Source organism: Amphibalanus amphitrite, unplaced genomic scaffold (assembly GCF_019059575.1).
Source record: "Amphibalanus amphitrite isolate SeventyFive unplaced genomic scaffold, NRLGWU_Aamphi_draft 001387F_arrow, whole genome shotgun sequence".
NCBI classification, from domain to species: Eukaryota; Metazoa; Arthropoda; class Thecostraca; order Balanomorpha; family Balanidae; genus Amphibalanus; species Amphibalanus amphitrite.
This window is the reverse complement of record NW_024882880.1, coordinates 11,839-150,040: the sequence shown is the minus strand read 5'-3', so window position 1 is coordinate 150,040 and position 138,202 is coordinate 11,839. Positions and strand designations below refer to the sequence as shown.

The 138,202-nt window shown below is 51.8% G+C and overlaps 8 protein-coding genes and 1 long non-coding RNA gene across 17 annotated transcripts in view; 6 read left to right on the top strand and 3 right to left on the bottom strand.

Moving 5' to 3' along the window:
* The window catches only part of LOC122372694 (glycogen debranching enzyme-like), a 26,417-nt gene extending 19,503 nt beyond the window's left edge, over nt 1-6,914 (top strand). For all 4 annotated transcript variants that reach the window (XM_043350207.1, XM_043350209.1, XM_043350208.1 and 1 more), the window contains 14 exons: nt 1-57; nt 310-492; nt 742-974; nt 1,122-1,273; nt 1,573-1,688; nt 2,019-2,175; nt 2,429-2,677; nt 2,992-3,093; nt 3,542-3,689; nt 3,961-4,176; nt 4,334-4,545; nt 4,884-5,069; nt 5,347-5,475; nt 5,787-6,914. The exon at nt 1-57 is cut by the window's left edge and continues 146 nt beyond it. In XM_043350207.1, the coding sequence (XP_043206142.1) occupies nt 1-57; nt 310-492; nt 742-974; nt 1,122-1,273; nt 1,573-1,688; nt 2,019-2,175; nt 2,429-2,677; nt 2,992-3,093; nt 3,542-3,689; nt 3,961-4,176; nt 4,334-4,545; nt 4,884-5,069; nt 5,347-5,475; nt 5,787-5,975 (2,329 nt within the window). In that variant the 3' untranslated portion in view covers nt 5,976-6,914. The remainder of the gene's footprint in view (nt 58-309; nt 493-741; nt 975-1,121; nt 1,274-1,572; nt 1,689-2,018; nt 2,176-2,428; nt 2,678-2,991; nt 3,094-3,541; nt 3,690-3,960; nt 4,177-4,333; nt 4,546-4,883; nt 5,070-5,346; nt 5,476-5,786) is intronic.
* A 915-nt stretch (nt 6,915-7,829) lies between these two features.
* Nucleotides 7,830-10,511, top strand: LOC122372693. 2 transcript variants are annotated; one of them, XM_043350204.1, is made up of 3 exons: nt 7,830-7,990; nt 8,608-8,774; nt 9,194-10,511. In XM_043350204.1, the coding sequence occupies exons 2-3, from the start codon at nt 8,642-8,644 to the stop codon at nt 10,027-10,029; spliced, it is 969 nt and encodes a 322-aa protein (XP_043206139.1). In that variant the 5' UTR covers nt 7,830-7,990; nt 8,608-8,641; the 3' UTR covers nt 10,030-10,511. The 2 variants fall into 2 exon arrangements, with proteins under 2 accessions (XP_043206139.1, XP_043206140.1); XM_043350205.1 differs by lacking the exon at nt 7,830-7,990 and adding an exon at nt 8,013-8,245.
* Nucleotides 10,512-11,696: 1,185 nt separating this feature from the next.
* On the bottom strand, nt 11,697-39,184 carry LOC122372692 (nuclear pore complex protein Nup205-like). Its single transcript, XM_043350203.1, has 33 exons — nt 39,121-39,184; nt 36,962-37,155; nt 36,578-36,746; nt 36,187-36,296; nt 35,915-36,023; nt 35,201-35,409; nt 34,735-34,840; nt 34,119-34,286; nt 33,706-33,818; nt 33,339-33,461; nt 32,941-33,081; nt 32,428-32,640; nt 31,920-32,040; nt 31,374-31,612; nt 30,428-30,637; nt 29,994-30,164; nt 29,504-29,766; nt 29,073-29,247; nt 28,437-28,703; nt 27,990-28,166; nt 27,540-27,693; nt 27,240-27,352; nt 26,820-26,960; nt 26,270-26,449; nt 25,775-25,952; nt 23,578-23,753; nt 22,995-23,180; nt 22,566-22,790; nt 21,963-22,286; nt 21,391-21,741; nt 20,992-21,112; nt 12,420-12,550; nt 11,697-12,093 (listed from the first exon to the last, which is right to left on the bottom strand). The coding sequence occupies exons 2-33, from the start codon at nt 37,115-37,117 to the stop codon at nt 12,001-12,003; spliced, it is 5,613 nt and encodes a 1,870-aa protein (XP_043206138.1). The 5' UTR covers nt 37,118-37,155; nt 39,121-39,184; the 3' UTR covers nt 11,697-12,000.
* Nucleotides 39,185-41,165: 1,981 nt separating this feature from the next.
* LOC122372691 lies at nt 41,166-44,961 on the top strand. 2 transcript variants are annotated; one of them, XR_006254913.1, is made up of 3 exons: nt 41,166-42,919; nt 43,108-43,549; nt 44,124-44,961. It is a non-coding gene; the product is annotated as an uncharacterized LOC122372691 (long non-coding RNA). The 2 variants fall into 2 exon arrangements; XR_006254912.1 differs by having other exon boundaries at nt 41,166-43,549.
* Nucleotides 44,962-46,009: 1,048 nt separating this feature from the next.
* Nucleotides 46,010-55,219, top strand: LOC122372690 (charged multivesicular body protein 2a-like). Of its 2 annotated transcripts, none has more exons than XM_043350201.1 (5): nt 46,010-46,125; nt 51,821-52,001; nt 52,385-52,560; nt 52,913-53,047; nt 53,472-55,219. In XM_043350201.1, the coding sequence occupies exons 2-5, from the start codon at nt 51,834-51,836 to the stop codon at nt 53,647-53,649; spliced, it is 657 nt and encodes a 218-aa protein (XP_043206136.1). In that variant the 5' UTR covers nt 46,010-46,125; nt 51,821-51,833; the 3' UTR covers nt 53,650-55,219. The 2 variants fall into 2 exon arrangements, with proteins under 2 accessions (XP_043206136.1, XP_043206137.1); XM_043350202.1 differs by lacking the exon at nt 46,010-46,125 and adding an exon at nt 50,294-50,313.
* A 424-nt stretch (nt 55,220-55,643) lies between these two features.
* On the top strand, nt 55,644-89,040 carry LOC122372685 (F-actin-monooxygenase MICAL3-like). Its single transcript, XM_043350195.1, has 29 exons — nt 55,644-55,750; nt 57,078-57,293; nt 57,627-57,728; nt 58,087-58,294; nt 65,301-65,507; nt 66,397-66,653; nt 67,669-67,926; nt 68,261-68,466; nt 68,788-69,032; nt 69,405-69,661; nt 70,006-70,149; nt 70,571-71,026; nt 71,703-71,843; nt 72,064-72,213; nt 73,303-73,512; nt 74,190-74,328; nt 74,619-74,743; nt 75,092-75,279; nt 75,700-75,863; nt 76,146-76,285; nt 76,841-78,036; nt 79,364-83,676; nt 83,967-84,169; nt 84,363-84,447; nt 84,768-84,885; nt 85,129-85,244; nt 85,621-85,794; nt 86,147-86,261; nt 88,059-89,040. Exons 2-29 carry the CDS (start codon nt 57,126-57,128, stop codon nt 88,150-88,152), a joined length of 10,179 nt encoding a protein of 3,392 aa, XP_043206130.1. The 5' UTR covers nt 55,644-55,750; nt 57,078-57,125; the 3' UTR covers nt 88,153-89,040.
* A 620-nt stretch (nt 89,041-89,660) lies between these two features.
* Nucleotides 89,661-101,959, bottom strand: LOC122372689 (tyrosine-protein kinase transmembrane receptor Ror2-like). The gene is made up of 13 exons (XM_043350200.1): nt 101,869-101,959; nt 101,001-101,127; nt 99,268-99,420; nt 98,306-98,440; nt 95,623-95,750; nt 95,298-95,324; nt 94,940-95,111; nt 94,148-94,496; nt 93,775-93,890; nt 93,311-93,553; nt 92,689-92,945; nt 92,250-92,408; nt 89,661-91,938 (listed from the first exon to the last, which is right to left on the bottom strand). Exons 2-13 carry the CDS (start codon nt 101,062-101,064, stop codon nt 91,045-91,047), a joined length of 2,697 nt encoding a protein of 898 aa, XP_043206135.1. The 5' UTR covers nt 101,065-101,127; nt 101,869-101,959; the 3' UTR covers nt 89,661-91,044.
* Nucleotides 101,960-102,007: 48 nt separating this feature from the next.
* Nucleotides 102,008-104,383, top strand: LOC122372688. The gene is made up of 4 exons (XM_043350199.1): nt 102,008-102,465; nt 103,043-103,258; nt 103,755-103,873; nt 104,246-104,383. Exons 1-4 carry the CDS (start codon nt 102,366-102,368, stop codon nt 104,312-104,314), a joined length of 504 nt encoding a protein of 167 aa, XP_043206134.1. The 5' UTR covers nt 102,008-102,365; the 3' UTR covers nt 104,315-104,383.
* Nucleotides 104,384-104,502: 119 nt separating this feature from the next.
* On the bottom strand, nt 104,503-119,479 carry LOC122372686. Of its 3 annotated transcripts, none has more exons than XM_043350197.1 (5): nt 119,302-119,479; nt 118,059-118,444; nt 115,882-116,063; nt 105,812-105,998; nt 104,503-105,411 (listed from the first exon to the last, which is right to left on the bottom strand). In XM_043350197.1, the coding sequence occupies exons 2-5, from the start codon at nt 118,417-118,419 to the stop codon at nt 105,092-105,094; spliced, it is 1,050 nt and encodes a 349-aa protein (XP_043206132.1). In that variant the 5' UTR covers nt 118,420-118,444; nt 119,302-119,479; the 3' UTR covers nt 104,503-105,091. The 3 variants fall into 3 exon arrangements, with proteins under 3 accessions (XP_043206132.1, XP_043206131.1, XP_043206133.1); XM_043350196.1 differs by having other exon boundaries at nt 119,454-119,474; XM_043350198.1 differs by having other exon boundaries at nt 119,429-119,455.
* Nucleotides 119,480-138,202: the final 18,723 nt, after the last annotated feature.

Below are 138,202 nucleotides of genomic sequence, written 5' to 3'. Positions count from 1 at the left end.
CCAGGGCACCGTGGCTGAGGTGGTGTTCGAGGCCAGAGTCGTGCCCAGAGACGGACGGTGAGGATTTGGGAGAGGAGGGAGGGAAGGGGAGTGAAGACAAGGAGGAATGGGACGGAGAGTAAGGCGTGGCAAGGTTAAAGAGGGAGACGGAAGAATGGATGTGATGGGCACATGCTGGAGGTAAATGCGATATCACTGATGTTGCTGTTAATTGAAAGTCGTTTTCCTCATCATTCAACCTAAATTATCCACCGACATTTCAGTTCGAGCATTTACGCCGAATTCATCCTCATGAATGCTGTTTTTCAGTCCGCTGCACTTTGAGGACATTGAGCGCTCGGGCACCTACATCAACGGGGTCAACCAATACCGCGTCGACATCCGGGAGAACTTTGAGATCGAGAAGTCGAGCATGTTGACACACCGGATCGAGAACGACTACACGGTCATGGACTACACCGACTTCCCGCCCGGATCCGTGTTCGCGCTCAGGTTAGTGCTGACTTTGACGCAGAAATTTCAGCCAAGAGAGGCCTCTAGGGTGTTGCGGCAAACCATTGAAGGTTTTGATCGTATTATGTGCCCTTCCATCATCCGTTCGTTTATTTCACAGATGTTTCATTTGCATTTTTTTATACTATCACCTTCAACACCTCCCTTTCCGTCATTACTGCTCTATCTCACACTCGTACCGCTGCAGCTGTTGCTGACATCGCCGTCCGTCCCTCGTTCCGCCGCCAGGATCGCGCCGTGCCCGGTGGCCGTCGGGGCCGTGGAGAAGCTGCGCTGTATCGTCTACGAGCTCACGCGCTTCAGCGCCAGCACGGACGTCGAGCACATCATCAGCCGACTGACGCTGGCCGACATGAACCGCATCATCTACCGCTGCGACCAGGAGGAGCGCGACGAGGGCCGCGGCTGGGCCGCCTACGACGTGCCCAACTTCGGCCCGCTCGTCTACTCGGGCCTGCAGAGTGAGTGGCTGATGGGAGGGACTTTGGTGGAGGTTGGAGAGGAGAGGGATGGAGAGATAGGGGCTCGTAGAAATGTTGCAGCCTGTTGCATGGCAGTGAAGAAGCACCGCTGAGACTGATAAACTGATCCACTATTCATGCTCACAGGCGTGATGTCGCTGATGGCCGATATCCGTGTGAAGAACGACCTGGGCCACCCTCTGTGTGAGAACCTGCGCCAGGGTAACTGGCTCATGGACTGTGTGGTCGGCCGGCTGCGGCTCGAGCCCAACACCATGGAGCTCGCCAACTGGCTGGATGTGAGTCGGACGATGCGTCGCGGGGGAGGGGAGCAGCTGAGGTCTAGTCGGTGGGGCATTGGGGCGACGACGGGCAGGTAGCTAGACTTTGGTAGGTCATTGCCCGTATGGAACATGCAGTTGCAAGAAGTGATGCGACGCTCCAGTTTCTTCGTAGGCTTACTTTATTGAAGAACGTGACTGTCCGTCTATTCACTTACAATATACTTTGCTCTTGAGTTCTACCGTCTAGTGCCTACTATTGCCAGAGGAAATGATTATCCATAACTCGTAGCTTACATTGACTTTCTCTGTCGCAGGACACGTTCCAATACATCAAGCAGATCCCGCGCTACCTGGTGCCGGCCTACTTTGACGCCACCGTTCTGGGTGTGTACGTGCACCTGCTCAACAGCACGTGGAGGCAGATGGCCAGGTAAGTGCCGTTCGACGCGCCGGACCGGGCCGGGCGGGTCGGACGAGACGACATTCCGGCGGGCTACGGACTCTGTTGTGGTGTAGATATTGTGGGTGTGGTGATGGAAGAGTCAGTTTAGTGTTGGATTGCTAAATACTAGGTGCTTGCAGTCCTACACTGGAGACGTAATCTGTAATTGTAGTTGTCGCTTGCAGATTTATTTGATTACTTTGCCGGAGAGCGCTTGCTAGCAGCTTGGTTGATCGGCTATCGGAAAGTCGATTTGACGAAAGTGAAGCAGTCTTGCTGTTGCCTGTTACTATAACCGTCTTGTCTGTTCTGCGGTAGGTTCGTGCGCGAGGGCTCCGAGTTCACGAAGGACTTGGCGATGGGCTCGATCCAGATGGGCGGCCTGGTGCACTCGTCTCCGCTACCGGAGATCTCGGCCAACCTGGCACCGCCGCGGCCCGCCTCCTGGACCCGGCCAGACGGAAAACAGGGACAGGTGAGGACCGACGGACGAATGGGAGGAGCGGGGCGGTGACGGGAGGGTCGCGAGTGGGTGAGTGGGTCCGTGGGAGTGTGCAGATCTTATACAACTTTCATATAGGCATAGCTTTTTCACTTTCAGACTCTTTGTTGCATCAGCTGTGATTTGTCTAGGTCTTCATAAGTGGTCATTAAAACGCCGTCTTGCCATAAGTGGACTCCCTGCTAATACCTCCCTGACTAACCTACCCCGTTCTGTTCTCGGCCAGGCGTGTGTGAGCCTGTGCGCCGGTCTGCCGCACTTCTCCACCGGCTATATGCGCAACTGGGGCCGGGACACGTTCATCGCTCTGCGCGGCCTGTTCATCATCACGGGCCGCCACGTGGAGGCGCGCTACATCATCCTGGCGTACGCCGGCTGTCTGCGCCACGGCCTCATCCCCAACCTACTGGACGGCGGCAAGAACTCGCGCTTCAACTGCCGCGACGCCGTCTGGTGGTGGCTCTACTGCATCCAGGTGCGTGGCGCTGGGACACTTATAGGGAGGTGCTGGGACTTGTGGGACTTCAGGGTTGGTAATGGATGGTTAGGTGATATGTCGAGTGGTAAAATGGTAGTGGAGGAAAAATCGATAGCCTTTTTGTGAAAGGAGGGGTGGATCGTGTCGTTCATAGAGATTTGCGTTTCTGTTTGACTACGCGCTAATCCTTCCTCGTGTTGTTAGCTGCGTTTGGTTTCAGTGTCACTGCTTGCACCCTACTGTTATCCATGTGCTGTGCTATTTTACATTATCCTCTCGACTGACGTCTGTCTGTCTGCGCTCCCTCGCAGGAGTATGTGCGTCTGGTGCCGGGCGGCGTCAGCATCCTGCAGGACAAGGTGTCCCGGCTGTTCCCCACTGACGACTCGCCGCCGCTTGAGACTGGCGAGGTGGTGAGTGCCGTAACGACACCGGCCCTAGTACTCCGGAGGGCGGCGGGGTGTTAGTTGACGCGGGACAGGGGATTATGATTGCCGGCTGAGGAAAGGGATCTACGCAGTGATTTTGAAGTGTAATCGTAACCTGACTTCCATGATTCAACATTGCCGGCCTTATCACTGATTTTCATATGCATTCATTCATTCACTCATTTGTTCATTAATTAATTAATTAATAAATTCATTCATTCATTCATTCATTCATTCATTCATTCATTCATATTAATTTATTCATGTTTATTCCTTCATCTATATCCATTCATAGCTGCATCTCAGAAGTCGTGGAGCTGAATGAGTTAGACACTGCTAATCTCTCTCCAAACGGGCTTCGGATCTCGACCTCTCCCTATTGACAAATGCCGCCGGTTTGCGTTAGTGACCCTCCCCACGCTCGTCTCCCCAGGAACATCCGCTCCATGACGTCATCCAGGAGGCGCTGCAGCGCCACTTTGAGGGCCTCAGCTTCCGCGAGCGTAACGCCGGCTTCCAGATCGACCGTGACATGTCTGACCAGGGCTTCAACAACCAGATCGGCGTCAACATGGAGACCGGTGGGTGGGTGGGTGGAGTCGTTGGCCGGGTCGGATGGTGCTGGTTACGGCGAATGTGTACGGTAAATTATGGTTACAGTGAAATTATGACGGCTTATTATCGCCCGTTCTTGATTTATTAGTTGTCTATCTTCATGCATTATCTGCTCACTTAACGTTGCACTTGGCTAAGTGTTATTGCGGAATATTTATTGAACTACATGTCGTAGATGCGAACTCCATGTCTGCAGATCTCTCACGTCCTATCTGTTTTTTTTTTTTGTGTGTGCAGGTTTCGTGTTCGGCGGTAACGTGCACAACTGCGGCACCTGGATGGACAAGATGGGCTCCAGCGAGCACGCCGGCAACAAGGGCAAGCCGGCCACGCCGCGCGACGGTAGCGCCGTGGAGCTGGTCGGCCTGTCCCGAGCCACCGTCGGCTGGCTGGCCAAGCTGCACAAGGGCGGCAAGTACCCGTACGAGGGAGTCACCAAGACCGACGAACAGGGTAAGGACAGATGTTGAGGAGGAATTAGCTAAGTGGGGTAGGTGGGTATGATGGTCCTGATTGAACTGAGGGCATGCTTTTTGTTTGCGTCTGTTGTTTGTGTTGTATGCCATTCGGATGGTTCACCGCTAACCCATTGTCTCTTCTCTCGTCCCAGGCACGTACGTTGGCTGGAAATGGGAGGAATGGGCCGAGCGGATCGACAAAAACTTTGAGAAGCTGTTTTACATCCACCACGTGCCGCACCCGGAGTTTGAGCCGGTGCCGGAGCTGATCAACGTGCGCGGCATGTACAAGGACTCGCACTGCGCCTCGCAGTTCTGGGCCGACTACCAGCTGCGCTGCAACTTCCCCATCGCCATGGTGGCCGTGAGTCAGCGACGAACGGAGGCGGGAGGCGGGAATATCCTGCTCTGTCAGACTTTATTTGGACTGTCCACTGTTCGATGTAAGGTAGGGTAGATAATATTCCGGTTTTCTGATGTGTAGCGTGAGTCATTTTATTTTGTGGTATGACCGACCTATCTGGGCTTATTCAGCCATGAATTATGCCATGAGGTGTGTCCACACACCTCAAGCTTCTAGCTTGCGGTGTGTTGATGAGCAGCCTGACGTCCGGGTTGTCGTCGCTCACGAGCCAACCGCCTTTTAGTCTGCTACTGGTTAGTACGAAGAGTATCTGAGCACGCGTCCTTCCTCTCGTGCAGGCGCCGGAGATGTTTAACCCGCACCACGTGTGGACGGCGCTGGAGACGGCCGACCGACTGCTGGTCGGTCCGCTCGGCATGAGGACGCTGGCAGAGTGCGACTGGGCCTACGACGGCGTCTACAACGTCGACGACGATGGCACCGACCCCAAGAAGGCGCACGGCTTCAGCTACCACAACGGACCGGTGAGAGGGAGAGGAGGGAAGGAGGGGAGAGGGAGAGAGATGGAGGAAGGAGAGGAGACCGCCGTGATTGCTACTGTTTGTCGCGACTGTTTTCGACCTTGGAAATCATTTAAAAGGTTATGAGTCGCCCCATGGCTCTAGTTGAGCCCATTGCCAGCCAATTTGCAGTAACTACGAGGCATGTGTCGATGACAGCCGCGGCGGCCACAAGCCCGGGCCGTCCCCGCCACTGCTGACCGATGGCCGTCTGAACAATTTGTCCCCTCTGACCCTTCAGGAGTGGGTGTGGCCGATGGGCTTCTACCTGCGCGCGCGACTCCACTTTGCGCCCATCATCGGCGGCCCGGCGCTGCTGCAGGCCACCATCAGCAAGGTCAAACACATCATCTCCAAACACTATGTCCAGGTGGGTCTGCCCGGGGAGCCATGTGGTAGTGACGCTCTTATCATGGTGAGAGGTGGGGGAAGTTAGTGCGAAGCCGGTGGAAGCGCTGAGCGGATGTTGGGTCGGTCCGTGTTGATTATAGGGTGGCGAAGGATGTCGACTGACATTGGTGTCGGGGGTTGCGTACATGTTTGCATGTCAGCGATCGACGCCATGTATCGCTTACGCGGACGATTATACCTCTAACCGCGGCTACCTTGAGATGTGTGTTTGTCGGGCTGTATCTAATGTTCACTCTGCTGACTTGGTTCCTTCGTCCCGTGTGTCGCCAGCTGTCCGACTCTGTGTGGCGCAGTCTGCCGGAGCTCACCAACGCCAACGGGGAGTACTGCAGGTTCAGCTGCCAGGCGCAGGCCTGGAGCATGGGCTGCATCCTCGAGGTGCTGTACGACATCAAACAGCTGGAGGAGCAGTACAAGGGCAAGGTGCAGGTGCTGCCGCCGGCCACGGTGGCCGAGTGAGGACGCGCCCCACGTCCCGGCGCCGGCGGCCGGCCGCCGCCGTCCCCCTGCCGCCGCGTCCCGCACCTAGGCTTCACGCTCGGCGCCGCCGCCACGCTGGCGCTGGCCCTGCTCACCTTCTTCCTTCTGATAGCCTGAGCGGCCGCGGACGGCGCCGCTCGCGCCGCCCCGGCGGGCGACGGTCGACCCGCCGCCCGCCGGCGTAGTCGCTTGCTGTCCGACTGTGCTCTGTCCGATCGACTCACCGGTCGGACTCTAGATCTTATGCTGGTCGGGACTCGGCCCGAGACTGCGGCTACCCTGAGGGTCGGCTACGGCCCGGGCTGTGTCTCGGCGACTGGACACGATGTGTCGCTGGTTTACTCTGCTGTTAGAGCGCCGTGTAGTGGATGATGATCTGATGTCAATCTCGCTTCTCTCGTCTGTCGTCTGGCTTCCCCTGTGACGCGATGTGGTCTGTGCCGGGACGTGGGGAGGATGTGTGTGGAGTGACACCACGACTGCGGAACATAGCGGTCCGGTGTCGGAGAGAGAGCCCAGCGGAGGGTGCCGAGTGAGTTTTGTAGCCGAGAACGGTGGTGGTGTCTGCTGTTGACGCGAAGTTATGCACAGAACGACGTTTGCACCGGAACGAGGGAACGACCGATCGCCGCGTACATACAAGTATTCTTCCGACTTCTCCCCTCCCATTTTATCTCAGGTGCCGATACTCCGTCAATCTGCCGAACTCTAGTCCGTATTGCTATCTAGGGAAGTGCAATAATTGTTGCCAGTGAGACGCTTGTTATGGTTTAACCCCCACAGAACTCAGATCGTGCGGTGCACAGAGCACTTGTTGACTGCCTATGAATGTTTTATATAGAACGGCTTTTGTGCAGCCTTTTATAGCAACGACCGATGGACTGTTCATTTACGACGAATATAAATTGTTGACGTAATGCACAGCCTGTCATGCGCCGCGTTAGAGTACGTCTATTGCTTTAGTTTTGTTACGTTGGAGTCGGGGCCTTTGGGTCTGAATTAGGGTCGTGGGATGCTACGATAAGGTGGGGACCGATCGGGCTGATGCGACTGTCGACTAGTGCGCCGCGGGTCTGAGTCTGTCCATGGGAGTCGCATTAGCCTGTCCCATGGAAATGGGAATGCTATTGAGCTGCTATCAGCTGTTGCCTGGGGCGGACGACCGGCCGGAGGTCCGGAGGCTGGAGCAGAGGTCGGTAATTTGTTTTGTTTGTTTGTTGTTTTGTTGGGTTAGGCCCTTTCGGTCCAATGGGACCATTTCAGAGCCGGGAGGATGACAGGATATAGGGGGAGACATTGGTCTGGGCAGGCACCCTAGTGAGTCGCCGGGGCTGAGCCCGTCCAGAGGACAGGCCACCCAGCCCCAAGGCACTCACTGCACCCGGCTACGGGGTGCGCTCCCTCGGGAGCAGCGGTGCCGCTCCAAGGGAGCAGCCCGCATGAGATAAAGTTGCCTGTCCAGCCCGGAAGGGGGTTGCGGCGTGGAGGAGAAGGATTTCTGTATCCTGAGGATAGAAGCACGGAAAGGTGTGGTCGGTAATCAAGAATAATAGGCTGGTAAAGAAGTTTGACTCGAGTTCGACAGAAGTTTCAGAAGCCGTTTTGTCAGCTGCCGGTATCGTAAACATTTCGAGGCCCCGGTTAGTTTCGTCGGCGCTCCTATAAACTATGTAGAGAAAGGACATTGCCGTTTATCAATAAAAGGCATGCTGCATTCACTTCACCCGTTCAGTTCAGATGCACCCGCCGGCTCCCGTGCAGCTGTGGTGAGGTGTGCCCCGGCTCCGCCAGGTGGCCAGCAGAGCGGACAGACTGGCGTGGAGCTTGTGACGTGCTCCGCTTACGCTACGTGTGCGAGGAAAGAGTGATTGATCAGCTGACTTGCTGAACTACGCTTGTGGCGCAGCAGTGACAAACAAAGAAATTCGTAAATGCGAAGGACAGTGCGAAGGACGCATTGCATTCAGTTTACGAGAGCCCGGAGTCGTTGTGAGGTGGGTGCATTTTTCATAAATTTAAGAATAACATACTTAAATTACCGTTTGCTTGAAATAATTATGTGGCCGTTAACTCAGCTGCCAAAATAGGACACATGCAAAGTAATGGTACACTATCAATTATCGCTCAAATCATGATGATTTGGTTTAATTATTTTGAATTTTAAATTTGAATTCCCATATTCTTGAAAGCATAGTTTGGGTGATGTTTTTTATTATAAAGTGGTACAGGTCGTACAGGTTTTACACCTAGTAAGTAGCAAGTAGCTGTCTGATGCCTAATGCCTTAGTTCTTTTTCTACTGTGAGTCACTTATTCACTAATTGTTCATGTAAATTTCAAACTTACTTCAATACTTTCATTAAATTAATATTCTTGGCCATGCCAATAAATTCAAGGTTCACTCAGGGGCTCAATTGGGGCTTTGCTGCCATCTTCATGCTATCATTAAACAATGGAAAATGAAGTAGTCCGTGGACCACATAATTTATTCTATCATGCTTACTGTTATGATGATGTTTGTAAGTGATTGAAATTGCAGTATGAATTATTAGTTGCTGCTTATTAGTTGTGCATGGTCCATCATTTGATGACACATGATTCATCTTCCGCAGATTAAATTATTAGTGAAATAGAAAGCCGAAAGCCATGGGTGGCAATAAGCAAGCAAACAAGAAGAAGCAAGAGCAACAGAAGAAGCAAGCTGAGCCTGAGTCTGTGAACCACAAACCAAAGTCATCCCCAAAACAGAAGAATAAGCAATCTAACAAATCACAAAATGGTAAGATACTGATGCTACTTTTAGATTGCTGTGCTGATGCACTCCAAGCATGTTTCTTTAAGCCCATGTTTCAAGGATAAGTGCAATAGGAAGGTGCACCTGCACTCTTACTCTGTATGTCCAAATGTATGTCTAATGCTATAAAATATACCACACCCTCATCCAAACTCCTTAATTGTTAAGTTCAATGAATGGACTGAGCTGAGTGACTTGATTGATCCACTGACACTGACCTCCCCATTTCAATTTGCTGCTTTTTGTCTATTACTATTAGAGTCAGCATTTCATTCTTTGCTGTCTTATTTCTTTCAATCTTTCTGGACCATGCGACAGCATGACTGCTAGACTACACACCCAGCTCTCTTGTTTGTTGATGACATGTATCAGCTGACTGGTCACCGGCACTCTCCCCATTGCAGAATGCCGCGGCTGGTCATGTCTCGGGAAGCTGAACCTGCTGCTGCTGCTGGCGGCCGCCGTGCTGGCCGGCCGCCTGCTGTTCCTGAATGCAGACGGTGACCTGTCTGAGCCGGGCCTGGAGCGGGCGCGCGCCCGGCTGGCTTCCAGCTGGGCCACCGTGGCCGCCCTGTCGCGCGAGCACGGCGGCGCCGCGCTCCAGTGGGCCTCCGAGCGCGCCGACACCGTGGACCGCTACCTGATGGACACCCAGCGGCCCTACTGGGTGCCCGTCAAGGAGGGCGCCGGTCGAGCCTGGAACGTGACGCGACACTATGGCTCCATCGCCGGAGAGCGCGCGCTGGCTGTTACTTCGGTGGCCATCAGGAAGACGTACGAGGCGGCGTCGGCCGGCTGGGCGGTGGCCAAGCCGCACTGTGACACCGCGCTGGCCGCTGTGAAGCCGTACTGGGACTCTGCTGTGGTGGCGATACGGCCACACTGGGACACGGCGGCCGCGGCGGCGGCGCGCGGCTGGAACGCCACGGCGACGGCGGCCGGCCCGCTCTGGGAAGCGGCCGCCGCCCAGGGCACGGCCGTCAAGGCGGGGGTGCTGTCGGCGGCGGCGCGGCTCCGCCAGGACGGCGGTCCCGTGGTGGCCGAGTGGGCGGCCGCCGCGCAGCGCGCCGCCGGAGACGCCTGGGAGGTGGTGCAGCGCGAGGGCCCCAAGTACGCCTCGGCGGCCGGGAAGTGGCTGGCGCAGAGCTGGGACTATGTGCGCACTGAGGGACCCGTGTACGCCACAGCGGCGGTAGAGAAGGTGAAAAAGGCGGTGGCCGGTCTCACTGGCAGCGCCTGAGCCGGTGTACAAATACGACGCGCGTGTCCGACGGCGTCTCTTGCCAGATCTGTGCGGTTCCGGCTCCGATCCCGGGGGCCCGGGGCAGTCGGTCAGCCCCGGCGGCTGACACAGAGTGTCACTAGTCTTGTCGAAATTCGCCGCGGCGCCGGACCTCCGCCTTGCCTCCGGGCGAGGCGAGAGCGGAGCTCCGGCCGTCCCGACCGTCTGTTGGCTCCGGTGACCGTGTGTTCAACCCGTTTGGCATCTAGAACTTCCCGTGTGTCCCATATAGAGACCTTATCACAAAGTGATTATCGGTGTCAGCGCGTCGACTGATCGCATCTAGACAACCTCCCATCCCGCCGCGTGGTATATTGTGATATTATTCCAGCGATCGTGTGTATTCGCGTTTCGCGATTGGGCAACGCTTTTAGTATTTATTCCTTTTTGGTTTACACAATAGGCTCGAAACAATACAGGATCATGAGGCTAAATAAAGAGTTCGTTATGAGGTCGCCAGCGCGGTCACGGCAGGTTTTTAGTTTACCACACCTGTGTAGCGGTTAACTGCATCGGCTAGATCGGTCATTTGACCAGCAGTACCTATCAAAAAACTAGTTATTGGTTGGATCTTTAGGAGACGTCGAGGTGTAGTCTGAAATATATGTCACGTCTTGTCCCGGCTACTAAACAACGGCACTCCTCAGGGTCAAAATTAACCACCGAAATTACTCCCCCCACCCATCTCTTGCATCAAATTCCGGAGCGACTGGAACCCCACCTTTCCCAAGTCTGCGCTCTGCAGTGCCATAAAACCCGTGCACACTGGAAGTGGATACCCGACCATCGTAGCCTTATTTGGGCTCAGTCGCTGCAGCGTGAGGCCGCTCCAGCAGACAGCACGCCGTTTCGTGCCCACGCCACTGATAGCCAGTGATTGATTCTCCCCCGTCCCCCGCTTTCCTTCCCCAGCTATTCGCCTCACTGGGCCTCCCGGGCGACAGTCGTGAGCTGCAGTCCCGCTCGGCGCCACGCCCCAGTCGAACCAGTTCTGACCGGACCGTGGTTATCGTCTAGGGGTGGCGGGGAGGGGGGGGGGCGGGTTCGCGACGGCCGTGGGAAAAGTGCAGCTGAGTAGTAGTTGGCGACGCACCGATGATCCGAAATGCGTCCACATTATGTCGCATATAAAAATCATTCTTAGCTGTTCAATAGATAGACGATACTATGTTTTGTGCTGTCTCCAGCGAGGCACAATACAGGGCTGGACGATCGACGCATTGTGCAATGATTTACAAGCTTTGATAGAAGGTTATGCTAGTGATCGATTGACGAGGCCGAAGTTCGCTCCGAGGACATCCCGTTGCGTAAATCTTGAACAATGTTCTTTGATCGAGATATATTCCAGAGTCAACAAAATTCAAAGTCCAAACTAGTCCAGCCGTATTATAGCGTGCCCGCATGCTGGACATGGTCGATGGTGAATTTTGCATCTGAACCTGAAACTGCCTGCAATACCTCCTCTCCATTTCTTTCGACCATTTTTTTATGAGCATACTTCTAAAGAGACTGTCCCCGGCTTTCACCACTGATAGTTCGAAGTTTTGCGAAGTAGGCTAAGAAGCAGGCAATTGTTTGGAAAAGTATCACAAGTTTTCTGGCAAGCCTTCAGTGACAAACTGGAATCATCGCAAATCTTTATTTCGTGGAAAACGGCATCTGCAGAAGCCACCAAAATGCGCCAACAACGTCTCATCTCGCCACATCCTATCACGCTGACCCGCCGACGCTCCCACTGTGTTAAAATGACCGACGTCCTCAAGCGTCTAACGTCACCAGATACACCTGACGTCATCAGACACGTCTCCGTCTGACAATCAATGACACAGTGCGAGTCACTGACACTGACAAGACACCGCGGTGTCACCGACGCCCGCTCCACTGTCAGTTCTGACTGTGGCGGCGGCGGTCGGGAGTGAGCCAGTCCCCTCATCCAGTGGTACAGTGGAGCCGCGTCACTCGCTGAATGCGCCGTACCATCGCCTCCGAGAAACTGTAGTGGCCGCGACCCACCAGTGGGTGCTGTAGGCACACGGGACGAGGGGTGTCAGTGGAGAATCAAAGAAATCTGAGCCCACAACTGCACCGTGGCTTTAGAGATCGTGAGCGAAAACCGAATGCTTTTTTATTTCTCGGGCTGGTCGAGAAGAGATGGCTACAACGCATCACATAACGCCTTATGCTCAACTTTTGTCACAAAAGAACATTCCGCGGATGTATGTATAACGTAAGACGACGCCATTTGGGCTACGCAATGCGTCTCTCTCTCTCTCTCTCTCTCTCTCTCTCTCTCTCTCTCTCTCTCTCTCTCTCTCTCTCTCTCTCTCTCTCTCTCTCTCCCTGCTCACCTTGAGCGCGTCCTGGACCTGACTGAGCAGGGCGTCGGTGACGCTGAGCGGCAGGTCCCTCTTCAGCTGGGTGAGCAGCTGGGGCGAGAGTAGCGCGCCGGCAGTGTCCCCGTCGCCGCCCACCATCGAGTCTGTGGGTCACAGGGCGGGGTTAGGTGGCTGGGATAGAGACACTCGGGGTTAGCCTGCAGTCATGGTACACTCAGCAGTGAGTCGATGGAGTCTGATGATGATTTGGTGTTTTAGGGCGCACCAGCAACGAGGCTATATGGCGCCCATATCTAACCAATCTTCCTCAAAGTCGGGGGTTAAAAATCACCTGAAGCCCGGAGGCCGTGATGAACGAAAAGAGGCGAAAGGAATCGAGAAAAGGGGAGTCGTCGCGGAGAAGTGTTCTCAAAGAGAGCTGGGGGCCACGCAATCCAAAAAACCGCAATCGCTCAGCGTCCAGTCTCGGGCACTCGACCAAGACGTGTCGGACCGAAAGTCGGTCACCACATCTGGTACAAATAGGCCTGGAGCCAACGCCGATAAGGAACCCATGGGTGCTATAAGTGTGCCCGGTACGAAGCCGGCAGAGGACCACCTCCTCGCGTCGCGATCTGCGTGAGGCCGACAACCAGGTAGCTAAACCTGGCTTGATACGTAAAAGTTTGTTACCGTGGGATTGGCTCCAGGCCTCCTGCCACTTTCCGAGGAGGAAAGAGCCCACCGCCGGTACAAAGTCCCTGGCGGGTAGAGGGAATCGGCGGGAGCACGGATACTGCGCAGCATGGTTCGCAGCTCGGTCCGCCCGTTCGTTGCCGTGAATACCGACGTGGCTAGGGATCCAGCAAAAAGACACCGACGTACCCTCTCGGTCGAGGGCTGTCACACGAAGAAGAATCTCCTGTGCGAGGGGGTCAGAAGGATAGAATTGTGACAAGGACTGGAGACCACTCAATGAGTCAGAAAGAATAACATATGACCGAGCGGGATTAATCTCGATAAAACACAGGAGTTTGAGGATAGCGACCAATTCGCAGGAAAAAAACGGATGCATGTTTAGGTAAGGTAAAACACCGCACAGCGTCGCCGCAGACGAAAGCACACCCGGCACCGTCATCAGTCTTTGAGCCGTCAGTATAACAGGCTATGTAGTCAGAGTACCTTGAAATATGTTCCAGCGCACGAGCCTTTAAAACAGCTGGAGGGATGTCGCCTTTTCTCACATCGGTGAGGGAAAGGTCCACCTTTGGCGGGACTTGTCTCCACGGTGGGACAGATGGCCACTCCTTACGCATGACCCCCCGAAGTTTAATTTGAGCTTCCGAGAGCAGCGATTGCATACGAGAGCAGAAAGGGGGGTAGCGGACAGTACGTGCGCCTTCTCCGGTTCTGAAAAGCGCCAGGTTGGCACGTGAGAAAACTGCATCATAGGCAGGGTGGGAAGGCAACTGGCGGAGTTTTATGGTATATCTCATGCCCAGTAGCTGGCGACGCAAGGCAAGAGGTGGCTCGTGGGCCTCTACAAGGAGGCTGGCTACTGGGGTGGTCCGGAACGCACCAGTGGCAATACGAAGAGCAGTATGGTGCACAGAGTCCAGAATACGTTTCGAGGTCTCCGTGGCGTTATCGTATATAAAACAGCCGTAGTCTAGTCTAGAACGGACAAGAGCACGATAAAGCAAGAGCAGTGTCTTACGATCCGCCCCATAGCAGGTACGCGCAACACATTTCAAAACATTCATAGCTCGAAAACATCGGTCGCGGAGCTCTTTCAGGTGAGTGCGGTAGGTAAGACGGCTGTCTATTACCATCCCAAGAAACTTCACCTCCGACTTCACAGGGATCACTGCACCCCTTAGCCTGACAGAGAAGTCAGGGCAATTACGGCGAAAACGGCAAAAGTGGACACCTACAGTTTTGGCTGTCGAGAATCGTAGTCCGTTAACAGCACTCCAGTTTTCTAATCTTTTAATTGCCAACTGGAGCTGTCTCTCTACTATACGTGTGGTTGCACCACTGGCCCAGATAGAGAAGTCATCCACAAAAAGGGCACGGCCAATGGAAGGGGGCAGGTGATCGGCAATATCGTTAATCATTACCCCGAACAGCACAACACTTAGGACTCCTCCTTGGGGGACACCGTTGACCTGGGGGAACTGCTCTGAGAGGTTGCCACCGACACGGACTCTGAAAGACCGGTTAGATAAAAAGCTGGCGAGGAAATGGCCCATTGTACCGCGTATACCGTACTTGAAAAGCTTTTGTAAAATACCGAAACGCCAAGTGGTATCATACGCAGCCTCAATGTCGAAAAACAATGCACCAATGTGTCGCTTCCGCCTAAATGCGCAACGAACCTCGGTATCAAGGGCTAAAATGTGGTCTACTGTGCTCCGATACTTTCTGAAACCGCACTGCGAGTTAGATAAAACACCTTGTTCCTCCAGAAACCAGACGAGACGCGCGTTTACAACTCGCTCAAGCAGCTTGCCCAGGGCAGATGTCAACGCAATAGGGCGGTAGTGAAGCGGATCAAGCCCGCTTTTACCAGCCTTCAGCACCGGGATAATGATGGCCGTCCGCCATGTTTCGGGGTACAGCCCTCTTTCCCAGAGCGCATTGAAAAGATGGAGCAATGCTTCAAGTCCCGGTGACGGGAGACGCCGAAGCATCTCATTGTGTACAAGATCAGGGCCTTCTGCGACACACTTCAGGCCACCTATAGCGGACTTTAACTCTTCCATAGTAAAGGGATCATTGTAGCTAAAATGTTGTGATGTGTTAAAATTGACGCCAGTCGATTCGCACCGAGCACGATGGCGGGCGAAGTCGGGGTCAGAACAGTCACCGACACAGCGGTCATGTAACGCACGGCCTATTTCGTACGCTACATCAGCTGGGTTCGACACATTTCTGCCAAACACACTCAGAACAGGAAGAGGGGATGAGGAGAAACGACCTGATATACGTTTTATACGGGACCAAACCTCGGAGATTGGCGTGAATCTGTTAAGCTGGCTGATGTATTCCACCCAGGATTCGTGTTTAGCTTTCTTGACCGTCCACCTAGCGAACGCTCTGGCTTTTCTAAACGCGATCATGTTTGCGGTGGTGCAGTTATGCCTGAAAGCGCGCAGCGCTCGTTTCCGCGCTCTGATGGCGTCTCGACACGCATCGGACCACCATGGGACCGGCCGGCGAGAAGGCGCCCCCGATGTACGAGGAATGGATGCCTTGGCTGCTTCAATGAGTAAGGAGGTGAAATCGGTTACTGACAGATCATCTGTAGGGTCAGATGAGAGAGCATCCTCCAAGCACGTTTGAAATTTCTCCCAGTCTGCCCTCCGCAGGTTCCATCTCGGTGGCCGGCAGCCAACCGAGGGCCGCTCACGCAGTTCAAGCCATATGGGGAAATGGTCACTACCAAAAGAGTCCGCGTCCACTCGCCACGTAAAAAGCGGCACAAGGTGTGGACTGACAAGGCTGAGATCTAGAACTGATGAATGTCCCGACGGCATGGTGAAATGGGTAGCAGCACCAGTGTTTAAAACACAAAGGCCCTCCTCGTCTATCAAGGACGCTAAAAGTCGACCGCGTGTACACACAGAATCACATCCCCATGCAGAGTGGTGAGAGTTAAAATCACCCAGAAGCATCACAGGTGGAGGGAGCTCGGCAATTAGCCGGCGTAGTTCCAGAAGAGGAAGAGCTGCGCCAGGGGGACAGTAAAGTGAGCACACAGTGATGTCACGCTGGCCTAGATGAATGCGGACCGCTACCGCCTGAAGGGGCGAGCTTAAATCAATACATCTCGCAGGCACGGCGTTATGGACCAGAACCATAACACCTCCGTGCGCGACGGTTTCAGTAGCAAGGTCCCTGCGAAAAACCGAAAATCCTTTCATGGGGAACCTGGACTCAGATCTGAGTTTGGTTTCTTGGATGCAAGCAACCAAAGGTCGCTGAGAGCGGATTAGTGCTTGCAGTTCTGGAGTGCTAGAACGCAAGCCTTTGCAGTTCCACTGCAGGATAAAACGTGTTATTGCTGTAGTTTTGAGCGCTTGGGGTAAGCGAAAGGTGTCTAAAACTGGCGACTTTGACTTGAGTTAAAAAAAAAGGCGGGGACTTAAAAATGCTCCTCGCCACCGGGGCCCGGGCCACCGCCAAAGGCTACCTTTGGATGGCCCTCGCGGAGCCGTCCATCGGCCGACCTAGGCCGGCCCGTAGCTCCCGGTTGAAACTTCAGCCGCGAGCGGGGGCTACCATCGTTTGACGGAGATAACTCCCACGGAAGTGTGCGCTTCGTGGGGCGGCCCGGGGCGGGCGGCGGCCCCGCCGGTCTCGGCTCCGATGGTGGTGTGCATGGCGGGGGTCGGGGTCCCGACCCCTCGCCCGAGGCGGGCACCGGAGGGGCACCAGAAGGACGCTGTGAATGGGTTGGAGGGAGTGGAGGAAGTGGAGGGGGTGGAGGGGGTGGTGGTGGCGGTGGGAGCGGGGGTGGGGGAGAAGGTGGAGGGGGCGGAGGAGGTGGAGGGGGCGGAGGAGGTGGAGGGGGCGGAGGTGGAGGAGGGGGTGGAGGGGTAGGGGGAGGTCCCATCAGAGGTGACGGGGCCGCCCCCGGCCCACCAGGACCTCCACGGACAGAGGACGCTCGACGCTCCTCAAGAGCCTGGGCCATCCTCCGCCCTAGTCTGGCGTCCTGCTCAAGCCGCTCCTCCCGACCGCGGCGCAGAGCCGCCATGACTGCAGTCTCCCTGGGCGGGGGTCGACGGATCTCCGGAGACGTGAACGGGGCCCGTTCGACAGAGCGCGGCGGTGGGGGCGGGCCCTGGCGACGACCCCGGGCGAGGGTCCACTCACCACCCCGCGGCGTGGCCGTATCCTCGGGGGCGGCTGAAGCCTCCACCACCGCCCCAGTCTCATCCTCTCTTCCTCCCCCACGGGAGGGGGACGAGACTCCTCGCCTCCTGCTTGGCGACGTCTGCGTGGCGGAGCACGACAACGCTTTAGGGGGCTCCTGTTGAACTGATGAGTTGCTGTGACTGTTGGCATCTGGGACAAAGCAGAAGCCGAATGACTTCAGAATCGCTATTAACTGACCGATGCTGTTGTTGGTATCAGTTTCAGTGGGGCAGCGCTGTCTAGAACCGTTGGCCACACTAGCATAAGACCGCTTGGGATGGAGGGCAGCAAAGCGGTCTCGGGCCTGACGAAATGACAGCCTTTCGGTGACCTTCAGGGACATTATTTCTTTTTCTCTCTGGAGGGCCGGGCATCGCCCATCAAACGAGGAATGTGGAGTCTGAGAGTCGTCACAATTGACGCATCTCAACTCGGACGACGAACATTCGGCACTGCTATGGTCATTTGCCGCACAGCTCCCGCATGCTGGTCTGTTCCGACAGCTGTCTCGAGTGTGACCGAATCGGAGACACTGAAAACAACGCATGGGACTCGGGACATATGGTCGAACTTTCACGGACATATATCCTATCATCACCTCCCTCGGCAGTTCCAGCGAGTTGAAAGTCAAAATGATACTGTGCGTGGGTGCGAGAGCGCCACTTCGCTTGGTGTAGATGCGGCGGGCGGCGGAGACCCCAAACTGTGACAGGCCTTCGGCGATCTCGTCGTTTTGCATGCCCTCCAGATCGTCGCAAAAAATGACCCCTCGGCTGGAATTTTTCGTGCGATGCGGCGAAACGCTGACCGAAAGGTTTACTTCCTTCCTGCCCTGCTGATCCTTAACTGTGTATGTGAAGTGAGTAGCTTTCAGGGCCCTTTCCGCCTCTCTATCGTCAACAAACTCTACTTCGATGCCTCCGTCTCTAAGTTTTTCACACCTCGCAATCTTACCAAATCTGTCACAGCCCTCTCGTCTCTGAAAGGGAGACAGCGACGCGAGTTTTCGTTCGTCGGATGTGAATATAAGAACTTTTGGTCGTGCTCCACCGACTGCACTAGGTGCAAGGGGTTCAGCCGAGGCTGTGGTCCGTGGGGGTGCCAAGTGAGAATCCATGGAAAGTGTAATTGTTTCGGTCCCGCAGCCTCCCACCCACCTCGGAGCCCAACTGGGGGACGGCCACACTCCCCCGTAGGGTGGTGGTCCGCCAGGAGTACTGCAGGACTATACGGGGGCCGGGACGCCAAAAGCAGCAAGACGAAGCCGCCGGGTACGGGGCCGCGTGAGCCGCGGCCGCCGCAGAGCCATGCGGCACGGGACCGGACCTGATCCCGCGCGCGGACATGGATACGGTGGCGCTAAGCCCCGCGCTGAAGGAATCAGGCGGCCCCTGCACCCGGCGGCAACCCCCCGCATACCCGTCGTCCAGCCCCCTTGACCCCGATTAGCCAGTGCTGCACAGGGCGACGCCTGACCGGCCGATTTCCCTCATGCGAGGCCAACATGGGGCATCCCGCAGATCCGGGGATTGGCGCCAAAGGCATGTGTTGGAAGGCTGCCCCGACTAACCCGCAGGGCAGCCCCCTCAACGCCCAGACATCCTCTCCCCGGTCTTTGGGCCGAAGGTACGGCTAGACCGATAAAACCAGGGAAACCAGAGAACAAAGAAGATGAGCGAGTGCAAAAAAAAAAAACTGGGGGAAGCGTGCGAAACCGATGAGGCAAGCAGCCTGCAAGACCGGTACAGCGTAGGAAAACTGAAAACGCAATCAACGCGAGTATCCGCAAAAAAGGCAACAGACAGGTACAAAACAACCAAGAGCAATTCACGTGAAAAGAGTGCAATGCAGCAAACTGGCAATGGAATCGTGCACAAGGAAGATAAGCAAGTGTAAAAAAACAACAACAAAAAAAACTGGGGAAGCGTGCGGAACCGGTGAGGCAAGCAGCCTGCAAGACCGGTACAGCGCAAGAAGACTGAAAACGCAGCCAATGCCAGTGACCGCAAAAGAAATATGGGCAACAAACGGGTACAAGACGACCAAGAGCAATTCACGTGAGAAGATGGCACGATTAGAGACTGGAATCGCATTATGCAATGGAATCGTGCACAGAGAAGATGAGCAAGTGTTAAAAAAAAAAAACTGGGAAGCGTGCGAAACCGATGAGGTAAGCAACCAAATGAGTGCAAACCAGCCAGGTGAGAAGACGGCAACGAGGCCGACTGGCAATGGCATTGGGCAAACATCAAATCCAGCAAGTGTGGGCAAAGTCAAGATCACACATATGGCAATCAACGCGAGTATCCGCAAAAAAGGCAACAGACAGGTACAAAACAGCCAAGAGCAATTCACGTGAAAAGAGTGCAATGCAGCAAACTGGCAATGGAATCGTGCACAAGGAAAATAAGCAAGTGTAAAAAAAAAAAATGGGGAAGCGTGCGGAACCGGTGAGGCAAGCAGCCTGCAAGACCGGTACAGCGCAAGAAGACTGAAAACGCAGCCAATGCCAGTGACCGCAAAAGAAATATGGGCAACAAACGGGTACAAGACGACCAAGAGCAATTCACGTGAGAAGATGGCACGATTAGAGACTGGAATCGCATTATGCAATGGAATCGTGCACAGAGAAGATGAGCAAGTGTTAAAAAAAAAAAAAAAAAACTGGGAAGCGTGCGAAACCGATGAGGTAGGCAACCAAATGAGTGCAAACCAGCCAGGAGAAATTCGCGTGAGAAGACGGCAACGCGGCCGACTGGCAGTGGCATTGTGCAAACATCAAATCCAGCAAATGTGGGCAAAGTCAAGATTACACATATGTGTATCTAGGGCTGAGGGGGGGGGGGGGGCGCTATTCCACTTCACCCGAGTGTGTCCGTGCGGTGCGTGAGAATGCAGAAAAGGCAACCAATGAAAATGCTCGCAAGAAAGCTGGGCAACAGACAAGTGCAAAAACTTAGTGCAAACCACGTGAGAAGACGGCAAGGCAGTATAAGCTGGCAGTGAGGAGAAACACCCGGAAGGAGCGGAACCGGGCGCAAAAAAGACACTCATCAGACACAAAGGGAAAAAAAGAAACCAAGAAAGGTCTGACTTGTCGTCTATCAATCCAGGGTCGAGTCCGGTTGTAATCGAGCATGAGTCAAGCTGGGGCCGAGGGGGCGCTACTCCCCTTGCTGGCGGAGGTCAGGGCCGCCGCAGGACGCGGGCCCAAGGAACCCAGGCCACCGCCAGCCCCCTGCGGGGCCAATCTTGCAGAAAATCCATCCGACAATCAAATCAGAGCCGAGGTCAAACGCAAGTCAAGCTGGGGCCGAGGGGGCGCTACTCCCCTTACTGGCCGAAGTCACAGCCGCCGCGAGGCCAGAGCCCAATGGTCCCGGCCAAGCAACGGCTCTGACCACGGTCAGCCCCCTGCGGGGGAGTCGATGGAGTCATCAGGGAACGTATGACCCAGGAATCAGTCAGCAATGAACTAACTCATCGCTTCATCCTAGACCAGCAACTACATAAACATGACTCGTAGCTCAAACACCCTCCCAGTACACACCACGTTCGGCCACAGCCCCTTCAGCGTGCCCCGGCCTGTCCCATTGGACCCGGAGAAGTCCACATTCCACCGTCAGGCCCTATTCGAATCCATCGGTCCCATCTAGCCCCGGTCTGATCGTCCGTCACTCACCATCATACGGCCATCCAGCGGGCGAGGTTTGGTTGGCGGGCGCCGAGCGCACCAGGTACAGGTCCAGGTGGGTCCACAGCAGGTGGAGGGCCAGCTCCAGAACGTGCCGGCTCAGCTCCACCTGAACGGGGGGGGGGGGGGTGAGGTCAGCTTCGGGAGGGGGTACACTATCGTGGAAGTCTGTGCAGGGGTATGTGCCCCGTGATGAGCATGGACTGGTTTCCACTCGAGTACGTCTCCATTTTCTGCAAAATAAGTGTGAAGGATGAAGAGCGTGATGCTTGAACGACAGTTCTATGATAAAGCCACCCTAGAAGCGAACATTAAAAGATAAGCTCTATATAACTGCGATTTGAAGGTCATCAGTCTTCCGTCCTCCTCTCGCGCCCGCCGCCGTACCTGTCTCTGTACGAGCGTGCGCAGCTCGTCGAGCCGCTGGTGGGCGCGCTGGCGGCGCTCGCCCAGCGGCAGCTGGTCGTCGCCGGCCAGTTCGGCCAGCAGCTGTCCGTCCAGCTGCCCGGCCGCGTCCAGCTGGCGCTGCAGCAGCTCCAGCTGGTGGCAGCCGTCGGTCAGCAGCTCCGAGTGGCAGCGCAGCAGGTGCAGCAGGCAGCCGAGCGACGGTGCCGCGTCCGCCGACTCGGGCGGCTTGTCCGTCTGCAGCGAGGCCGAGAACAGAGGGCGGACCGAGCGGCGGGCCGCGCCGGCCGGCGCCGCCAGACCCTGGCTGTACAGCAGCAGGTGGGAGAGCACCTGGAGGAGGGAGGAGAGGGTAGTATTGTTAGACACATGGAAACTGCACCTGCAGAGGAATATTGATGACAGCAGACAGGTAGACATTAGACACTCCACACCACAGGCGGCAGCAAGTCCTTGATCTACACTACCAAGACAGCTGCACAGACACATATACTGGATAGTGGATAATCTAGTCACCAAGACACCACCGACTCCCGCACAAACTAAGCCCTGACCTGCAGCATGGCGACGGTGGCCTGGTGCCGCGGGCTGGCCGCCAGCTGCCGCTCGGGCAGCTGCTGCAGCTGCCGGCGCCGCTCGCGGCTCAGCACGAAGCGCGGCAGCTGGGCGAGTGTCAGCTGCTGCAGCCGAGACAGCTGCCCGCGGCGCTCCGGCAGCTGCGAGTCGGATACGTCCGCCGACAGGTCCTCGTGGCTGGTCTGGGAGAGCACGCCGGTCAGCAGCACCAACTCCTCCAGACTGTCGGCGCTCAGCTCAGCCGGCTGGTGACGTAACACTGACGTCACCATGTCCAGGTGCGACAGCAGGAAGTGGTTCACCTGTGGGAGGGGCGATGTCAGCATCGTGCGTGACGCTGCTGCCCTCACCGGTCCAGCTCAAAAATTAAGTGGCGACTTATCATTCATCGTATCGTAATCCAGTAATGGACTCGGGTCAGAAGTAGAACATCCTCCAGCCTGTCTCTCTCCCTCCCTCCCTCCCTCTCTCTCTCTTTCTCCCCCTCTCTCTCTCCTCTCTCTCTCTCTCTCTCTCTCTCTCTCTCTCTCTCTCTCTCTCTCTCTCTCTCTCTCTCACACTCACTCTCTCCCCCAGCCCACCTGCGCGACGGCCGACTGGTTCTCCCTGCCGAGGGCGGCCAGTACGCAGAGACAGAGCCGGAGAGCGGGCCGCGCCACCAGCCGGTACCGCTCCACCACGCCCGCGGGAGCTGAGCGGTGGGGCCAGCAGTCGAGCGCCGTCAGGTCCGAGAGACGCACCATCAGACGGGTCTGGAGTAGGGTACGGGCACCGTCTGGCACCAGAGCCACTCGGCACAGCAGGCTCTGTGGGAAAAAAGAGCATGAAACTCTGACGGCCAGTAAACCAACAGAGACGACACAGCAGAGTAGTCTGAGAGACATGGGGCGTCAACTAGGAATCCATTGAAACAGGGAATAAAAGACGAACTCTCATCTCCTTTACTGAGCTAGCACCGTGGCTACGTTGACTCCCGTTCCGAGCGTAACCGGTCTGCCGCGCCCACTGACCATTTTCGACTCGTAGAGGTAGAGCGGCCGGAGGTCCTGCGGCTGCGGCACGAGCAGGCCGCGCAGGGGCGCGTCGTCGGCCTGCAGTGACTCGGCCAGTGCGTCCAGGTAGCCGTGGCCCGAGAGGTGCTCCAGCCACAGCGAGTCCATCCGCAGCAGCGCGTCCAGACTGCACATGGCCAGCATCTGGTGGCAAAGGGAGGGAGATGTCAGTGTAAGAGTCAGTGGGAGATAAGAGACACAGCTTTGGTAATTTCATGGTTGGCGCGAAAAGTACAACAGCAAGAGTATCCACGTTCCCAGCTCAGGTTGGAACTTCCTTGTCTACCCCTTCACAATGGGCTGTGCCAGTCAAGAATTCACCTCCCCTTTTCTTAATCCAATACCTCTCCGCTCATTGCCGCCACCCATCAATGATTCCTGTTACCGCCCGTCCTCGATCCGCCAGCCACTTCAATCCCATAGCGTCGCTCGCCCCGATCCGTAACTCCACCCTGACCCTCCGTTACTGACTTTGCCATCACCTTAACCGACCGCCCTCCCTCCTCGCCCCAACCACTAGGTCACATTCCCCCATACTAACCCTGCAGACGTCGTGTCCTCCGCAGGCGTCCCTACACACGGTCTCCACCAGAGCCCGGCCGTACTCCCGACACGCCTCGGTGAGACCGGGCCCGGCCGCTCCGGCCGCCGACAGTAGGTGCAGCAGCGCGCCGTACAGGTTCACACGCGTCCGCTGGCGCGCCCGGCGGCCGGGGTCTGTCAGGGAGACGGGCAGCCGTTAGGCTTCAGACAGGCCATGCGTGTCAGATGAAGCGTCGATTGATGCATTGCCTATCCAAAAAAGCAAAAAGCAAATAAAGCCCAAACCGACTCACCAGCACAAAAAAAAATCGATACCCATTCCTAATTCATCATGCCATATTTCCGGTAAAAATGGTATCATGCCATATTTCACACCAAATAATTTATGATCAGCTTAAAATGTGTGTATCATTACGACCTTCCGAAAAAAGCTCTGATCCGACCACTCACTAGCCTGGCCCGCCCGTCCATTAACCTTCCAGGCGATGGGGGGGGGGCATTTTTTTGCCCCCCCCCCCTTTAGTTTTTTCGATATATCTCGAGAACCGCTGCGCCGATCGTCACCAAACATTCAGTACCCTCCCGGGAGCAGCTAGCACACATGGTGACCAAAAATTTTTCCAAAGGCTATGATAGGTTGGCCGCTATTGACGTCAGAGTGACGTCATTTTTGCCATTTTCGACCCAAAAAAAGGTTTCGCGGGAAGAGCTGTCAGGCCTACAGCTTTAGAGATACAGAAAAATGTCCCAGACATAAAAGGTGTGGAATTAAAAGGGCTACAAAACTGCTATTTCGGTTTTTCGAATTGTTTGGATTTTGACCCCCCCCCCAAAAATAGATTTTTTGAATATAATAGCCAAAAAATCCAAAAAGTTTTTTGAATTTCGAAAAACCGGAATATATGTGATAGCCCCTACAGCCTTCTATCTACATACCAAATTTGAGATCGATATTATTGACTTTTGCCAGCACTCCACATACACCGGCGTGGCTATTCTGTGCCGATGGTCACAATATAAAAACAGGTAAAAGGCGGAATGGGTAAAACAGGCAAAACATCTGGCACACGTGCACATCATAAAGCTTGCACTCCTATGCCCCCTCCCCCTCCCACTACATATCCCTATTACACTTAGCTATCTTCACGGCACGTTCGAAAGAAGTGGGGTCCAGCTCAACGACACTCACAGGCAGTTCATTTAAAAGTGATGTTGCGCGATATAAAAACGATCGCTGCCCGGCGGCCGTTCGCATAGCAGGAGGCCTCAAAAGGCGATCCTGACGCGTACTGCGCTCGGACTGCTGGCGCGAGTCACGAAACGTAGTGAACAGAGTAGAGATGTCCACAGGCTCGCCATTGGTGATCGCCTTATGGGCTACCGTCAAAGTCGACACCTCATACATTTGTAAGGGGGAGAGAAGTCTGAGTCGATAGTAGATAGAGAAGAGAAGTCGATACCTCTTTTTTTTGGCCAAGTTATAGCGAAGAAACTGTTCAAAATTGATGACGTCAAATTTTTAAACTCAATTTTTAGCAATTCTAGACCTCGTAGCGCAAAACAAAGACCACCATTAGATTTCCCGTGACGAGCTGCATCGAATCGATACCCAGTTTATGCAAAAATATCAACTTTGAAATTTGGCCTATTTTGACCTGACCTTGACCTGACCTCCACCAGAAAGTGACCTAAACCGTACCTGATGGTCTTATAACCAACACCATTGAGTTGGAAATGAAAAACTGGCCATAAAACATGCATCGCATAACCTTAGTAAAGTTGGGCTCATGTGGTGACCCTTGGTGACCTTTGGTGACCTGACCTGTGACCTGACCTGGTATGACCAGTGACCTCTAATAGCAACATATGTACTAGACAACTAACGCCTTATCGCTGATTTTCGACAAAATGCGTTTTACTCGGTGTTATAGCGCTTTCCCTAGAAGCCCCGTGAACGGTGAAACATTTTATCTTTGACCTGACCTGTGACGTCATCGGTGACCCCGAGGTCAATGAAATTTGGTTTCCCTCGACAAATTTGACAGGGCTATCGAACGCCGTTTGAATTTTTTGGATCCGTCCAGTAGTTTCGGAGATACGGGGGGGGGGGGCAAAAAAGTGCCCCCCCCCCCCACGCGCGGAAGGTGGCTGGTAGGCCCACCGCCTGCCGGGTTAACCCGTCCCGCCCAACTGACCTGGCCGCAGCAGACTGTCGACGATGCCTCTGAGGGTGACCAGTCTGCCGGCCGGCTGGTGCGACTGTCCGCCGCTGCCGCCGGTGGAGGAGCTCACCGACCTCAGCGAGGTCATGAGCAGGAGCAGGGTGCCCGCCAGGGGACTCGTCAGCTGCGGCACCGACTCCGTGTCCAGAGTCTGCAGGGGGAGTAAACTCTGGGTCAGTGGGGCGACATTGCGCTCACAGCTTCGAAATGAAACAATGCATTGGCTTAGTGATAATCAACCCAAAGGACAGCTGTAAGACGAATCCATGCGCCCATGTGATTGATCCTCCTCCCTTTCTTACGCACAACGCCATGAAATAGAGGACGTCTTGCCAACGACATTCCCAATCAACTCTGTTCTGCCACTCTACCTGCCGCCGTCATTCAGTCATGTAGTGGCTTCTCTCTCCGTGTACCACCCCATCACTCTCTCCGCCCATACTGCCCGTTCCCGTCCCGCCCAGTCACCTTGTTGAGGATGTGTCTGGAGACGTCCATGATGACCTGGTCGGGCTGATCGGACAGCAGGTTGGCCGGCACGGCCGTCAGCAGCACCTCTAGCACCTGGCGCCACGACTCGACGCAGTCGGCGGAGGCCTGCAGCCACCGAGACTGCTCGTTCCGGCGCACGCAGTACTCCAGCACGGACTGATTGGTAGAGGGGGGAGGCGATTAGAAACGGGGGAGGGCAGGGCATCAGGAAGCCGGCCGAAGCACGCGGTGGCGACGGCTATGGAATACGATCGTAGCAGTTTTAACTAAGTTATCGCTATAGCAGCGCATTATGAGTAGCGCGAAGTTAGCTCGCCTTATCCGTCCTAAAAGTCCCGTCTCACTAGCCTGAAAGCGCTGTCACTCCACTGGCTTCCACTTTTCAAAGCAATGTTGATTGTTGACACCCTATCACAAAATCTTTTCAACACGGTGACCGGCACACATAACACTCAAAACTCTTCAAGTTCCAAAATCAGAGGTATCAGTACAGCAGCTGCCAGGGTGAACCCAACCGCGGACCGACCTTGATCTCCTGTACGATGTAGTGTCTCTGACTGAGCGCGGCCGTGCCCTGTAGGGCGGCCAGCTCGGCGTTCAGTACCGCGTTCAGACGCTTAATGTCCACCTGGCGAGCCGGGCCCGGCTCCTCACACGACTTGATCACCTGTGAGAGTAGGAGGTGTTCTCAGCTCACTTTGAGAGCAGAGATCACGGCACAGTCACGGTTCAACGCTATGAGAGCGCATGGAGCGAAGGATGCGAACACCTTGGTCGTAATAACACGGTATCAGATGCAAATCATGAAAAAGCCGGGTAAACGTCTGTCCCAACGCGGCAGGTGCACCAATGGATTGGACCGCTGCCTCGAGGTGGGAAGGGCTCATCTACTTCACACAATTATACCCCATGGTGACACCGTCCTCAGGACGGACCCCGGTCTCACCTGTTCCACCTGGGCCGGGTTGAAGTACTCCCAATCGGGCGGCTGGACCGGCTCGTGGCTGAAGCTGACCTGGTCCAGTAGCGCCAGCATCTTACGGCGCTGCGTCGACGAGGCTGCCGACATAGGGTGATCAGGTCAGTTACAGACTAGGTCGCCAGGGAGAACGTTTGTTCATCGTCTTCAGAACAGCGGCATTGTCAACACGCCAATTATCTAAAACTGAATGGCACACGTACGGGAAATTGATTCGGCATTTTGAAGACCACAAAGCTAGTCTGCATTTAAAATTGATAAACTCACCCTGCCTGGCGGCGGCCCCGGTCAGGGTCTGGCTCAGTGTCAGTGATATATCCAGTCCAGTCAGGTCCATCTGCGGCCCCGCGGCGGGCGTGGAGCTGAGCAGGAGGCCCGTGAGACGGGCCAGGGGAGAGCGCTGCTGACCGGCCGCCAGAACCTGCGGGGAACACAGACGGTCCGTCAACGTCGAACAGCCAATCCATAAATCAATGCTATGTGTTTTCAAGGTAAGGACAAATATGTTTTCAAGGTAAGGACAAATATTGAGCAACAACTAGCCGGTAGCCTGGAATTATAGATCCATATCTTAAATTCAGCGTCGGTAAAAAAAAAACAATCACAGACAAACGTTATGCCGGCCAGTGACTATCCCAAAACACGTCAGCTTCCCAGCTTCTTCCAATGTGTCCCATCCTGATACCACTCAGTACAGTAATCCTCCTACTCCCCCACCTTGAGTTCGAGCGCCAGCAGCCGGAGTAGCCAGGTGAGGTGTCGGAGCCGCGGTAGCTCCGCGCTGGCCGCCGTCGGCAGCGGACGCAGCTGGCCGTAGATGAAGTCGTAGGTGGAGCGCAGGTAGCGCAGCGTCTGCTCCGAGGTGCTCGGCGCCGCGCACAGCAGGTAGATCACCTGGACACGGGGTGAGGGGGTTAGATGCGAACACCCAGCGCCTAGTCAAGACACGGGACAGACTTTTATCGGAACAAAAATATTACCTATGGTATGCAACACAGTCAAGAGGAATTACTAATCATTGATCAGAAACTCGAACGATGGTGAAATTTCTGTGCGCACCAAAATGACTATAAATCAATCAGAGCCAAGCTCTAAAAACGTCCTCTTCCAGAACGTATCCCACCTATCTCTCCCGCCCCAGACGTCCCTCTTTCCCCTCCGTACCTCATAGGCCTTATCGGCCACTGCCGGACACCGCTCCCCGATGCTGGGCGGCACGGTGGCGGTCAGCCCGGCGGTCAGCTGCGCCAGCACCGCGTGCAGACAGGTACGGGCCGTGCCCAGCACGCCGGGCGCCTGGAGACCCACGCCGCCGGCCAGGCCCAGCAGGAGGTGGGCCACGGTCGGGCCGGCCGGCAGCCGCAGACAGGCCGTCAGCAGGTCCAGCACGTGACAGCGCGCCACGTGAGCGGCGCACTCGGCCTCCTCCGGCTGCCGGGGAACAGGGGGATGTCAGTGCGGGCTGCGGGGACGTCTGTGCGCTCACTCTAGTCTAGACAGAGTTAATTTAAGTCACGTCTGTCGCATACATATCTTTCACCACTTGCAAATAAAAAATAGCGGCATTCGGCCTGGACTTGAATAGATACATGGGTGATGCTAGTTGAACTCCAAAACAATCACGAACTCAAGGTTCACTAATCTCAGCTCAGCTAATCACAATCAGGGTTCATGCGCAAATCCTATTGACGACATACCTCGCTCTTTGGTCGAAGGTCGAAGGACTACGAAAAAAGACCCCCTTCCCGCCGCGGATGCTTCCCCTCAAAACCGGAGCCAAGACCCTTTACGGAAACTCACCGCGTCGGCATCAAGACACTCGACGAACGCGTAGGTGACCTCGGCTTGGGTGTCGGGGTCGCCGGAGAACAGAGCTACCAGCTGCTCCTGAGCGGTGGCTCGGCGGCAGACCTGGGATAGCACGCCGGCCGCGCTGGCCGCCTGCTCGGGCAGCCACGCAGAGAAACCCAGGTACCTGAGGGGGGGGGGGGGAGACGGGGCAGTCAGGGTGGACATTATGAAGCTCTGATGGCTGTTGGCCCTGTGAAGCTGTGACGGTGTCAATTGGTGTCACGTGGCACTCACGTTATTAGACAACTATACATCAAAAAGTGGTTCGTATTTACGTTCAGTAAAAAGCATCATGGATACAAATAAATACATGACCGTTCGTGGCACAGCACAGAGTCCGTTTACTGTGTCCAATAATATGATATCGCAGCACTGCGTACCTGGCGAACATGACCATGAGGTCGCTGGCGCCGGTGCGCGGGTTGGCCGCCAGCAGCTGCAGCTCGAGGCCGGGCAGCAGCGGCGCCTCGGGCTGCTGCGGCAGCTGCGGCTGGCGCAGCGCCGTCAGCACGGCCGGCTGCTGGCGCAGCACCGCCTCCAGCAGGCGCAGCGCCAGCAGCGAGCTGCGCTCCAGGCCCGAGCGGCCCGGCGAGTCGCGGTACTCGCCCAGACGACGGCACGCCTCGTCCAGAACAAACAGTACCTGCGGGAGGCGGGGAGGTGAGACCGGGGGTGGAAGCATTCCGTAGACACACACCTAGAGGGAAGCCCGGGGGTTGCCGGAAATGCTTGCCATTCAAAGAAATTCCTACCCAGCTGTCTTGTCTAAGCAATTCTTACGAACAATAAGCAGAAAAGTATACGAATATTTGAATGCCTCGTCACTGTCGAGTAGTTACTTGCCCGCCTGACATGTCCCTCTCCGCTGACCTGTTTGAGCAGTTTGGAGCGCTGCATCAGTTGCAGTACGATGCTGGCGCCGGGCGCCGTCTGACCCGAGGTCAGCTCTCCAGTGATGGTGAGTCCCAGCTCACTGGCCGTCGGGTCGTACGCGTCCACCAGCTTCAGGAGGATCTCCAGACAGTCGCCAGCCACCACGTACTGAGAACGGGAAGGTCGGCTGGTTAGCTGATACACTTTGGTGGGTGATAAGCTGAGAACGTGAGGTTACCGAGCGCGATGAAAGCGAGGTCATTGCGCGCCCATTATGGTGAGATGTGAAAAACGGCAGACACAAGAGCTGATGAAGCTCATCCCAGTCGATCGCCGGCTAGAAAAAGCAAACCACCTTACTCAACTCTCAGTACACCACCTTTCACTGTTCACTTCCATTGCCAAAAGTTCCCAATTCTCTCCCCCCTCACCTTTTCAGTCGGGTCCTTGTAGGCGCGACTGTCGAAGTTGAGCAGCACGTCGTGTATGACGAAGGCCACGTACGGGTGGATGCCGGGCGCGCGCAGTCCGGCGCCGAGGCTGGCCGGTACGCCGGCCTCCACCAGCACGGAGAGGAGGCCGAGGAAGGCGCGGGTCTGCGGGAACTGCTCGGCGCGCGCCTCCACCTCCTCTAGTTCCATCTGACGGGGGGAGAGGCATGGTGAGACACAATCCAGAGGGCAACTGCGAGACAAAATCAAGGGAGATACAATGAGACAAAATAAGGGGAATCATGGTCAGATGGAGTCAAGAAGGCTGCTTCGTCAAGGGTTGGGGATAGCAGCCTGCTCCACCATGACAAATTACATGCGAGATGAGGCGACAGAGCGACACAGAATCGTGAGATACAGACACCACCGGGATCGCCAAGAGCCAAGACCGGGTGACTAGTGACTCTGTCAATGAGACATGCAACACACGCGGTCAGGTAATCCACACTGCACACAGTATCAGCGTCTAGCACAAATCACGGCGGCGCAGTGTCCAGAGTGGAACGAGCTGACCGTCCTGGGGTGACGGTCACTCAGAGAACCCCGCGGCATGCTGTAGCAGCCATAACGGCCACCGCCCGCCGGCTAGGCTCGGCACCGGCGGCAGTGGCCTGCTGCAGAGTCGCGACGATGAGACTTCTAGCAATATGAGATGTCTCACTGAATGACACATACCTGAGTATGATACAATGTGCGATTAGTGAACACCTAAGTGTGTGCCGAGTGCCGACAGACAATCCGCTAGCTTTTAGGCAATGAGATTCTCTACGACTCCTGCTAAAGCTTTTATGAATCTTGAACACCTTCCCCTGACACAACTTCCCCTCAGTCTATCCCCCATGACACCATCGCAAAGCCCCGCTCCCATCCCCGCACTAATTCTCACCTTGATACCACGCGCCTGCTGACCGGGCATGACCTGTGTGGTCTGCAGAATCTGCGCCTGTTCCAGGCCCTGCCACAGTGCTTGGGCCACCTCCGGTGCGCGCGCCAGCGCCGCCAGGGTGCGCAGCAGCTGCGCCTTGAGAGTGCCGGGCGCGGCGCACGTCTGCAGCCGCAGCATGACGACCAGCGGCGGCCAGCTGGGCGTCTCGCACATCACCAGCCGGGACGAGGCGTCGTTCTCTGGAGGGTGAGAGGGGAAGTGAGAGAGGATGGAGCTGCAAGTGTGATAAGTCTGTCACCAGGGTAGGTGACGGGGGAGGGGGGGGGGCTGAGAGGAAAACTGACGGACGCCTTTTTCAGACAGCGACGATAAAACGAACGCAACTGGGCGAAAACGCTGAGTTAGTGAGCGAATCGGGAGAGATAGAGGATTCCTGGCTTTTTCAGTTTCAGAGCGCCCGAACCGCATATAAAAAAGGTGCCTAAAAGTAGACGAAGAGTGCAAATCAACACTCGCTCGCCATATTTTCTGCCCGATCAATCATACCTGCAATGACTCGGATGAGCCGCAGCCCTGCCAGCATGCTCTTCAGCTCCTGGGCGGTGATTCCCTTGGAGGCGGTCACCGGCATGCCCGAGTAGGCGTCCGCCCGCGACACGGACGGAGTCTGACACAGAGAAAAGGACACCGTCACCGAACGATTCGGACACTGGGAAGCGGAGGGCGGCGTGAACTGCGGAGGAGTCGACGCCGTGAAAGTGCTGTTGTTGAGAGGAAAGTGGCATTTCAACTAAGAATATAACATCCAGAACACACCAATGGGAAATCTCGCAAAATTCACAAATAAAAATAACGTAGTTTCAGGTAAAACAAAGTCCACTGCCAAAGAGAAATGATTTCCCGTTTAGCCAATTTGACCCTAAACAGAATTACAAACCACTGCGTGATTTAGGCTGTTATCAGACCAGTTTGGGACTGTGCAATGTGCATATCTGACACCCATCCTACCCCACATTTAGTACCCACCCTCCTCCCCATACCCCACGGCTCCCACCTCGTGCATCAGCCGGCTGTAGTACTGGTGCAGCGAGCTGAATATCTGAGTGATGCTGAGCGGTGAGCCGGAGCCGGTGGCACTCAGCAGGCTGTAGCAATGCGGCGCGGTGGCGGGGCTGGACGCCAGGGCCGCCAGGAGGTCTGCGTACGGCACGTACAGCGGCGGAGGCAACAGGTCACCGGCCACGCGCACAAACTTATGCAGGTACACCTGAGCGGAGAGACGGCGACAGAGGGTTAGGCAGAGTGATATCAACAATTCCCTAACAAAATTAAGGGACCAAGAATGGGTGAAGGTGACTCTACAGCAAAAAAACAAAAAAAAAAACAATTATGACGACTATAATAAACGACACACAACGAAAAAAATGGACACTCCGAATCAATATCTTAACTAATCTTTGCATACAATCGACAGCATAAGATGCGAAATCTGATTACCTAGCCTCGCCAGTGCCCTATCCTCCACATCAGCCCTAATCAGCTCCACATCCCCGCTAGCAATCCTCACCTGTCTCTGCGTAGCGCCCTCTGAGGCCCAGTAATCCTGAGACAGGCCCAGCGCCAGCGGGTCCTTCTCATACAGCGCCGTCAGCAGCCGCAGCAGGTGCTCAAAGTCCTGCGGCAGGTCCGCCGGCGGCTGCAGACCCTCCTGCAGCACCAGCCATAAAACACGGTTAGTGTCAGGTTTAAAATATAAATATGTGGAATATCGAATAAAGGGCCAAGGGACACGTCACCGATAAAGTACACCTATGTATCACGTAAAAAAAAAACGGAAAGGAAAATTCCAGACAAAAGGGTGATACACCAATTCATCGCATTTTTTATCATTGTAAAACTGAAACAATTAAACAAAAGTTGAAAATGGTTTGCAGTTCAAACTCTGCCATTTCCCTCGAGCCGGACCTTTTGGTTCATCTGGATGGTGCGGGCCGCCTCGTCAGCTCGGTTCCGCAGCTCCTTGACCTTGAGCGGCATGGCCACCAGCATCTCCGACATCAGATCGTGAACGTGACGCACGAAAAACTCCTGAGAACGAGCGAGCACGTAGGAATAGGTATGGTTGTGATGAAAAGTGGTAGGAAACAACGATCATACTCGGAGATAAACTGCCGGATTTTTACAGCTCATTTTATGACAAAAACGTCGACAAGAATGCTGACATAATGCATCTTCGTAGATGATTTTTTTTTAACGTCCAGCTGATGGGTTTAAAAGTCGTAATTGAAAAAACGGACAACATGCTTATTTTCTACGAAGCTTTCGTTCTTACCTCCGAATGGAACATCTTATTGGCGATGATTTTCTCCCGAATATGCAAAAACACCTTATTCCTTATGGACAGCTCTGTCGTCTTTTCGTCCTGCTCGGTGAAGTCAGCAAGAGCTGAAAAACACGACGAAATGGGGCGATAAGCACTCAGAACGTTGGCAAACGATGACTGATCTCATCAAACTGATGACTGATCTTACACATATTTTCATGTGTAACTACCACACGTCTGCAAAGTTGAGCATGCTTAAGTAGCTCGTACAGTCGCATCCAAACATCTCGCACCATTCCCACTCCCACATCCTCAACTCCCCCCAGCCATCCCACACCATTCCCGGACTGACACGCACAAATCCATCAACTCCCTTATCAACACCCATCCCGTGATTCTCAGGTCGAACCTGCCCCACCTACCGTCAATCTGCAGGGGCCGCAGAGAGCTGAGCGTCATGGCCCAGGCGAACTGCAGCACGGCTCTCAGCTCGGGCGTCTGCCAGCCGGCGGCGTCTCCCTCGGCCAGCTCGCGGTGCAGCCAGCTGGCGAACTCCGGATCGGCCAGCAGCGGTAGAGTGCCGAGCAGCTCTGGAAAGGGAGAGGGGCAGGTTTAGACAGCACCGACCACTTGCACTGACCAGCGGCGGCAGAGTTCGTAATTAGTCGTAGAGAGGCCGGAAGGGGACGGTTAGACCGGACCTGTAGAACGAGCGATAGGAGACGGCAAACAGCGTTGTGCAATAAAATATGAAAACGATGGAAGGATGGTAATACGAAAGCGATGTACATTAATAATTGGTGCTCATGCTCAAAGTTTGACGTTCAGTCGACAGCATTATCAAAAATATCCAGCACGGGGAGGGAAGTCAATGATCACCCAACCAATGTAGTCAGCCGTCGCAATTATGATAACCATATACCTAACACACAAGACACAACACCGTGCGTCCACTATCGCGGGAGACGGGCAGGGCCAGATGCCCCTTCCTACACCGATATCCGCAGCCGAGCACAGTGTTAAGGACGGGGCACATACCGTCGGCGTCGGGCCTGCGCAGCACCCGGGCGGCGCTGACGCTGTACAGCAGGGCCATCAGCAGCGTCAGCTCCACGTTACCCAGCTCCCCGGCCGAGCCCGTCACCTGGCGACACACGCGGCGGAGCGCGGCAGGTCAGACACATAGATCCAGTCAGCGGTCACCTGATGAGCAGTCATTAATTAATTGCAGCCAGGTATCAGCATCAGCTGCTGATGCGTGATACCTGGCTGCAATTTATTCACCAGGTCTCAGCATAGCGTATAAACCAACAATATCTAGGTGGACACTCCTGACATCCCTGAAGATCCGAACACATATTTAGTTCAGCGACCATTATCAGATCATATCACGTCATCCACGGCCTCAGGGACGCGGCAGCTGTTCACCCATCACCCTCCCATTTATACCTCCTCCCCTCACAAAACACGGTCCTATCCGGACGTACTGTCCCCTCCAACCCACCTTCATCTTCCTGACGTGCTCCATCAGCCGTTTGGTGAGTGGCAGCGAGAGGGGCACCTGGGCCGCCCAGCAGAGCGCCGTGTCGGCCAGCGCCTGGCGCGTCTGCTCGTGCAGCTCGCTCAGCTGACGCAGGTAGCGCGCGCTGCCGAGAGCGCGCGCTGCGTTCAGTCGCTGCAGGTCACGCTCCCAGTCCAGGGTGGGAAGCAGCTCTGTGGAGGGAGGGACAGACACTCAGCGGACAGCAGCTCTGTGCAGGGAGGGACAGACACTCAGTGGGCAGCAGCTCTGTGCAGGGAGGGGCAGACACTCAGTAGTCAGCAGCGCTGTGCAGGGAGGGACAGACACTCAGTGGTCAGCACCTCTGTGCAGGGAGAGACAGACACTCAGTGGGCAGCAGCGCTGTGCAGGGAGGGGCAGACACTCAGTGGGCACCGGCAGCAGCTCTGTGCAGGGAGGGACAGACACTCAGCGGACAGCAGCTCTGTGCAGGGAGAGACAGACACTCAGTGGGCAGCAGCTCTGAGCAGGGAGGGGCAGACACTCAGTGGACAACATGAGCTGAGGCCTGAGGTGAATGGCGAGGGAGACAGAACATATAAATGGGCTCAGTACTTGTTCTGTAGCCTACTATCTGACAGCAATCCATTCCGTAATAACATTTTTATGAAAATTCATGACAAATTGTTAGCACTAATTCCTGAGCCAAGTTCTTACCAAGCAGCTTGTTGAGCATATTCTCCTCGAGAATTTCGTCTGTGTACTTGGTGATCATGATGGATATGTTTTCGGGCAGGTCCGTGGTCCAGCTGATGCCCTTCCTCGCCTGCAGGAAGATGATAGACGTCAACACATGTGCAAACAAACAACCAACACAATGGATGACTTTCAAACAATGTCCACTTGTGACACAAAAGCACACTTTATGCTGAAAGGCGCCCCCCACCGACCCCTCGCCAGGAGGGCCTGGCGCCGTCCCCTGGACTGACCTGGACCAGAGTTTTGAGCGCGGTGACCAGCGCCCGCCGGCCGTCGTAGTACAGCAGGATGGCCACCAGTCCGCGCGTCAGGCCCGGGTAGTGCGGCCGCTGGGCCTCGCCTGGTGGGGGACAAACATGGAGAGTCATGCCCGAGTCATCCAACTACATGCAGCAGAACCGTGACGACGTTACTATCCTGTCAACTCCCCCATTCAGGAAAGCCTGTATGGTATTCTCATTTCCCTTTGTCATATGCGTTTTATGTCTATTGTCTGCACTGTACACTGAGCAAAGAATCCGTTCTGCTGTGAACCAGCATATTTTCCGAACCTGCATTAATTCCCCAAATACGAACCCCAACGACCACCACGCTATTTTCCGAAACCCCAGCGCCACCCACCGGTCTGCAGGAGGTGCAGCGCGGCGCGCTCATTGAGCTGGAACAGGTCCGAGATGATGATGGCCTCGTCGACGGCCAGCTGGGGCAGCAGCTGCGGCGGCTCGCCGCCCACGCTGATACCCTCCTTGGTGGCCTGCTGCAGCTCGGCGCGGTCCTTGGCACTCGGCGCCTGCCGGAGACACGGAGATCGTGAAAAAGTGCAAGCCGCAACAAAGCTGAACGATTTATCGATGAGAAAACTTTATTTGACGAGCCATGCATTAACAAACCATTCAACACACCCATGGACTGGCATATATCGACTCCGCTGTGCCGTGGTTCTCTCATCCACACTTCAAATTCGCGAAATTCGACCCTTCACTCGCCACACGCCTCATAACTGACCGGATTCTTGAGTAGGTTGATGAAGTTGGTCTTGTGCCGGCGTAGCGCCGTTTCGAGCTCAGGTAGCTGGCCGACATCTTTGTGGACGAGCACGGCATTGACGAGCCTCAGCAGCTCGACAAACGGCGACCAGACACCTTCGCTGGCGGCCGCCATTGTCCAGCGCCGCTCACTGAGTCACGCAGCTGCTAGCTCTGCAGAGAGAATAAGGGGTGAAATGGCAGAAGGGGCAGATGGGAAAAGGGACGGATAGTGATGTTATAAGTCATTAGAGCTTATTTATTCTCCTCAAATGGCATAAGTTTTTCGCCCCTCCTTCAGTCAGGCTACAGCCTACAGCTGTAGAATATCTTGGTGCTGGTAAGGTCAATATACAAACTTTCTTTTTCCACTTTGCTTCCTGATGTCTCAAGCACAGAATATGATGCAGGTATGATACTCCAAGTACCAGCAGACCACAAGTGTGACCCAAGTGGACACTAAAGATCTGTTCAGTTTGGAAAATGATTTGATTTAAACTTTGCCAGGAGGTATCTATAAAGGGGTGACAAATCGAGTATAAATTAACAATCAAGATGCTAATGTCAAAAGCCAGGACTGGTACAGGAAGACTAACATGGAGGTAGGGAAACATAAGAGGCTGGAGCTTTTAGATCCAACCATTGCCCAGAATACTCATCCTCATGGCATGGCTAAATTATCTGCACCTACACACCTACACACTAGGTGAGTTGGCCTTGTGCATTGCTGTGTCAGGTTTCCAATTAAGCCTTTCAAAATATCATAGGACTTTAAAATCAGTCTATGACGTACAAGTTATCACAAGACATACCAGCCAAACAGCTGTAGTTGAAATAAGGCTCAAGTGAGTGACTCTAAATCAAAGCTACTACTGAGCAGTAACATGATGATGCAGCTTGCAAGTATCCTTTCAAGTTTCAGGACCAGTATCATTATGTGGTTGATTTTGGGCAAGACTTTTTAGGTGTTGACTTCATTGCTGGTTCAGGACTCTTACATAGGAAAATGGCAAAATGATGGCACTAACACAAAATATTTGCTTTATCACACTTCAGGGAAAATAACATGAATATCAAGAGCCAAGGTCAAGTCAAAATGATTAATGCTTGCATCTTTTTTACCCCTGACATCCATCTGGGATGTTTCCACTCTCCACCCTCCTGGCTCCAGTGTCCCAAAATTATTCCTTGGGGGTTCAGGCTGGGGTGTGGCTTGGAGGAGAAACTTCCTCACAAAAACATGGATGAGATTGGAAAATTTATGGTCAGAGAAGGCTCAAAAACAGTGGAAATGTAAATTTCTATACATTTGTGGCTGGATGTAGGATGTAAAGTAACCATCCATTCCTCACCCTATTCTTAGTAGAATTTGAAAAGGAAAATGGTCTCAAAAGACTGGAGATGAGTCAAAAATGATTCTCACTTCGATGCCATTTTCCACCCAAACTGACAAATACGGGGGCACTGCCTGGCTCTTTTGAACCGATACTCTACGTATGTACCTAGGTACCTAACTCACTGAGAGTGCCTCAGCCTCAACTAATCTAGATTTCAGGATTCAGAAGGTCTGGGATATATGCAGGGGATTTCTGTAGACAATGAATAAGAGATTGACATATAGGTTTTAAAATAGAATAGTTACACTATCCTGAGGGGTACGATTGTAGGTACAAAACTAAGAGTGCAACAAAATAAAATGCAAAATGAAATACTTATTTTAAGTCTATCATAATGTCATAAGCCAGAGAGCAGGCATCACAATGCTGTGTTAACCACTAAGGAATCCTTAATTTGAATTGAAACATCGGTAGGTAAGTCATAACTGACGTTCCAATTTAAAACAAACAGCATTAAGATTCTGCATAATGGTTTGTCTTCAACTAGAAGTCCACAAAATTACTTAAAAAATTAGCAACTTATTAAGACAAATATATTTCTGGAAGTAGGCATCTAACACTGGTTTCAAACTGTGTGATCACCTATCTGTAAGAATCGTAACAAAAATTGGCTTTATTGCCAACATACTCCATAATCCTTTTCTGACAGTTCATGAACATATCATATGATATATGAATGAAAAAGGTCATACTATAAAAAGGAATAAATACAAACATGCATTTATAACCGATTCAAACCTACGATAATATTCTAAGTAGCCGGTGTCGGTAGTAAATAACCGCGCGCGTGTGACCAAATTCGTATTGCCGATTGAGGCACCGAAGTCCATTTCCACTCCGATTCATTCTATCGATACTGGAAATAAATTTCTATCCACAAATGACGTTTCAAGCGGAGTTTCATGGGAGTTTCAGTATTTAGAATATATATTTGCTTCTTTTATACCAACTATAATGTTTCAAATTAATCAGATACTTTAATGAAACGCTTTCGCTGATTATCTGATGCGCTATTAAAATCTTATTTCAAGCCGAAACAATGACTCAAAACACACATCGATATAAAATAATCTAACAGCGTTTATCGGTGTTAGGACCTTACGCTGAGTTTTGCCGCAGTCGACAAAAACGGCTTATGCACTCGGTTTATCGTCTGCAGATATTTCTTTGATGACGTATTCAGACTGTTCAAAGTTTCTACGTAAATTTGCTAAATATCTTTCCTTTGGCCTTCTTAAGAATCTTTGAAAAACAAAGCGAAATGTCTCTTAGCTTTTGAACTTCCGATTTTTGCATGAGAAATGAGTAAAAACAATAAAATAGCTCAAACCAACGGGGTAAGCAGAATTTTGAGAGGTCAACCTATGACGTAATAAAGTTGGAATATATGAGTTTTGTTTTTGAAATTTATATGCTTGGATCGCTTGGATAATGTCACGGTATATAGAGAACTAGGTAAAACCGGTTCGAAATTACAACACTAAGGTATTTTGACCACTATTTTCAGCTGACCTTTTAAGTCTAAAAAAGAGAACTAAGCAACAAATTTCGATGAGTTTTACGATTTGTATATATATTTTTGATTTATGATCACAGAGCACGTCATGTATGAACCTGTGAAGCATTAACGAAAATAAATTGTTGGCTATCTCCGCCATTTAAAAAATTATATATCTTAAAACGCAAAGCTTACTCATGGACAAAATTAATTTTTCACAATCAAAAATTAAAATTGAAGGACAAAAAGTAATATCAAAGGCCGACACTCTTTCATTCAATTTCGAAATTATCATGGTTCTGAGCTGTTCAGCCTACCGGACCTGCCAATGCTCTACCCTGAATTGTCGAGTAATTTCAGTGATGTGGGGCTTCAATCATGGTCAATAAATATCAAAATTAAATTTTCTTTCAGATTATGTCAGTTTTGTTGCTTTTTAAGCATTGGAAACTGCATTTAGTTGATGTTGAATGCACCACCGCCATTGGTGTCCTTGGTCACCCTGTTCCACTAAATGTAATATTTTTCTAAAACTAGACTATGTCGGTGTCTAAAACATTTACCAAAAATTACAAAATTATTAACGCTACTACCTATCAAAATGTTGAAGCGCTATGATCTTGGGAAATTTTAGAAATGTATTTATGAATCTCGAACTTATATTTTTTGGAACCGATTACTCCTGAGCAAAAACATCTGTATTTGGTAAACTTGTTAGGCATATGCTCTTAAAACGTCTATATCAAAATGAGAATTCAATTTTCTTTAAAAGTCTGCATATCTCATTGCAGTTTCGAAGATGTAAGGTGTATTTTTTGGTCTAGAATGAATGATCTTCCATTCTGCTGAAGGTAACACTATGACAATTAATGGAATATTTCTAAAAAACAAGACAATGTCGGTGTCTAGTTCAAGCTTAATAATTAACATAAAAGAATTCTCTATCTTTTGATATGAGTCATAAAACAAGATGAACTTGGGAAATTTACGAATTTCGGTATTGAAAACCGCAGACCACCCTCAGTTGTGCTTTGTCCACTGTACTGTAAATGCTGCTAATATACCTCTGTCGCTAGCAGACGCATGTCTTTGCATTTGATTGGTTGAACGGCATTTCGTTTGCTGATGGAGAACACCTTTGTTTTAATTTGTATTTTGTCATCGTTTATGTTATTTGTTTTGTCTGTTACACTGAACTCTATTGGGGTCTGTTATTTGATTTGATTTTGTTAGGTAAAGATGGAAGGCACTGTGACTATAAATAATGGAAGGTAGGTGTTGGTTTGGTACCTTCTTTTTAAAACTTATTTTTTTCCCTGAGATTTTGCCTGTCAAGCTGGGTGATTTTGTGTTTTAGATCCTTTTCTGAATTCTGTGGTTCAGTTGAGATTCAAATCAAAATAGGTAAAAGGTAACTAGGCCAAGGCCAAAGGTAGTTGATGTTTTGATTGATTTGTCTTGTAGTTGTGGTAATTATCCTACCAAGTATGCTCTACCCCAACGGCCAGTTGACGAAGCATGGCAATTTCGACGAGATGTTGTCATTGTGGCTCGTGGGGCTGTTCAGCTGGTGTGGGTTTGGTGCGTTGCGGATTTGGCTTCGTGCAGCGCAGATTTAGTGTAGCGTGGTGCGAGTTTGGCCTGGGTGGTGTTTCACTGGTGATAGTGATAGCAGCACGCTGCTATTTCATGTGTCAAATTAGGTTTCCATGGAGACATCAACAAGCCCCACTCACATTGCTCCAACACAACCACAAGTGTGACGTCAGCAGAATAGCAGCGTGCTGCTATCACCGGTGAAACACCACCCTGGTGACGAACTTGACGGGGTGTCAATAAAGCTGGAGTCACCTTCAGCGCTAGCCAGTAAATGTGTAGATAAAAGGAAGCTGAAATTTAAAAACAATCTAACCTTACCTAACCTTACCTATTGGCTATTAACATACTAACCTATACCCTACACCCTACCAACTGACGGTGATGCCAGCTTTACCATAAACCGTAGGTTGTAGTTTAGTAGGTAAGGTTAGGTCAGGTTAGATAATGTTTTGTTCTGTTAGACTAGGTGGGTATTTGATTAGATTTAAAAGCGAATTTTGTGTAAATGTCTCAAGAACTGGAGAGTCTAGCGACTTCACAAATGGGTGGCAGCATGTGAGATGCCTGCTATATGAATACCAGAAATCCTTCTCTATGCCTCAACCCCCTGTTCTGGGCTGGGCGGACACTTTCATCCCATGTGGGAAGCTCCCCTAGGAGCATACACGGAGCCAGGTGCAGTGTCAGGGACAGGGTGCCCTGTTCACTGGATGGGCTCAGCCCCAATGACTTGTACCAGGGTGTTTGCCCATACCAATAGCTCCCCCTAATTCCTATCATTCCTCCAACTCTGTAGTCTTTTTGGGCCAAAACTTGAAAGGCAACCCAACAAAACTTTAAATTGATTTTTAACTTGTGGCATAGTACTTACTATTTTGCCAGTCTGACAACATCCCATTACTGCCTTGACTGGCTTTCTTCTCTCTCAGGCTGATCCTGTGTCACAGAGCCACATAGATGAGCAGCTACCCATCGTAGGATGCACACTCAACCTCCTGCTAGTTTCTGAGCCAAGTCAGCTTGACAGAGGGGTCTGCTAATGCACAGCCACCTAGCCACTGCTAACAGATGCTGGCTGGGACAGACGCTCATCAAAGGTGTGCCACACGACATGGGCATTCTCGTTCTGCATCAAGCCTCAAGGTGCCTCAGCCAAACGGCAGTGAGAAATAAGGGTTGGAATAAAAGAAGAGGACTGAGGAGAAAATCCATTTACCACAATTTTATCACTGTGGACCATCGCGAATGCGTAGTGTAATATACCTATTAACTTAGTAGCCCAGCACGCTCAAGAGATCTTGGAAACTGGACCACCCCAGATCAGTAGATGCAGACATGCACGTGCAGACGAAACACCAGCGCCATGCATGGGGTCCAATCTCACCATGGAAATGCCAAAGCACACAGCTCAAGCCATGCTGCCATCCACATGACGTGCGGCCAGGTATCCATTATCAGGCTAGATATGTGATATCTGAGTTTTTTTATAACATAGCCATTTGCAATCTTTTGTGGCGATGGAACTTTCTTAGCATAAAAGACCGCCGTTGTGTACCGTGCCTGTGGCCAGCTTAGTCGTTTCCATTGTATGCTTTGTGGTTTTTTAGTTCTGAGCATGTTATCTTCCAACAGGCTCGTTGCTGTCGGCGGTTCTGAAGACAGCGGTTCGATCCAGCTGAAGGACGTCACCCAGCGTCCCAAAATTTGTTGATTTGGATGCGAAATGACATCCAGCTGAAAGTCATTTTCCACTCTCACCTCCAACTTTTCAGAACAATTTTCTACTCTCAACTTTACCGAGAAAAGCATTGTGAGGATGGCCATTTTGCATCGCACATTTTACCACACTCGTATATAGAAATTTATGTTACCTACCTATCCTTTTATCACTCTTTTTGGGCCTTATCTGACCAGCAATTTTCCACTCACATCCCCCTTTTTGCTGATAAATTTTCCCCTCCGGCACCCAAGCCAGAATGCAATTTTGGGACACTGACGTCACCTGGCAGGAAGTTGTAGAGTGTGGTGGCCAGTATCAAGCCACATTGTCCAGAAACCATCACATTATCTCCAGGTCAGTAATTGTGTGAACCGGGGGGGGGGGGGGGGGGCGCAGCTGCGCCTTGGTCACCACTGTGTCGAGTTGTGGACGCCTGGGCCACTGTGTCGAGTTGTGATAGGAAAATCCTGCGAAATTCCTCCCACTTCTCCGTAGGTCTCTGCTGCTTTAACACAGGTGTCCAGTCCGTGTCGGTGAGCTGCCAGTTGAACTTTTCAGGATCGACCCGCTGTAAGCACCGGCGTTGAACCGTCGGGCCGGTCGCCGCACGCCACCAAACCGCAGCCCCACGCGGGTAATAATCGGGCTTGGACTTCTTGGATGAGATGTTTATGCACAGGCTAATGTACTGTAATTATGACTGAGTGTGCGACAGAAGACGTTGTGACTATGAGTCATACTCGCCGTGGCTGGTATTTGATGACCGTCGTGACCTGTGATGGTCGCCGTGACTGCTGTGTGACGATCACCGTGACTGTAATGTGACGGTCGCCGTGGCTGGTACGTGATGTTCTCAGTAACTGTTTATATAACGGCCGTCGCGACTGAAAGGTGACGACGTGACGAGACGCGACTCGCTCTGTTACAGGTCACTAGTCGCCGGTGCTCGAGCTGACGGCGTCGTTCAAGGGCTCCACGGTGACAAGCGCCGTCACCGCTGCCGCCGCCGCCGAGACCATCCGACTCCTGGGCCCTGTTTCACGGCAGCGTACTGCAGCGCGCTACGCAGCGCTGCTGTGTTAGTGCGGCGATTGAGACGAATTCGGCTCGACGCTCCAGCGTTGCGAAACACCCGTGTCTATGAAGGATACGCCGATACGTCTTCCAGCTTCAAGCCCTTCCCGCCCCCCCCCCCCCCGCCCCGTCCCAACGGTGTTGGCCGAGATTGGGGTTGGTATTTTAACGGGCTCTCCGATGACGTCCCGCAATTTGTGTTATGTAATTTGACAATTATGTCGTAGTCTCATTCTGTCTCGATATGCTAATAAATGATAAATGGGACGGAGGTTGGAAGTAAGGTGTGAGTGGCTGTAACCGGCAGGTTTTGGCGAGCGCGATATTAGTTATTGTGAGCGCGCCAGCTGCATTAAATCGCGCGCTTCTGGCGAGAAAAGACTTGCTCTGGAACCTAGAAGTTTGTCGTGAAATCTATGTGCCTTTGGATTGAATTATTAGAACATAATGTACTTTCGGTGTCCAGCACTGCAGCTCTGGAAATAGAAATATGGATGTTGGCTGTTTGATGTAGCAAGGGCTAACAATCTGCGTCAAGAATCAAAAGCTGTATGCAAATTAAAGTGAATATATTTCAATGAATTTTTAAATTTTGTGATACAAAACATAAATGTGTCAACTACTGATTACACCCGGCTGCAAACACTGTAACGCTTGCAATGCTGTACGGCAAATAAATAATATAGATTCTCTGGCGGCCGACTGGCGCGATCCGAGGCTGCTGACTGTTGTTGTATAGGACAACACGGCTGAATGGCTACGATCGAGAGTACGGAACGGTGCTGGTGACTGGCGGACCAGCGAAAACAGGAAAGGAGATGAATAGCTCTAGCTCCCGTCTGCGCGCGGAAGGGCGCTGATTGGCGCGGCTCGCAGACTCCATTGGCTCATCAGACTGTTGTTGGTTTTGCTCCTCCCCTCCCACAGGCGTAGCCAGGTAGCTTAGTTGTGCGCGGAAGCGAGCGGCCAGAGCGGCGCTAGGTGTCGCCCTCCCAGCGACCGGGCAGTGCAGCTGGACGTGCCGCGGATGGTCCGCCTCTGATCTCGGCACACTCGGAAGAGTGCGGCCGGACACTCCATGGAGTTGCATAGCGTCGATAGGCCGTATGTTTTTGTTTTTGTTTTGTTGGGTTAGGCCCTTTCGGTCCAATGCGACCATTTCAGAGCCGGGAGGATAATAGGATATAGGGGGAGACATTGGTCTGGGCAGGCACCCAAGTGAGTCGCCGGGGCTGAGCCCGTCCAGAGGACAGGCCACCCAGCCCCAAGGCACACACTGCACCCGGCTACGGGGTACGCTCCCTCGGGAGCAGCGGTGCCGCTCCAAGGGAACAGCCCGCATGAGATAAAGTTGCCTGTCCAGCCCGGAGGGGGGTTGCGGCGTGGAGGAGAAGGATTTCAGTATCCTGAGGATAGAAGCACGGAACGGTGAGGCCGTATGGTGTCGCTGTCGTAATATATAAAAGCGTAAGTAGAAGGTTGAAGCAAGATATAGAATGTTTTTCTTTACATTTAATAACGCAAAGCACAGCTTTATGCGCTGGCTACGATATGAGCGCGTCGGTTGCGGCAGTAATCATCGAAGAAATATATGGTTTATGAACGTTTCTTGATCATAAAATGATAAAACATTGCAATGTTTGCCTATCGTGAAGAAAACTCATATACTGCCGCTCTATCGTCCGGAATTATTCGTGTTTGATTACGGCGATTCCGCCACTCTATCAGCTGATTTTTGTTTCCGAGTCACGTGACCAACCGGTGTCTCCCTGGATAATGTTGTGAATCATCCAAGAGACATTTGCTGTTATTATCATTGTTGGGTTCTTAACTTCTTATATTTTTGTTTTTCGAAGGTATGTGTCACATTTGCAGGCTTTTGTGGCTTTAATAAAGTTTTCTGTCGTTTCATTTATATTTAATGTCCGCTTATGTATGTACTGTCATCATTGGTTATATATACATCACTTGTGTTTACTGTTACAGTCCAAGTCTCATGAGTCCCTTGGAATAACTGAAGATCGAGATTCTTTGCAAAGTGTCATGTTTCTGAATCTTCCCAGTTGTGCATGTGTTGACTGTGGGGTCGTTTTTGTTATGTTAGCGTTGTGGTGTGCGTGATGCCTTTTGGCTACTAAGTGCATGTGTGGTATGGGCGCGCCTTAGTAGAACATGATTGCTTCCATACTGCAAAGGAGAGCTGCAGGGTCGATGAGACGCTTCAGTTAGTGCTACAAATTTGCATAAGCCCACACCAGCCGGTATCGGTAACCCTGGCGTCACCGGTAGCGTTTTCGTTCTAGGTTAAGGTTTCCTGTATTAGGCCAGCGTGCCAGGCCGAAGCATGCTGTGATGTCACTGGGTAGGAGAAAATAACGTAAAGAACGACTCAGGCAGACTCAAACTGACTCAGGCAGACTCAAATTGACCCGACTGACTCAAACCGTTTCAGATCGACTCAGACTGACTCAAACTAACTCAGACCGACTCAAATTGATTCCGAACGACTCTAATTGATTCCGATAGACTCAGACAGACTCAGACTGATTCAGATCGACTCAGACCGACTCAGATAGGCTCAGAATGACTCAAACTGACCCAGAACGACTCAACCGACTTGAATCATTATGATCGACTCAGACAGACTCAGAACGACTCAGACAGACTCAAACCGATTCATGCAGACTTGAACCGACTCAGGCAGACTCAGACTGACTCAGATAGACTCAGAACGACTCAAACTGACTCAAATCGATTCCGATCGACTCAGACAAACTCAACGACTCAGACAGACTTAAACCGACTCAGGCACACTCAAACTGACTCAACTGACTCAAACGATTCAGGTCTAATGATTCAGATCAAACTGATGGGTCTGTCTGAGTCGGTCTAAATCGGTTTGAGTCGGTTGAGTCGGTTTGAGTCTGCCTGAGTCTGTGTGAGTCGATCGAAATCGATTTGAGTCGGTTGATTCGGTCTGAGTCAGTTTGAGTCGATCTGAATCGGTATGAGTCTGCCTGAGTCGGTTTGAGTCTACCTGAGTCTCTCTGAGTGGTTCTGAGTCTGTCTGAGTCGATCGGAATCGATTTGAGTCGATCGGAATCGATTTGAGTCGGTTGAGTCGGTCTGAGTTAGTTTGAGTCGGTCTGAGTTAGTTTGAGTCGGTCAGAGTCGATCTGAATCGGTTTGAGTCGGTCGAGTGAGCTTGAGTCTGCCTGAGTCGGTTTGAGTCTGGCTGAGTCGTTCTGAGTCTGCCCGAGTCGATCAGAATAGATTTAAGTCGGTGAGTCGGTCTGAGTCAGTTCGAGTCGTTCTGAGTCGATCTGAATCGGTTTGAGTCGATCGAGTCAGTTTGAGTCTGCCTGAGTCGGTCTGAGTCTATCTGAGTCTCAGTCGATACGGTTTACATAGCCTTGGTCGATACTGATGCGTGGTACGTCTTCTCTTACCCAGTGACGTCACAGCATGCTTCGGCCTGGCACGGCGGCCTAATGCAGGAAACCTTAACCTTGAACGAAAACACTACCGGTGACTCCGGTGACGCCAGGGTTACCGATACCCGCCAGCGCCAGCATGTGTCCTGTGACCACGAACCTGGCTGGGAATCCGTACCAGCCCACACAGAACAAGTTGATGACCTTCTGATTCCAATCCTTCCCAGGCCTACTCCATTGTGGCTTTAGTGCATAATTTTTTTTCAGACAAATTGCACCAGCGTAGCAGTTTGGCGCAGTTTTTAAAAGCCCACACGGCCACACCACTCTGCGCAATATCTGCACGGTTGCACCCAACCTTTCTCAATAAATCCTCACTTACTGAGAAACTTACTGCAGCATCCAATGGCTGAGTGGCTCTGCACCATCAAGAGCTAGTAGAGATTATGCTGGTTTGCGCTCTAGCCTTTTCCTGAATGTGCCATTGTGACCATCTGATTCGCCAATCCCCTAACCTGCCTGCAAGGGCGGATCTAGGGGGTCGTTTTGGGGGGGGTCACCAGTCGGCCGACATACCAGGTCTGGTGAATGAATTCTGACGACCGGGGGGGGGGGGGGGGGGGTAGGGAGCGAGTATGTCGAGATCAAAAAATGACATTTGATCTTCGTCGTTTATAAGATGAAGTTTTATCGTAAGTCACTCGGCTCAGTAGTTTTAGTTAGTGAAACCCACCTATATAGGAGCGTCGCCACGGATTTTTTACTGGGGGGGGGGGGGAGGCGGGTCGACCGACTTAAAAACCCAGAAGTAGATATAGTTACCTCACTTTTAGCCTAATGCATTAGTAAATAGTAGCATACAGTCACGATCTCTCTTATTGACCTGTGTATGAATCGGCGGCGCGAAGCGCCGCAAAAATTTGCAAAAAAAGTTGTCAAAACACAGCTCTAAAACACAAATATTACAACCTTTTTAGCATGCTAGTACAAGCCGGAGTTCCTTCACAGTACACATATGAATTCCGATTCAATTTGACACGGTTGGTGTTATTACAGTCACTGTTATTTCTCTCTTATTGATTGGTGTATAAATCGGCGGCGCGAAGCGCCGAGAAAATTTGCAAAAGAATGTGTCGAAACACAGCTCCAAAACACAAATTTTACCACCCTTTTAGCATTGCAGTACAAGCCGGAGTTCCTTTACAGCACACATATGAATTCTGATTCAATTTGACACGGTTGGTTTATGTAATTACAGTCAAGATTTCGTATTGACCTGTACGTATGTACATAAATCGGCGGCGCGAAGCGCCGCGAAAAATTTGCAAAAACATTTGTCAAAACACAGAGGGGGCCTCCTCTCTACAGAGGACCACCGATCTCTACTGCGGGCCTCCTCTTTTCACAGGGCCTCTTAACTACAGAAGCTACAGGGCCTCCTCTCTACAGAGGGCTTCCTCTCTACTGAGGGTCTCTCCCTTTAAGAGGGCCTCCTTTACAGAGGGCCTCCTCTCTTCAAAGAGCCAGAGGACCTCATCTCTGCAAAGGGCCTCCTCTCTTCAGAGGGCCTCTTCTCTACAGAGGGCCTCCTTTCTTCAGAGGGCCTCTTCTCTACAGCGGGTCTCCACTCTTCAGAGGGCCTTCTGCATTCAGGCGGTCTCCTTTCCACAGAGGGCCTCCTCTCTACACAGGGCCTCCTCTCTACATAGAGCCTTCTCTCTACAGCAGGTCTCCTCTCTACAGAGGGCCTCCTCTTTAAAGGGGTCTCCTCTCTACAGGGGGCCTCCTCTCTACTGAGGGCCTCCTTTCTACAGAGGACCTCCTCTACAGAGGGCCTCCTACCTACTGAGGAGTCAGAGGGGCCCTAGCGGTCAGACACAGACACTAGCGGTTATTCACTGGAGGCCCCAGGAAGTAAGAAGGGCCCTAGCTGTCAGGCTGGTCAGAGGGCCCTGAATGTCCTGACGTGATTTTTGGGATTCCCGTGAATTTCTTTCGCCTCAGACGTGATTTTGACCTGCCAGGGCCCAGGGGCACTAAAAATAAAACAAACAAAATAAAAAATGAAAATAGGACATCACCAAAATTAAGTGACCGAAATCCGTTGAGTTTTTAATTTTGCGTATAGGTAGGGGCACCACGAATTAAATTCATGACCATCCCCTTGGAGTTTTCCTGGATCATCCCCTGGTGCTCGCACGGTTGAGACAAAAACGAGTAAGATTCTGGTCTTCAATACGCCTTTTCACGCAACACGATCCAGAAAAACAAAGGTATTAGCTCAGAAGTGTTTGACAGGTGATTTTGAGCATGCAAGACGGCGTCTATAGCGCATTTAGGTCTTCGGCTTTTGGGGGGGGTCAAATGACCCTCTCAGACCTTTTGGGGGGGGTCATGACCCCGTGGACCCCCCCCAGGATCCGCCAGTGCCTGCCTGTATCACAGGCACAGGCCCTAACCTGCCTGCCTATGGATTAAGGAAGCTAATGACCAAAGACCTAGCAAAAAAAAAAAAAAAAAAAAAAAAACAGACCATAAACCCAGCCCTGGGACAGGACAACATTCTCTAGCAAACAGATAGTTCCATGCGGGGTGACATCACACCATCTGGTGTTTGCACCACACTCGTTTGTATTTTTTGTGAAGGTCTAGCTTGGTGCGGGAAAACCCCAAATTATTACGGAGCGAGCGAAGCGAGCGGAGTCTTTCCTTAGATTAACGGAAATTTCTGAGTATGAGCGGCCGGCCGGCCGGCCGGCCGTGGTCACGGTTTTGCGACGCTTATATCTCAGCAACCACTTGACCGATTTACACGCGGTAATTTTTGTAGGGTAGCTTCATTCCTTCTACCAAGTATTGGACTATTCCCGATGCATGTAGGTGACCCCTTATGCACGTGCCACGTGCAAAACGAAGAGGTGTCACTTTTGTAATTGTTGCAATATCTCGGTAACTACTTGGCCGATTGCGCTGAAAGTTGGCATGTAGGTAGGCACCCACTAGGCAATGCATATCCATGTGCCAGAGTTGGGGTGCTGCTGCACGTGCGCACGTGCAGGGGTCGATTCCAGATCTCGAGAACGGCTGGACCGATTGCGCTCAAATTTGGTACACGGTTACGGAGCAGTTAGTAGGGTGCCGTGCACAAGTCAGTTGGGACCCATTTTGCACGTGCGCACGTGCAGGGTGCCGCTTCCAGATCTCGAGAACGGCTGGGCCGATTGTGCTCAAATTCGGCACATCGCTAGAGACCGGTTAGTAGGGTGCCGTGCACAAGTCAGTTGGAGGTACCCCCTCGCAATTTCGCACGTGCAAGGCCCACCCTCTCGCTCGCTCCGTTAGTCGCCCCATAAGGCGCTATACTGGTTACGGAGCGAGCGAAGCGAGCGGAGTCTCATACTGGATTAAGGGAAACTCCTGAGTATGAGCGGCCGGCCGGCCGGCCGGCCGTGGGGACGCTCTTCAAAAGCTAATATCTTAGGAACGGGACATCCGATTGACAAGCGGTCTTCTTAACTGAATGTCACTTGGACGTAAAAGTTCTGTGGTGTGATGGCCACCATGCGTTCTTGCCAACCACCGCACGTGGCGCGTGGTAAAGTTGGACATTTTTTAAGAACCCCCAAATTGCAACCTCAATAACGGCACAACGGTTGGGCCGATTGAATTGAAACTCGGTACACAGTTAGGTCTACATCAGATAATTCAACTGCATGTGTTAAGGTTGGGGTGCTACAGCACGTGCGCACGTGCAGGGGGCGCTCCCAGATCTCGAGAACGGCTGGGCCGATTGCGCTCAAATTTGGTACACGGTTGGGGACCAGTTAGTAGGGTGCCGTGCAAAAGTCAGTCTGGACCCCGCTTGCACGTGCGCACGTGCAGTGTGCCGCTTCCAGATCTCGAGAACGGCTAGGCCGATTGCGCTGAAATTTGGCACATCGCTTAAGACCGGTTAGTAGGATGCAGTGCACAAGCTAGTTGGAGGTACCCCCTCGCAATTTCGCACGTGCAAGGCCCATCCTCTCGCTCGCTCCGTTGGTCGCCCAAAAGGCGTTTTACTGGTTTTTGTCGTCTAAGCAGCACTATTACGTGACGTTAACCATATCATGTACCACAGAACAGCTGTCATCATGGAGTGGCTGTTCGGCAAGCGTGTCACGCCGGAGGAGATGCTGCGGAAGAACCAGCGGGCGCTCAACCGGGCCGTCCGCGACCTCGACCGCGAGCGGGCCCGCATGGAGCAGCAGGAGAAGAAGGTGATCGCTGACATCAAGAAGCTCGCCAAGGACGGACAAATGGTATGACTCGCTCTCTTGTTTTTACGTTTTTCTCTGGTGGTTGAATGGGTGGCTTTGGGATAGAGTGCCTGCTGAGCGTAGCTTATTTCGCGACCCTTCCGCCCGGTTCAGCGGTAAAATTTTTCGGCCGGTACTGCTCTGTCAGTGAAATTTTGTGAGCTTATTCGTGGTTCTTGTAGATAATGCGATTCGTCATTATGGAAATCGCCGAGAAATACGATTCCGAGGCTTGAATATCTTGGTGATGCATGTAAGGGTCTATGCAAACTATCGATGACGAACGTTGTCACCGATCAATGATCTCAACCTCAGCTGTTTCGTATTACACTACAATCGGACATCCTGTTAATGGGACTCACCTGTTATTTCTCGTGCCACGGCAGGATGCCGTGAAGGTGATGGCCAAGGACCTGGTGCGGACCCGTCGGACCGTCCGCAAGTTCATGCTGATGAAGGCCAACATCCAGGCGGTCAGCCTGAAGATCACCACGCTCAAGTCGCAGAACTCGATGGCGCAGGCAATGAAGGGCGTCACCAAGGCCATGTCGACGATGAACAGGTACGGTACCGAGCGGCAAGAGCTAGTGCAAGGCGCGGGAAATTGTGAACATGCACTTCGTATTGCAGCATTGTGTCGATTGTCGATGCAGCTAGCGAATTGATGCTTATCCACTATTCAGTAATCTGTTATATACTTATGTGGTCGATTTATAGTTTTTTTTTGTCGACTTATATGACGGCATGCAAGTCTGGATCTAAATTGACGTCAAAAGAACACTCCACAGTAATTCTGAGATTTATTGGTCCATTTTAGAACATAGGGCTCATGTAAAAAGGCTCGTAACAAATTGCACTGGTTTGTCGTCGGAACCCTGGTGACCTGATTGTTGTGATGCCCTTCCCGCGTTCAGGCAGTTACGGCTGCCCGAGATCCAAAAGATAATGATGGAGTTTGAGAAGCAGAGCGAGATCATGGACATGAAGGAGGAGATGATGGATGACGCCATCGATGACGCTCTGGGTGATGACGAGGATGAGGAGGAGAGGTGAGTCATCGTGAACCTATGACGTCATTAGTGTGACAGAGGTGACGTCAGCGGGCGGGCGGCCCGTGCCGTTATCGGGAACTGATAAACGCCGTTTATCAGCATTGCCACGTAGTTTTCGTATTTGCTGGCACTTAGGGCTGTTTGTTAGATAAGATAGCTGCATTACACTAAGGCATGTCAAGTTTACTTTTCGCTTTCTATGCAGCCACTGTCGTTAACGGCTCAGACTGCTGCGTTGCACTTGGCTAAGCTGTTCCATTCCATATGCCGTGAATCACTTTGGACGGACATACACAATTCACACCACAGAATCAAGCTTCATAACTAAGCGCAGTCATGTGCCTACCACAGCGTATCCGGCATCTAGCCTTTGTCTCTTTTAGCGTACACCACCTAACTGATCTCTCTGTCGTCCTTCCAGCGAGGCGGTGGTGAACCAGGTGCTGGACGAGCTCGGTATCGAGCTGGCCGGCAAGCTGACAGACCTGCCGACCGCCACCGGCTCGCTGAATCCGGCCGCGGGAGCTGCCGCCAAGACGCCCGTGCTGGACGCCGACGCTGACCTGGCCGCCCGGCTCGACAGTCTGCGGCGTCAATGAGCGGGGAGAGAGAGGGGGGAGATGTGATGTGGTGGGGAGAGAGGGTGGGAGGAACGGACGGTGTTCGGAGAGATGGTGCTGCCGGTATGCTAGGTATAAGGATGGAGGACAGGGAAAGGAAGAGGACCGGTTTGGGTCCAGAAGTTTTGGGACGGGAGTCGGAGAGATGTGCTGCTGGTATGCAGGGATGGACAGAAGACAGGGAAAGGAAGAGGACCGGTTGGGGTCCTGGAGTGCTCCCGGCCGCCGGCGGAATGGTAAACCGTATGGCTGGGATGGAGAGGACCGGTTCCGGCGGATGTAGGTGGCGCTAGTGGGCTACCCGAGGCGCCCGGGTGGTCTTTGATCCGTTGCACCGTTTTGAGACTCTTCCGTGCCGTCCATACCGGCGTCAGGGGCTCCCACCTTCCCCGAGCTCCGGTCGGCCGCGTGTTGAACCGACACAGAACCATCGGCATGTGAGGCTTCTGGACTGCAGGAGCGTCGTCACCGGCCTGAAATAGTAGCTCGTCGTCGTCGCTCACTTGTTACTGGACAGGTGCAGAAATAAGAAACATGGATACCGTTAGATGCCGTAGGTTCGTTGTACACTGGCGTGCGGCGGCGACACAGCGATATAGCTCGACAGACGGGAGATCTGGAAGACACGCAGAAAGCTACTTCTCTATTACTATGATAACCCTGGCCCCAGCTGGCTGTCTGTTGAGCTCCACTTTCGTATATAGGACGCAGAGTTGCTAGCGAGCCAAGTCCGATGCTGCTGTGGTAGACCCGGGGTGCGGTATAATTTGGACTCTTGATTCATAGCTTCTAACATTGAATGGGGATGAGTGTATGTGTGTTCATGTTATGTCGGCCTAGTCTGTGACATGTGACTCGACCTGTTCGTGGCATCGGGGTAGGAGAGCGCGTTGGCAGTGTAAATGGAGATTTTAAAGTGATGCTGACTTCGGTACTCAGCTGAACTGTTACCTTCCACCATATTTTCCGTCATGTTTTCAAACGACCATGCTCGTTTTCTCACGCTAATTTCGTCGTGCCTCTGATAACTGCCATTCCTTCAATTCTACCAATACTAAAAAAAATTGGCGACGTTACCTCTTTCGTTCGAATGCCGGATAGCGAATCATATTTATTCTGCGAATCGCCGTTCGGCTTTAGCACGTCATCACAGACATGTGTGTGCAAATTCGGTCGTGCCTTGTAGTCGCGCTTACTTTTCTGAAAGCGGCTGTGGACTGATAGTGACGGTTAGTGTTTGCTGAATGGTGTGATTACGATACTTTCTTAAATTGTTTTGTCGATAACCCTGGTGATTTGCGACTTTTGTGCGCTAGTATTTTTGCTCGGTAGGCATCTGGTTTTCTAGCCCTTTCAGGTAATGATTTGCGGAGGGTTCATTGACTAGGCACTAGGCAGTCCTCTTAACTATCGTGTTTTGCGGTAGTATGCATATTAAAGTAAGTACCAGAAGAATTCCTGTTTTCTTTATCACACCTTGGTTTTACGTGTGCAGGTCCATCACAATATGTTGTTGTCGGTCGCCAATAAATACATGTTTATTTTAGCCCACGGTCGTTTGGTGATATGCGATCTGAAGCCTAGAGGTTGAGTGGGCGCGAAGAACTTCTGAACCTCGGCGTACAGCGGCGGCCCCTTGCTACATAACTTTGAAAGGGCGTGAGACAAACCAAGGGACAAACATGCCGATTTGTGTGGTATCCGTTATAACCCGTTAAAAATATATTGGCTGCTGACAGGTCTTAGCTGACCGCGGAAGAAGGGATAGAATGTAGGGTCCAACTTGCTTTGCCACAAATATTAAAAAAAAATCAACTGCCTCCCTGAATGTCGTTTACGAACCCAAACATCACTGCTGTGTTTTGTTTTGGAAGCGGCCAGCTTATGACGTCACTAGATTTCGCCTCAAAATCCAAAAAGTGTTTTCTTCCATCCTTGATGAGGCTGGAGTTGGTGTCCGATTTTCCCACAGCAACAGCGGCGAGCGCTCTCTCTCCCGCAAACGCAACCGTTGTGATGGGGAGGGTGGGGGCGTGATAATTTTGACGATAATGCTGGTTTGGGTGAAACAAGCAATTTAGTAAGTACGTAAAATATTTTCTTGGATGTTTCAGCTTCGTTCATAGCAGTAGTCTCACTTTTAGCCTCTTAAATTTGATATTTTGTGTGTTTCTGAAACTCTTGGTTATTCATGGTTTTAAGTTATGGTTTTAATCTACTTATGATGAATTTACACATTCATTGTTAAATGAAAATTATGCTTAAACAAGCTGCATTACAGCAATCAAGCATCTTGGTAAACTGAGCAGTGAAGTGGTGCTTTTCAGTTGGGGAAACTACGAGGAGCCAAGCAAAAATTGGATTAGCCAATCAGCGGCTGGAGTGGGCGGGGCGATGACCATATATGGTCATAAAATCAGACAACTTCATCTTTTCAATGAATTTTAGCATTCAAATGAAAAAATAAGGCATAAGAATGTTTTTTAACCACACAAGGCCTACACTCACCCGGTGCATAATTAACTGGCGGCTCTAAATCGCAGAGTTACAACGCAAGGTCAAACCGTGATTGGCAAATATGGCGGATTGAAACAGACGCGTCAAAAAATGTAAGCAGTACCGTGGTTTAAAAATGTCATTATTTTTATTATTTTGTTTATGGTTTTTCTAATTGTAGTTAATTTATTATTTTAGAATTTAATATTTTTGTTTATTGTAATTAAATTAAATCTTTTAACAATTTTCTTTCATAAAACCAATCCATTTATTGAATTGGCCAGCTGATTGTGACGCCCAGAACCTGCAGAAAAGCCGTTTTCCTATCGCCATTTTCGAGTCGATTCGCCGAATTTAATCAAATCACACTAATTCCTTGTGAAAAATGGAAGCCTTTTCTCTCCAATAAGTGGACGCGATACCGCAAGTACCGGCTTGTTATACCGTTTTTCACCCTTAGTAGCGGGGGCTGCATTTATGCCCATATATGGTCATCAAAAGTCCATTTATTGACCAATCCATTTTTTGACATTCGCCTCGTAGTTTCCCCAACTGTTTTCTGAGTGTGCGGAAAGCTCAAGCTAAGTTTTGTAAATGGCTGTCAAAAGCTGAAAGGGATGTCATCTTTAGCTAGACTGGGCCACTGTGCTAGTTCCCTTTCTCTGTGTCTTGCAAACAAAGCACATGAGGACATTGGTTATTGGCAACTTCAGCTGCCAATATAGACAAAAAAAACTTGGCACTAGTGAGGTGGTTTTTCAGAGGTGGTCTAGCTCCTGGTTCATTGCCAAGTTCAGTTGGGTACAGCCTCTGCTGCTGGCTGCATCCTGTGTCAGAGCTCCTGCAGACCTATATCAGTGTTGTGTGCATTCTGAGACTGATCATCACATGCAACCATGGTATTTCAACAGGAGCACACCCCATCATCTCCAGTATTCAGTCCAGTTCAGCTGCCCATCATGCCGGGAAACAGTGCACTGTCTCCAGACTCTGCTCTGGCAGCAGACATCTTTGATCACTATTGTGCAGCTCAGACTTTCAAAGGCATCTTGAGTCATTACAGAAGATTGTGTGCAACGTTGAACTTGAAACCTGGGAAATTCCCAGTATTCTACCCTAAACTGAAGGTAAGTCATCAGCCAGTTCTTCCAATTTTTCAACAGGTAGCATGATAAAACCATATAGTTCAGCATCTGTCTAATTTTTACAACTTTGTTTGCTCTTAAGAATTAGGATATTAATGCTTTAAGTATTGTCTCTGCAGTGATAGAAGAGATGTTATGTAACTTTGGATGTTGTTTGAGACTGATTGAATGAGCCTCAGAGTTGTATCTTAGCAGTCCACTGAACTTCATGGTAGATATGATTTGATGATAAGCTGTTTATGCTAAACCTGCATTGTGGTGTGTTACATATATTTTAGTTGTGTGTTTAGAATAAACCCATGTTTCTCATTTCAGTCAAAGCTGAAGTCATGGAAGGCTCAGGGATTGTTTGCCAAGTTTGACAAGAGGGCATCACACAAATGCTACAATCAAGGGAAAGCATGTGCCAGCACCAAGGTATGTAGTCACTTCAGAGGAGGGAGACAGGGAGGGTACAAGTGCTCAACCTGGCAGCTCTACCTGATTCCTCCATAGGCATCAATGGATCCCTCTCAGATCTCTTTCTTTATGAAGGTGCCTACTGCCTAAGTATCTGAATGTTCTTGTTGTCATTTGAAGCTTTTCTTCTTTCTGATGAATTCATAATTCATATCATGGCTACATGTGTGGTCAATGGTTGGTTTGTTTATGGGGATCTGATTCTGGATTCTGATGTTTAGTTCTTCGCACCTACACTGAGCCACCTCTCCAGACCCTCTGGTAACAGCTGGCTATAATCAGCAGTCGCCCTAACGCCCCTCTCAATGCCCCGCAGGTCCTGGTGATCGGCTGCGGCCCGTGTGGGCTGCGCGCCGCCATCGAGGCCCAGCTGCTCGGCGCGCGCGTGGTCGTGCTCGAGAAGCGCGACCGCTTCAGCCGAAACAACGTGCTCCACCTGTGGCCCATGGTCATCCACGACCTGAAGGCCCTCGGCGCCAAGAAGTTCTTCGGCAAGTTCTGTGCGGGCGCCATCGATCACATCAGTGAGTACCTACTCTGGGCAATGGTCTCGAGGGATGGATTGATCGAATATCGTCCGTAGACGCCAGACGGTGGCACATTCAGCGAAGTGTGCGACTTTGGCCTCGGCTGGAAATACCGTGCCAAAGTCGTACCAGGACGCGAACCGATCACGGCTGAGACGGTGGACACGGGCTGATGTAAAAAGGACGAGACATGCCGTTCAAACTCAACAGCTGCTAATGACGAACAAAGACCACGGTATTTCCGTTACCGCCTATGTTGCTGGTCGCCAGAAGCGCCATGGCGGTTCTTTGGCATTAGAACAGAGAGTCCTTTCGTGTTATGTACGCTGATCATGATCGGTGATCATGACCGTTGTCCTCTCTGGGATGAGGCTCTATGAGCCACGTGCTATGTGCCGCAGCGTGCCAGTATGATGCGGACAAATTTTGATATTGTTGGCCGGCATTGGTACCGAGTGTGACGTATCGGGCTGGGATGGCGTCCAAGCACCCGGTCACCCCTGCTTGCCGAGGCCGGGTGATGACTTCCCCTCGACTCCTCCGTTCGCTTTTTCCTACCTTCACCGTAACTCCACTCGTACCCCTACCCCTGCTTGCTTCTACCGAACCATTAGACCGAACGGGAGCGTCGGCGCCGGCCGCCGGCTCGTGGTGGTGACGGGCGGTGAGACTCGTCGTTGGATCTCCCGAGGCGCCCCAACCACGGCCGTAAATTACCGGGGCTCTGGTCTGAACTGGAACGTCTGTTTCATTCAGGTCCGACGTCTTCGGTCGATTTACTGCGCTTTATTGCGTAGTTGGACGGGAAAATAGCCAAACATATGGGTACACTACCGATTGTGTCGTTCATGCTAAAAAGTAAATAAGAAGATGACGAATTTGCTCGGCCCTCTCCCTAGTCTGTCCCGTATTGCTTGATGTGGTTACCCTCTGGGCCTTGGTCATGGTTTGATGTCACAGAGCCTCAACGAAGGCACAAAAAAAAGAGCATGCTGCTCACCTCATCGGCTGGATAGTTGTGCAGATAAATCGGTTATAAATATAGACAGGTGCTCGTATCCTACTTATATCCATTTCGTATCGCTATCCTTTTTTTCCAGCTCTGCTTGCGATTGTTTTTCCTGGAGACGGGAAAATGGCCGTACAATGTCTTTTGTTACGTCAATATTGGTCTGGTTCCTGTCAAAATACTTTTGGAGGAGCCGATGGTCTCTCTGTGATTCTCCCGAAAAACGACATCGAGCCAAGAGCTGCATACGTTCAGATCATTTTAACTCGTGCGGAAATGGTGCTTTATTGATGCATGTCTTGAGCTGTACCAGATTTCGAGTGACGCTGGTTGTGATGCTGAAAATAATCTCATTGCGTATTCAATACGGTGCCATACCGATTGAAGTCGATGGCTCAAAATCATAGCTTTTGTGGGAGCGTAATGCAATAGAGGCTGCTTCGTGACTTTTCCCCAATTGCGTGACCACTGACCGTGATTGGCCACGGCTCACGTTTTTCTCATGGCGTGTTAGCCTCGTAAGAATGCCAGCCACGTTGCCTTGGTTTGCTAGATGCCTTGATGTAGTTCTGAATAACTATTGCTAACTGCTGCGACGGGGTTTTGATAAGTTGACTGCCGTATAGTTGCCTCTGCTAAACGTTCGACGTCACTTTACCGTACTGTGAGCTCTTATAAGTGAATATCGACTCTATCATCTTTTTCCTATCAGTCCTTCTATCTCATCTCTTGCCTCTCCTTCAGTCTCTCCGTACTTCTCTTCCTCGCACCTCCTCTCCCGATGTCTCTCCCTCTCCGCTTCTCTCTATTGCAGCCCCTCGCCCCGCCCCTTTTGTCGTCTATCCCCCTTCTCCTCCCCTTCTCCCGACGCCTTCTCTGCCACCCCGTCACCTCGGCTCCCAGTGAGTGACCCCGCGTCACACCACCCGGGGCTGTTCCCGACCGTCCCCGGCGGCACCTGCGTGGTGCCGAGCCCCGAGGCCGCCAGACCCGCCGTTGATTCACGTTGCCAGTCTTGGCAGCCGGCTCCGGGGGGGGGGGGGGGGGGAGATGACGTCACCCGGGGAGTAGTGACGTCACCGACAGTCTACCCAGCCGGCCGGGTGGGCGGCCGCCGCTCCCCACTCCCGGGGAGACTCCTCCACCGCTCGCGATGTGAGGCTCTGTCATCGATCCCACTGCCGAGTCCTCTGAAGACGCCTGCGGTGTTTTTGCAGCGGGCGGGGGAGAACGGAGCGCAGCGCACGGGCGCTGTATTCCGCGCGATGTGGCAATAGTTCAGGGTGATACCTATCTGCAGGAATAATAAGGCTTGTTTGCGCGAACGGATGCTCTCAGAGGTCACAGGGAAGTTTGTTGTCGGTGCTGGCGGAATGAAGCACCAGGTGACTGGTTTCCGGGTGTGCTGATGGAAGTGTTATGCAATGTCGGTTTGACACGAATTTAGTTAGTGTGGCGTTAGTATTTGCTGGGGGTTCGATAAATTATCGTTAAAAGTGGTGCGATTCGCCTGGTAAATATCGTTTGAGGCGACGAGGAAGTGGGCATTTATCTTGTTAAGCCACGTATGTGAATGAAATGGATGATATCGGACCTGAATAATCGCATAATCGCGGCGATAAACTCTGTTTGCTAGGCTCCTATTTCGCTGGCAATTTATTGCATTTATCGTTGTTCGCACATTCTCGATGGATTCGGCTTAAGACTGAAACAGACTCTTTCCGCGTTCAGGAAATTACATGCGAGAGCCTATTCAAATACATTATAACCAGTAAAGCGCCTTATGGGGCGACTAACGGAGCGAGCGAGAGGGTGGGCCTTGCACGTGCGAAATTGCGAGGGGGTACCTCCAACTGACTTGTGCACGGCACCCTACTAACCGGTCTCTAGCGATGTGCCGAATTTGAGCACAATCGGCCCAGCCGTTCTCGAGATCTGGAAGCGGCACCCTGCACGTGCGCACGTGCAAAATGGGTCCCAACTGACTTGTGCACGGCACCCTACTAACTGCTCCGTAACCGTGTACCAAATTTGAGCGCAATCGGTCCAGCCGTTCTCGAGATCTGGAATCGACCCCTGCACGTGCGCACGTGCAGCAGCACCCCAACTCTGGCACATGGATATGCATTGCCTAGTGGGTGCCTACCTACATGCCAACTTTCAGCGCAATCGGCCAAGTAGTTACCGAGATATTGCAACAATTACAAAAGTGACACCTCTTCGTGTTGCACGTGGCACGTGCATAAGGGGTCACCTACATGCATCAGGAATAGTCCAATACTTGGTAGAAGGAATGAAGCTACCCTACAAAAATTACCGCGTGTAAATCGGTCAAGTGGTTGCTGAGATATAAGCGTCGCAAAACCGTGACCACGGCCGGCCGGCCGGCCGGCCGCTCATACTCAGAAATTTCCGTTAATCTAAGGAAAGACTCCGCTCGCTTCGCTCGCTCCGTAATTATTCTCGCATCAATCGCTTGCGGTTGCAATTGATGCGAGCGCACTTCCATGTATTTGAATAGGCTCTCGCATGCGATTTCCTGACTGCGGAAAGAGTCTGTTTTAGGCTTTATTCGTAGCGCCCTTACAACACCAGTATAACGCCTTTTGGGGCGACTAACGGAGCGAGCGAGAGGGTGGGCCTTGCACGTGCGAAATTGCGAGGGGTACCTCCAACTGACTTGTGCACGGCACCCTACTAACTGGTCTCTAGCGATGTGCCAAATTTGGGCACAATCGGCCCAGCCGTTCTCGAGATCTGGAAGCGGCACCCTGCACGTGCGCACGTGCAAAATGGGTCCCAACTGACTTGTGCACGGCACCCTACTAACCGGTCCCTAACCGTGTACCAAATTTGAGCGCAATCGGTCCAGCCGTTCCCGAGATCTGGAAACGACCCCTGCACGTGCGCACGTGCAGCAGCACCCCAACTCTGGCACATGTATATGCAGTGCCTAGTGGGTGCCTACCTACATGCCAACTTTCAGCGCAATCGGCCAAGTAGTTACCGAGATATTGCAACAATTACAAAACTGACACCTCTTCGTTTTGCACGTGGCACGTGCATAAGGGGTCACCCACATGCATCGGGAATAGTCCAATACTTGGTAGAAGGAATGTAGCTACCCTACAAAAATTACCGCGTGTAAATCGGTCAAGTGGTTGCTGAGATATAAGCCTCGCAAAAGCGTGACCACGGCCGGCCGGCCGGCCGGCCGGCCGGCCGCTCATACTCAGAAATTTCCGTTAATCTAAGGAAAGACTACGCTCGCTTCGCTCGCTCCGTAATAACATTAGCGGTTTGATGCGTCGCACTACCCTTCCGTCTCTGCCAGTCTCCCTGTGGTGAAGTTCTCATTGTCACTTTAATAAAACGCGACTACTACCACCCTGGGTACGGTCACCGGCTCTGTGTGTCGGCCGTCATGACGGCATTGACGCCGACCAGCAGTGTCCAGTAAACCATCACCGCCCAGTTGCTAACCGTTTGTGGCCGGTGTCTCGGTGAACTCAGTCGGACCGCTCGTCAGAACTGGCCCGGCTGTCAGCACGGCGATCGCAGCTCTCCGTCTCACTCCCCTGTGGGGCGCCCTATTTGGACACGCCGCCCGCCTCTGGCCCAAACGGCGCCCGCCTCTAGCCCAAACGGCGCCGACCCGCGTGAACTATCTGATTACTCCGGACTGACGGAAACACCGGCGTGAGGGTGTTACTACGTGCCGTGAGCTGCTCACTTCTGGGAGGGCTTCATGTGCGAGCTGCGTGTTTGCGTGTCTTCCCCACCACATGCATTAGATCGGAAATAGTCGCACCGGAATCATCAGATGCTCCTAGGACCGGCTTCATGCATGCATATGCGCATATACTTTCCTCGCATGCAGCTGCTATTCATTCTATCTGATCGCAAACCATTTGCCGCCTCGTGCTGGCGTTAGTACTAGCTCGGCGATGGCTAGACTAGCGAGGTTCGGCGCCGGGCTCCGTCCTGCTCTACTGGTTGACTCCCCTACAGTGGCGGCCGGACGGTGTTTAGACGATCAGTCAGACGTTATCTCGAGTTGGACGCCCGAGTGACGTCACTGTGCAGCACTCTGCGTCGACCGCTGGTGCACAGACCTGGGGTACTTGAAGGGCTGACCGCCGACGGGCGCCGACCTTTGGCCGGGTACCTCTTTGTGGATGGGTTGGTTTGGTGGCAGATAAAGAGCGATTAACATGATGGCTTGTAAATATTGTCGACACTTAAAAACAAGTCGGAGGCGTCTCATTACTCAAAGTCTGTGGATCTCATCAGTATTAAAAGGGCGTGTGACATGTCTCGCATTTGGTCACAGTCCTCGGTCAACTAATCCACATGACCACACCACACGAGACAAACTGAATCCAATTGATCCGGGTCCAAACTGGGCGCAAGTCCGACGTCCAGCTGTAGGCTGGAGATGGACTGGCTGGGTGCAACCTAGTGATTGAGGCAGACAGATGTCGAGTGCTGTTAGCAAACGACCGGTCTTGTGGAGGTGTTTGCGGGCTTGTAGGAAATAACTGGTGGCATGTTTATAGTCGCGACGCTACTGGAAATCCTACTATAGAAAATATTGAAAATATGTCCATTGAAACCTAAGAGACTATTTTGGACGGCTATTTTTGTCGGGTATTTTTTCTTTTTGACGAACGTATAAATGTCCATAGCATTTGTCTGCATCGCTCGGAGGAGGGCCCGCCCGCGTAAAACGTGCTCGTTGATTCTGGAACGCACTGAAAACATCCCTGTTGAATAGCGGCGTATCCATAATGTTGCGGTAACTGCAGCATCCTTTCACACACTCCATTAGCTGGCCGTTCCGTGGCCATTTTCCGACCATTTTCTGACCATTTTCCCGCCACTCTCCTCCTTATATCACCGGCCTTACCGCCCGCAGCATCTACGCGGGCAGCTACTGCCTCAGCCCGGGTACGGTCCGGCTCCCCGGGGCACCGGGCACGGATTCGTCTGCCGCCGGTAGCGTCCGAATTTGGAGAGGAGAGGAGCGGTCACCGGTCGGTATTTCAGGCTTGGATCGATCGAAAGGGAGCGAGCGCAGCGAACTGGTCACGAGCACGAACCTCGCCGTTTGATAATGCTGACGTTCAGTGGGGTTTAGTGGATATTGACGTGACTGGATTTGTTAGCGGGCACGTCGCACACGGGTCAAATGGATCGGCGTGGTGGATTGCCGTTGTATTGTACGTTGTCACAGATAATAATCTCACGGTATCTGTTCAGAGATGTCGCTTACTACACGCTACCTTGGGTCTTAGTCATGCGAGCATTACCTTAGCCAAGTTATAGGTTCGAAGTTATTGGTGTTGTTGCACACCGTTTGCTCGCTATTTGCGGCGTTCAACTGCAATTACAACTCGCGGAGCGATGCTCCAGCCCACTTTGTAGCCCGGTGAAGTTGAATGACGGGGTCGGCGTCTGACACATTTCCCCGCCGTTTACCCGGCCGTTTTCACACAACACGTCTCATCTGTCAGCATTGAAGGAGACACGACCCGACCCGGGTGACCTCACCCCACTACTGGTGCCCATACGGGCTGGAAGGTTTTTGTAGCATCCTATGCCATCCCACCGCATAGGTGAAGCTACTTTGAACGATTTTCTGTTGCCAAATTTGCGGCCTGAAATTTCTTGTTTATTTTTAAACGCAGACGATCTAGAATATGCGTATTCGGTGGCAGATAATTACAAGTTTGTTTTTAAGTGTTGAGTTGTAGAGAAACAAAATGAAATATAGCCTGTTCGTAATTTCTATTGACCGTAAACGTGCCATTTCAGTATCAGTTTCCGGCTGCCACCATCAAATACCACATCAGGGCTTTTAGTTCTCGTCTTCTGCATCGTTCCAATCAGCGTAGGTCGATTCCTACCGTTCCTTATTCATCACTGAGACGAGGAGCGCTCAGCGTGCCTGACCCCCATTCTAACCGGCGCGGTCCACCCCGTCTGCGCCAGGTATCCGGCAGCTACAGTGTATCCTGCTGAAGGTGGCCCTACTGCTGGGAGTCGAGGTGTACGAGAACGTCGGCTATGAGGAGCTGGTGGAGCCGGCTGACGAGCGGACCGGCTGGCGCGCGCGGCTCAGCCCGCCCGACCATCCGGCCGCCGACTTCCAGTTCGATGTGCTCGTTGGAGCTGATGGAAAACGAAACACCTTCAAATGTGAGTAACCGTTGGTAGTGCGGCGGTCAGTTGGCGGGTCGGAGAGCGGCCGGGGTATGTTTGTTTGTTTAGTGGGATAGCATGTGTTCCGAGCCGTTAAGTTTGAATGCTAGTGAGGGTTGTGGTATTGAAGACAAACTTGAGGAGGGGCGGGAGCCTCAGTTGTTTTAAGTGATAAGTGGACCGTGAAAGTATTTCGTGTTGCTCGGCAGCTCTTGTCTGGTCTCTTTGTTCCATTTGCCAGCTAATCAGTGCTCACTCACGTTAGGACTGCTCGGTTTTACGTGCCACACCGCTAAAACCCTCGGTGTTTTCGGCGTAGAAAAAGGCTCTGGGGCCGGGCGGTGGTTTTGCCACGTCACACGGTGTCTATTGGCACGCTCGGAGCCGCTCGGCGCGCACGGGGTCGCCCCCTGCCCCGCCCCCCCCCCCCCCCCCCGGGCCGGCCGTGATCGTTGACATTGAGTGCCGTGGGGGACAAAGGCGCGGCACCGGCCGCTGGGGTCGTGGGTCACGTGATGGATGACGCATGGCGTGTTTTTGTGAGTCGCGGGGAGGGGCTCAGAGTGGGGCCGTGGGCTGACAGGGAATCGTAGTGAAACGGGTGGATGGATGAGAAATGAGATAGGAAAATAATGGTGAATCTCGAATTTCACTTCCCTTGCTTTTTTTCTTTTGAACAGGTTGAGCGCAACAAAGCAAATACAATGCGACCTTTTTATTGCAATACTTTGCTTTACAGTAAATGAAGGGCACAGTTTTCGTCGCACGCTTACAAGCTGCTTATTTTTATTCCTGCTTCGACAACGTATTTATGTAACGATGATTATTCCACATATGGTCTATAAGGTCCCACCCAATGCGATACTAACCATCCAACCTGGTCCAGGTTTCCGTCGCAAGGAGTTCCGCGGGAAGCTGGCCATCGCCATCACGGCCAACTTCGTGAACCGTCGCACCGAGGCGGAGGCGCGCGTCGACGAGATCTCGGGCGTGGCGTTCATCTTCAACCAGAAGTTCTTCCGGGACCTGTACGACGCCACCGGTATCGAGCTCGAGAACATCGTCTACTACAAGGACGAGACGCACTACTTCGTCATGACGGCGAAGAAACAGAGCCTGCTGGCCAAGGGAGTCATCATTCAGGTATGTGGGGCTCTAGAAAGGAGGGGAGGGGGTCCTTTCCAGGTCGTTACGTGAGTCTCCCGTCTCCGGGGCCACTTGAACGGAGCGGGAAGTGTGGGAGCTGTTATTTCTCATTGACGGTAGTAAATTGTTTCGCTTGCGTGGCGAGCACTGCTGAGACAAGCTTCAGGGTGTGACCTACTTCACAGTTCACATAATTGTTGTGAACCTTACCAACTGCAGTGTGCTCTCCCCTAGCTTTGTCCCGATTGACCTGACCTTGTGTCTGTCCTGCTCCCGCCATCCGCAGACAGAGGCATTCCTGCGGCTCGTGACGCTAACACTTCCCCGAGCAGCCACCATCCCTGCCCTGCCCTCCCCTCCCGCCGCTTCTCTCCCCACCCCGCCCACCCCGCCTACTGTTTGTATTTGCGGACGAGTGTCGCCCGCACTATCTCCGGGAGTGTCTGCGGACGCCGGTCTGCACAGTGACGCCGGCGGCTGCAGCGGTGCAGCCGTGACAGCTGCCGATGTGGGCCACTGTCCAGCTGGCCGCCGACCGACCATCACCGGCTGATACGCGCCCCCTCTCCGCGATCCCTCCACCCCCCCCCCCCCCCCCCCCCACCGACGTTGACCGCCGCCCCGCCCCCGTCCCCGCCCGTCGGGCGTCCGCCGACCGACGGCTGTCGCTGTTTCCGCCGACACTGTTGACGCTGCTGACTGTTGACATACGATAGCCGACATGATATTGACGTGCCTGTGCCGTTTTTAGAGGAATACGTTGGAGAGGCGACATTTAGCAAAAGTGGAACTCCTCTCGTCCATTTACAGGGGTTTTATTGAAGACGAAAAGGGGTTTTGACTGCAAAACACCAAGCTTATGCAGATTAATGGTTGCATGCTAGTCGACCTCATCAATTATCCTGCCGTAGCGTTGATGAGCGTAATTCTTAGGACTTGCCGAGCTCCCTCACTTGATATGATGTCGTATATTTTTTGTATCATGCATTAAAAAAAACTCCCTTGCCGCCAGGACTTCATGGACACAAACCGTCTGCTGTCCCCGGAGAACGTCAACCGTCAGAAGCTGATGCAGTACGCCCGCGAGGCGGCCGACTTTTCGACCGAGCACCGTCTGCCGCAGCTGCCGTTCGCGCTCAACCACTACGGCCGCGAGGACGTAGCCATGTTCGACTTTACGTGCATGTACGCCTCGCAGAACGCTGGGAAGGTGATGGAGCGGCACGGTCACAAACTGCTTCTGCAGCTGGTGGGCGACAGTCTACTGGAGGTGAGAGTCACTGGGTCGATGGGGAGAGCGGAGCGGGGAGAACACGGCCGAGGGGGTGATGGGAGTCGAATGGGAGATGTCCGAGTGATGGTGTGTGAGTCAGAAATGTGCGATGTATCAGTGTGCCGGTTTTTAGTTGACCGACTTCTTGTTTGTGCTTAGTTGAGCCGGTCAGCCGCTCGGTCGACCGTTGGCTGGCCAACTCGGTCTGCGCGTCCAGCTAACTGGTACGCGGTCGTGCATCGAAGTCGGTAGTCCTTAACCCAGCTGTGAACTCGTCTACTTGGACAGCAGCTAACTGACCCTCTGTCTCTGTCTGTCTCTCCTACGGCAGCCGTTCTGGCCGACGGGCAGCGGGTGCGCGCGCGGCTTCCTGTCCTGTTTCGACGCGGCCTGGCAGATGCGCTCCTGGGCCAATCCGCGGGTCACCACGCTGGAGTGTCTGGCTGAGCGCGAGTCCATCTACCGGCAGCTGGCACAGACGACACCGCGCAACCTCAGCTGCGAGTACCACGGCTACACACTCGACCCGCGCACCAGGTGTGTAAGGGGGATGTGGGGGACATGGATTGGAGCCGGGGAGGGGAATATGACATGTTGGTGGTGATGATTGTCGTTAGCGCGCTGTAGCAAGTCGAGCCACCGCGAGTGTCGCAGGTGCGTTAAGAATGTTAGGGAGTTATAATTTCTAGAATCAAATAGAGGGGTCATTTGAAACGTCGGTACTGCGATTGTAAACCCCTGGCCTACCTGGAATATGTTTGTGACCTGTGGTGACTGAATGACTTGTACGCTGATCTGACGTCCTGATCTACCCGGTGCAGTGGCGAATCAGCTGACCGGTGACCCGTCTGCCGTCAGGTACCCGAACCTGAACCGGGCCTCGGTGAGTCCGTACCAGGTCCGCGATCTGGTGGACACGGACTGCCCCGAGTCGCTGCAGCGAGAGCTGACGATCGTCAGTGACACCGAGCGCGCCACCGAGCGGCCGGCCAAGAAGGCCCGCAAGGAGCCACTGCAGCCCGACATGCTGCTCAAGTGGTGCCAGAAGCAGCTGGCGCTGACCGAGATCCAGGTCACCGACCTGACGCTCAGCTTCAAGTCAGGTGGGTGAAGAGGCGCTGCTGGCTGGTATCAGAGGGCAGGGTTCTGTGTGTTGTGATGAAGCCTAAATAGCCTACTTCCACCACAGAAAAGCGAGCGAACGAGCGCCTCAGTAACACATTCATCGAGAACGAATCCGAGCTTAGTCACAGTGAAAGATGCGTGTTGTTCGGATCCAGCTGATGAAGTCACATCTAATGAACAAATGATGCGCTTGCGCATAATATATAAAACTACTATAGGTATAGTAGTTTTCGTTTTCTTTTAAAAGGTCATTTCTTATGGACAGCGCTGCTCTAACGTTTCTGCTTATCCCGCTCAGTAATTATTGCATGCCCTCATCTAACCGGCTCTTTTCCCGGCTCCGGCGGCAGGTCTGGCACTGTGCGGCATCCTCCACAAGTACCGGCCGGACCTGGTGGACCTCTCCTCCCTGGACCGGGACGACCCGCTGGCCAACACCACCCTAGCCTTCTCGCTGGTGGAGAGCGAGCTCGGCGTGCCGCCGGTGATGACGGCACAGGAGATGGCCGAGTGCGCCTGTCCCGACCGGCTGGCCATGCTCAGCTACCTCAGCCAGGTGTATGACGCCCTCCACGGAGAGATTCCCTATGTGAAGCCGAAAATCGCGGTAAGTATTGAGGTGTGGGTGGACTGTAGGTGGTGTGAAGTGGGGAGCTTGGGTGGCGGGAAACTAGCCGGGGATTGAAGCTCATGTCTGATTTAAATAGCTGTCTCGAGCTGAGCTTGATACCCTATTTGTTTCGTCTTGCACGGATTTCACTCTGCTAGATATTGTTTTCTAGACCATCGACTTGTGATTGATATGTGATCAGTGATTTCTCTTACCATGCATTGGTGTCATCACTGTCACTTCCTGAAAGGCAATTCTTAAAGGCCCAGGAGTTTCGTCTTAATTAAATCTTGCAATCCCATGTGTCCAATTGGTTGACGTCCCCGGCCTGTCGCCGTCAGGAGCTGCTGCGGGAGGAGGTGGCGGACCCGGGCGGCGGCCGGCGGCCCGTCCCTGGACGCTCCCAGCCCGACGGACGACGCTCCTCGCTCAGCGAGAACGCGCGCAAACAGCGCAAACGCAAGAGCGACGCCGCAAAGGATAAGGTGGGTCGGTGGGACGTGGGGTTGGTCACTGGTCAGTGACGGGCGGAAACCGAGGACAGGCTGCTGAGCGGCCAGAGTGTACCATCAAGTCAGTATACTGAGCGGTTGTGGAGCTTTATGGAGAAAGATGGAGCTATGATGAGGTGATTCACCTCGTTTTTTTATCGGGTTGAGTACTTGTTATGTCGAATGTCAATTTACCGTTTTGAATTCTCTATTTTGGATACGGGCTATATTTTCACAGAAACATTTCGAATGCGCTAAGAAAATTATATCTTTTCTTCATCATGTGAACGCATGATGATCGAGGCACTCATGTTCTGAGGATGATATCGCTCAGTTGCAAGTACTGCGGCAGAACCTTGCTGTGATCCGCGCCGCTCCCCATATCCCAACTGACCGCTGGCAGCCGCAGCGCCAGGCCGCGGACGACCCGTTCGCGCCGCCCGAGATCGGCCCTCTGGACCCGTCCAAGGTGGCGCTGGTGGCCGCCGCGTTTGGCGACACGTACCAGTACGAGCCGGGCCCGGACTCGGACTCCGGGCCGGAAACGGACGGCGAGCGGCCGGCGGCGGGCACGTCCGACTGGCCCGGCCGGCCGCAGCTGCCCGTGGCGGCCCTGGAGGCGCGGCTGGCCGCCCTGGAGGCCGCCCACGCCGCCGAGCCCGAGCGGCGCCAGCAGATCCGCCAGCAGCGCCGCCAACTGCGCTCCCTGGCGCAGCGCAAGGCCGAGCTGGAGGCCGCCCTGATGGAGACGGGGGGCGGCGGCTCGGACGGCGGCACAGGACCGGATGACGCCAGTCTGCACCTGTACCGGCGCACGGCGGCGTCCTTCGAGCAGCGCCGCATGAAACTGCAGGACATGGTGTTCCATCCCGTGAGAGCGAGAGCATGGTGCTGTTACCCGGATTGGAGTGAACCCGTCAACTAACGACTCTAGCGGCCACCGACAGCCTGTCTGCGAGTGGAGTCAGCTGAAAGCCGTGCGGTGTTGAAACTAGTTTTCGTTTACAGATGCTGTATTGATTGAAACCCTAACGGATTGTGTGTGCTTCACTGTGAAGATTGTCTACTAATTTCATTTTGTGTGGCAAAGTCATGCTGTTATGGATGGTCGAACAGCTAGGTATCAAGATCACGCAGCATTGGCAACATTTGGCGTCTTTTTTTGTTTTACTCACAACATGGAACGTTAGTAACCTCATCTTAGACTTTTTATTTGCTGTGATTTTTCTTTTTCCTGATCATGTTGCCTGTTTTGGCACCCACATTCACACATTTTTCATTTGTGTTTATGTGACGGTTGTGCATGAACTAATACTAACAAAATGACCTCGTCGCACATATTCTTGGATGATATATGGTCTATTGCCAATTTCCACTTCCAAGTGATAATGAAAGTTATCATACCGATACGGGATAATTGATCTTAGCTGGGAGCGACGCATTAATTACTTGCACCCTGCGACTGAGGCGTTGGCTGGATAATATCTAATGTGCACGTTGCGGCAGCACAGTTTTCAGTTTATTAACGTTCTCTCCTTTACCGTCAGGGTCGCGTGATCCAGGACCTGAAGAAGGATCTCGCTCCTGGCGGAGCGGGACCCAACAAAAAGGAAGAGTTTGCCACGAAAATCAAAGACCTGGAGGCCAAGTTCAAGGGAAATTACGTTCCACCAGACAAGAAACCAAAGGTGTGACAGGTTCAATTATAAAACCCAGCGAATTTATATCAAAATTCAGTGGACTGGTTCCATGGTGTAACTTATCGCACTTACGGATCGCGGGATGAAAAAATAGATGTTTCGGCTAGGCGCTAGCATCTATTGTTACACTGCTCTTTTTTTGTAAAATGTAAACGTGAAGCGCGAGGCAACCGCTCAGTACGGTGATCTCCCCACCCGTCGCCGCCAGGACCTGTCCCGCGCCATCGGCCGTATCGAGAAGACCGACTGGAACGTCCGAGAGATCGAGCGGAAAATCGAGGACAGCAAGAAGGTGCACACGAGCCGCGAACCCGCCCAGCCGGTGCCCATGTGGAGCAAGGACATGTTCGACGATAAGGTAGGCACGGGCGGGAGGCGGGGTATACTGGCCAGCACGGACACTAGGCGGGCAGTGGTCTTCGCGCCGCATAGAAAGTTTAACGTGGCCGAGAAAACGTACAGTGCTTTTATTCAGGGTTGGTTACGCGATATCTATATATTGATACGCCATAAACATTCTGGAATGGAACGGAAAATGTCACTACACAATCTAAGACCTTTTCAGCATCGGTCCGAATTCAGTGAAGGTGACTGTAGTTTTTCCCGGGGACATTGACTTAGGAATGTTTACTTCTAACGAAGACGCTGTCGCCAAGGAACATTGTTTCTTACTGCGACTTCTGGCACAGTATCGGGTGTTTACAACCCTCTGTTTGGGACGGGTTCATTGTCAGATCAGTATGTCGAGTCGCCGACGACTCGTGTAGCGCCAGCCGAACGGGAGCCAAATTGGCGACCGCGTCTCGCCGGCTTTGGCAGCTGTAGTGTGGTGGTGAGGGACAGCGGGGACAATAACAGAGCTGAAAACGGATAGGGCACAGCGGACTCAGATTGGAATGCGGTGTCAGAGGCACGTTAGGAATAGTGAAGATGCTTAAACCCGTGAACAACCCAAGATCGTATGACGAGTTTTCTGAACAGGTATTTTTCACTTAAATGATCAGCGACTGTGGAAAATTGAATTGTTCATGGGGGGACCAATTTTGCGCCCCCGTCGTTAGCTCTGCGTTCCGCTATGCTCCCTAGGTAGGGTTGCTTATCTACTCAACTCAAAGTCAGAATAAAAGCGGCATTTAATCAAGGGGCGCTGTTGCTGTGTGCGTTTTCCCGTGTGTCTGGTATATTGTAGAACGCATGTTAACATATTTGAGCTTTGATCAGAACATGTTCTTTGTTTTACAACCTTCAAATGGCTTACCTATTCGCTTCGAGTGGGCTGTATAGCCACTCACATTCAATGACACGTAATGAATTAATTCTTCACACAAAACTCCACCGCTGTACATAACACACCTGCCTGTGTAGTGTTTGACCGCGTGTCCCCTCACCTCCCCTTCTCACTCTGTGTCGCCGCTGTTCCGCTCTGTTCCGTTCCGCCGGCGGACAGTACCAGGCGATGCGGAATCTGGCGGAACGCGGCGCCGTGCCGCCGGAGACGCTGCGGAAGTACGCCGACATCGACCAGCACCTGCGGCGACTGGAGATGAAGCTGCGCGAGGGCACCACGCGCGACGTGGGCCAGCGGGGCTCGAACCGGGTCTCGCAGATGGCGCAGCAGTTCCTGGACAGGGCCGATCGGGCGCCGCCGGCCGAGAAGGTAGGCGCAGAAAATGAGAGGAACAGTCGGAGCAGTGCTTGAAGGAAGGTGTGAGGCGGCTTCACTTAATTGATAACGCAGCGAAAAGGGAGGATGTATATTTTTCATGTAAAATATTTCGATTGTAAATCTCATTTGTTTCGATTGCTAAGATCGATTGTTTGCGGAGCGAAGTGAGGTTATTTATTCGTGTGAAGGTAAACGGAAAAGTCAGGTACATTTCATTTTATTGATCTGAATGCTGCAGCTGCAGAAAGTTTAAACGGATCGGTGTATTTTGTTAATTTGTACTGAGAAATTGTTAATTTACACCTAACTAACATTATTAGTTGTTAGTGATGCCCGTAGGCGACCGGTGTGCATGCCTTTCGTTCGTACAGTTTGAATAACTCACGCTTTACTCCAGTCGCGAGACACTACCGAGATGAAACTAATCGGGGACTTTTCATTCGGTCGATAAAACTTGATGCTTCATTCCCTGTTCATTTTTATAGCGTTTCCTTATATTCTGGAATTGGCGTTTTTCATGAGCTTTCTAGCCTACACTCCTACCTACACTCCACTCTACTTCAGCCTTCAGGCCTACACTCCAGTGGTATAGCCCTGCCAGATGTTGCTTCTGTTGCACTGCTGCTCCAGTGATGCCTGACCGTCATCCCTTCCCTGTTCCTTTGCAGAAAACGGAGGCGGGTGCTGCCGAGGCGTGCCACTTCTGCAACGAGCGCGTGTACCTGGTGGAGCGGATGTCGGCAGAGGGCAAGTTCTTCCACCACGGCTGCTTCCGCTGCGAGTACTGCGGCACCGTGCTCAAAATGAGTGAGTACTGTGGGCTCGAAATGAGTGAGTAGGGTGGGCTCAAAATGAGTGAGTATCCTGTGCACCCAAAATGAGTGAGTAGGCACTGTGCTCTATCTATGAATGCATCAGCTATGATGAAATGAAGTAAAACATGTGTGCTCGAAATGAGTAAGGACTGCGCTCAACGTGAGTTGCGTTTTTCTTAGTTTCAAACGTGTTTGCGGTGGCCTGGTCAAAATGCGGAGAATTTATCTGGTATCATCTCGTGTCGTGTCTCGTTTCCTGACATTTCTTCTCCGCCTCCCCAGTGAACTACGCGTTCGACCAGGACTCTGGCCGGTTCTTCTGTATGCCGCACTTTGGTCTCCACTCGCTGGTGAAGTACAAGTACCAGCGGAAGCCTGAGCAGCCGACCGATACACCTGACAAGGGGGTGAGTCGGTGGACTGTCGCCGCGGAACTGCCGGGCTCGGGAGAACTCCCGTGAAACACTGACCTGACCTGTAGCCACCCAGTCTTACGTCGATGGATTAGAAAATCAATATTTCCTATCCGATTGATCTCATTGCGAACATTTCATTGTGGTACATTGCCGTTCATTGGTTTACGAAAAGAAGCTGTATTCAGCTTTCCTGTGCTTTGTTTAGTACAGTCACGCACTGTCATAACCAACCCACGTCTTTATCAGTGTACCACTCTGACACTAGCCTTACTAGCCTGCCAACCGCACTATGCTCCTCACCCTACCCTTCTAACCCACCGTGTGTCCGTCCCTCCCCAGAGTCTCTCTGTGCCCGGCGCTGCGGGGCGCGGCGCCACGCCCGAGCGGGCAGAGTTTGAGAACAGCGTGCTGGCTGTGGCGCCCGAGGAGCGCCTGTCTGAGATGGACGAGGATGAGTGGACCGACCACAACTTCGGCATGTCGGCGGCCGAACTCACCAGCGAGGACCTGCTCGATGGAGAGGACAGGTGAGAGGATCGGATGAATGGAGGAGAGCTGGGGACAGGGAAAGGAGGAATTGGAGGAAGGCTTGTGAGGGGACAGGAGGAATGGGAGGGAACGGGAGTTGGCCGGAACAGGCGTACCATGAGGACGAGTGAGGTGGTGAGCTAGATGGGGACGGGACGGGACCAGCTGGGAACCAGCTGGGACGGGAGAATAATTGATGGAGAAGGGATGATAGTTAGGTGGGCCTGTGAGACGGTCATGGCGAGTGGGCGTATGTGCGGGAAGGCTTGCGTTCCTCGGTGAGGACGGTTTGTCGTCGTCCGGCTGTAACGATCCCACTCTCCTCTTCTCATATGTGAGGACGAGCTGTGTTTGTCTGTTTCCGACGAGTACGACCTGCCCTCTGTTTAACCCGCTATCCTCCTCTCACGTGTCCTCAGTGAGGACGAGCTGTCCTCGTCCGACTCGGACGAGTACGAGCCGGCGCTGGACGAGGACGAGGTGCTGCGACTGGCCGAGCGCTGGCGCCGTAGACACTCGCAGGACCCGCTCGACGAGCCCAGCGACCTGTACGAGTCAGACGGCTGCGATCGAGACGGAGACGGTGAGTTCGGCTGGACGGAGTGTCTCGTGCGTGTCTGAGACGAGCTGGGGAGAAGGGTAACTATCGTGATGTGCTGCAAAATTGGAACTCTGTTACCCGTTTCAAGCAGTGTGATTCATGTAATTTGACATGTAAAGTAGTGTAAGCAGTATAGGAGTACGGACCTGGGTCATGGGTGTAGCATTGCATATTTATGACTATCTACCAAACCTGCCCCAGTAGCCTCTGTGCCCTGTCGCCTGCCTTACACGTCGCCTGACATTCATCCATCCATCGGTACAGACTCTGACACGGCGACCCAGTCGGAGACTGAGGACGACGCATCGGCCCGACTGCGGCGTCAGCAGGAGGTACACCTGGCAGAGGACGTACTCAAGTCGCGCAACCGCAGCAGCAAGCATGGCGACACCAGTGACACAGAGGTGGGTGGCGGCCGGAGCGGGCCGGCAGGGGCTCGGGGTGGGAGGAACGGTATGTGTGTGGCAATTATGGTTGAAGGCTAGGAGTTCCTGTGCTGTGCGGACTCACGTTTGGAAGGTTTGTGGGAATTTCGTGTGTGCTGGGTATTGAATATGGTTACCTCATCATCGAATTTAGTATCAAGCTGGGTTGTGAAGGCATATGATATGCTGACTCCATGCAGCTTTCATTTTGTGGCTGTTTACTAGATTTTGCTCGTCATGCCAGACATGTGTGATGTGAAAACCTTTTTTACCTGTATTCATTTATGTCTTGGAAAAGATTCATATCTGGAAACTGCTGTATCACCATTTTGAACATATCTTCTGTAGTAAGTTCGTTGGTTAAAATCGCTCCTACATACAGATTTAGATGTCAATTATACTGTTGGTTGTTCTGCAATTGCGCCTTAGTTCACGCGATACAGACAGCTCGAGTTCAGAATATTCAACATGGCCCGGGTGAGGCACTGGTCAATTCTCGATCGTTCATCGGCTGTCCGCTGGATGCTGTTTTAGGCTCTGGCGCTGTCGAATGGCTCGGCCCCGGTCACCGCCGTCTCCCATCCCACCGTACCGGCTCTGCCCGACACTGGAGCCACTCCGAAGATCCCGCAACCATCTCCGAGTCCTCGCACCCTGCGGGTCTCCCCGACTCCTGCAGCCCCGCGTCTTTCTCCGACCCCCGGATCCCTGAGCACTTCTTCCAGTCCCGGGCTGCTTCGTGCCTCTGTGGGTCCCGGGGCCTCGCGCGCTTCCCCGGGTCCCTGTACCGCTGTCGCTGGGTCAAACTCAACGGGCGTTGCTGCTGCTATTCCCTCCGGCGGCAGCTCCCCGCGTCAGTCTGAGAGGGCCCGCTGGCTGGCCGGTGGCGCTCCGACAGCCGCTGGCACTCCTGGTCAGAGCTCTGGATTGACACAGTCAGTGCAGCCGACAGTAGGCGAGTCTGGGTTGAATCAGCCGGTGAAGGGTGGAACTGGGATCTCTGCTGGGCTTCAGACAGCTATGGGTCCGTCCCAGACGAGCGGGGAGCGCTCCGAGCGATCCCCTGGGCCTGTAGCTCATTCTAATATGCCTGCTCAGGTGGGATCAGCTGGGGAGCGCGCTGGGACGAACGTTTCAGCGCCACGTGGGCTGATACCTCCGGTCAAAACCGTTGTTATCACAGCTAAAACCACCGACATGCCCAAGTCAGCGAATGGCGTCAATGCCCAACAGGGGCCGGGCATTTCCGTCAAAAATCCGCTTCATCCTATGGAAAGTAAAGGATCGTCGCAACCAGCAGAGGTAGCTGAAAAGGCCACGACCCTGTGCGACCAGAAAGCAGTCACTGGGACTCCACCCCAGAACTCTAATGGGTCTCTTCAGCCAGCAGAAACGGCGGAACCAGTGGTACCACTGTCCCAGCCGTCGGGGACGTCCTCCCAGTCCTTGGGGCCAGTGCAGACATCGGATACATATTCCCAGACCTCCGGGACCCATTCGCAGGCCTTCCTGGATCCCTGTAAGACCACAGAGCTCCCGCCCGGCTCCCAAAGTACCGAGTCTTCCTCCACGCCCTCCGCCGTTCCGCCCCAATCTCTGTCCTCCACCGCGACGAGCCTGGGTTCGGTTCCGATGACCAGCGAACGGCGCGCGCCCTCCCCTCCTGTACCGGCCCGCACCCCTGCCTCCGCTCCCCCATCTACCGACACGCAGCAGCGGCAGCCGGGACGGCGCGGCGACGGCTGCTGCCGGCTGCAGTGACCGCCCGACCGGCCGGCCGGCCGCCGCTCGTAGGTGGCTCGTGTTGCGTCATGCGTGCTGTGTCTCCCACTAACGCTCGAGACAGTGTGCTAACACGACGCGCCCGGCCGGCCGGCCGGCGGTCGGTTCCTGACGGTGGGCCCCGGCCGGTGCCGCAGGCTCAGACCAGCTCTGCAGGGGCTAGCCCGAGCTCAATTCTGCCAGACTGCCGGCAACAGAGACCGTCTATGTCTGATTCATTCTACTCCAGTATCTAGAAAATTTGAAGCGCTGAACCCTGGAAAGCTATCTCAGGGAGTGTTTCATTCGTGTCAGATTAGATTGTCGATTTACTTGGCGAAGTTCTGTCTGACCCCGCAGTCTCGGGTCCCAGAGTTGTGTTGCTTGCCGTCCCAGAAACGTTATCACAATCCATTCAGTAGCTAGTTCGACCCAACCCGATGAAATCGACAGAAATGGCCTCCCATGTTGCGGTACTTCAGCTGAGTACCTTTGCGGTGCGAAAATGACTACGGACAGCTCGGTTAACAAAACGTGTGGACTCTGCTCCTGTAAATGGATGAACTAGTGCATGACTGCATGTGTCGGTTTTCGATCCATTTTAGCCTGGTTTTGAAATTGAAGTTCGTTGGATGCAGATACTAGTCTTCGTTTGGTCTATGTATTCATCTCTTCCTTTGACTAATACGTTCATATTACTTTTGTATGTTAATCAAAATGTAGGTATGTAAAAACTAAATTCTTAATTTATGGAGTGCGTTGACACTACTGAACATTACTCACAGTGTCTAATGGCCTAGCATTTGTTCAAGGAAAGGATAGCGAAACGAGCAAAAATTCGAAATGATGCCGTACTCGTCATTGGTGTCATTGCTATTTGATTTCCACGGTGACTGCAAGGAATTCGACGCGTCTGGGGTTTTTCGTGTCAAACAAAATATTTTGAAAGGCTCTCGCATGTGTTGCTAGCAGTTTAGTTCGTTGTTTACAGCCCGTATCATCAGTTGCTCGGTCTGTTTGCTACCGGTCGATTTCGTGAGTGGTTGTTTGCCTGCAGGCTGTTCCTTTTGTTCCTCACGGAGTTTCATTACTGGGTCCAAAATTGCTCACTGCAACGAGGAAGCCAGGATATTGTTCTTGTCCACCAGTTAAATATTATTTTGTTTTCACGAGGCATGAACCTGAGGTCTACCGATACCGTGCTGATATATCTGCAGAGTGACTGTTTACGACGGTCAGGCACTATGGCCCTAGTCAAACACACAATGATAAGATTTGCGGCTGCCTCTACCGCAGCCGTTGTATGAAAACTCCGTGGTCTCTCCACATTTACCCCCGGCTCTCCTCTGACGTCATCCGTTTGTTCCTCCGGCAGACGTCCTCCGACTCGGACTCCTCGTCCTCGGAGGAGACCACCTCCTCCTCGGAGGACGAGGACGCCACCGAGGTGGCCACCGACTCGGAGTTTGACGACGCGCCGGCCGCCGCGCCCCGGCCGCTGCCCACCATTGTCATCGAGAACTCGGCCGTCAGCGAGGCCACATCGCCGGAGCCGGGCTCGCCGCGGCCCGGAGAGCGGCCCGAGCCAATCGGCGCCGAGCAGGGCCGCCCGGAGCCCGCCGCCGAGCCGGCCGAGCCGCCGGCTCCGGCTCCGGCTCCGGCCCCGGCTCCAGCTCCAGCTCCGGCCCCGGCTGAGGCAGCTTCTCCGGCTAAAGCTCCGGCAGCGAAGAGAACGCCGTCGACTTCACCTCGCAGGGCGGACGCCGCGAGTCCCACTGAAGCGAGGGAAAAGGGAAGAGCCGCTCCGACCGCACCAGCGGCCGCGAGAAGAAAACTACCGGGGAGGCAGCGCGGAGCGGGTGACCAGGCGGAGACGATTAAAAATGTCAACGCTCGTCCGCGTGCGGTGGCGGGGTTGAAGAAGTCGGCTACTACTGCGGAGGCGAAACGCTCCACGGCAGAAGAGGAAGAGGAGGAGGATTCCGTGGCGAAAATCATCCGCGAGGCGCGGAAGAGCGCACCCTCACACCGCCCCTACCTCATCCAGCGCACCGAGTCGAGCGAGGCAATCGCCTGGAAGAACTCGCTGGAGCTGAAGCGGAAGTATCTGACGGAGCAGACGGCGCCGTACGCCCCGTCCAAGTCGCAGTCGACCACAGACCTCGACAGTCGCGTCAAGACGTTCATGAGTCGGATCTCGGAGACGCAGAAGCTGCTGGGCGCGCGGCCGGCGGCGGCGCCGGCGGTCCGGCCGTCGTCTGGCGTTCGACAGACACTGGATGCGCGACTGCCGAGTCTCTCCAGTCGACTGGCTGCTGGTGGGACGCTGACATCGACAGCAAGTATCACGGCGTCGACAGCGGCGGCGGGGGCCACGGCGTCAACGGTCACCTCGCGTCTGGGGTCGCCCCTGACGAGAACCCTCTCCGCGTCCCCGGCAGTACCGGTGACAGCTCCAGCACCCGCTCCGGCGGCGGCCGCTGCCCCTGCGGCTGTGTCCGTCAGTGCTGCGTCCCCGCCGCCTGTGCCGCCCGCTAGTCCTCCTCCCACCTCCCCTCCGCCTCCCGTACCGTCCGCGTCGCCTCCCGCCTCTCCTCTTCCACCTCCCGTGCCGGAGGTTCCTCCACCAGAGACCTCCGAGACGGGCGGTAGTGAGTTGGACGACGCGCCGCCCTCCGGGGTGGTACCGGCCGCCGCCACCGCGTCAGCCATCACCCCCGGCACGCCGCCGACTGTCTCCAGTTCCACCCCGTCCTCCAGCAGCTCCGGCTTGGAGCAGGCCGGTGCCGCGGCGGCGCCTGCACTGGAGGCCGCCCCCAGCCAGGACTCGGCCGGCCAGGAGCAGATGGAACTGGAGGAAAGCCTCACGGATATATCGGTGGTGGATTCGCAGAGCGGTGAGGCGCGCGCGGCCGTGCTGGCGGCGTTTGCCGAGACGATGCACTCGTCTCTGAGTGAGGGTACTGATCTACAGACCTCTCCGCCGCCCACTCCGACCGTGAAGGAACAGCCGGCGAAAGCAGCGACGGCAACTGAAAGAGTAGAAACTGCGCCGCCCACTGGGGTAGACTCATCGGAGCAGCTGGAGGTTACGTCGGTGGTCGGTGATGTCGTGAAGGACCAGGCACTTGCTGGTGCTGAGTCGACAGACCTGCCGGTGCCGGTCGCCGAGCCCACGTCTCTAGACGTCTCGCCGGCTGACTTTGACGCGCTGCTCGGCGGCCTGGACGTAACGCGTCTGGAGGAGAAGTTTGAGGGCGTATGTGGGGAGCAGGGGACATCCGCCGCGGCCTCTCCTGCTCCGGCGGATGCGACGGATGCTGTGGAGAGTGACTTTAAGAGTGAGGAGCCGATGCCTGCTGAGTCTGAAGATCTTCCGGTTTGTAGCGAGCCTGACGCGTCTGCCGCTGCCCCTGACGCGTCTGCCGCTGCCCCAGTCGCGCCTGCTGCTCCGGCCGCGGCCACGCCGGCTGCCGAGGCTCCGGAGCCGACCGTCGCAGATGACACCGTATCAGCTCTTCCACTAAGCAAGGCAGCCGCGCTCGACGTCACCCGTCTGATCGAAGAGAACCGCACGCTCCTGTCTCAGATCCGACGGCGCCGGTCGAGCGGCGAGCCGGTGTCTCCGGCGCGCCGCTCCGCCGAGCCGGAGCCGCCGCCGCCTCTCCCGCCCGTCCCGCCGGCGACGGCCGACTCGGTCGAGTCGCCGGGCGAGTCTGCGGCGCGCGACGCCACGGAGCTCGACCTCTCCGACTGGGCGCACGAGTCGGAGGTGGCCAGCGTGGCCGACGTGCCGCACGAGTTCCGCGTGGACGAGAGGTTTGTGACGGTACGGCGCGGTGCCGGGGAGAAGGCCAACCTGGCCACCCTCAGTGACTTTGAGGACGACGTGTCGGAGCTGCCGGAGGACCCTGTAAAAGCGCCGCCTCCCGCGAAACAGGAGGAGGAGGCGAGAGATGTGTTTGATGATCTGGATTTCGCGGACAACAGTGCCAGTGGGGACGAGGGAGGGGCGCCGCCGCCGCCGGCCGCTAAGAATCGGGGTCGGTGTGAATATGTTTACCCTGATGCGGCCGCTAGTCCGCTCTCACCGCCGTCCGAGGCTAAAGACACTGATAAGGTGGATATTGTTGGTGCTGGTGAGCCGGTTTCAGTGGCTGCCGTCGAGGGAAAGCTTGCTGGCAGTGCTGTGTCAGAAAGTAAAGAAACTGTGTCGGCAGCTAGTGGTGAGGCATTTGGAGATAACGTAGCTTCCAGCGTGCCAGCTACAACTGCGGCTTCCAGTAAAGCGGTTACAACAGCTCCTGCCACGAAATCTGTAACAACTGCGTCAAGTAACGGCAAGTCGGTCACCGCCATCACAGCTATCCCCACCAAAGCTCCAGAGAAGCGGCGATCAGCTGTCGAAGCGTTAGCAGAGAGTAAGTCCAAGTACGTCAAGAGCTCAGGTTACGGCAAGATCACTGCTCCGACTAGATCGGCCTCCGGCGACTCTGGCGGCTCGGGGACCTCTCTGACTCGTAAGTCCTCCATTGGCAAGGGACCGACCGGGTCCGGCTCTCAGAGGGCGCCGAAGGAGAACGGCGTCTCGACGAGGTCGGCTTCTTCCACCCGGAGTCGCCCTGCGTTACAGCGGGGCACGGCAGACCGCATCTCAGCCCCGCCGGGAGCGCTGGCCGCCCGGGCAGGGGTGGTCACCCGTCCGGGGGGCCCCGGCCGCGCGGCCAGGCCGCTCTCAGCCGGACCTATGATGGCTGTGCACTCGGGGCAGGGCTCGACCACTGCTGCCGGGTCTGGTGCGGGTTCGGCACCGAAAAGCACGCCCACGCCGGCTCCGAGGTCCGCTCCGGCCACTGCTCCGGTCCCCGCGGCGAGTCCAGCGCCGGTGGCTGCGGCGCGGACTCCGGCCAAGTCTCCTGCCACACCGCGAGCGGCGAGAAGCGCCGCGGCGCCGCCGGCCCGCGCCGACATCAAGGTCTCTCCGATCGTGGAGCAGGCGAGCGCGCGTCTGCTGCTGCAGCGTAGTCCCACAGACTCCGCGATCATGCTGAGCCAGCGCCCGGGTGCGGCGGCCAGGCCGGGAGCGCCGGCGCCGCGCGCTCAGCAGGGCAGCCTAGTGCGGGATCTGGTGCTGAGCCGCGTCAAATCGCCGGAGAGACAGCTGAGGAAGCGGCTGTCCTCCCCGGCGTTCGGCCCGCGCGTCCCACCGCCGCCGCCGCCCCCGACAGCGCCGCCACCAGCCACGCCGCCCACACCGCGCAGGCCTTCCGTGGGTGACGCGCTGCCGTCCGGCCCGCCGCCGCCCAAACCGCCTCGCGACCCGGCCGCCGCTCTCTCCCTGTTCACACCGAGCACCCCGCCGGCTCGGCCGGGCGCTCTGCGCGGCGCGCTCAGCCGCAGCACGCCCAGTGTCCTGGAGCGGGCCGGCGCCGGCTCAGCGGCCGGTACCCCGGCGGGCGCCGCCAGTCCGGACTGCTCCAGCAGTCCGTCTGTATCCCGCAGTCCGGAGCGCGGCGGCCCCGAGGGCCGCTCGGACCCGGCCAGCTGCGGCCACGACCTCGGCAAACGGGAGCACCCGCGCCGGCGCAGCATCATCCGCGCCATCTCCGGTGAGTCATCACATCGGCCAGCGGTAACAGTTCAGTGATGTCAGCCATTTGGCGCACTGCTGCTGTGCTGTATTTGTTTTACAATTTCATCGTAATCAAAGACGACATCCAACATATTCAGTCTTGATATTTATTCGTCAACACAGAAAGAAAGGTTTCTGTTTTCGTTTAACTTTGTTCGCTACCGTCAGGTTCAATTCCTTCTTGCTCTGTCCATTTTTATTAGATCTGAAAAACGCATTGCCTCATCTTTGCCCATGCTTTCAACAAAACCTTTCATTGTTCCGCAGACATCTTCAAGTCCGGCGAGAAGAAGAGCGGGGCGGCCAGCCCGCCTCCGGGGAGTCCTCCGGAGCGTCGGCGCAGCTCGGCCAGTCCCACCCGGGCACCTCCGCAGCAACAGCAGCAGCAGCAGCAGCAGCAGCAGCCGGCGCCCTTCGTCAAGGCCAACTCTGTCCGCGACAAACTGGGACTCAAGTTCCGCAGGGGAAAGGTAAAGGTCGTTAAATGTCTTTTTCGGTCTGTTTGCTACTTATTTCTACAGCTGTCTGTGTTTCATTAATCATGAAATTTATCTCAAAGTGTTTTAACTTTTAAAACGGAATATCTCACTAGACATTTATGATCCGCGTAAATAAGTATGTATATTTGCCATATTGACTCTCTGACCTCGCGCTGTCATCCAGGAGCGGAGGTCTGACGGCGGGCCCGAGTCGCCTCGCACCTCTGGAGAGCCGCCGTTCGCCGGCCCGGCCGCCGCGCACAGCCCTGGTAAGCTACAAACCCTCGCTTGTTCAATCAGGGTATCAGCGCGTCCCAGTACGGGGGTTCTGCTGGTAGATTGCCTGTTTCACAGACGTGCCAGTTGTCATTCATTGTCTTGACACGGCGCACCCCAGTACAGCTAGAGCCGTCTAACCGCTCTCCCTCACTCTTGCGGACGCCTCTCTGCCTAGACAGTTCGTACAGCCAGTCTCACTACAGACAGTCTGACAGTATGTATCTCTCCCATTCTGCAGACGCCTCCCTGTCGGAGTCGCTCAGCCAGTCTCAGTACAGCGACATTATGACAGTATCTCTCTGTCTTGCAGACGCCTCCCTGTCGGAGTCTCTGAGCCAGTCTCAGTACAGCGATGCGGCCACTCCGGGCGGCTCGCTCACCCGACGGGCCAAGACCAGCCGCGCCGCCCGACACGCCGAGATGAGGAGGTCCGTACAACTCGGGTGATGCCCGTGACTAGCCATAGTGTTGAGCTGAGGGAGGCAGCGCCGGTGGCCTTGATTTGGCGGTCTACTCAGATATAAATCCTCTCGGCTGTTGACGGTGTTGTTTTGGTGCAGAACCCCAGTTATACCGTTTCCAGGCTGCAGCGGGCGCAACAGCTGACCCGTCTGACCCCTGTAATACAGGTCGAGCTGAAGCTGATCCCTGTATCTCCTCATATTTCCCAGGCTGCAGCGGGCGCAGGAGTTGCAGCGTCAGCTGGACGAGGTGGAGGTGCGGCAGCGGGACCTGGAGCAGCGCGGCATCGCCGTAGAGAGGGCCATCCGCGGAGAGGGTGGACAGGGTGAGTCGAACCCGGCACAGCTGGGGGTGAGTGGCGCAGAATGAAGTGTGATGCTGTGATGGAGGTAGTTGTCTTTAGTTTGTACTGTTGAGGTTATTATTTTCGTCTGGTCCCTTTTAGTTCCTGTTTGCAACAATCACTTCTTCTAAAAAGAAGCGTTTGTGTATTAAAGACTGGACGGTACTGTCGTTTTGTTTGCATGCTTAGTTGAATTTAGGATGCGTTGACCAATTTTGAACTGGATCGTCCGTCCGTGTGCGTTCTAACCGAGCGTTCGCGTTTGTCCGCTTTATTGCGATTTGCGTGCCACCCATCCACCCCACTAACTGCCCGACCCTTCCCTCCCTCTCTTGTCCGTCCGCGCGGCGTCCCCCAGCCTCCGTCGGCGTGGACGAGACGACGCTGATGCACGAGTGGTTTGAACTGGTGCACGAGCGCAGTCTGATGGTGCGTCGTGACCAGCTGCTGCAGCTGCAGCTGCAAGAGCTGCAGCTGGAGGACCGACACGACCGGCTGCAGCTGGAGCTGAGGGAGAGAATGGCCACTAGCGGTGAGTCGGTCGGGAGAGGTGGTGAGTCTGTTGGCGCTGGTGGTGAGTCTGGTGGTGAGTTGACGGACACTCCGCTCAGCCTTGTGCGGTGGACGTTTGGAGTTTGAGGAGGAGATTGATGGTGATAGAACCAAAAGTCGTGAGGGGCTTTCTTTCACGCTGCCTAGAAGAGTCGGCTCTGAAATGGCTGTGACTTGTTTAACTGCAGTCAGGTGTCTTCCTAGTTCCTAGTGTACTATGAATGCTACTTGCGGTCATGAGGGTACTCATATATTCTGTCTGACTGATGGTGATGTATGCTCTCATCTCACCGATTACTCCTTCTCTCCTCTGACCCCGCCCCTGTCCCCAGACGCCCAGAAGTCGGCCGATGACGTGGAGCGGGAGCGGCAGGTGGTCAGCTCTCTGCTGGAGATCTCCGAGCAGCGGCGCTCGCTGCGCGCCGCCATGGACTCGGAACAGGAGAGGTACGAGCGCGGTGTGACGCGCCGCCACAGCCGGCTGGTGGCCCGGGCGCGCGGCGGGCGCTGGTGGCGGCCGCGCCCGCCGCCGCCCCCGCCAGCGCTGACCGTCCGCGGTGTGGCGGTCAGGGTGGTGGTGGCAGTGGCGCTGGTAGTGCTGCTCCACTGGCTGGGCTGGGCCGAGCCCTGGCACTTGGAGCTGTTTGTCTGAGGCTGGGGTGGGCCGAGCCCTGACACCTAGAGCTGTTTGTCTGAGGCTGGGGTGGGCCGAGCCCTGGCACCTAGAGCTGTTTGTCTGAGGCTGGGGTGGGCCGAGCCCTGGCATCTAGAGCTGTTTGTCTGAGGCTGGGGTGGGCCGAGCCCTGGCACCTAGAGCTGTTTGTCTGAGGCTGGGGTGGGCCGAGCCCTGGCACCTAGAGCTGTTTGTCTGAGGCTGGGCTGGGGCCTGGGTTTGGTAGAGCCCGAGTACGAGGTTCATTTGATCCTCCTGGGCTGGGTCAGGCCTTGCTTCACGACGCTGAATCGGGAAACGCGCGTCGTGCTAATCCTAATCCAATTATATACTCATTGGATGCAATATAGGCACTGGATAGTGATACTGAGCATTAGCTAACATTTTTTGTTAAGTTTCTTACCTGGTAGCTCATTCGGAAGTAGTACTCGTATTTTAGTCCGTTAAGGTTTAACATGACTTAGTGTAGAGCTTGTGACATACAATTAGAGGATCAGAGTAGGCATAGGCCATAGCGCGACATCGATTTTTCTTTGTCACCGCACGCAATATAAGTTTTTATCTAGAACTTATTATAGGCTGTTATTACTGAGCTATTAGGGTAAGAAGAAGGTGCGAGATCTATATAGCCGACGTTGTTAAGGTGTTTTTGTTCCCTATGTGGTCGAATTCACGAAGTTTGTGGAATTTGCGATGCATTCTGAAAATCCACCGTTAAGTGAGCGCTATTTTGAGACTGTTGCTGCTTTTTATGAAAAGAACTTACTTTACGTTGATTCCTTGAAAACGCCGTGATGTCTTGACTGTGTGCCGTAAATGCGCATCAAAACGAGCAAAATGGGAGGCTGTTATACTGATACGAACGCCGGCGCTGTAAAATTCAATATATGAGACTATTTAGTTTAGCTCTATAACTTTAGGCGTACCATTACGTCGTTCGAGTGACAAAGTTTCCGAAAGAATGAATTGTGTTTGTGGTCTTTAACCTTGATACACACGGATTGCCTTGACCGATGCTTGTACCCACCATTGTTGGCTTCGCCAGTCTCTTTCCCGCCCGCCAGGGATGTAGGATGTAGTTAAATATGGTGTGGGATTGTGTGGAGCTCTTCTGAAAGCATTGCCCTCGATCATTAATCTGCTGCGTTGCTGCTGCTTCAGCCTATTGTTAAAAATATGGGAACACGTAGTGGAATGTTGTAACAACGTAGAATGCATTGCAGTATGATGTAACATAGCGTGTAACCTTGGGCTCAGTGGTAGTGCACTACCTCTGGGACGGGTCTCTGCCTGGTTTGCCCCTCCCCAGTCCTTCCGGCCAGCTCCTAACCGCTCTATCCTTGTCCAAATCCGTTTCCCGTCTGACTGTTCTGTCCGTACTTGCCGTCAAATCTACATCCCGCTCTAATTGTTCCGCCTCCCGCGCCCGCTTCCTAAACGCTCTGCCCCCGCCTGCCCCCATCTACCCTCTCCGCTCTAGCCCGCTGCCTGCCCCTCCCCCGCCCGCATTGTCTGCCTGCCTCGGCGAGTCGGTGTCGGGGCTAACGCGCCACTAACTGTGCCTGTTGCAGACTGGCCAGCGAGTGTGAGTCGACGGAGGGCCGACGCGCCGCCACCGCCAGCCTCGTCTCCCCGCCGGGAGAGCCGGCAGAGTCGACCGTCTAGGCACGACCGAGACGCCCTCCAAACGCCCAAAGACGCCCAAGGTTCGCCCGTTGGCGCCCAAAGACGCCCAAGGCTCGCCCGCCGCGTTTAGTGCGCAGAGCTCGGCCGCGCCGGGTGTCGGTGCTAGAGCTGCCGTCGGACGCTGGCCGGGAGATGGTCGTGCCGCAGCCGCGGGGTGTAGGGAGTTTTATTTTACCAAAGTCGACCGACCTGTCCTGGTTAATCCCACCTAGCGTATAGGTGGCCAGTCTGTGTGAGAGGCCACGCAGTTGGGCCGTCCCGGCGGGGCATGGTCTGATCTGCCGGTGGTCGCTCCCGCGGGCCACTCGCTGCCTGGGGGTCAGGGTCAGCTTTAACCCGCCGACAGAACTCGCGCGCAGGGCCGGCGCCGCCCGCGCCGCGCGGTTTACGTTATCAGCTAGGTGTTAGTTTTATCCGTGCTCCTCGCCGTGTTCGGACGCTTCATTGTGAACTTTTGTGAGCGGGTTGTGGCGCCAGTGATCACATTTTGTGACGCGTCGCCGCCGGGGTCCCCTTGCCTGGCCAGAGTTTTAACGAGCGGTGATATTTATTTTAAACGAAACACCGCGGCAATCACCCTACGCAACGACGGCTGATATTATTGTGGTGCGGCGGCGCGCGGGCCGGACCGACAGACGGACAGAGAGAGTGCCTTGGCTGTCAGGGCTCGCGCTATCAGCTGGGCTCGCGGGCGCCGCTCCGGCCGCGCCGAGTCTGTGTCGTGCAGTACCGTGCGTTGTTTTAGCCGTTTTGTTAACTTAACCGACTCAAAGCTGCTGCTCTGGGGCAACCGATTAGTTGTCTTTCTGCCTCAAGCGCGTACTTTTTTGCCGCCTGCCTTTGTAATGAATATTAACGAATTTGAAATGTGGTTTGAACTGGTATGTGAAACAATGTCCGGCGTCATCTTACGGTTATTTTCCCTTATAGCTATGAACATTAGGTGCAACGCTATATAAAATGAAGAGGCTTGCAAGCCTCCTCAGCTAGTTAACCTTCCTTCGTGCCATGGCATGTAGGGACATTGGTAAAACAACTAACAAACCCTGCTTTGCCGCTTGGTTCGCGGGTTTCAAATTTATACTGACTCCTTACTGACCGCTGCTGCATGGGGTTACTGGACCGCTGACATGCGAGCATTCAGACTTCAGAGATTCAGCAGTTGCTTTATACTGCTCAGACGTACCCAGCAGAGGTCCGCTTCTTGTTGCATAAGCCGCAGACAATGCTAGTCTTGGTTTGGGGTGGACGAATTCGTTTCTCTTAGAGTAACTGATCCCCCCAACTTTCGCAGAGAGCATATCGTAACTTCAGCCTGTCGCATCGCTGTGTGAAGTCAGTATCAGCACATGGAAAGGGTTTCAGAGTCCAGACGGGAGACTCGAACCGGGGTTCCCGTGTTAAAATCCCTCCAAACATATAATCTCAGTCACCTGTGTTCATTCGTCACCCTTTCCCCGACACCATCCGACCTCCAAAGTCCAAACTCGCGTATAACGTAGTCGGCATGTATATTTGGCGCGCAGTTATCACAAGGTGAATGAGTACGGGGCTCGGCGGGTTCCTACACAGCTAGCTACACCGACGGGACGCGCCTGACGACGGCCATTGACTAGAGGGACCGCGGGCGGGCGCCGGCGGACCGTCGTTACAACTACGGGGCAAGCGGGGACCGTCGCAGGGTCGCGCACAACGCACGGCTGGCAATAAGCACCGAGAATATTGCGAATACGTACAAAGCCAGGTCAGATACAAAAGTGTAAAAACGGTAGGAGCGCCGCACACACTGACAGCAGCGGCAGGGTGACAGGGGCAGGGTGACGAAAAGAACATGACTGCCGCCGACTGAACGGCGCGCCCCGGGTCACGACACGTACCACACTCACAGCTGGCCTACAAACTACCACCACGGGGAGCGCCGCGCGGCCCGCCGCCACTGACCCGTGCGGACCGCGGCCGGCGCCGGCCGCCGGCACCAGACTAGACATCTATCCGTCACGGCGCGTCACACACCGTCACGTCACGAACCCCGACAGAGATTATGACTCAGACCCGGCCGTTCCCGCTCGTCCGGCGGGCAACGGAAACAAACGGCGCACCGCCGAAAACGAAATGTTCGCACGATGGGGCAGAACCGCGCGCGCGATCCTCTCTTATGCTAGGGACGCGCGAAGGCGCTACCACTAAAGCCGACCGCGACCACACCCTGTTGAGCCCATTGTGACCAGCGCGGCGCGAGAACTTGCCATATCGAGCCACAGCTGAAAGAACTTGTCTAACAATTACGCTGAAATACGATACAAAGTGGCCTGAAATCGGCCAAAATGAGGGCATGGGTAGGTGTTCAAATTGGTCTTTTAGGTAAGCTCAGATCTACAACGCTACCTGAAAAAGAGCTCGAAAGCGCTCGATACAAAACAGCCACAAAATAACATCTACGTAGCACCACAATTACTTCGCCTACAAAGTAAATAAATTCGAACAAAATGCATAATCTACGGAATTGATTTCGTAGCTGATGCTCGGTTTTTCCAAGCGACCCTAGCGAGCTAAAAGTAGCTTCACACACGACGACAGTTTTCATGCGATCGTCGATCGTATAGATTGAGAATGTACAATAAGTATAAAGTAATACGAAGCGGAATCGATTCTCGAATACTGACCGCTGTTTCGCATTATTTCGATGGTTGACGCAAAGCGCCAGCGGGTCCGAGCCCGCTAAACAATAGTCACCTAGAGCGCTAACCGCTAGCAGCCGAGGGGGCAGTTGATACTGGCGATATGCCACGTCCCTCCGCCCGTACCCTGATGGAGCTAGGAGCTGAGCTAACTGAGCTGAGCTAATCAGCCTGCGCTGAGCCGAGTCGCCGCTCACCGTCTGCTGGAGGTCGAGGGGCTGCCGATGCTCGGCGCGCGGCTCGTGTATGTGCTGTTGGCCGCCGTGGTGTAGCCGTACACGCCCATCTGCTGGTCCAGCCGGTCCTGGAACTCCTGCAGTCGCTGCACGATGGCGGCAAACGTGGGCCGCTGCGTGGGCTCGGCCGCCCAGCAGTCGCGCATCAGCTGGTGGATGGTGCGCGGCGTGTTCTCCGGCCGCTTCAGCCGCTGGCCGTCCTTGAGGTGGCGCACCACCTCCTCGTGCGTCATGCCAAAGTAGGGCTGCAGCGCGAACGAGAAGATCTCCCAGAGCACCACGCCGAACGCCCAGACGTCAGAGTGCAGCGTGTACTTGTTGTAGAGGATGCTCTCCAGAGGCATCCAGCGCACTGGGATCGCGTCGTGCTCGTCGCCGCGGAAATAGTTGGAGCAGATCTTCTGCGAGAGGCCAAAGTCGGCGATTTTGACGATCATCTCCTCGTTGATGAGGCAGTTGCGGCAGGCGAGGTCGCGGTGTACGAACTGGCGCTCGGCCAGGTACTGCATGCCACTGGCAATCTGCTGGGCGATCACCGTCATATCCAGGTGGCTGAGAGTCGAGTCGCTGAAAATCTCGCCCGTCTCGTGTTTGATGATGACGTTCTTGGGTGACGCCTGACGCAGGTACTCGTTCAGATCACCCTGATCCATAAACTCAAAGAGCAGACAGAGGGGTTTGCCGACGGCGCACACTGCCAGCAGGCGGACGATGTTAGGGTGATCGAACCCGGCCAGCAGACGCGCCTCGCGCTCAAAGTCGCGCTCCATGTCCTCGGTGGCCTCATCTTTGAGCATCTTGACGGCCACCATGGTGAAGTCTTCACCCTGCACCAGATCTGGCGCCTTAGCCTGCCGGGGAGGGAGGGTGGAGCGAGTGTTACACGAAAGTCGACGGCAGGGAGGTGAGCTTCTAGTCGGCCGATAGAGAAGTTGATGCTCTGATTGTAGTCCTAGCAATGCACCATGCTTTATCAAAACAAAAGCCGGGAAGGATGTCTTCATATTTCACTGTTCCTAGGCATCCAACCCACTGTACCATGCGACCGAATCCGATTACATAATCCCCCTATCCCATCCTAAAAAGCAAGCCTACCAAAACAGGTTCCACAACACACGGCACGCACAGACATCCATCCGAACTGACCGTTCCGACGTCTCACCTGGAACACCCTGCCGAAGGCGCCCTGTCCCAGGTCGCGCACGTAGATGATGTCGTTGCGCGCGTACTCCAACGGCTCCAGGCTGGCGGGCAGCAGCGGCTCGTGCTGGTGGTAGCTGGCGTTGGCCGGCAGCTTGGTCAGGTCGATCGCCTCCGCCTCCTAGGAGCAGGCCGGGTGCGGGAGTTAGAATGATGCATTGAACGGGGAGAGATGAGATCAGGTAAGGAGGGGGCACCGCTTAATAAGTCAGCCAATTTCGCATTTAACGGGCCTGATGAGCGATAATCATTGTGCCTATATCAATATCCATGAGCGTGACACTAATAAAAGGCACTAGTTATCATTGCGCATCACACCAGCATGACTACAGACTCTCCTTTATCTGCGCCTGCCTAGTCACCCAACGTCATACCCCGTGCAGTCCCGCCCCGTCTCCTACCTTCCTCTGCGCCGCTCTCTGGCGGGCGCGGCGGCAGTGGCAGCATCCGTACACGGCCATCCCGGTCATGATGAGACCGGTCACTCCGGCGATGGCCAGAACCAGCAGGAAGACGGGGTCGAGCGGGAGGGGGAACCCGGCCAGGGTCGGGCCGTCCCCGTCCCCTGCGGCGGAGACGGCCGGGCCGCCCGAGCGGGACCGACCGCTGGCTGCAGCCGAGGCCGCCGGGTCGTCCGCGTACAGCGTGCTGTTGTCCGCTGTGACGGGAGGGAGGGGAGATGTTACGGGCTGGGCTGTTCGCTTCGAGAGGGGGGAGGGAGGGAGGTGTTAGGGATTGGCCGGTGGTTAGCGGTCGGGTTTGAGCGTACTCGGGATTAAGAGAGCGTCGAAACGACGAAAGATGTAATTATAAAATACACAATGATGATACAGACGGACGTTTCACAAAATTTAGCGCTCATAACAAATGAGTGTAAACTTGTGTGGCAAATAAGCTTCAAATAATGTAAGAACCGTGTTTGGCACACCCAGTCACCCAACAATCAATCACCACACGGCAACTATCCTGCACTCCCTCGGTCTACCCCCCCCCCCCCCGCAACAGACCCTGCCAATGACTCACCACATTTGGGTATATCACAGGGCCCCCAGCGGACGTCCGGGTCGGTGGTGAAACACCACGGCTGCGGTTCCTCTCCGCCGGCGTTGCGGCAGTAGTTCTCGGCGCCCGACAGCTCGGGGAACAGGTCGACGGGCACGCTGTGGTCGTGGGGGTAGTCGCTGTCCCAGCGCTGGCACAGGATACCGTCAGCCGTGGTATTCACTCGGCCCTGGTAGAACCGGCCCCGGTCGCGCACACAGTCGTCTGTGGATCAGGCGGAGTGGTCAGCGTGATCGGTGGTTAGCGAACGAGCAGATTTAGGAAGATAGTGCAGGAGTCGCACATATCGCCATCATGTAACAAGCAGCTCCGCCAACAAACATAAAGGCATACTCCACATAATTATCCCCGATACGAGTCACTTTCAGCCGACCTAACAAGTAACAACCAGAGTCGGTGCCGCTGGGTGCCTCCCCGGTACTCACAGGTAACCTGTGAGGTGAGCATCACTGTGAGGCCGGCGTGTGAGCAGCGGTGGGCCGAGCCGTCGCCGTGCTGTGGCAGCTGGTCACAGTCGGGCAGAGCCAGGTGGCCCGGCAGCCTGGGGATATAACAGGGGAGTAACATGGTCACTGGTCAGGGACGGTACAGAACCCGGCGGCCCGGCAGTCGGGGCGTATGAAGGACACGTGAAGAGGTGGAATAACTATGGCAAGTAGTAACACCACGACCAGCCCAGTAACCAGGAGTAAACTCAAATAAAGTACATTTCCAGAACGGTTAATTGTACAATTACAATTGTTTAAGGCTGCTATGTTCACGAATCTAGAACTTCTCTGCTCCCAACCCACCACCTACTTCTGTCCGCTGACGAGCAGGTACCACTCGTTGGCGCAGAAGAGTTGTTTGACGGCCAGGCAGTCCTCGCGGCAGGGCGGCAGGGCCGTCTGCGCGCCGTCCGCCTGGCGGCACTGCGGAAACGCCACGCTGCAGAGCAGGCTCTCCAGCGCCGGCCGGCAGACGCCGCTCAGGTCGGCCGCGTGGTGGCTCAGCTGGCGCGCCACCGCGTGCTCGTTGTCCAGCGTGCCGCCGGCGCCGTCCGCCCGGTACGTGGTGTTGTACCAGACGAACGGCGCGGCGCTCAGGTGGCGCCGGCACACCTTGCCCACGTAGGTGGCGCAGTAGCCCAGCGGCGAGTCGCCGTACCCTGGGACAGGGAGATTCCCAAAGTCAGATACTGGGGATGAACTGCAGTGGACTGTCACAAAACAGACTTGTAAAATATCACAGCTTCCGAAAAAAGAGACAACTATTTATTTAACCAGAGTCACAATCAATACACTGCGGTAGCCGCCTAGTTCAAACACTTCTTGATAGCTACGCATCAGCCTTTGAAACATGACTTTACACACCCACCTCTCACCTCCTAATCCATTCCATTTCTATCCAACCGGCACTGGACGATCTGAGGATCACTCGTGCCGTGACCTCCACAGTTTCCCCGCTCCCAGCACTTCTTAACCTGTTGGACCTCTCCTTCAGCCCGAAAGGGACTCCCTCGGCAGTCAGGAGACAGGAAATCGCATGCGAGAGGCTATTTAATGCATTAGTTCTCGTTCGCATCAATCGCTCGTTTCGGCCGTAACTGACCTGTGCGCGGCGCTCCGAGAACGCTGACCGACACCTGTTCGGCGGCGATACGCGGCGTGCCCAGCACCGTGTTGGAGCCCTGGCACACGTAATCACTGCTGACGGCCGGACGGACGAACAGCTCCGAGCGGACGAACCGCTTCAGAGGCGGGTAGGTGGCCGCCTGCACCACCTGGGGAGGGGACGAGCGGGCGTCACCAACACAGAACTACGAGGCAAATGAATGAATGAATGAATGAATGAATGAATGAATGAGTGAATGAATGAATGAATGAATGAATGAATGAATGACATTGGCATTGGCCAGAAGTAGGTAATATACCGAGCCTAAATATTATCGCGCGAAATGACCGCTTACCTCAGACTGCCAGCGGTGCGTAGGGAGCTGAAAAAAAAAATAACCAGAGATCAGCATAGCTCGAAAAGGATATTACAGCTATCTCTGAGCGATCCAATCAGTTTGAGTGGGGCTCAGTGGGAAATCTCATTAATTTAATCACGACTTTTTCCGTCACAACAATCGCGCCAGGCAGTGAGATCGCGAGTTCACGAGCTAAGTCATATTGTGTCAGTCAGATAAGTACCTAACCAGTATAGGTATCTGCCGGGACACCATTCACCCAATCATGCCCTACTGCCGGCCGGGGCTCCCCTCTCCCTCCCCGTCCCGCCGCGTCGCTCACCGGGTCGCCGTGGAAGAGCCAGGTGACGGCGGGCAGGGGCTCCCCGCCCAGGTCACAACCCAGAGTCACCAGGGCGCCACTCGCCACCGACTTCTTCATCGGGTGCGTCTTCAGCACGGTGACGGGCACTGCGGCAGAACGGGCCGCGGAGCGTTAAAACCTACCGGCTGGTACAGACTTTGGAGAATTTTGGCACATGGAAAGATGATCTTGAAATGGATGAGGTTCAATAAATAAAGACCAAAAAAACTTTCCTACGAAATACAATCAAAACAGCCGTTTTCCCCCTGTGTGATATTTGATGAAGCAAGACATCGTAAATGCATCGATTTTTATCACGAACTTTGTGAAACAAATTTCAAACAGGCAGTGCAAAAGATAGAGGTACAATGGTAAATTCATATCAAATAGTATTTGATGCACAAACAGGTATTCAAAAGAGCCTCTCTTATCAAAGATGGACGATCAGAACAAACAGCGCCCCATCTCATTTAGACTCCTTCAATGTCAGTTCCTCGAATGCATTGTCAGTCACGGAGTAACAGCGTCAGCTGAGCTGCCAATTTCATCAATCAGACCGACTTCCTCTCGACATTCGATCCATTACGAGGACAAGGTCGGCCCACCCGGCCAGCATACCCAATGGGATACTCCTAACTCCGACCGTCCCCCTCCCCCTGCACCGTCAGTGTGATGTTCCCACTAGAGGTGGCAAAATGTGGACCCGAGAACCCGGTCCAAAGAACCAGTCTGGACCCATATGGGTCCAGACCGGTTCCTGGAAATTTTCTGACGGGTCCAACCGGGTCCTACCATAAACTATACATCTTGCACACTACACATTATTGCAAAATATGAAGTGAATGAAGTGAATGTTTCTTTGCACACAGTAGCTCATGAGTATTCCCAGTGGGAAATAGGCTGTTTTACATGATGCAACTAATGATACCTATAAGCAGGGTTACTTTTACAGGAAAAGTTGAGAGGGGGAATAAAGTTCGGGGCAAAGGCGGATCCAGGGGCATCTGAAAGGGGGGTGGGCGGCAATACCATTAGGTTTTTCGTTAGGATGGAGCCCGCAGAACCTTACCTACCCCCAAATCCTATTCTTTCCTCGGGTTTCAGCCACTTTATTTTGGAAGGTTGCCAAAAAATAATTTTGCTAAAAAATATACGCACCTACCTTGGCTGTAAGGGGCGGGGAGGTCCCAACTTGACTGCGCCCTTGCAAATGCCAATCAGTAGTATCAACCTAGTAGGTATACCCCGGCCAAACATTAAGTAACGCCTTTCTAAAGAGAAAGGTTAATCCGCGCCCTGATTGGAGGTCATTTTGGCCCCCATGTGGGTTTTCTTGAAAAGCGAAAAACGGCGGCGCGCAGCGCCGCCAAATTTTTAGTACCTTACCGGGCATCAATTTGAAACCTTCGCACAAAATTTCAAGTCTTAGGTCACCTTAGGTCAGGAGTAATTGATGTCAAACTGTTCGAGCAAAAATGAGCAAAAAACATGAAATTCTTAAACGCTCACAAAAGCTACAGTTAAGCAATTCCAAAGTTCTTTGTGTGGTCGTGTATGTAGAGAAACGACGGCGCTACAAAACTGCAACCTCTACAACTACAAGGTGGGCAGTGATATCCGAACAAAAACTAATGAAGCACAAAACTTGAATTATTATTATTAGTAGGTATTAGTGAGCAGTGAAAGTTCCATTGGGAAAGCCGGCTGTGATGAGGTACATTTTTTTTGCGCCCTGCTCTGCATGCAAAGCAGATGAACGTGAATGCTGCATAAAGAGAAAAGTCATTTATTACTCAAAGCTTTGATGCCTATGGGACAAAAATAACGTTGTTTTTCCTTCAATGATTCCGGTTTGGAGGATGGTTAAACACGGCCATTGTCATATTGGGACAAAAATTTTAGATGTCTGGCCTTGGCGTCGATGAAAAAGTGAAAATAATCGTGAATAAATGGGTCGTTTCTGAGAAAGAACACAGAATATAAAAGGGGTCCAAAAGGGGGTCACCTTCTTTTTGCGCCAAAGGAGGGGCCATGGCCCATTGCCCCCCTCCCCCTGTATCCACCCTTGGTTCGGAGAGGTAATCCCGTCCCCCGCCGGTTTCTACGCCGACGCCTGTACCGATATGTCAGTGATTGCGAAAAGACGGAAGAGACAAGACAAGAGACGGTCCCACCGACTATCCGATCGGTATCGGGTCAAATCTGGAGTTCCTGCTGCACTGAACGTAAAATGGTTGGATGGAACCGAAAATTGAAAATTAATAATTATCTTAACGCCAGCAACGTTGATTGATGACGAGAATCTGATTAACGATGACTATAGAATCTGAATAGCGAATTGATTGAAAATGGGCTCCAAAATAAATTTGAAAGGGGGAAATTCCCCCTTCCCTCCCTAGCCGTTCAGACACGATTTGAAAGGGGGAGCGGAATTTTCGAAGGGGGGAAATTCCCCTCTTCCCCCCTTTAAAAGTAACCCTGCCTATAAGTAGTTTGTATTAATTGACTTTTGGGAACGGGTCCAACTGGTTCCGATTCCAGCTAAGACCGGGTCCGACTGGTTCCAGAAATTTCCAGCCGGGTCTGGTTCGAGTCTGGTTCCCAAAATTTTCATCTTTTGCCACCTCTAGTTCCCACCGAAACCCGGGGGTCACGCACTCACCGAGCACCTTGACGTCAGCGGTGGCTGTCCTCTCCCCGAGTGAGTTCCAGACGCGGCACAGGTAGCTGCCCTCGTCCGTGCGGCTGACCTTGTGCACCCTCAGCCGACCGTCCTCGCCCACCGCGTGGTTATCGCCTGACGGACCGCGCCGGGGTACGTCAGAGTGGAGCACACAGAGATAACTGCAGCGGTCGCCAGAGGTCATGTGTGGCTTATAATTACGCACGAAATTACCAGTATAGCGCCTTTTGGGGCGACTAACGGAGCGAGCGAGGGGGTGAGTCTTGCACGTGCGAAATTTCGAGGGGTACCTCCAACTGACTTGTGCACGGCACCCTACTGACCGGTTTCTAGCGATGTACCAAATTTGAGCACAATCGGCCCAGCCGTTCTCGAGATCTAGGAGCGGCACCCTGCACGTGCGCACGTGCAAAATGGGTCCCAACTGACTTGTGCACGGCACCCTACTAACTGGTCCCTAACCGTGTACCAAATTTGAGCGCCATCGGTCCAGCCGTTCTCGAGATCTGGAAACGACCCCTGCACGTGCGCACGTGCAGCAGCACCCCAACTCTGGCACATGGATATGCAGTGCCTAGTGGGTGCCTACCTACATGCTAACTTTCAGCGCAATCGGCCAAGTAGTTACCGAGATATTGCAACAATTGCAAAACTGACACCTCTTCGTTTTGCACGTGGCACGTGCATAAGGGGTCACCCACAAGCATCGGGAATAGTCCAATACTTGGTAGAAGGAATGAAGCTAACCTACAAAAATTACCGCGTGTAAATCGGTCAAGTGGTTGCTGAGATATAAGCGTCGCAAAAGCGTCCGCACCCGGCCGGCCGCTCATACTCAGAAATTTCCGTTAATCTAAGGGAAGACTACGCTCGCTTCCGGCTTCGCTCGCTCCGTAATGAGCATAGCATGTACCACAAGTTCCCCAGCCGAGTGTCCGCACCTTTGGCGTCCAGCTCGCGGTAGTGAGCGGCGTCGGCGGCGCGGAACCTCCACAAAATGCGCGGCACCGGCTCGCCGCGACTGGAGCAGTTGAGCACGAGCTCAGAGCCCAGCTCCACGTCAGTGCTAGCCGGCGGAACGGTGATCTCCGGCGCTGCCACACACACATAGAGCTGTCAGGATATATACACAAACACACATACACAGTTGTCAGAATATATCCCTACACAAACACATACACAGCTGACAGGATGCAAATATATCCACACATTCATACATAACTGTCAGAATTGCAGACTGTCAGAATCACAGAGGCAGGGCGTCTAGGTACTCAGTGCACTAGCCACCAGTATAATCTGGTGAGATTTCAGCAAATTATAATATGTTGGTAATTGCACAAGACAAGTGTTGGATTCCTACCAAGGTGATTCAGAAGCATAAAAGACTCAATAGGTACTGCACGATAAACACATAAAACAATACATTGTTCTAGCAAGTGATGCATGGCACAGACATGCTACATATCAAGATGCCTTATACCGGGTGGCCCAGAAAAAACGTTCCGAACTTTGGAGGCTTATATATCAAATTCGAGTGCAAATAACGAGACAAAATTTTCAGCAAGTTTGCGTCATTTCTTTGCGCATTGGTATCCCAAATTATAACACTATACCATAATTTTCAAGCTGGCAATCTTGAGTTGAATTAAGCAAGACGTTTTTGCTTTTTTTGCCGAGGTCAAGCGATAATGATGATTGGGTTAGACGCCCCATGTTATAAAAAAAGAATAGAAAAATAGAGCTCGTGGACGAAACCAACACGTATGTTCTTATTTTAAATATTTGTGTCTCACTTATGTGCCAAATATTCAAATACTGAGCCAAAATGGTGCTCATGGATGCCATTCGTTTTAGCACCAAATCATGATTCGAGCAGGAGTGGCACGGTGCATGGATTACTGCTGATTACCCTCCTTTCAGTAGATCAAGCAGTAAATCGACCGGATAAGGAAAACAAACTAAAACAGACTGGTTCCTGTGCCAGAAGACCACATAATATTTTATGAAGAACAACATTGCCAGCAGTTGACTAAAAAGAAAACTGCAGTTGAAAAGCTACCTTTTCCCAGCAATGTCAGCCAGGAAAGCATTTGAGCCACAAGATGGTTAGAAAACTGGAAACTTCTTCCGATGCCGCTGGCACAGAGCCATCGTGGTTGCCCGAGGGGATGTGTCATCCTGAGACCCGAACCATCAATGAGACTAGCTGCCAGTAGCAGTCATGGCTCTAGGCCGCGGTGCCGCGGGGTGAAAGTGACCCGTTCACTCACATTTTTTAGTAAACATCGGAGCAAAAAAGTGATTTTTACATGGCATGCTTGAAACACGAACCGTTTAAAAAGTAATTTACCGAACACCATGAAAATCACACCATTTACTGAAAATGTGTGCCGCATTGACTATTTAAAGTTTCAATGTTGTATCTTTATCACTTTCTGAGAAATATTGATTTAAAGTTGGGAACGTTTTTTTCTGGGCCACCCGGTATACCTATGTTGCATTACAAATGCCCAAATCAAATTACACATTTAAATACAATGTGAAAGAAATAGCTCATCACCACTCCTAGTGTTTCTTAAAACTGCATATGACTTTCATCTATCATTTTGAAATTGAAATAATCACTGAAGAAATGGCCTAAGATTTGCCAGCTTATCCTAGTAAAAAAACATACCACTTGTTGTAGCATATCCATGAGCACAGCCTGCCAATAGAACAATGAAAAATGCCTTTTCCATTCTTGCAGGCAGGGATAGGTACAGTCTATTCAAAAATCTTGTTGTTCATGGATGGACGCATCTCTGTAAAAAAATGTCATAACATTTGTCAATAAAAAGATTCTGGTAAGATTTCTGGTTCTTATAAAATCAACCACAAACCATATTCTACTGGAAATTGTAATAAGGACAGAAGTGAAAACTTTTAAAAATTAGCTTAGTTCACCTGCAAAATACATAAAGCATTCATGTAAATTGCAATAAATCTGCAATGACTAGAATCCTACACTTATTAAGAAAAAGGCACTTCAGGGTACTCCTGACAATTCAGAAGTTTCAGATGAAATACCAGAAACAATGTTGCAGTTTCTGGCAGCATATTTATCATCTGAGATGGTCCCATTCCCATCAACATGTATTGGTATGAGGGTAAAGGCTAAACCCTTAATAGTATGGATTTGGGATCTTAAATATTTTACTGTGGTGATCATAATCATCTTAGCATGTGTAGGCTTATGCAATTATACATAGATCGACGCCCACATGAACCTGTTCTGAGAATGTGACTCACGTGACTCAGAAGAAAAAAATGGTGATCGAAAGATTCTAGTAATAACCATGCTCAGCTGATGCACTTTCAATGTAGATATTAATACAGGCTTGAAACAAATCAAAATGGAACCCACCGGCCATTGGCCAACAAGTCAAAAGTCCCAGTCCGTACGCCACCCCGAAATAAACCGGCGTGGGATGAGATCGCACGCAAACATGAATGCCATAATATTGACCAGAACGAACCCACTTTTTCTCACACGTATCACTTACCAGTGTCCAAATACTACTGAAATTTATTGATGCAGACACCCCTCAATACAAAGCAGGCAGCCAGCACGTCAATGCAACAAACTTGAACTGTGGGGGGCGAGGTCTCTAATTGGTCTCAGCTGCGCAGGATATGCAGACAGTCTCATCTTTAAAGCCTAGCTATACTGACTTTCGAAACTCATCGCAGCCACAAAAATTGAAATTAAGGACTATTTAGACGAATAACAGATAAATAAATCAAACTTGAGTCATTATATAAGGAATCATAGCCAAAATGAACTTTTTATCTGTAAAATTTATACAGATTAGTGCTTCGAGGTATATTTAATATGTCATGTGAACATGACTTACAATGGAAGAAGAAAACTTTACAGCTTGCTTTACAGACTTGTTTATGTGGTTGATGTGTGGTCTAGGACGTCTAGGATCGTCGGATGGGCTTTTGCGGTTAGATATCAAAATTTAAGTAACGCCTGGAACATTATTCACTTTAAGAAATGACCAGTTTCTTTCAAGGATATAAATATTATGATACAAAAGATGGTGAAGATTGTCACAAGAAGATATGGTTCATGACAAAGTCTGCTTTGCTTTTGAGTAAGTGCTTACCTTTTTCTTTTTCTTTCGTTTGGATGAGTTGGTAGTTTTGTCAGCCATTAACTTCAAATATCATAAATCATGTTAAAATTACTTTTTAAATGATGTGTTTCATTAATACGCATTTCATTCAGCTTCGTTTTCATGTTTGTTCTGCTTCTTGTTAAAGATTTCTTTCATTCCAATTCTGTTCCTGTTTTGCCAATTATCTAAATTGAAATAAGGCATTGCACTTGGTTGCAACATGCATACATCATTTGAAAATGTTTGATTGTAGGTCTTGCAGCTAGCTCTTTCTTAAAACATGCTGTGAATGATGAATGAAGGATGTTTTTCATTTTGTGAATAAAATTACCTACAAACTACTGGCTGCTGGTTCTCTCTTGCAAATTTTATGTTCCTGTGTGTGTCTGTCTGAAAACCACTTCTGATTCATTGTCAGGTCATTGCCTTATCTGAAGTTTCACAGATTAAAAAGGACAGTTGGACTCATGGTCACACTTGGCTCTCCTGAGCCACCAGTGCTCCCCGCTCCCCAGCCACGTGCTGACCCCACGACCCTGGTTGTGTCCCTCAGGTGGCTGGGCAGGACCGTGCTACTGTGCACTGGTGACGCACCCGGTCGGAGCGTGGCAGACTGTTCACAGCCTGGGCTACATCACCATCCCGCTGGTGACCTCTGCCGCGACGTTCGCCGCCACCACGTGTGCGCTGACCAACCTGCGCGGGAAGGATGACTTCTATAACCCGGCGCTGGGCGGCCTGGCCGCCGGCAGCATCTTCGGCGCCGCCAGTGAGTGGGAGCCCGGCGGGCAGGGGGGGCAGTGCAGGCAGGGAACGGGACACTGTCACTGCGCGCGCAGGGCTGGGATGATTGATCTGGTCGGTGTGGGGAGGTGGGCAATGGGCATTCTCGGTCAGTTGGGGAGGACACATCGGAGTCATTCTTCACGGGTTCGGTGATTCCTATCGGAATGGGGACATGTATGCCTGGACATACCAGGAGAGAAAGCCGTGTCCAGGGGTGAGTGTCATTCATCTCAACTCCAAAATATTGCGATATTGGGATATTGACTAACAAGAGACAGAAGACTAGGTACTCCTGTCACAGAGACAAAAGTGCTGACCCCTCTACTTCCAGCGTAAACGCCGATGAGTCAATCTGAGGGAATTAAATAAAAGTCGAGATCGTTTGATATCAGAATAATGCTTACTTGCATTTTGTTCTGTGGTTACAACGTTAATCAATCTGCAGCCTCTCAGTAGTGCTATTTTCGCTGTCTCCACAGAGCAAAGTCTGGCGACCGGCGCGCGCTGGGGCGGAATCTTTGCTGTGGCTGCCATCAGCTTCAAGGCTGGCGTCGACTACGACTGGAGGTGGTGGGAGGCGGAAAACTTCACCCAGAGGGTAAGTCGATGTCGTACAAGTTTACCGGATCAGTCCGAAGACGTGGCAAGCACTGGGTTACTTAGGTGGCGCCCAGTTCCGGGTTGAAGAGCCTGCCACACTTTTTTGTAATTGTGTGAATCATTTGCTTGGTCCCCAATCTTAGACAGCAAAGTCTTCATCTAATCACTCGTCGATCGCCATATTCTTGCGCAAAACCGTAATTGCTGGTTTGTTTTCAGATGATTCATCAGATTTGTCCGTGTTTCAATACGTGTATCACAACATCCTGGCCTATGTCCCTGGTAGCGACGTATTGAGTTTGGATACAGCACAGCGCTACGGTGTGTTGTGGAGTGTCCGCCCTGTCACACGGTGTGGCTCTCTCCCCAGGGCACGGTCGGCATGTGGCGACACGACTGGACCCTGCGTAAGGACCCCTCCAAGACGGAGTCCCAGTAGAGACCGGCGGCATATGATGGTGTATATAGCTACAGAGAGCGACGAATACAGACTGGTGCGGTGAGAAAATGACGTGTTTGGAAGGGCCCGGTGATCAACTTCGCTACGTAGACACTGGGGGTATGGATCAGATTGAGCCATTTTCACTTATCTATCATATTGAATGAACTGGTTGAAGCTTCATGATATCTCGAAAATGTTGTATTGCACTTCAGGGACAACAGTACTCCGCAAAATTACGTCTAGAACCGTGGTGGGAAGTGAAGCCAGCAGCTGCTGCAGGGAAGCAGCAAGACCAGCTGGTTTGAAAGTTCCATTCAAACAAATAGCTGAGGTAATAGGCGATAACAACGTAGACTAAATATGAGGTGAGAAAATGATAAAGAAAAGTACGAAAACCACATCATGGGCTACTTGGCCACATCGTGCTGATCCCTTAAAACGCAAGCCCCGTCTAATGCCTACATTCTCAAAATACGACGTAAAGCTGCTGCGACAAATCATGTCACGGCAATACTAACAACTCACTAGATGGCGGGCGTGTGACTGGATGGACTGAATTGACTGAGATACGTCCACACCGAAGTGAAGAACCGGCCAAGAAGACGCACTGTGCTACTCCACAGAGATTAGTCGCCACATTTCAGAAAGCAAGCCAGTCCCTGAGCGAGTCTCACATTCACACGACACATTGACAGTTGACACATCAGCTGCGCTCTTCAGCATCAGCCGCTTCTACTTCCGTACATCTTACCGGAGCCCTAACCGCGGCTTTGCTCACCGCGCCCAGCCGGCCACGGCGGCGGCCCAGTCCTGCAGTGTCACCCGGGCCGCCACGGGCGACTCCAGCAGCAGCAGCGGCCCCCCGCCTGCCACGGCCACCTCTGCGGTGCCCCCGGCGCCGGCCGAGGCCGTCCCCAGGCGCGGGTCGAGCTCGGGCGGCGGGCCGCGCACCTGGAGCCGACAGCCCACCCCGGGCGCCAGGCTGAGCTGCACGGAGCGGCCGCAGCTGAGCCGCGAGTCGGCACTCAGACGGCTGATGTGGCAGCGCACGGCGGCCGCGGGCGCTGACACACTCACAGAGCCGTCCACACCGCCTGGGAACGACAGGGCACGGTTTTAGACCACTAGCACAGCTCGGGTTAGCTATCAGGCACGGTTAGTTCTGTAACTGATCTAAAGCAGGCTTCTGCCACGGGAGCAGGCTCATCCCAGGTTCGGGTCAAAATGCTTGTTCATGTTATTCCTGCCGTGCAACTGCGTAAGTATCGTAAAATGTGCTCTTTGTTATCTCGCTGCAGGTGAGAGCTCCATTGCTACAGCTACCACGCCATGAAACGCAAGTAGATCACCTACCATATCACATGACCACAAAGCATGTGTCTCAAACTGCATTATTTGAATCCGTATCTCATTTTTACGGTAGTAGCTGGTGCGCCCTGTCACATCAAAGCATCATCATCTTCACTAGCACATCCCCGCCGAGACCCCACTCACCGATAACCACCTCTCCCTCGCCGGCGGCGGTGACGGTTGCGTCTCCGTGGATGGTCCCCACGCGCAGATCGGCCGAGCGCACCTCCAGCCGCGCCCTGTCTGCGTATATGTCCGATAGATGGCAGCGTGAGCGCGCTGACACGGCCACCGTCTGACCTTGGAGCCGGGCCGCGGACGAGTCCACTTCCTGCGCGGAGGGAGGACCGTCAGACTAACGGAAACGCAACGAGATTTGATAATCACGGTGATTGAAATAGTTGATGCGTTTCGGGTTGTCACGGGCAAACTGCCAGAACGAGGGACACGTCGCACAAAATTCGTGTAGCATGGGCAAAAAAAATCACGATAATGCTTATATATTGCTAAAAAAGGATTCATTAAAAATTGGGATCGTCTTGCATATCCGAAGGTTGGGACTTTTCAATTAAGAACAATCACTACACGGCGTTTTGCGGTTGCCGGCGGCCGGCCGTTATTTGCGGTTAGCGGCGGGCGGTCGTTTTTTGCGGCGTTTAGTGGTTTGCGGCGGGCGGCCGTTTTTGCGGCGTTTTGCGGTTCGCGGCGTGCGGCCGTTTTTTGCGGCGTTTCGCGGTCGGCGGCGGGCGATGCGGGCGTTTTTTTTTTGCGGCGGCGGTGTTTGCGTTTTTGCGGTGTTTGTGTTTTGCGGCGGACGCGCGTTTTTTTGCGGCATTTTGTGCGTTTTTTCTGCGGTTTTCGGCGGGCGTGCGATTGTTTTTTTGCGAAGTTTGCGTTGGCGCTTTCGGCGTGCGTTTTGCGCGTTTTGCGGGGTTTGCGTTTGGCGGCGGGCGGGCGGTTTTTCAAAATTAAAGTCCCAACCTTCGGATCCGCAGTGCTGTTCGACAAGCGCTGCCCGGGCCTATCCGAAGGTTGGGACTTTTCAATTAGACAATCACTATTCTTTAGAATTGTGATTTTCTATTGAAAATCCCAACCTGAGCTACCTCTCTAGGGGGGTGTTTAGCGTTTCTGCCGCGATTTGGGTCATTTTGAATCCCTCGAAAACGAATAGTTAGATTTTCTTGCCATTTTCACCGTTTGGTCCCGTGTGGGGGAGCTACCGGCTGGCAAAGTTACAAAAAATATAATTGACACGTTTTGGGGTAAGCGGCACGTGCATTTTCCCATAGGGTTAACATGGGAAAAAATTAAAAATGCGATTTACGGAAAATCTGTTCAGTAATATTTGTCCACATTTTTAGGGTCGGCTCTCGGGCTGGCACCCCACCCGTCGGTGGTAACCGCTTAAAATATAATTAGAGAACTTTCGGGTAATTGGCACAGACAGTTACCCCATGTTGAGCCTATGGCGAATTCGAAAAATTATTTTCAAATCGATTTTGCAAAAAATTTCCACGTTAGATTTTGAAAATATCCCAATATGTTGTGCCCCGGGGTGTCGGCTACCACATGGTATGGGTCAGATATGGGGCGATTGAAAAGCACGTGCCACGTGCAAACGTGTTTGATGGGGTAACCTCCGGGAAAATCCGACATTGGCCAACTGGGGGTCCTATGGCGTGGAAACCACTCCACCTAGCGACACCAAATAAGTGCAGCCGGTGAGCAGATGAGTCCAGCTTGTCCCACTAGTGGTCACGTGGCGCACGTGCTATTGCACGTGCCGTGGCACGAGGTCAATTTTTGTGCTTAAATACACCAACGTTGTTAAATGCAAGGAATGGGGGAAATGGCCGTCAGGCCGTCAGTTTTTATGATAGGGTCGATCTGAAAACGGGTATAGACACAAAATGAAAAGGCCTAAAAAACTGCTATCTCGGATTTTTTGCAACATGAAAAATTTAAAATTCTGGGGAAATTTTATATTCGAAAGGTAAAATTTCCCTAAATTTTCCCGTTTTTCAAGTTTAACCGTCCACTGTTCAGAGACGGTGACACCGGCCGGGGTCATCTTTTACATGCCGATGGCCACTTATATTGGTCATGACGTGGCGTGAGCCGTTAAGCTGTGAAAGGTCTGGCACGTGCCACGTGGCCACGTGTTTGAGCCGAGTACCTCCCACATAATGGTGTTTTGTCCAACTGGTGGCCGTATAGCGTGGAAACAGAACCAGCCAAGAACACTAAATTGGGTCAGTCGGTGAGGGGACAGGTCCTGCTTTCATCACCAGTGGTCACGTGGCACACGTGTTCAGCTGGGCTCCTCCTTTGCGGAGATATTTTATCGTGAAATATTCAAACGTCCATAACTTTCTCAAATATGGTCCGATTGGGTTCAAATTTGGTGGGTGGATGAATTGTTAAGCGACATGAACGAATGCGCCATGTTTGTTGCAGTGCGCCACGTTTGTCTCAAAGCGCCATTTTTGCCGCAAAGCGCAGAATGTGCGTAACTTTGTCGAACATTGGACGATTAGGATGCGCTGTAATTAAGGGATGGCTGCTTAAACGGCAGATATGATTGCACCACATTTGCCGCAGGGCGCCATATTTGTCTTAATGCGTCAGTGTTAGCTTTTTCTTACGGCGGGCGTTTTTTGCGGCGGTGTTTGCGTTTTTTTTCGGGGTTTGCGTTTGACGGCGGGCGGCCGTTTTTGCATTTTTGGCTGTGTTTGCGTTTGGCGGCGGGCGGCTGTTTTTTTTGCGGCGTTTTGCGGTTGGCGGCGGGCGTACGTGCGTTGCGGGCGTTTTTTTGCGGCGGTATTTGCGTTTTGTGCGGTTTTTGTGTTTGGCGGCGGGCGGGCGGGCGATGCGGGTGTTTTTGCTGTTTGCGTTTGGCGGCGGGCGGCCGTTTTAGCGGCGGTTTGCGGCGGGCGGCCGTTTTTTGCGGCGTTTTGCGGTTTGCGGCGGGCGACCGTTTTTTGCGGCGTTTTGTGGTTTGCGGCGGGCGGCCGTTTTTTACGGCGTTTTGCGGTTGCCGGCGGCCGGCCGTTATTTGCGGTTAGCGGCGGGCGGTCGTTTTTTGCGGCGTTTAGCGGTTTGCGGCGGGCGGCCGTTTTTGCGGCGTTTTGCGGTTCGCGGCGTGCGGCCGTTTTTTTGCGGCGTTTCGCGGTTGGCGGCGGGCGATGCGGGCGTTTTTTGCGGCGGCGGTGTTTGCGTTTTTTGCGGTGTTTGTGTTTTGCGGCGGACGCGCGCTTTTTTGCGGCATTTTGTGCGTTTTTTTTCTGCGGTTTTCGGCGGGCGGGCGATTGTTTGTTTGCAAAGTTTGCGTTGGCGTTTTAGGCGTGCGTTTTGCGCGTTTTGCGGTGTTTGCGTTTGGTGGCGGGCGGTTTTTCACAATTAAAGTCCCAACCTTCGGATCCGCAGTGCTGTTCGACAAGCGCTGCCCGGGCCTATCCGAAGGTTGGGACTTTTCAATTAGACAATCACTATTCTTTAGAATTGTGATTTTCTATTGAAAATCCCAACCTGAGCTACCTCTCTAGGGGGGTGTTTAGCGTTTCGGCCGCGATTTGGGTCATTTTGAATCCCTCGAAAACGGATAGTTAGATTTTCTTGCCATTTTCACCGTTTGGTCCCGTGTGGGGGAGCTACCGGCTGGCAAAGTTACAAAAAATATAATTGACACGTTTTGGGGTAATCGGCACGTGCATTTTCCCATAGGGTTAACATGGGGAAAAATTAAAAATGCGATTTACGGAAAATCTGTTCAGTAATATTTGCTCACATTTTTAGGGTCGGCTCTCGGGCTGGCACCCCACCCGTCGGTGGTAACCGTTTAAAATATAATTAGAGAACTTTCGGGTAATCGTCACAAACAGTTACCCCATGTTGAGCCTATGGCGAATTCGAAAAATTATTTTCAAATCGATTTTGCAAAAAATTTCCACGTTAGATTTTGAAAATGTTCCAATATGTTGTGCCCCGGGGTGTCGGCTACCACATGGTATGGGTCAGATATGGGGCGATTGAAAAGCACGTGCCACGTGCAAACGTGTTTGATGGGGTAACCTCCCGGAAAATCCGACATTGGCCAACTGGGGGTCCTATGGCGTGGAAACGACTTCAACTAGCGACACCAAATCAGTGCAGCCGGTGAGCAGATGAGTCCAGCTTGTCGCAATAGTGGTCACGTGGCGCACGTGCTATTGCACGTGCCGTGGCACGGGGTCAATTTTGGTGCTTAAATATACTAGCATAGTGAAATGCAAGGACTGGGGGAAATAGCCGTCAGGCCGTCAGTTTTTTTATAGGGTCGATCTGAAAACGGGTATAGGCACAGAATGAAGGGGGCTAAAAAACTGCTATCTCGGATTTTTTGTAAAATGAAAAATTCAAAATTCTGGGGATATTATATATTTGAAAGGTGAAATTTCCCTAAATTTTCCCGTTTTTCGAGTTTAGCCGTCCACTGTTCAGAGACGGTCACACCGGCCGGGGTCATCTTTTACATGCTGATGGCCACGTCGATGGGTCATCACGTGGCGTGAACGGTGAAGCTATCAGAGGTCCGGCACGTGCCACGTGCCCACGTGTTTGAGTCGCGTACCTCCCAGATTATCGTGTGTTTACCGATTTGTGGCGTTATAGCACGAAAACAGCACCAGTCAGGAAGCCTGAAATGGTGCAATCAGTGAGGGGACAAGTCCTGCTTGCACCACCGGTGGTCACGTGGCACACGTGCGAAGATGGGCACCTCCGTTGCGGAGATATTTTATAGTGAAATATTCAAATGTACATAACTTTTTCAGTTTAAGTCCGATTGGGCTAGAATTTGGTAGGTGGATGAATTGTTAAGCGACATGAACGAATGCGCCATGTTTGTTGCAGTGCGCCACGTTTGTCTCAAAGCGCCATTTCTGCCGCAAAGCGCAGAATGTGCGTAACTTTGTCGAACATTGGACGATTAGGATGCGCTGTAATTAAGAGATGGCTGCTTAAACGGCAGATATGAATGCACCACATTTGCCGCAGGGCGCCATATTTGTCTTAATGCGTCAGTGTTTGCGTTTTGCCTACGGCGGGCGTTTTTTGCGGCGGTGTTTGCGTTTTTTTTTTCGGTGTTTGCGTTTGACGGCGGGCGGCCGTTTTTGCGTTTTTGGCGGTGTTTGCGTTTGGCGGCGGGCGGCCGTTTTTTTGCAGCGGTTTGCGGCTGGCGGCGGGCGTGCGTGCGTTGCGGGCGTTTTTTTGCGGCGGTGTTTGCGTTTTTTTTGCGGTTTTTGTGTTTGGCGGCGGGCGGGCGGGCGATGCGGGTGTTTTTTCTGTTTGCGTTTGGCGGCGTGCGACCGTTTTGGCGGCGGTTTGCGACGGGCGGCCGTTTTTTTTGCGGCGTTTTGTGGTTTGCGGCGGGCGGCCGTTTTTGCGGCGTTTTGTGGTTTGCGGCGGGCGGCCGTTATTTGCGGTTAGCGGCGGGCGGCGGGTGGTCGTTTTTTGCGGCGTTTAGCTGTTTGCGGCGGGCGGCCGTTTTAGCGGCGGTTTGCAGCGGGCGGCCGTTTTTTTTGCGGCGTTTTTTGTGGTTTGCGGCGGGCGGCCGTTTTTTTGCGGCGTTTGCGGTTGACGGCGGCCGGGCGTTATTTGCGTTGTTGCGGTTTGCGGCGGGCGGGCGTTTTTTGCGGCGTTTTTTGCGTTGTTTCTGCGGTTTTCGGCGGGCGTGCGATTGTTTTGTTTGCGAAGTTTGCGTTTGCGTTTTGGGCGTGCGTTTTGCGGTGTTTGCGTTTGGCGGCGGGCGGGCGGTTTTTCACAATTAAAGTCCCAACCTTCGGATCCGCAGAGCTGTTCGACAAGCGCTGCCCGGGCCTATCCGAAGGTTGGGACTTTTCAATTAGACAATCACTATTCTTTAGAATTGTGATTTTCTATTGAAAATCCCAACCTGAGCTACCTCTCTAGGGGGGTGTTTAGCGTTTCTGCCGCGATTTTGGACATTTTGATTGGGGCAAAAACGGATAGTTAGATTTTCTTGCCATTTTCACCGTTTGGTCCCGTGTGGGGGAGCTACCGGCTGGCAAAGTTACAAAAAATATAATTGACACGTTTTGGGGTAATCGGCACGTGCATTTTCCCATAGGGTTAACATGGGGAAAAATTAAAAATGCGATTTACGGAAAATCTGTTCAGTAATATTTGCTCACATTTTTAGGGTCGGCTCTCGGGCTGGCACCCCACCCGTCGGTGGTAACCGTTTAAAATATAATTAGAGAACTTTCGGGTAATCGTCACAAACAGTTACCCCATGTTGAGCCTATGGCGAATTCGAAAAATTATTTTCAAATCGATTTTGCAAAAAATTTCCACGTTAGATTTTGAAAATGTTCCAATATGTTGTGCCCCGGGGTGTCGGCTACCACATGGTATGGGTCAGATATGGGGCGATTGAAAAGCACGTGCCACGTGCAAACGTGTTTGATGGGGTAACCTCCGGGAAAATCCGACATTGGCCTATTTGGGGTTCTATGGCGCGGAAACGACTTCAGCTAGCGACACGAAATCAGTGCAGCCGGTGAGCAGATGAGTCCAGCTTGTCGCACTAGTGGTCACGTGGCGCACGTGCTATTGCACGTGCCGTGGCACGGGGTCAATTTTGGTGCTTAAATATACTAGCATTGTGAAATGCAAGGAATGGGGGAAATAGCCGTCAGGCCGTCAGTTTTTATGATAGGGTCGATCTGAAAACGGGTATAGACACAGAATGAAGGGGGCTAGAAAACTGCTATCTCGGATTTTTCGTAAAATGAAAAATTAAAAATTCTGGGGAATTATATGTTCGAAAGGTGAAATTTCCCTAAATTTTCCCGTTTTTCGAGTTTAGCCGTCCACTGTTCAGAGACGGTGACACCGGCCGGGGTCATCTTTTACATGCTGATGGCCACATCAATGGGTCATCACGTGGCGTGAACGGTGAAGCTATCAGAGGTCCGGCACGTGCCACGTGGCCACGTGTTTGAGTCACGTACCTCCCAGATTATCGTGTGTTGTCCGATTTGTGGCCTTATAGCACGTAAACTGCACCAGTTAAGAAGCCTGAAATGGTGCAATCAGTGAGGGGACAAGTCCTGCTTACACCACCAGTGGTCACGTGGCACACGTGCAAATCTGGGCACCTCCGTTGCGGAGATATTTTATAGTGAAATATTCAAATGTACATAACTTTGTAAGTTTAAGTCCGATTGGGCTAGAATTTGGTGGATGGATTAATTGTTAAGCGACAGGAACGAGTGCGCCACGTTTGTTGCAGTGCGCCATGTTTGTCTCAAAGCGCCATTTTTGCCGCAAATCGCAGAATATGCCTAACTTTGTCGAACATTGGACGATTACTGTGCGCTGTAATTAAGGGATGGCTGCTTAAACGGCAGATATGAATGCACCACATTTGCCGCAGGGCGCCATATTTGTCTTAATGCGTCAGTGTTTGCGTTTTGCCTACGGCGGGCGTTTTTGCGGCGGTGTTTGCGTTTTTTTCGGGGTTTGCGATTGACGGCGGGCGGCTATTTTTGCGTTTTTTTTGCGGTGTTTGCGTTTGGCGGCAGGCGGCCGTTTTTTGCGGCGTTTTGCGGTTTGCGGCGGGCGGGCGTGCGTTGCGGGCGTTTTTGCGGCGGTGTTTGCGTTTTTTGCGGTTTTTGTGTTTGGCGGCGGGCGGGCGGGCGATGCGGGTGTTTTTGCGTTTGGCGGCGGGCGGCCGTTTTAGCGGCGGTTTGCGGCGGGCGGCCGTTTTTTTGCGGCGTTTTGTGGTTTGCGGCGGATGGCCGTTTTTAGCGGCGTTTTGCGGTTTGCGGTGGCCGGCCGTTTTTTGCAGCGTTTTGCGGTTGCCGGCGGCCGGCCGTTTTTTGCGGCGTTGCGCGGTTGGCGGCGGGCGATGCGGTTTTTTTTTGCGGCGGCTGTGTTTGCGTTTTGCGGCGGACGGGTGTTTTTTGCGGCGTTTTTTTCTGCGGTTTTCGGCGGGCGGGCGATTGTTTTTTTTGCGAAGTTTGCGTTTGCGTTTTGCGTTTGGCGGCGGGCGGGCGGTTTTTCACAATTAAAGTCCCAACCTTCGGATCCGCAGTGCTGTTCGACAAGCGCTGCCCGGGCCTATTGCACATGCATCATGGCATCCCCAAGACAGAATGCATCCATAAGTAAATATTTGCAGCACCTGCACATTACATGACAACGTATCATGTGACATAACATCCCCATGAACACTAACAATTTTAATTTAGGTTGTCATTTTCCTATCCTCGTTCGTTCCTGTCGCGTCGGCCGTGTTATCCCGGTCCTAAACAAAATATGGTCATGTCAGTCCTAATTGAAAAAGACCCGTAGCAGACACGTCATCGTCCAGCAAGACGTCTCTTGCTGCATTCACCAGTTACGGCAATTTGCTCATCATCAAACACCCCCAGTTTTCAGAAAACATGACTGGCGTAAAAAGGTTAAACCGCTAGATGACTGGGAAGTCCAGTAGACTGCCACCTGTTGTACTCCCGCGGCCGCCATTACACTATGCAATATATCTTTGGAATCCTCATGAAATACAAACGGATGGCTCGTGAGAGCATCTGAAACCGAGGCCGCTCGAACTCCAAACCAAGCATGCAATCACAGATAAGGGATCAGCGAGCCCAACGATATTCAATCCCATAGGGAAGCGACCTGCTTCGAGTTTGTGATTTAACGTCAGTCGTCAGTCTAATTTCGAACGTGCGACCTCAGGGATTTCCGAGTTCCGAGCCAAATCCGTTCGCGCAATCATATTGAGTAATTTTCCACGTTACAACTAGCGACGTAGGTGCACTTTCAATGTCAAGAGTGCGGTTAACATGATGAATAAAGGACAGGCACCGTTTACTAGCGTTTAGTTGAGAAGGCTTTGTCCTAAACGGATTGTAATCGTCATCATTTTGTTTGTAATATATGGTTAGAAGACTCGAGAGGTTTAGCTTTTAACAATCACCTATGCAAAATTTTTGGTCCAATTTATATTGTTGTATCTATGCTAGATAGATGGGTGAATCAGTTATTACTCACATAAGTTTTAATTAGTTTCGTAAATCGTAATCGCTACGAATCAATCGAAGTGAAACATTCTCACAGTCAGACGGCGCGCATAAAGAGCCAAACAAAGACACGATAATAAACTTGATTGAGGTTCCGTTTTTACCGCCAGTCCACCATTCATCGCGACGAGTGCAGGATGCTCAATAGCGCCATGAGCGTCATCCACAGACCGAATGCGTGCGCATGGACCACAGGACCACAGATATTCATCAGCATCCCTTTGTCGGCAAGTGTGCCCGATTTTTCGCGAACTCGCTGCATCAACGTCAGAAGGACCCCCGCCCCCGGCACTACTCATATCCAGTCGGGTTTCTGTCCCTGCCCCCGACCCCGGTGCTATATCCAGTCGGGTGTCTGTCATCTATCGGTCTGGTTCTCACGGTGACGGTCGGTCTACATGGCGGCGACGTTTTTCGTCGCTGCGCCGGGCGCACAATGGTCGTCGCTCGACAAACAGCGGTGATTTTTTACCCGCAGCCGCGGCGTGTCTGTCCAGCTGGAACTTCCGATGAGCGGCGCCGGGCGTCACCGAGGCGCTGTTGGTGGGAACGCTGCCCGCAGCGCGGCGAAAAATGCCGGGCTAATGTCATTAGCTAATGCGGCTGGACCGTTGGACGGTCTGAGGCCCTCCGACAGCATCATCGCAGCGAGGCCGTCATTTTGAGGATATGATGAACGAATGAGACGCTGTGTAGCTAATTTACAGAGGTTGGAGCATGTCCACTTTTGTAACTTGTTAGACATGAAACAGCTGTCAGAAACACAGCAACAGACGCAATGGAGACCGTTTCATGGGTGGAAAAGTTTGCAACAACTCTATTGAACCAATGTGTTACAACCAACACGCATTTCCTTCCTTCCCTTGAATATCCAGTCCTAACACAGTAGCACTCGTACTATAGCCCCCGGGTGTGGTACTCGGAAGTCGGAACTCGGAAAATGGCGACTGTTTGTAGCATTGCAATACCCTGGCGACCGTTTCAGAGGGTCTTCCGCCAGTTCTAGGTATCCAATAACAATGCAAATCACACCATTATTGTTATCTCACCAGTCCAAACACCCTTCCACACACAAGCACACACGAGTAGCCGGTTCACAGCCCCTCCCCTCCCCCTTACCTCCGCCTCCAGCGTAGCGTTTCCCAGCAGCAGCTTGTTGACACGTACCGCCGCCGGCGTGCTGATGGTCACGTGACCGGCCCTGACCGCGGTCAAGGTCACGTCCTCGCTGGCGTTGACCGCCGCCCGCGAGCACTCCATGCCCGAGACGCTGACGGCGGCGGCAGAACGCACCTCCACGTCTGCAACACACAACAACTCGGTCTGAGCCTGATTGAGCCTGATAGGGTTGTAGATGTGAGAATCGAGCCGTTAGTCATGCAGTGTGCGCAGGTGAATCGTAATACATTTTCGGATGAGTTCAGCCCAATACTTATTTAAGCTTTGGCTGTTCATCATTTTAAGTCACAAGGCATAACTTCGTCGTTGAATTGTTTTCTTGTCTTTACCGAGGGAAAGAAAGCAGTGCAGAAGAAAGCAGATCACCGCTATTCTCGCGGTCACAAGATTATTGTAATAGCAGACGTTGTCCGTTCTTCTGACCGTGGCAACGAAGTTTTGGCGCAAGTTAAGGTAGATTTCCACGACGGGACGTCTACCGCCACAGAGTCGCGTGCCGCTGCCCTCACCCGACCCCCAAGGCCATGGAGAGTCGTATCGTGCGGAAGGGGAGCGAAAAGTGAGTCACTCAAACGGCCGCCTCACCGCGGCACAGGCCACCGGCTCGCGTGACACCTTCTTTTGCATCCCGTTCACTGGCACTTTGACATGCATGCCCAAGGTCATCGTTACTCGTCACAAAGTTAGGCAGGGCACCGCTGAGCTCGAAACTCTGAACAGACACGTGCCGTCCTGGCCCCCGGGAGGGTGCTATCTATTTCTCCACTCCTCTTCTTTTTTACGAATACAATGCAACGCACTGACACTGGGTGTCACCGTTTTGAAATCATCATTTAGCTTGTCTAAATAAAAAGGCTTGTGAAACTGAACGTCTCAGAAAATCGCATCAGGGGTCAGCTTGGATGGGCAGTTACCTAAATAAATTTACCAGAAATAAAAGATTAGAACAGGACGTTTGGTGACAACTTTTACCGAGACATGTTAAATGCATGAAAGGCAGAAGCACTAGAAATTAGTTCAGCTAACAAGATGAATGGGCTGATAATCAACATAAACTTTTACATTTTACCCGAAATGAGCTTTTTGAAAATGATCTTTATCGATACAAGTACCTCAAAATATCGCTATTCACGTACCTAAAACATATAGTGATGCTCATATAAACTTGGCAATGGAATGTCTGATAACAGAAACGGCTGTAAGGACTGCGGTCTGCGCGGAGTTTGGTTTAAGCTTCTGTGGAGGCAGACATCTCATCACAATTGACGTTCACCTTTACGCACTACTTTGTGAAGATGACTTAATACTTAATATTAATCAGCATAATATTTATAGAGCTAATCTAGTTAACAGGAAACAATAATGTATTTAGATGATACCCGGAACTTGATAGGAAATACACCTTATGAGAAAAGACATGTCGTTGACATAGGATTATTGGCATATTTCCCGGGCAAAAGATCAAAGCTAATTCATGGCATAATATGACGAGGGCACAGCAATACACAAATTCACAGCCGATATCAATAAATACTGGGAAATGACGTTTGTGGGTTGGATAATCCACTCCGGAGACCGGCAGAAACAAAACGCGGAAGTCCACTCCGACTATGCGGATGACGCGGGCGTCCCATGCGTTCTCCGTTTACCGGCGGGGGAAGGTCCGGGCGGTAAGGAAGGTCACGCACACAAGCCAGCGATGCTCCAATGCGGCGCCGCGATGCCGCAATCACATTCATAGAGCGGGGCCCTTCCGCCAGACGATCACTAGCCCCGCTCCCGTGCCCACTTCTGATCCACTCCGCATGCAGCGCACCGGTCCTGTTTGTGAAATTTACGGATAATGCGTGCTGTCTTCGCAGTGCACACATGGAGATAGTGCAGGTCCAGTAATGGGAAAATGTTCATAAATTCAGCTAAATATAAGTTAATCTTCAAGCATCGAACAAATCCATTAAATTTGTGCTTGGAGTGAAAATAATATGGCTCAAACTATCTGGAACCCATGGCGATGGACGGATAGCCAGGATCAAATATACACAGTCAGATGGTCTTGGAAACATCAACAGATCACAGTCAAGTATGCAGCCTAGGCTGGCTGACAGGTCGGTACATACCATATTTGATGGGAAGATGAACATTCCATGTATCTGAAGTTTTCTCTTTTGAGTTTGATGTGACAGAGCAGGTATCTTCGCTGGCAATGACGCTCCACCCGGTGCCATCACCATCACAGCTGATGGTGCATTTGTCCATGTTGGGAGACTCTTGTGGACTAACAGGAGCCACATTTACACTGCCTGGACCCTCAAATACAAATTTACCAAAGGGGTGAACAGTGTGACTAGATGCAGTTCTAACAGCATTGTAATCCAATGTCCCCACTAATAATATGCTTCTTTGAATATCTTTAGAAACTCGATTCTTGTGTGAATGGTATACAAGTCTTGCACATGGTGTGAATCTTCTGAGCAGCATTGCAAGTAGATGTAATCAGGCTCGGCTGAAAGAACAATAACAACTAGCATCACACCACAATACCCAAAAGGCAGGTTTGCAGGTAGGTAACAAAAATCCAGACAAAATTTTGGCAAAAATTGCCTTTTTAACACTGGGTTCAAAATTTAATAAAAAACCACACCATATTGTCATGAACCATACAATGACATAGAAAATCATTCAAACCATCATTTACCCCTCAAAACATAAACAGATAGGTACACTGAGCAGAAATGTAAAAACCTTACCTAACCTAATGTAGCCTAACCTTACCATACACAGCAGGTGATTGAGTGTAACTTGTAAATAATATGTAAAAATATTGAAAGTATCAATGCATTGTGTCACTTTTCAAGCTTAATAGGATGTGTGCTTTCTATTTGTTTTTATTTGGAGAAGGTATTCTGAGATAGTATTTGGAGAATTCCTGCAGTACCTACTTACCTCAAAGGTGTAAATGGCTTGTATAGCCAGAAGTTCAGAAGTTAAGGATATTTGTAAGCATACCCAGGTTAGATGACACCTTACTCATCAACTTATATAGACAAGGGTTTAAAAATTGAAAGTGACAGCCTGGTGTCTGCCCGGTGTCTATTGTCATGCAGCTCGACAATGAAAATGCACTTTATTCATGAATAAGCCATAACCTTTGTGTGTGTTTGAGTGCATGTTTCATCCATTTCAATCTACCACCATCAACTCGTGTCAATGGATTTTTTAGTCTGGAATACAAACCTATCTTGATCTATCATATCTATCTATCTAACCCATAATAAGTAGGTAGTAGGTACCTAAGCCTTTTGACTTTAATATTGATATTAAACAGCAATTTCAATTTAAGGCATGGAGAAGTAAACTCACGTGTTTGTGTTATCAGCCGGCTAGGACTCTAGGAAATCTATAGCCTTACTAGGACTATTGTACTTATTAAAGAGTATGTTAGGTGACCAATTAGCTAATTTGCTGATTTATCAACAGTATCAGCAACCCCAATGCAGCAATCCCATCAGCACCTGAAATTACATTACAAACACCGGTCGGACTTCGTTTGCATGCTTTTACCAGTTCACTCGCAGGACGCGCAACCATCGACGACTGCTGATGATGGAATTCAACACGAACCTTCCCATTCTATGATACCCATTGTACGCTTTTCTGAACATAACTCCTTGCTTCATAAATGAAGTAATTGCGCTGAAAATGGCTCGATCTGGAAACTCTCAACTTCAATGCTGTTTGCTACCATATGAAGGTTTTTAAATCTGAAGGAATGTGCATTGGACATTCAGCATATAGAAAGAACGGACTGAATTTGGAACTGAATGTCGACATAATTATTAAACTTTTAAATGCAGGATATGGAATGTTGATGTCTGCCCAGAGCTGAGACCTGCACCTCTATCTGTGGCCGAGCCTGCCCTTGGGCGTTGGCTACCCTGTCGCAGTCGGCCGCTCAGACGGGGACGAGAGAGCCGCGAAAGAGAACAAAGCAGAGTTGCGAGCGTGCTGTACTGGCGTGTGTTTGCGCCAGCCGAATACAGCCACATCGCCATGCCATCGCTTCTCTACAGTCTGTAAGGTCTGTCTGTGCATACCGACACCCTGACTTTCCAATAGGTACTGCCCCGTTTTGTGAAATTCTGGCTTTACTCGAGAGAATCCAAGAGGAGCCGTTGCAGTCATCTTACTCATTAACCCTCTCCGGCGTATTGGTGTTTTGCCCGCCGCTAACGAACAGTTTAGATACAGGGTCCATTTCACCGTTGGAAACCTCTTCCAGCTCACATGACCCTAGGACACTCACCACATCCATGATCTATCATAATGAAATGTGCTTTTTTCGCATAGCTACATGAATAGTGAATAGGACTGCCTGTTCAATTGACTGCACGCTTTCTATCCCCAACCCCAGCAATGCCGAAGTAAATGCCGGCGCATTCAACAGCATGAGGCGGTCTCTTGCCAGCTCGGTCAGAGCAGAAGATGGGTAGGAACTAGGAACTCTTCCATTGAGCCAGTGGGACGGGCATGGGTGAACAGGATGACAATGAATTCATGGTGTTTGTACATAGGTACTTCTCTAAAACATTTTACTATACCCGGTGTCCACCAGTGCCCAATTTCAAACGAAAATCGCCTCGAGAGTCGCCTACCACCAAAACGACAATTTTTTTAAACGACACGAATGTGAGTTCCATGCTACTAGCCAACAAGGCATCGGGCCGGCACCGGATTCATGGGGCCAGGTGCGGGTGTCACCGCGCCATTCTCTGTGGTCTGCGCGCTGTGCGCGTGCCCCTGCGGCTCGAGGTCAAACGTTCAGCAGAGTTTTACCTCCTTCGGCGCGCTGATCTTGTCTAATTCTCAGAATGGAGCCCGCCTCTTCCGAAACAGCATTGTATCAGAGCGATCTGAGTTCGTATCGCTCCTGATGACTTTTCTCCCCGGAACAATTGTCTTATGGCCTGCACAGTGCAATGATCTAGTTCAATACTTTTTTAGCCGAGTGTATGGCCAGGAAATGTTGCATGCAAGCTCGGTCCAGGCCAGCCCGTTTTCTGACGCTGTCACCTAGATAAAACTTATCGTCAGATTCTGGAGTAAGTTCGTTCGTTAGAACACGAGTGGTATCGGCTCAATCGCCAATTTAATTTAAGTGCGCCAAATCTCAGCGAGTTTCATTCCATTGTAGATACGGTAATCTATCCCCGGGTGATCTATAACTGGAACGTCAACGCATTTTATAAAAATCATTGAACGAGAAAGCAGCCCTACACATTAGGTATCAGGGTTGTGCTCGACTCAAAAAAAAATTGCCGACTCGACTCATCATTCAACTTCAGAAAGCCCTGACTCAACTCTGACTCAAACAAGGAGCTGATTTTTTCCCTTGACTCGACTCATGACTCAAGCGGCTCAATGAAAATATGAGTTGACTCAAACTTGACTCAATTTTTTTGTTGAGTCAAGTGTGTTGACTCAAAATTGACTCAGATAAAAAAGTTGTTGAGCGGGGGGGGGTGTGAAAAAAAATCCGACAGCAGGGCCAGGCCTAAGTTGTTAAGCGGGGAGAGAATGAAAAGCTTATATAGATTGTTTCTAGAAAGATGAGTCAGCTGACTCATGTTCCTAAATGTTTTTGACTCAACTCAATGTCAAAAGTTACTTCACTGACTCAACTCTGACTCAACTCAACACCTTAATATTTTTGTCTGACTCAACTCTGACTCAACTCAACAGCTCAACATTTTATCCGACTCGACTCAAACCTGACTCATCTGAGTCAGAGTTGAGTCAAATCTCTGACTCGACTCATGAGTCAAGCACAACCCTGTTAGGTATATAAGAAAGCTAAGCAATCGATGAAATTACGCATCATGAAGACTGCTTTAGATCGGTAATCTACCGGCTGCATCCCTCCACCTTGTACTTACGTAGCCTGAAAGGTGTAAAATACAGTACTCCGAGCATAGGTGCCTATATCTGTCTTGCTAGGTGAGATTACACGCGCAGATACTGCACCAGCCTACTCTGAGATTGCACGCGCAGATATATACTGGCGGCTCGCGTGACATGACGGCTGGTGTCAGTGCGCACCACTTGGGTGCACTCCTTTCCTCGTCCACCTCCGAAAGATAACTAGCCACCGACGAAAAAAAGATGGCACTTGCTCGCCTTTACACTGCAAAAGCCGGCCGCCGAGGCAGCCGAGACACTCTGGCCGAGACAATGCCCCGCACAACTGGATCGAGAGGAATACGCAATAGGCATCCTGAAATGTCGCCGTTCCCCGACTGCTCATTGCTCACCATTGCAGCCTATTCACGTCGCAAGCAAAGCATTTTTGGGACTTTCGACACTTGATAGTGATTCGGAGACATAATTTGTGACGGTAGCTAGCGCAAGACTACTTTTTTTTTAATGTGGCCCGACTCGGGAGATAAGCCCGTCTCCCCATCTCTCTATAACGTAAAACGTTGCACTTTAGGCTGGTAGTATTTTTTTTTTCTAGCAAACACTGTTTTTCTAGCAGCTACTATATTTTTCTATCTTTGTTTCCATCTTTCTATCTGTATACCTATAATATAAGAGAGGCTTAATGTCACGCAGGGTTTTATGCACATCGGTGTCATTACTTCTCCTTTCTGTCGCCGTGCCTACCCGTGCTTCATCCCTCAATGGGTCGCTTATGAAAATGGTCCGCACCACACGATTGCAAGGATGTCGTTGAAATTTCAACTTAGTAAAATATTATGCATTTGAAATAAACGTCACTCAGTAGTAGCGTATTGTTTCGTGAGCCGGTGTTCAACGCTCTGATTAATAGTGGCCAGTGGGGGCCTTCTAATTTACTCAGCCCGTTCAAAGCTGTATTAAAAATAAATAATATGAAGCCTTTATGATAAAATTTAAAGCTTCAGCTTAAAGCTTCAGCTAGGCCAGTCACAAACCCAGAGTTAACTCGTTCCAACTCAAAGTGGCATGTTTGTTATGAAGTCTGAAGATGAGCTTCGAGCGGAGGTCTTGAGATGGGCCTTGTAACCTATTCATTTGCGCCCGGAACCAACATATGGTACCGCGTCAACACCGCGATCTTACCGCACTATCGATAACAACTTTCTTGGAATCGTATGCAGGAAATATTTCCTTACGGGCACTCCTTAGCTTCATTCTCACCAGTGTTTTCAGAAATATACCGTTAATTGTTACAGTTTTCGCAATCAACTTGATTTAGCACCGATAGGTACCTGGGTACCTATACGGGGACAAAAATAGCGTTGTTCCGCTTCTCAGGAGCAGCACATGACTACAGGATGCAGTCGATAACTCATGTGACATGAGTTATCGACTGCATCCTGTAGACTGTAATCTCACGCCTGTTTCTAAATGTTTTGAAAGAGAAAACACCTTTATAGCGCCGGTATATGCAGCAATTATATATTTATTTCATTTTTAATTTGCGGAACGCTGGAGACAAAGTTGAGGTAATGGATGTACCTATTGACCACTGAACAAGTGTTTAATTCCCCTAGCTGTATCCTGAAAACAGTCCAAAGGGCTCCAGGAACCTATTATTCACTAATTTAAAATAAAAACGCGTTAATGCGTGCGCATGTGCGCGCTCGGTTCACTCGGAACCGCCACACAATCTCATCTTGTCTTTATCGCTGATGTCCATCGCTCATTGTTCGCATGCGAGGACATTGTTCGTGGATTGTCGGCATGGACAGAGGTGTGGGCACACGGGAAACTCCGCTGGCCCTGACTCCTGGCCGGCAACTGCGCTGACCTTTGGCCGTGAGAGCGCGCCGACTGCAGGAAACTCAACACGGCCGCTCCCCGGACCATCCGTTCGTCGGCGGCGACACCGCACCGGTCCGGCGCTGCATTTTTCTCCTAGAGCTGTTACGCTATCGTGTGGGTGTGCTGACTGTTGATGGCTTCGTTACACGATCTGTGATAAAGTCCTCCGTTCCGTCGTTTCCTTCCTGAGGACGCTGAAATCCTTAGTCCTCCACGCCGCAACCCTTTATCCGGGCTGGACAGGCTTTATCTCATGCGAGCTGCTCCCTTGGAGCGGCACCGCTGCTCCCGAGGGAGCACACCCGTAGCCGTGTGCAGAGGGGGCTGGTCGGCTGGGGGGGGGGGGGGGGCTGGTCGGCCTGTCCATTCGGACGGGCTCAGCCCTCACGATTCTCTAGTGTGCCTGCCCAGACCAATGTCTCCCCCTAATTCCTATCATCCTCCCGGCTCGGCAATGGTCTTGTCAGACCGCAAGGGCCTAAACCAACAAAACAAAACAAAACAAAACAAAACAAAACAAAACAAAACAAAACATAACAAAACAAAACAAAATAGGATAAAAAATAAAGCAAAACAAAAGCAGCATACAAACAAAATGTGATAAAGTAGGTAATAAACACTACCGCGCACATATCGCAGCCCCAGAACTTTTAATGACCCCGCATATTAAATGAAAATTTAAATGCATCAATGGCTGGATTACATCGCTGGAAGCTTATCAGTTCGCGTTGTAGAGACCAACCAATGCAAGTTGCAACGCTAACAACAAACAAAATAGTAATATGTGTAGACCTATCGGTATCTGAAACGTCTACACAAAATACGCCTTTTATCCGCTTGCTATTGGCTGCAGCGAACTATACTTATATCACATGTGTTCGAAGATATAGACTGAGGGCTCCATAGGTTGAGTGGAGAGTTCCAAATAGGTTGGGATGGATCCATATGGGTTATATCCAATATTCATTGCTGAGACGGAGATTATAGGTTGTGACGGCGAGTTCCATAGGTTGAGACGGAGAGATCTCTGAGACGGAGAGCTCCATAGATTAGACGGATAGTTCCATAGGTTGGGACGGCGGGTTCCATAGTCCATTGGCTGAGACAGGGAGCCTCGTGACTCGATAAGAGCACTTTTCATTTTATGCCGGAATAAAAAGGATGGCTTACTTTGTGGCCCATATACTGCGATACACAAAATACTCTGAAATATAAACGGTATTCTCTATTCTGGTCTCTTTCAAGGTCCCACTACATATTTTGGTTCGTTCCTTAGGCATGCCTGCAACAACAGACAAATCGGATCGTTTGCCAAATTAGAATGCACCTAGCTACTGCGTGCAAACAGCCCTAGTTGTTATGATTCTGTGCTGGATTTTCCATGGGATACGGGCTGGTACCACCATCCTCCGTGCCTGGCTATAAACATCAATCACTCTGTCCTACCCAAACACGTGAAGGACGCGCCGAACTGGAAATACCCACCAATATACGTTTTGTCAAAATTTCCTGAATTTAATGATCATCTGTAGATGCATTCAGAAACATCATAACAAACATTTTATGGCCTGATGAGCTCCGGGACCTGCCCCATTGCCGCGATATATCCACCCTGGCGTGCGAACTCGTCACATGCCATCTCAGCTAGGTGGTGCGGTCTGCGTCAGTTTTTACGTCAATGGCTGCTGGTGCAGGATGGCGATGTTACCACGCAGACGTCACCTGCAGTCCTGCGTCACATTCTACTGCGTCACGCTCATAATCTCAGCGCGTGTTCCGGCATATAAGTTCAGCTTGATTGGAGTGCATATCTGATACCCACGCTCGCTATAATATGCAAATGGAGCATGCACTTATAGTAGGAGGCCATTATTTTCGTGGGAAGACAAGTCTCAGTTTTGACATTTATGGGACATCGCGAACTTAGGTATAAGATCATATAATACCTTTACATCTACCTACCCAATGTCCACATACCTCATATACTTGTACATTTATACCTTCGAAGTTCCAAATCACAGCAAAACAAAAAATGCGTTTACGTTTGAAACAGCATATGCTGCACAAGCTGCACACAGCACAGATGCCGCCAGCCGTCAAAATCCCAGTTTCATGCCAAATTAAAAAAAAAAGTTTTAGCACCAGAGTGGGGGGAAAATGTAACCCCGAGATAACCACGCAGCTCCCAATAATACAGAAATAATGCGTGCTGCCTGAATCAGCATATCTAAACGCACGGAAATCACCAAACAGAATCCGGGTGGCCCTTGTCCGCGTGTCGCGCCGGGATTCGGCCGTTCGTCCCGGGCGCTGATGTGCGTCAGTTGGGCGCGTCACCGTCCGACACGGATGGCGTGCCCGCGTCACACCGGTCGCATGTGCAGCGCCGGCCGCGTGCGGGGACCGGTCTGAGGGACATCGGCGCCCCCGTCTGCAGCGACAATCGAGCCGGCCGCACGGCGGCCGGCCGCCGCGCCGTCCGCTCACTGGCGCCCTCCCCAGGATAAACGGTGAAGCATTCTTCCGACGCGACGACGCGACGGCTGCTCGGCTTTTTGTTCAGCCGTCCCCTGTCGGTCTCCTCGAGCATAGTTAGGTAGCTTCAAGCTGATCATGACACTGAATATATAATAAACTGGTACGCTGCTCTTCATTTTGTATCCACTGAACAATCCCACTTCAGATGCACATTTTAAATATTGTTCGTACTGTTCGAGGACGATAATTTCCTGGGAGGGAGGCATATAAAGGCTTCGGATAATGTTCATAAGATGCCGATAAGTGGATGGACGACGGACGTCGGAGAGTCGTGTTGTGGTATAGCTGTCAGAGGTAGGAGGCTAGATCAGATTGACTGAACAAAATGCGATAAGATATTGCTATTTGCTTATGAGACAGACAAAGTCTTCGATAGTTAGAAACACTTCCAGAATGGACGCTTGCTTGGTTAAAAAGTTGCATTTAACTTACTCTGTTTCGGCACAGCCCCAACATGGGCATGTCCCTCCGGAGTGACCGTTTGAACAGCTCGGTGGCCTGAACTTACATAGGTACTGTCTGTCACCCCTACTGGAGCAGGACCATTGACTGCCCCACCGAGACATTTTGCGACAACGGGATGGGCCCAGTCTCTGCACCAGCAAAGTGGTCGCAGCCATTAGGTCAATGTCTGCATTACACTATCATCCCACGCCTCTGCAACAGTCCATATGCATGGATAAAAAAGCTGGACCGACGAAACAAACAAAGCTAAAAGTCATCGTTATCAATAACCGTGTTTAGTGGTCTAGGTATCGTAGATTACCCATCCCTATAACAATAGAAAGGAACTGAAGTTAAGTTACCTCAACGTGCCTTGAAGGACGGCGCATGTTACAGCTATGCTAATGCTCGAAGATGCTCCTTCTAGATTCAATAAATAGCCATACAAACCTGGCACAAACGACCTTCTGGTGTGTTTTCCCGCTGAAAACATGAGGCGTGCCGCTCAGCCACAAATCGCGTGCATCCAATTGCAAAAATACGTTCACCGCATGCCAGGGACATCGTCAGGATGCTAATGTATAGGAAGGTGGTATTTGAACGGTAATTAATTTTCAACACTCGAGCACTCGAGGACCGAGGTGGGATGGGGCTCGCTTCAGGTAGGACATTGGAATTAAAATGGCATAGTTGGGAATGGAAAAGATATTAAAGAGCGTGTGGGAGAGATAGATAGATAGAGAGAGAGAGAGAGAGAGAGAGAGAGAGAGAGAGAGAGAGAGAGAGAGAGAGAGAGAGAGAGAGAGAGAGAGAGAGAGAGAGAGAGAGAGAGAGAGAGAGAGAGAGAGAGAGAGATACAGAGACAGATAGACAGACAGACTGAGACAGACAGACAGACAGAGAGGAGACAGAAGGCGAGGAACACTGATGAAGCTACAGTGCTAGCAATAGAAAGTACTAAATAATTGAGATGTCAAAAAGAAATGGTAGCGTCCGTGCCACGGTTTTTAGGTTTCAAAAGAGTTTCGTGTAAAGGACACCAGAAATAATGCAGCTATGAAATTAAGCATGATATGTGAGCACGAGTAACAAACGAAAGTGAAGGTGCTGGAAAACAAGAAAATAATTTTCGTAGGTAATGACAATTATAACCTCCCAGAAGACAAAGAATTACAGGGGCTACATGATATGTAACTTCAGCCAGAAACTGTTTATTATTATGCTGAAAATCATGGGCACGTGGGTAATGATATGCATCACAAAAAATGGACATGGTGACTATTTCTTTTAACTCGTTCGTGCTCACGTGTGTCTCATGTTTCGTGTGTCACGGATTCGCTCAGGCTGCCGTCACGGAATGAAAGTCACACTTTGTAGATATGGAGGCCATATTAGAGCAGTTGCTTGATCGTCTGTCGTGTAACCATGTCACTGACCATAATATTTAGATATACTTCACCATTGCACGTCACTTCATTGCACATTTTTGGATAATTCTACCTACTGGAACAACCAATAAGTTATGAATTTCAATTTAAAAAGTCAGTGCTTTATCATCAGTGCACTTATCGATATCAAGCCGACGCTCATGCCGGTTGTCTGGTGGGGTAGCCGTGAGCCCGGAACGGGGGCCAGGGTTATCAAGGGCGAGGATGGGTAAGTCCTCAGGAGGAAAAGGTATTATTTCGAGTTCACCAGCTCGTCTGCAAGAGACAACGAATCTGAATAATGATTCAGCTTCGAGTTGAGCACAGGCCTCAGCATGTCAGCACCGCCTAATAACCTAAGGCTGATTATAATTAACAAAGGCTTAAGGTGCATTTTTTATTATACCGAGTCGTTGTTTGTCCCTCCGTCCCGATGTTCTGCTGAAGGAATGAGATAGGAAAGTCAGCGGCCGTCGATCATTTCCGAGGGCATGCCGTTTGCAGCATTTGCCTGTCTACAGTGTCTCCGCAGAACCGGCAGAGTGTACTTGATTAATTATTCCCTTCGACACATAGTTTCACTTCCAAAGAATCCGACAGCGCTCTGCTAAAATCTTATCCAAAACTGTGAACTGTATGGTTACCGTTCAGTACAAGACGCCACACATCTTCTTATACATTGAATGGTCCTTTGCCCGGCCTGCCTGCCTGTCCTAAGGACTCGTGGAGGAATGAAATATGTCACTAAAACGGCACTGAAACGGATGATCAAAGATTTCATGACTAATTAGGTGGATAAACGTCTGTGCGTGTGCAACTGCAAACGTCTGGCCAGCTAGCTATAGGTAATAGGTGCCAGACAGTCCGCTGCGACCGCTCTGTGCTACCTGTCGCGCGCGTGGTGCCTGTTTAATGTGCATTCAACCCAGCAGCTGCTCCAATTCTGTGCTGTAGAAGGGGTGTTCATTGAGGCTGGCCCATGCTCTGACATCCTTTTAAGTGCCTAGTAAATATCAGCTCAGCGCTATACCCGATGCAGACATTTGGCATGCATTTGCACAAGTACATGATGAATTTGTGCAGGTTTTGAAATGTTGGTACGACCTGACAATCAACTGAAAAAGGAGCGTGTAAAAATATCGTTTGTTTCAAATGTGACACTGAAACACCGTCTAGAACAACGAGAATATCTCAAGACTGAGCCAAGACTAGTCTACTTTCAATCAGACATTGCGTCGCCTTGTCTCGGCCGCCCCATTCAGCTCGTTCAGGCGATCTCGCCGGGCGATATCGCCCGCATTCGCCCGCGCCGCGCGCTGTGATTAGCAGCCCTCCTCCGCAGGTGCGCGCGACGGCGACAACCGGCGGCACGGCGCGGCGGTGCAATAACTGGAGCAGAGACGTGTGCGTGCGATAGTGAAAGTGGAGCGTCCAGAATAACCGCCCACTTGACCCCCCGAAAGCTGTCTGACCGGCCCGCCACACCGGCCAGAAGGTGCTGAAACTGGGTTATTGAGGCGGCCGCAAGGGCCTCCGGGTATGAAATACCGGAGACTGAAATACTCAGAGCACACCAGGCGTTCCATTGTGATGACAGGTGTAATTAGTGCACACATAAATCATAGGGACTGGTGTTTGAAGGACCAACAACGATTTTACTTAATATTCCAGGCTTGACCTGAGCCTGCGAGCTTTGATGAGTTTGTGACGTTGAATTAAAACATGATGCTGATTATATAAAGTGAGCAAAAGGACACTCGTCTCGGCTTATATTCACGAGCCGTCACGTAATTTGGTGTGCTCAGAGAGCACATTGGCTTATAAACAGGCGAATGGCTGGTGAATTCCAAGTTCCTTCAGTCATTGCCTGTAGTCTTTAGTCGTAAGTCGTTACCCATAAATAATTCACTAGATCTGCAATCGCATTGGACAAGAACCTATCCATAAATCTCCATTTATGTAGCCGTGGGGTCTCAGAGAGCACATTGGTTTATAAACAGGCGAATGGCTGGTGAATTCCAAGTTCCATTGCTCCACTTTACATTTTCTGACCACACAAAATGGCCCGATGAGTCATGAGACCCAATTCAACTAGACATCGCATTACCTTGGTTACCCGTCGCTGGATTTAGCGCAACTGGCATTTTTGCACATACGTTTTATGAGCCTCAATGACCAGGCCGTAACGGATTCACACTGTATACCTGAACAAAAACTATTTAATTAGCAACAGCACCATGTCATTTTTTCAATTCATGTGCATGCAGTTCACAGCATACGGTCGCTCCGGGCGCAGAGGGCACACATGTCACAGCCCCGGAGGACAGTGTCTCGCACCGTGTTATCGCCAAAACTCCGTGAGAACTCGTGTGTTTTACCGGCCAACTGGAGCGATAAAAACTGGAGCGCAAAATGCTTGCACGTATCGGCGCGGTCCGTTAGCGCTGGCTGCGGGCGTTGCATGCGGCCGGCCGCGGCCGGGCCGGGTCTGCCTGTCATGGGGAGCAGCGCCGGGTTTACCGGGGCGGCGACTGTCCAGTTCCGGCCGAGACATTTCTCAGACCAATAGTTAATCGGTGTTTTGTAGCCTGTGCAGTGGTGCACTAGTTGCATACATGTCGTGTTTCGCTCTTGACAAGGGTTGTATCGCCAATTTCCTCAGTCGATTTAGAGATACGCGACTTTTATTTGGGTTATTCTGTTGTCAGTGCGTAATTAGTTACTTTCGTCGCCCAGGCTGTCAACACATTTTATTTTTCGGGGTAAAAGTATTTTTGCAGCAATGATTGACTGTTTTATTGGCACTTGGCCGTGCAGTAAAACGAATTTAATTGGTGACTGTTTCTTACGCTTCTCATAGTTTGAATCATTCAGCTATATCACTGCGACGATGTCCGCCAAATTCGCGACTAATCCTTCTCTAAGTTGGGAGCATTAGGCGCAGACCGCCAAAGGAGAGCTTGAGCTAGGGACCTTTGTAAAGTCATATTACTCAACTACCTACATTCCTAAATGGCTGATCAACAATGTTACTCTGTTATATTCAACTCAGCCAATCCTTGTCATGAGGATGCCTGAGTTCAACCGTTTTTGAGACTACTTTGAGTTCAAACCTACAGAACATACCAAATACTGTATAGTAAATAAACCATGAATATTATCAATAAATATGTTTATCAGAAATTCTCAGTAATTGTTACTTGAATTTTGTATACATTTTTTATCGTGACTAATCTTAGAATAGATCCCTACACATGACTCGTTACTAACTCCCTCTTTCTAAAGCAGTGAAGAGCTTCATCAATGGAAGGCACACAGTAGGTACACATGAATATAAAGTATCTTTCTATGCTAATTTTGTATAATAGCTTTTTCACGACAGCTAGGTATCTCGTGCACATTTGGTGCAGATTTGGTCAACTTAGGTTCAGTGCGCTTTTAGTAGCTATCAGATAGGGTTGCACTAGTGCTTTTATGCCTGCTTTGTCAAATTATCAGGCATTTTTATCGATTGAAACTCTGAAATAAATCCATGATATGAAGATATCATATGAAGATATGATATGAAGATATTTTCTTTTAAAGATATTTGGTACAGGTTTGGTCAAAATAGGTGCATTCGCTATTCAGCCCGTCGTGGAAACGGGTAATATGGATTAGTGACTATATCAAACATGACACTACGCAACTAAGGGAACTGGCTACCATTTCATTAGAGTTCAACACGCTACCGTGAGACCACGCACTGGCTGAATTGAAAACTTTTTCAGTAATTGTATGCTTGTTTGAACAATGTATGTTTTGTTAGAAAGCACCGTGTTGTGTGTGCATTTTCGAGCATCGTGAAAAAAGCAAACATCCCAATTAACTTGTCATGCGCTGGAGTCGAGGGCAGCTTTTGTGCAGACAGTAAGACACAGGGGGACAGCGGGAGTTCCCCATGTTCATTAGTGAATCAGCCTTGTTCGCATTTAAAAGACTTCAAACAGACGCCCAAACAACTCAAGTCCAGGAAGCATCAAAACCGGTAGCAAGAAAAAATAATGTCACAGCTCGATGTCAGGGTGGTGCTGAATAATACTGGAGCAGAGAAACATGTGATAACAATTCCTAATTGCTAATCATGCAACAAGTACATGCTGCATTCTCTCAGTCCTCGCACTTATTGTAACAACCATAGACCAACCATAGGTCTGTATGTAATAACCTATAAATATTATTAGGTACCTGTGCCTAGATATGGAGGTCCAGCTGCAGGCATTAATTTCATCTTGGATTCGCCAATACAATAAACAAACGTTTTCGACGCGGACGCAATGGCAAATCCAAGTGACTGAGTTTGTGACATTTGCCCACATTTGCCCCTCTCGCAGCCGACTATGCCCGAGCTTAAACGGCACGTCGTCGTTCTCGTCGCATGACCTCTATTCAAAAGAAAAAAAGTAATGATATGCTCATCGACGTATAAGGATGCATAATCCAAGAGTTTTTGGAATAAGAAAAACTTTTTGTGCGTATGACCTCGGCAGCGTTTATTGTCCCTGTTTCTGGATGCACCGAGGCACGAGCCTATACCTATTTACCGGTCCACCCCGGAACGGTTTCCCCTGATCGAGGACCCTCCGCGATGTCACGCGATCGGAACCGCTCCCCACCTTCCTGTCCGTCCAGACGATGTGCTGCAGTTTACCGCGCCGTATCATTGGCACATTCCGCCACGTGCGGGACCCGTTCAATGGATGACGCCGATCGCTGCAGTGTGCATCCTACCTTATCGCCAAATATAGCGCATACCGCCGCCCCGCGCGGCTTCCTCACTCCCTTTTGGGTTAATTTTCCCCATGTCCGGCAGCTGGGACGCTTACAAACAAAACTATCCATTGAGCGGCGTTTTATACTGTTTCTATAGTGCATATTTTACAAATCGCCCGACACGCGCCACCAGGGAAGATTGGTGACCACACCAGGTAAAGCCGTTTGCCTAAAATGGCCAGTGACGTAATATCGAAAGATTACCGCTTTGGCCGCCTTCCTTCCGGCAACACCAGTGAAGATGCATAGTCTGCACACAACTTGGCACCATCGGAATTTAGTTTAAGCACAGATATTAATTGTTTTAGCACCCACGTCAGTTATGTCCGTTTATAATTATTTACGCATGTTGATTGCAAAAACGTAAGACAGGTTTGTCTGTTCTTATGTCGGTTCATAAGCTCCAACATAACATGCTCGTGTGAGTTAGCGTGATTCATCTATGTGCATCAATAAACTAATAACTATAAGCATGAATGTGATTTATCTTATTGTCATGGCGACAATCATCTTACCAAGGGAGGCATGGTTCCGGGGATATATGTAATGACAGGAAGGTAAGGATAAACGTGTTTCTTCCTTGTTCTACCTTATACATAAACTATCACTGAATGTGAGGTGTCTTATAGGTAAAAAGTAGAATACGGCTGTTTTATTGAGGAGAAAGGTGACAATAAGACCAGCAATAACATTGAATGATGTATGGTATTACAGCACTGGACTACAGCCTTTTGCTCCTTTTTCAAGTCTGGTCCTCGAGCACGGTAAAAATACTTAGTGCTGTAGACAACGAAAAAAAAAATTGTAAGGATGGTTCACAAAGCTCTTTGGAACGGATTATTCTAGAAAATGTCATGGTGAGAACAAAGCAATGAATAAGTGTGCTGCTGTGCTATACTGACTTTACACCTTTCAGCATGTTTTGACAGCCAGCTTGGAGACAAATTAGGTATGAAGGTGTTTTTGCTCCGTAAGATTTTTAGTGCAACCAAACTCGGCATCATTTGACAGCCGAAGAGTTGGAGTTCGATTCTCATCTATTAGCGATATTTTCACCATGCTGCACTGTTATTCAGACAAAGAAGACGTTCACAGTTCAGACAACCCTCTATGTTAAGCCAGCCAGCGCGGTTGTTATTTGCTCCCAGGGGGCCATACGCCGCCGCCCCGCTCGCCCGGCCTCAGCTCTGACCGGTCCGAGCGCGCGGCGGGCCCGGGCTGCGGGCTGCGCAGTGCTCCAGGCCGCCGCGGGGAGGGTAGGGAGGGGTGGGTGCTCGTGACAAAATGGGTGCACCGCCAGAGGCCAGACCATGGCGGATCAGTCCGATCTGCGGGACGCCGGCGCTGCAGTCGGTCCGGCCGTTTGCCGACCGACCGACTGCCGCTCGGCGCCCGCTAGAACAATGGAGGCCATTTTTTCGCTACACATCAGCCTCATTGTCACACCGACCTTGAATAATTTCCAATAACTCAGCCTCTGCTGTAGCGTTGATATGATCTGGCTGATTTTAGTGTCGCAAAAGGCCCTACCTCGTTACACTTTTTTTTTAACGGGAAGACAATGGACCATGGGAATCGCGCCCACTAGAGAGCTCGAGCACATTTTACTGAGGGTCCGTTCGTCCGGAATGCACTAATCTAGAGCTGGTGTTGTAGCAGATATACATTTGCTAACATGCTGCTGACAGCAGTAGATTCCTGCGAACGCTGCAGCGAAAAAGGAGTTCATGTCTAATTAGTTGCATGCTTTCGGCGAGAGTTGAAGAAACACCTGCAGGTTATCGTGCAGGAGAGAGCGGACGAGAGGACGGCTTGTGCGCGACAGAATAGTTTGGCCAATCTGAAAATTAAAACGGTCAGTAATTTGAGAGGAATAGAATATTTCGAGCGGTTCAGGCCGAAATTAGCTCATGTTACGAGCGACTTCACCGATAGAGATGTATATTTTAACTTAAAGTCTACATGAAGGTATGTTCATATAAAAACTCGTCGACCTATCATTTCAATTGCATGTTAAATAATATTGATAGGCACTTTAAAGGTTCCATGAAGATAGGCTGAAAATAAGAAACTTTGAACTCGTACTAAGATCGAAATACAAAAGCAGAGAACAGACAGCGGTTTCGGCCGTAACTCATAACAAGCATGACGGCTGCGAAAACACCAAAGCGAGGGAGGGTTAAAAAGTCGGATCAATACAAACGTCCACTCATATGGTATGACTATGCTTATTAAATTTTGGGATAGGTAGGCTCAGCCTCATTACCAGAACATTGATCTATCCCAAACACACTGCTTTGTTCAGTCAGGACCTCGCATGTCCCCATTCCATGCTAAGACGTTCTGGAAAAATACACCGCAGACGTCACTTGAACCCAAATATGGCGACACCGCGTCACCCACTTAGGCTCAATCATAAACGACACGAGCTCATGGCGTATTCAGGTAACCTGACCCGCTCCATGCTAGATAATTTATCAGTGTAACCATCAGCTGTTTTCTTGTACAGTAAATAAACATAGACGAGAACACATGGAGAATGAAGCCATTAGGTGCTACCTTCCTCGGAGTTTGACATGTGTAGAGGCCAACAGAGTCCAACTGTACAGTATGGAGTCACTTTGCTGATCTGCCCATTCAATGGGAATATAAAAGACTGCTGGCCAAAAGTACATTCAATAACTAACATATTATTAGATTCAGTCTTGCTCTAGAAAATCAGCCTTATTTTTCTGTCAGCGGCGCGCTCATTATTGGCGGTTATTTGATGGATGCAATTACAATATAAAAAAGAAGAATCTAAATAATATACTACTCTAAGGCAGGGGTCGGTAGGTAAATGGTGCGGCATGCTTGCTCTGGGGGTAACAGAGCGCTTGGGCGGGGGTGATGAGGGCCTCTGGGGGGAAAACTATCATCTTCTTAGAGTTCATGACTTGCACGACTTGGAAAGGTACATAATAGCCGTTTTCACGACGGCCATCTGGTACACATTTGGTGCACATCTGGTACAGATTAGGTGCAGATTTGGTCAAATCAGGTTCAGTGTGTCTCTTAGCATCTATCAGCTAGGGTTGCACTAATTGCTTATACCTATGCCTGCTTTGTCATATTATCAGAGAGCATCATCGATTAAAACACTGAAATGAATTCATAAAATAAAGATATTTGCTGTAAAAGAAATTAGGTGCAGATTTGGTCACATCAGATGCATTCGCCGGATAGCCCGTCGTAAAAACGGCTATTGCATATAACATAGGCTACATGTGAATTGCGTCCAATTGCCGTCCTGGCCTGGCATGGTCTCGAGAAAGAGGTCAAGGGTGAAGGTCATTTGGATCGGGGTCATTTAGATTTTAGATTAGAATGATCAGTTCGGAGGTACAAGTTTAGTTTAGTTCAGTTTAGTTTATTACATAAACACTCACGGTATATGGTGGGCCCATTGACGAGTGAAGTAGGTACTCGTTTAAGACAACAAGTTAAAATAATTTAAAAATTCACATAATAAGACGCATACACTAAATGCATAAGAAATGCATACACAATGCAGATGGAGAAATGCATACAAGAAGACTTGTTGTGATACGTCAATCACTGTTCGAGTAATTTGGGAAAGACCGCAATGGTTCATCTTTTTTGGGGGGAGGGGGAAGGGTTTATCCTTCCTATACCCCCTCCCCCCACCTCCTTTATCTGCATCCTGTGCGAGGGTTAATTTTGTTGCATTTGGTATGCAGAACATAGACCCACCGAAAACGATGGAGTATCAGTGACCTTTGTTGTGTGAGCAATGGGGTCTGATGGGTGGGGGTAATGGTCTGTCCGGCGTCTAAAAAGGGGTACCACCCTGGGTAAAAGGGGTACCCACTGATCTCAAGATACGAGTATTCTACAGGTCTCGAATACATGTGATTTGAATTAACCCTCGCATGTGTAGGGGGGGGGGGTCGGATAGACCCCCCATGGTTTTTCGCGAATAACTCGCGTAAAAAGCGGCCGATCACGACGAAACTTTCAGTACCCTCGCATTGATCAATTTGACACCTACTCTGAAAAATTCATGACCCTGACCCAAATGACCTTTGACCTGTGGCCTCTTTTCCGAGACAATGTTTGGCCGGAATCGCGATTCCGCGTATGTCGGCTCACATTATCCGCGCGTTTTCAAGCTTTTCGTGGTTTCAAACGTTCAAAAATGTGCTTTGATGTGGCTCCCATGCATTAGGGTGGATGTCAAGGTCACCTGAAGGTCAGGTCAGGTCATTGACCTTTGGTGACCTCGGTTCACTTTTTCGAGTTTTACATGTTTCTAGGCTAGTTTTTGGAGCTGATTTCGAATTTAGCAACCATTTGAACATTTATGAAATAGTTTTGGTGCCTTCGTAACATGTTACGAAGCTGTCAGAGGCGGTTGACACTTATTACGAATACCCGTCACGACCCCTACCGGTTGACCTGACCTGACCTGACCCGACCTCGTCTAAATGCTTAAAGACATCATCTCTGATCAAAACTAACACGATATTCGTGATCAGCACCCCGAAAAACCTCTTAGCAGCCACACTTCACCACTTTCTAACAGGTCCCGATTTTCCCGACTTTGGGTCATTGACCTGACCTGGAAGGTCAACCAATGACCTAGGACCTTAAAATTGGGTATCATCGGCTTCCTCTCGTCACGGGCAACACGCTCGTTTTTTTCCGCGAAGCTTTAGCCCGATCAGGGGCCAAACGGCAAGGGGGGGGTCCAACCGACCCCCCCCCCTACACATTAGAAGCTGGCAAACGCCGCACACATGCGAGGGTTAAGACTCAATCGTGGCAGTAACATCTTTCGCAGACAGACACCAATTTAACCTTTTTTACCTGAATTTGTTGATGCCTAGGCATAAGAGCAAGTGTGCGAAATCGCACCCTTGGATTCAGCAACGAATCAGCCAGACTTCGCCCTTGGACACGATTCGACCCAAGACAAAAAGTCGGATATTTGTGAACGAGTATTTTTTATGTAAACGGCTATGTTTGCGCTTTCTGCTACAGATTGATGTGCTCATTGACGGACTTTAATAAATTGCTACCTTCCAAGCTGCCCCGTGATTTCGTCTAGACGAAATATATTATAATAGTCTATGGATACTACAATAGACTATTATAGTATGCGCCTTTTCTCCTAATGAATACATTGCTATTTGTTAAGACTTACTAGTTCTTGCTTCGTGAAAATGTCTTTTTTT

Excerpts from the sequence above, each read along its gene's own strand:
- LOC122372693 (XM_043350204.1), top strand. The coding sequence starts at position 8,642 with ATGGGTGGCAATAAGCAAGCAAACAAGAAGAAGCAAGAGCAACAGAAG. Across the intron at positions 8,775-9,193 it reads ATCTAACAAATCACAAAATG|AATGCCGCGGCTGGTCATGT; the intron begins GTAAGATACTGA and ends TCCCCATTGCAG.
- LOC122372688 (XM_043350199.1), top strand. The coding sequence starts at position 102,366 with ATGACCAGTTTCTTTCAAGGATATAAATATTATGATACAAAAGATGGT. Across the intron at positions 102,466-103,042 it reads AAAGTCTGCTTTGCTTTTGA|GTGGCTGGGCAGGACCGTGC; the intron begins GTAAGTGCTTAC and ends TGTGTCCCTCAG. Across the intron at positions 103,874-104,245 it reads CGGAAAACTTCACCCAGAGG|GGCACGGTCGGCATGTGGCG; the intron begins GTAAGTCGATGT and ends CTCTCTCCCCAG.
- LOC122372689 (XM_043350200.1), bottom strand. The coding sequence starts at position 101,064 with ATGGAAAAGGCATTTTTCATTGTTCTATTGGCAGGCTGTGCTCATGGA. Across the intron at positions 95,112-95,297 it reads CGCACCGCTGGCAGTCTGAG|GTGGTGCAGGCGGCCACCTA; the intron begins GTAAGCGGTCAT and ends TCCCCTCCCCAG. Across the intron at positions 91,939-92,249 it reads CCTTCGGCAGGGTGTTCCAG|GCTAAGGCGCCAGATCTGGT; the intron begins GTGAGACGTCGG and ends CCTCCCCGGCAG.
- LOC122372686 (XM_043350197.1), bottom strand. The coding sequence starts at position 118,419 with ATGCTGCTCAGAAGATTCACACCATGTGCAAGACTTGTATACCATTCA. Across the intron at positions 116,064-118,058 it reads TCATCTTCCCATCAAATATG|ACGTGGAGGTGCGTTCTGCC; the intron begins GTATGTACCGAC and ends TGTGTGTTGCAG. Across the intron at positions 105,999-115,881 it reads ACGCTACGCTGGAGGCGGAG|GAAGTGGACTCGTCCGCGGC; the intron begins GTAAGGGGGAGG and ends CCCTCCGCGCAG.
- LOC122372690 (XM_043350201.1), top strand. The coding sequence starts at position 51,834 with ATGGAGTGGCTGTTCGGCAAGCGTGTCACGCCGGAGGAGATGCTGCGG. Across the intron at positions 52,002-52,384 it reads TCGCCAAGGACGGACAAATG|GATGCCGTGAAGGTGATGGC; the intron begins GTATGACTCGCT and ends GTGCCACGGCAG. Across the intron at positions 53,048-53,471 it reads GACGAGGATGAGGAGGAGAG|CGAGGCGGTGGTGAACCAGG; the intron begins GTGAGTCATCGT and ends TCGTCCTTCCAG.
- LOC122372692 (XM_043350203.1), bottom strand. The coding sequence starts at position 37,117 with ATGGCGGCCGCCAGCGAAGGTGTCTGGTCGCCGTTTGTCGAGCTGCTG. Across the intron at positions 26,450-26,819 it reads ACATCGTACAGGAGATCAAG|TCCGTGCTGGAGTACTGCGT; the intron begins GTCGGTCCGCGG and ends TCTACCAATCAG. Across the intron at positions 12,094-12,419 it reads AGGTCCAGGACGCGCTCAAG|CACCCACTGGTGGGTCGCGG; the intron begins GTGAGCAGGGAG and ends GTGTGCCTACAG.
- LOC122372685 (XM_043350195.1), top strand. The coding sequence starts at position 57,126 with ATGCCGGGAAACAGTGCACTGTCTCCAGACTCTGCTCTGGCAGCAGAC. Across the intron at positions 67,927-68,260 it reads TGGGCGACAGTCTACTGGAG|CCGTTCTGGCCGACGGGCAG; the intron begins GTGAGAGTCACT and ends CTCCTACGGCAG. Across the intron at positions 72,214-73,302 it reads AGGACATGTTCGACGATAAG|TACCAGGCGATGCGGAATCT; the intron begins GTAGGCACGGGC and ends GCCGGCGGACAG.